At 43.7% G+C, this 144,179-nt stretch overlaps 2 protein-coding genes across 6 annotated transcripts; both read right to left on the bottom strand.

Moving 5' to 3' along the window:
• Positions 1-83: 83 nt before the first annotated feature.
• olfm1b (olfactomedin 1b) lies at positions 84-19,257 on the bottom strand. Of its 3 annotated transcripts, none has more exons than XM_070989650.1 (6): positions 18,420-18,978; positions 11,735-11,884; positions 10,805-10,960; positions 8,692-8,911; positions 4,292-4,398; positions 84-2,249 (listed from the first exon to the last, which is right to left on the bottom strand). In XM_070989650.1, exons 1-6 carry the CDS (start codon positions 18,483-18,485, stop codon positions 1,575-1,577), a joined length of 1,374 nt encoding a protein of 457 aa, XP_070845751.1. In that variant the 5' UTR covers positions 18,486-18,978; the 3' UTR covers positions 84-1,574. The 3 variants fall into 3 exon arrangements, with proteins under 3 accessions (XP_070845751.1, XP_070845749.1, XP_070845752.1); XM_070989648.1 differs by lacking the exon at positions 18,420-18,978 and adding an exon at positions 13,301-16,092; XM_070989651.1 differs by lacking the exons at positions 84-2,249; positions 4,292-4,398; positions 8,692-8,911 and adding an exon at positions 9,238-9,692 and having other exon boundaries at positions 18,420-19,257.
• A 38,061-nt stretch (positions 19,258-57,318) lies between these two features.
• Positions 57,319-131,384, bottom strand: col5a1 (procollagen, type V, alpha 1). Of its 3 annotated transcripts, none has more exons than XM_070989223.1 (67): positions 131,057-131,384; positions 114,994-115,161; positions 108,972-109,185; positions 108,312-108,474; positions 96,620-96,751; positions 95,742-95,849; positions 95,234-95,641; positions 94,613-94,763; positions 94,137-94,513; positions 93,974-94,030; positions 91,885-91,926; positions 91,236-91,298; positions 91,052-91,126; positions 89,122-89,214; positions 88,584-88,640; positions 88,372-88,425; positions 88,062-88,115; positions 87,903-87,956; positions 87,745-87,798; positions 87,608-87,661; positions 87,081-87,125; positions 86,319-86,372; positions 85,733-85,777; positions 84,840-84,893; positions 84,709-84,753; positions 83,650-83,703; positions 82,656-82,700; positions 82,374-82,427; positions 81,446-81,490; positions 81,050-81,103; positions 79,169-79,276; positions 77,873-77,926; positions 77,329-77,382; positions 76,487-76,531; positions 76,241-76,294; positions 76,115-76,159; positions 75,952-76,005; positions 75,796-75,849; positions 75,653-75,706; positions 74,472-74,579; positions 74,188-74,277; positions 73,593-73,646; positions 73,173-73,280; positions 72,955-73,062; positions 71,761-71,814; positions 71,548-71,601; positions 71,331-71,438; positions 71,192-71,245; positions 70,951-71,058; positions 67,996-68,049; positions 67,673-67,780; positions 67,445-67,498; positions 67,285-67,338; positions 67,124-67,177; positions 66,940-66,993; positions 66,717-66,824; positions 66,478-66,531; positions 66,316-66,369; positions 65,994-66,101; positions 65,680-65,733; positions 65,539-65,574; positions 64,890-64,943; positions 64,481-64,748; positions 63,552-63,664; positions 61,869-61,937; positions 58,956-59,189; positions 57,319-58,741 (listed from the first exon to the last, which is right to left on the bottom strand). In XM_070989223.1, exons 1-67 carry the CDS (start codon positions 131,154-131,156, stop codon positions 58,595-58,597), a joined length of 6,018 nt encoding a protein of 2,005 aa, XP_070845324.1. In that variant the 5' UTR covers positions 131,157-131,384; the 3' UTR covers positions 57,319-58,594. The 3 variants fall into 3 exon arrangements, with proteins under 3 accessions (XP_070845324.1, XP_070845325.1, XP_070845323.1); XM_070989224.1 differs by lacking the exon at positions 61,869-61,937 and adding an exon at positions 61,742-61,810; XM_070989222.1 differs by having other exon boundaries at positions 94,137-94,763.
• Between the last annotated feature and the right edge of the window lie 12,795 nt (positions 131,385-144,179).

Here is a 144,179-nt window from a genome sequence, read left to right as displayed (position 1 = left end):
AAACCCTGGCAAGGAGAGCACTAGCTCCGCCTCCATGCCTGTGCGCCGTCACATGGCAGCTTTTTAAGGCAACAATCCGAGCATCAGATTTCTCTGTTTTATTGACACGAATCATTAACTATCTCATCTCAGATACAACACATGTCCAGCAAAGCGCAAAAAGAGTGAAAAGCTTTTGTCCTCGGCAAGGGTATACATTTAAACAGCATTATCCTTCACTAGCAGTGGGGGGACACATGACATGAGACAGGATTATCCTCTAAAAGAAAACTCTCCCTACTACAGGCGCATGATGTGATATGAGGACCAGGTTCCCAGGATACAATACTTGATACATTCTGTTTTTTTTTTTTCTTCAAAGAGATGTGAGCTAGATAGATTTCTTCCCACACAGTCCAAATAAACAAATACAGAGAGGCAAAACCGGTGCCAACAGTTACAGTGATACAAGAACATCTGAAAAATAAAATGATCGCTAAGAAGTAGAAATAAACAAAACAAGAACTAAATACAAAGAAGCAGGGGAAATAAAAGTAAATATCTTTGCAAATCCTCAAATCCCGACGGTATTCTCCCTTGTTCCCCTTCCCTCCCTCCCTTTTTTTTATAGTATCATACAGCAAAAGACATTCAGAAGAGCAGACCGGAGTGATAGAAAACACTCATGCAAAGAAAGCCTTTTTCACACATAGTCACTAACACAGGAAAATCATCTCAAACAACAGCGCTGTCAACAGTCAGTGCCTTCAGGTCTTTTAGTGGGTGTTGTTATTGTTTGCTGTTTCTCTACAGACTTTTGATTTGCTACTGTACTTGATAAAAACGATATGACAGAGTGCACCCATTAGGCTATCAAGTCTTCTGACTGGACTGACCTCCCACCTTTCTCTCTGTCCATGGAAACCTGGGGATCCAACAGTTTATTACCAACAGTCTTCGCTTCAGGACCCCCATTGACCAAAAGAAAAGTTCAGCTGGGAGGATTTCAGCAGAAGAACCCGAGCCACAGGAATGAGCTTAGGTCGATATCCCGTTATATAAAAAAAAAAGGCGTGATGTTTCTTTTTTTTTTGGCATCTTTTCTTATTCTTTTAAATCTTATATATTAGTCTACTTTTACAATCATTTTCTATGCGGCAAACAATTAAAGAGTTCCATTCCAAAATAAAAACACCTCTAACAAAAAAATGGCAGCTATCAAAATAAAGTCTACTATGGGTAACTACTAAAGTCAGAAGTCATATTAAGACCTTTATTTACAAAACAGCTGTTTTCCGAACACTCGTCTGTGTTTTTGTGATATTAACTGATAAAGCATTTTTCTTCTATAACAAATATATCACATTTTGGAATGAAACCCTTCAATTCTATATTTTTTTCAGTCTCATATATATGCACATTCAATCCACTTTGCATTCACTGTTGATGCAGTCTCTCGGTAAAAGTTATCTGATAATATAAATAGAATGGTCTTGCCATAGAGTCTTTTTCTTTCGCAGATATATTTTTGTATATAGGGAGATCTCTACACAGACAATACGTATTCGTACATGTATGTAATCCTTTTTCTGTGGTTACAGTTCTTCTGAGCGGATGACGTGGAACAGCGTGACGTTGTAGAGGACCTGGTGGCCATTGTTCCAGGCATAGAGGGCGCGGTCACGCGGGTTGTAGTCCAGCATGGAGATATGTGAGTACTTATTCTGGAAGGCGATGTCAATGTACTCGTAAGTAGAGGAGTTGGTGGAGTAGGCGTAGTAGACCTTGGTGCCTCCTGAGTAGCCGTTGGTGACGTAGAGCGTGCCGCAGATCATAAAAGACTCGCCGGCACTCCTTTTGGGGTGGTTGGTGGTCCAGCTCTTGATGATCTGCAGCGTGTTGGGGTTCAGCTTGCTGATGACAATATTGCCAGCATTCTGGTTGGTGGCGTAGACAGCCCACAGGCCTCCCTCGTCCACCATCAGGTCAATGTCGGAATGGCCGCCCCAGGCATAGTGATACGCGTTATTGAATCCGGCGTAGTCGAGCTGCCGGGACTTGCTGATCGCCGAGGTGCGGAAGTCGAACTTGATGATGACGTGGCTCTGGAATTTGTTGAAGTAGATGGAGCCGTTGTAGACCACCTGACCTGTTCCTGACCACGGGTGGGGCAGCCGATGGGACGTGAAGTTGTCCGACGTCATAAAGTCCTGCATCGACCTGTACTCCCGCACGAACCGGTTGTTATGGTAGCCATCCATGTACCAGACCTAAACACCATTGTGACAAGAAGGAGAAAGATGAGTTAGGATCAAACACGGCAGTGCGTCAGAGCTAGAAGCCCTCATCACCATCACCATTCGTCAGCGTGCCTCCGGTACGCAGATCACACACACGTCAGATCACACCGTCACCAAGCATCCCAATTAAGTGAGCTCTGAGACTTCCACCAGGAGCAGACGAAGCCGAGATCCAGCAGCCTCTGTATACAAACAGTCAGAATGACAGCCGCAGGGTGGCATGAGCTGGGCCCCGCAGGGACGATGCCCATCATTCCAGATAAAAGGCCTGTCTCAGCTGCCTAACCCCGGCTTCCTGCTGGCCCCTGCGGTGGTGGGCAGAGAGCTCCTATTCCGGAGCTGCTAGAGGCTCAAACGCTTCCTTAGTCTCAGTGGGACCGAGACACCTGAAGCCCTTCCCCTACCTGCTTCCATGTGCTGCTGTGATTGACTTAAAAAATGATTCATATCGAGGAAGCAGGTCTCCGTGGGCCCGCCAAAAAAAAAAACAACGTAAGGAAACCAAGAGATAAAAAGAACTGGAGCAGACCTGTCTGCTCCCGTCAATTACACTCATTCTTCTTCTGCCCTTTGATAATGCAGTGCATCTTTCATGTGTTCTGCTCAAAATGTGTTAGTTTCTACAAAAAAGTAGCCTTTACAGTATGCTAAATATAGTCTTAGTCAGCAGTCGGCTTCACTCGTGCTGCTGAGAATCTTCTAAAGTATACACATTATACAACCTCTCTCGTCATGACAGTTAGCCTTCAAACTGCAAGTTTACAGTGCCGCTGTACTTCATGCTGCTGGTTCCTCTCAAGTCCTTATCCCTCCTTCCTTCCATGTGACATTGAGAATTCTGTCTCATATTAATGTGTCTCGTAAAGTCGGTGCACAAAGAGCATGCTCATGCTTAGCCGACAAATAAACTTTCTTTATTTCCAGCTCCCTCCCTCGCTTCCCTTTACAGATTTATCCCTGGCATTTCATTTTAATGCGTTTTAGTAATGAAAGCAGACCCATTTATTGAGCCAACAGACAGGCAAAGGGAAATCGGATGCAATCGGCTGATAAAAGGAGAGTGACCAATTAACAGACTGTTATCGACCTTCACCTGCAGTCAAGGACAAGTCTTTACTGACGCCGAGAAACTATTTGTGTTGCAGATCTTCAGGTACTTGAACAAAGACACGAGGGGGGAAAGGGTGCGTCAGCATCAAAAGTTTACAGCCAGCGTGATCGTATTAATTTGCTCCCCCAGTGTGTGCACGTCAAACATCTTGGGGCTGCAACTAACAAGTATTTCCAATACGGATTAATCTGCCAATTATCATCATTTCCCAAGTGCACATATTCATATTGCTCGTGTTGTTTGACTAACAGTTTAAAACCCAATCACATTCTGTTTGTCGTCATACTTTGGAAGAGGAAGGAATCTGAATCTGAATATTTACAATGAAAGGGCTGTAAAAGAGAGAGACACACACACACACACACACACACACACACACACACACACACACACACACACACACACACACACATCATCATCATCATTGGACAACAATACAGCAGATTCTGTTGCTGTCTGCTGATACTTTGGATTTGAAAGTCTGAATAAAGCTTTGTGAAAACACTTAAAATGTACAATATAATTTAAAATATCAACTGCCTGTTCTTTGCACTCTGCTGGCTGGTGCAGGGTGGGTGGTGTAAAAAACAAAACAATGTCAATCCACTGCTGATATGAAAACATTGATTATAGCAGCTTTATGAGTAGGACCAGGTATCGTTTGACATTTTGCAAAACTATTTTTTTCAATACCTTACTTGAATAAAATGAACAGATTTTCCTATATAACCTTTTGCAACAATACAAAAAATACTCAAATTGTTACAATTATGATCTAAATCTGTCAAAAAATTGTGTTTTAGTTTGTGCTAAATGGACGCATTTTGGTTCAATGCCCAGCCGTTCGTTTAATATCATACTGGTAGATGATTCCCATCGTGCTGTGTGACTGTGAACGTACCCGCGTGTCTCCTTCAGGTGCCAGAGGGTCAGTCATCCAGGAGCCGAACCTGGACCCAGACGTCTTTATGGTGATGGGGTCGCTGATGCCCGTCAGTTTGCCACATGCTGCAAGGACAGAAACGAGAAGATCTAGCGCAACACCCATTTGGGTACCAATTCAAAATCTATCACAGGGGGTTCACTTTCATTTACTCAAATCTGGATGAGTTTGCCTGAAGGATGGGGGACTGGATGTCCAGCTCGCTGCTGTCTTTCTCTGTGCAAGTGGTGCTTATTATTCAGTTCACGCATGCTAACGCCTGTTTTACTCTCTGTGCGGATGTGTGAGAAAGCCAGAGGAAGAGGGAATAGAAAAGGAGAGCGCCTGTGTATTCTGCTCCCGTGTGCTGCTCGTAAGCTGCTGTACTGTTAATTAGTGTTGATTGAGGTGTTAATGTGAATCTGACAAAAGCATGGCTGGGCTCTGTGGCCCTCGTGACTGAGAGCTGGTCAGACTAATGTATCCTTTCTAATGAGCGCAGAGAGAAACGAGCGACACCCTTCTACCCAATAACAACGCCACCCAGCATCCATTCATGCAGACACGGGCCCGTCTGAGGCGACGTTTCGGCTGGACAAAGGTTAATCAGATGATTTTGATGAGTTAAAGATATCTCATGAATGTGATGAGCCGTTCTGAAATACTCATCTAAAGAACGGGACTGTGGCGGTGGCTCATTTTAAGTTTTCATCGGCCAAGTGATGCAGCCATTAACCCCCGCTACTTCTTCTTAACCCCCATCATCTCTCGTGCTCGTCATGTTTTGTGAAATGTCATTTTATTTTGCAGTCGTGGCGCTGCACCTTCACGTCTGGTCAAATTTTCTTCCGCTTGCATCGTGAAAATTGTGGGTTCGCTTTCGCGTTTCCATGAGCAGCATATGCCGTCCCCGTGAGTGTGTGTGGGCATCACACCTCGGCGACGGCTGAGAGGCAAACACGTGGTCACATGAGCCGCCTCTACTATTGCCAAAGGAGGCTGAGTCCCTTACGTAACCCACAGTGGGATTAGAGAGCGCAGTAATACACTGGCCATTGATTTATTTATTTATTTTCTCTAATCATGCCTGTCTCTTCAGATGACACCACTACTGCGGGCTGCTGGGGGGCCCACTGAGGGATCTGCATTCTGGAGATGCACACAGGGTCTAATCCCCTTTTGGCCTGAATTTGCTTGGGCCGAAGCACAGAGCAGAGCAAATGGAAAACCAAATGGGAACTGGAGCTGATATAACAGAAACGCCATCGGCCTTTACCCCAAAATGTGAGGATTTAGGCAGCGAACGAGCACTCAGTTCCTGAAAAGGAGGAATTTTTTAAAGGATGATTTCAACATGGGGCTTATTTTGGCAATATTTTTTATTGGTCATGATGGAAACGTACTCATCAAAGTAATCGGTGAGATCTGGGAGCTCTGAAATAATCTTAAATCCGACAAGGCAAGAAACACGAGTGGTCAGACAGCCTGTAACTCTCATTGTCTCAAACACTTCATTCACAGGTAAAACTGAGCACACCTGGAGTATCGATAGCAGGGCTGCAGTAACTTTTTTTTTTTCATTTTCAATTCGATTTTTCAATTATTTCAATGATTTTTTTGAATGATAGATTCAGTCTTTTGTTATAAAAATGATTGAAATCCAGTTTGGACTTCTCCCAGTCCAAGGTGATGTCTTCAAATGGCTCATTGTTTCCAAAAAGAAAGCATTAAAAACTTCCCTGTGCCCAACAGCGTGGCTGCTTATCAAAGAAATATCTATCAGAGCTGAAACAAATCCATCTGCACACCCAGCAGCTCCGGTTAGAAGGATTTTAATGGTGCGTATTGTATCGAGCACAAGGCTCCTGATTTTGTCCAAAACCCAAATATATGAAGTTCACTCCAGAGAGTTCAGTTTTCACTCTGCTGGTGTGATGAAGAAAAGCGTGCAGGCCTCACCGCCGAGACGCAGGTGAAATGTTTTCATGTCATTTTTTGCTTTTTTCTCAGCACAGATGCCAATTTATTTCCTGACGATGGCCTGAGGCAGGAAGCCGACCTGTTTACCGTGATGGACGCTTAGAACTGCCAGTTTGTGTAGGAAATAACAATTAACCTGCAGTTTTGTTTAAAGGCCCCGAAAACTTCAGCTTCTTACTGTGAGCTTTGTCATCTCACATGAGAGACGTCTCTGCTTCTCTGTGCTCGTCTCACTGGTTTGAAGCTGATGTCAGCTTTTCCACCAATCAGCTTTTTTTGATTTCAGCTTATTATTATCTTATTTATGCATTAATATTTAATGTTATAGAGGAATATCAAACAATTTGAAAGTTTTTGGGGCTTTTATCATCTTACTGTCGGACTTCTTGGGTGCTTTCTTTCTTTCTTGACGTCTCCAAGTTCCCAGATGTCAGCAATTAATTAAAAGAAAGCTATTAAACCAATTACTCTTTATAAAGGTGAGGAGGAACTAAAACAAAGAGATATCTTGAGGCTGTTTGGAAAGAGAGAAATATTGATTCTGTGGCATGTGAACCTCACTGTAACATTAAACCTTGTAATTGTGTTCTCTACAGCGGCGCTGCAAGGTGAGGGCAATGGCTGCAGAGCCGGCAGCAGAGGGCTGATGTGCTGGTATGACTTTCCTGCTCCATTCATCAGTATTTGGTCACGAAGGGGGCTGGATTTGCCTGAAGCTCCTTGCGCCTCCACATTGCTGGGCCACGACACGGGGTGATTTATTTATTTGATTATTGCCCAGCAAGCTGGCATGTCCCCATGATCGATGGCCATTGTGTCCCAGCAGCCGCTGAGCTGTTAGTCTCCTCGGCACAAAACAGCTTGAAGGACAGCTCTGCGGGGACCCTAGTTACTCTCTTTCACTTTTCCTGCTCGCCTTCGCTTTATCACTCCCTCCTTCCCCCACCACCTTCTATCAATTTCTCCCGTCGCTCTATCTATTACCCAATACTCCAATTTCTCCCGCCCTCTCTATTTTTCTCCCCTATTTTTTTTAGCCCCTGTTGTTGATCTGTTCATGCAAATTTTGGCAAGTGACCTTCACAAATATAATCTCAATAACGGGGAGTGCATTTGTGTGCACTCTGCGCGAGTGCCTCTGCAGCCCTGTGAAGATGAAAGAAGTCGCCACCCTCTGTTCTGCCTGAGCCGGTCCCTCGCCGGGCGACCTCTCCTGTGTCTCATCTCATCTGGCGCCCGCTCTGGAGTAACTCCCGCAGTTTCCAGCTCTCCTCGGTCCGACCACAGCTGCGAGGAGCTTCATTGTGCACTGAACTGAGAGCGCAACATGCTCCCGCTCCAGGTATGAAAAAATAACCGCATGTGCACAGATAAAGGGAAATAACAACAGGAGGATTCACTGGGGGGCTGAGATTAGGTGCTGCTCCTCACATTCGATTTAAATTCCAATCACTGCGTCTCCACTGGCTTTCCAAAAAGAACAGTAACGGAAAGCTTTTCTTTGTCAACTTGCGCTGTGAATAATTTGAAACAGGGACACAATATACCCGTGATGTGCAGCCTGTAAGTGTCCCTGCTCTTGTAATGTATCTTAGTCACTGTAGTGTGGGTGTGCATCTATTAGCACTGTGGGCTGTGACAGAGGTGTGAAGAGACTGAGGCAGGAGCTAAAAGCAAAGATGAGGCTGTGACAGGAAGTTGCAATCTTAGGATGCTGTCAGCAGCTCTCTTTCTCTGTATGTGTGTTTGAACCACGTGAAGCACTTAATCATGCATTAAACATTGTGTTGTATGTGTGCCTGTAGGACCGCCAGTTATTATTATTTGCATTATTTATTCATCTTTCAATAGTTTTTCTCATTCTATGAAGCTCTGAATAGTGAAAAAGATGTTCAAATTGTGTATTTTGTGTCCAGCACCCCAAAATGTTCAATTCACGATGATGTGAAACAGAAAAATAGCACATCCTCAAATTTGAGGGGCTTGAACGCAAGAAAATTTGGCTTTTTGATGATAAATGAATCGTTTATATAATCGATTTTCTTCTTTGCAGGAAAAACACGTAAGATATGGAAGTTACCAGGATTTAACTCTATGTGTAGCCCTCTTATGGACTTCATTATCAGTTCATCTTATCAATGTAAGAATATACCAATATTCATAGTCCACACATAAGAAACAGAACCATGGCGTGTAAATGTGAGTGTGTTATAGGACTTGTGTAATGTGCATCTGACTGAGCGTCGCAGCCACACATGATGTTCCTGTGATGTTCTGAATCATGTGAATGTGCCTGAGCGTCTCTCTCTGGTCAGTCACATCATACTGTACGTCAGTGGGAGTGTGTGTGCGTGCACGTGTTTGAAGCAAAGTGTGTGCCAACAACTTTCTGTGCCTACCTAATTTTTGCATGCATGCTCGGAGTCTCTCCTCAAGATTTGACACTCTGTTGTGGAGCTCCTCGTAGTCATAGGCCCCCATCTCCTCCTGAAGTTCGCTTAGAACTGACGTCAGATTCTGGACCTCCTCCTTAAACTGCAATACCAATTTGGCATCGGCCTTGTACTCCTCCAACACTGGTATCAACGGTCTAAGCTCCTCCATTTTCGCTTTTATGGCCTGAAAGGATTAGAATAAGCTCGGTTGAGTGTCATGCGCGACAAAAGGAGACTGTCCATAAAAGAAAAAGGGGAAAAATAAAAAAAAACACCTGTCTGAACCTGACTACTCTGACTCTACCCTGCCTCTCCACTGACATGAAGACCCCCTGTTTGTGTCCATGTTCAGTGTTTGTGTGTGAACAGCTGTGTTTTGTCCGTGCAGGTGTGTGTCTGAGCAAACAAACCCGGAGCAATATTCTCCACCCGCTGGACGAGCAGAGCAGGTGGCTCCGTCCCCCCCGGCAGTGACCAGCCGTTAAAAAGCAAGCCCTCGGTACACCGACAACAATTGGGAAAGCTCTTTATTGGTCATCATCGTTTAAAATGCAACATCGTATTAAGGGTTACATGCTTTTACATGTCACACACAACAAAGTGTCTCGAATTTTTACGTCTATAGTTGAACGTATAGATTTGTTGAGTAACCAAATATGCATAGACAAAAGCCAAAGGAAAATAAAATGAATAACAGCAATTAATAATAAGAATAATAATAATAAATGTATTTACGTTTGAAAAAAGCTTTTAGATGGAAAACTTTGACAGCAGTAACATGCAGGAAGAGATCAGTGGTGGGTTGGTTTGGGAGAGAGGTGGGGTTTCTTAGTCTTAATGGTGCTAAAGGTTAATTAACTGTTTGACGCCCAAATGCTCTCAGTACTGTGGCCCAGTTCAGGGGAATCTGGAATTGACCTGCCTCTTCTTCCCTGTGGCTCTCTTTACATGTCTTAAAGTTAGCCCTGCAAGCAAGAAAATGACAAACTGTTGACAGGGGCTGGAGCTTGCTAACCTATCTAACAGACACACAAACAAACGCACACACACTTAGTATAAATGCACAGGAGACACGTTACAGAACACTGCAGCATGCACTGAACGTGGCGTGGGATGCATGGGGTTTGACTAGCATGCACAGGTGACAGGATGTGTTGCCGCAGGTGAGATGGTGCGACGGGTCGACTGGAGTGATGCGTTCATGTGAGTGGCTGCAAACAGGGCTGGGTATCGAACCTCAACACTTGTTTGGTAGCATTTGAACAAAAACCTAAAGGAAAGTTCTCATATGGCTGCTTGTGTTCAGACACGTAGCATTTGAGACCTTCTGTTGAACAGGAACTGAAACGAGTCGATTAATCAATCAACCGTCAGATATTTAGCTTATTGGTTAATTGAAGTCATTTTTCAAGCAGAAATTCCAGCTTCTTACGTGTGAGGATTTGCTGCTCGTCTTGTTGGATAAAGCAGGTAATATGATGGTATCACCACAGGCTTTACAAACTAAGATTCTTCTCTATCTTCTGACAATTAATCAATGAACTGAGACAATAATCTGCATTTTAAAGACAATGTTAATATCTCTAATGTGCAGCAATTGTTAATTCATTTTTATTTGTTAAATTCTACCCTACTGCAGGACTCAACGTGCCTTTATTTTATTCTGACTGGACAGTAAGCCCTTTAAGAAAAAAGGGTTTAGTGTCAACTCTTTACTCAGATTAAGGATCTACATCCCACATGCAGATCTTTGAGTTCACTGTAGAGGTGCATTGTGATAAATAAAAGGTTTAATCAAAACCTCTTCGTTTCCAAACTTACTGACGTTTCCATCACACGGTTTCATAAAGTGAGTTGGTGTAAAAAAAAGATGTGAAGTCTTGCAGTTTATGGATTTGATTAATTAACCTGTCTGACTCCTCATGCAGTATGGATTTCTGGGTATGAGGTTTTGTGGTTTAGGCAACACATCTCCACAGTGGGAAAACACAGAATGGGTTAGGTTGGGTGTAATGGGCTACAGAGCAGCTCGGACAGAATGGCGGTTGGGTCAATGGCTGGAGATTTGGCTCCGTACCTTGTATTGCTTGGCGATGTTCTGCTTGTGGTTCTCCTCCACCTGCCTGAACTTGGTCTCCAGGCCACGGAGCTGGACCTCCATCTTCTCCACGTACTGCAGGTCCCTCTGGGTTCGCTGGTCCAGCACCTGGATGGACTGGGTCATGTTCTGGACCTGAGGTGGCACACGTACGGACACGTTGGACAAGCGATGAAACACGTCTCTATTTCGAACGGCCTAATGAGAGCGATGAGCGCGAGAACACGCAACAGACTTTCAATATGTTGTTTTGGCTTGGCTTTCTTCTTGCAGTGATTCACAAACTCTGACACCGGGCCAACTAGTCAGGGGCCTCAGACACATGGTGGAAGTGTAGAATACATACTGTTAAGACATTTGGTTTCTCAAAACTGTTGTGCTCCAGAAACTCCATAAACCTGGCACATCCTCTATTTATTCATTAGAGATCTGTTGATGTGTATATTTCCTGCCAGTTCATGTGAATCATTAACTCTACATTATTCAGCGATGATCTCCATCTTTGGATAACAAGTATTTTGCCCTAAACGTGCTTAAATGTTCCTTCTGTGTCCAGTCTTGGGGTATTGAGCCGGGTTGCATCATTAGATGTGTTGCCCTGGATGTGTGCAGTACAATAAAAACAGAGCATATAGCTGCCTCCCATGACGCCTGCTGTGTTTCCAGGGAGCTCATTAGAGCATGATTCCTATTCTTGTCCAACGGGCAGAGAGGTGATTGGACGACCACGAAAATGGGTAAGCCTATATGTGTGTGTGTGTGTGTGTGTGTGTGTGTGTGTGTGTGTGTGTGTGTGTGCATTTGACTTTATGTGTGAAGTACTTGCAGGTAAAAAAGAGTAAAGCTAACCACTGTGGGCATTGCACGACAGTGAGTGTTGTGCTGCTCTGGAGTTAAGCAGGTGATTACCTTCTCTAACAGCTGCCTCAGTTGTTTGGTGCGGGCATCCCGTGAACACATGGACTGCTGGGGCGCCACCACAGTGCAGACACACCTTCCCTCACTATCCTGGGCTGAACTGTACACCTGCCACGACTCCTCTGGGTTTGCTGGCAACACCTGAGGACAGAGTGGATAAAAAGGGGCAGTTGAAGTGCAGCGCTGAAGGAGAGCGGAGCAGAGAAAGACAGAGAAAAACAACCAACATGGGACCCCCAAAACGCATCCTCGTGTTTGTCTGATTATAGAGGACCCACTTCTGCTATTTGCTCATGAAGTGTATTCTGCAGCTGTATTTATCTCCATCTGGGTACCACACACCGGCACGCTCCACCCATTTTGCACCTCGTACAGTATATATTTCACAGCCAGACAAAGGGAAGATGCAGCCAGTCGTCACAGCTGAAGCTACTCCCATCATTCAGTGGGTTGGGTGTGCGAAAGCTCCGGGTGTAAAGCGTGATGTGTATGACGTCAGAAAGAGGTCTCTTTTTTTCCCCCAGAGAGAGAGAAAACTCCAGTTACTGACATGCTGATCAGAAAAAAACTGAGTGACTTTGATTGAGAACAGATATTCAGCGATTAAAAAAAAAAAAAAAAGAAAGAAAATCACTGCTGAGTTATTCAATTAGCGAGAAGAAGTGACTTCACAAAACCCCAAAAGAAGCAATCGCAGCGGCTGTCAGTCAGCCGCTTTCTGCCAAAGGATGTGCTGACAGGACAAAGAAAAATCACTATCGAGCAGCTGCCTCGATCCCTCACTGTTCCTCCCTACTACTCAGTCAGTACTTTAACAGACCGCTGACAGAAATGATCAAATAAAACCTCACAAGTCAAGCAAAAAGGCTTCAGTCTCCTCTAAAACCTCAACTCACCACAGCACGTTCAGGTACGAGAGTCCACATCAGCCTCTGCTTTTACTTTTCATTTATTTATTCCCCTTCAGCATCCATTGTTCTGAATTTCAGTGCAAGCATCCACTTGACAGAGTGCTCACAATGTTATCCTGGCACAGAAACAATCCGAATGTGCCAGCAGCCTGACAGAGAAACAAAGAAACGCTTCATCTTGACTCTACAGCAGCATCTTGGCTTTGAGCGCCTCTCTCATTCACACAGACGGTGAAAGGAAGAATGAGGACTCCCGCTGTTTAGGAAGGGGGAAATAGGACTGCTTTGAAATCTGTCATGCCAAACGCCAAATTTCACATCATGGATCTCTTATTTCTATCCGTTTCAGACGAAAAGAAGCAACCGATAACTTTCCACTTCGTGCAGGCTACTCGTATCGACAGAGGCTGCAGCCCTGAGGCAGCTGGAGCAACATCAAACGCAGGGGGAAGATTTCTATGATGCCTCTCCAAGACTTTTTTACTTTTGCATGCGCCTAGCAAGCGCGTCACAGAAAATCTTAATTATGAACCGCTTCAAAGCGCGCATATGCTGCCTATCTCTGGATTTAGTTGCAGCGGTGGATTCATTCAGGAAATAAAACAGCCAAGCAGCCGCAGGAAATATGCGAAACTTGCGCACTTACTCCGGTACTCCGGTCTGGGTACCCTCCCTGCGCCGCCGTGAGCTTGGTCGTATTGAGCCCCACCAGAGAGGGGAGGGTCTGCGACATCCAGTTGGTGATCATCGCCATGGTGCTGAGCACGACGCCGATCTTCAGCAAAGGCACCGACATCTTTGCGCTTCACTTTGGACTTTATTCAAGCCGTCTTCATTCTACTGACTCCGGTGAGAAACAAGGGAGGCGAGTCATGTTGCCCAGAGCATCTTGCTTCTTCACCCGGGACTCCGGCTCGGCTGGTCTTTTTTTGGACATCTCCAAAACGAAGCACTGGCGGCGAACGAGTCGGACGCGAGAGGGTCGACCGAAAGCGGGACGGAGGCAAAACTGCAACACCTGATCCAGTGGAAGAGAAACAACCGAGAGCGGCTTCCGCAAGTGTCCTCTGGATAGCTCCTCTTCCTGCGTTGTCCCGCACACTGCTGCCTCTCCGGTCCACCGTTACTATTTCGTTCACGCCCGACGGTCCGCCTCCTGCCTTGGTGCGCTCTGTGATTAAGTGCCACTGACTACACACACAGGCTGCTCCAAATGGATGAGAGGAGGAAGGAGGAGGTACTACGGATCTATCTATATCGCCAGACGCAATGATGTCAGCCAGGTTGGGGTCCGTTCACGGTGATATCTGGGATTGCGCCTGATTCGCCCATAGCTGCCCGACACAGGCTGTCCCCGGTGGGAATGACAGAGAGCAGTGCGGCTCAGGTCGGCCGACACTGATGCTGAGGGATTATTTATAACGAAGAGTGACACTTCTTTCTCTGCTGCCCCAAAAGGACAGGGAGCTCTGTCACTGAGGATCACGCATGGTAAAGCTGGTCTTTCATTTAAACTATAAGAACCGCTGTAACGTCCGAGCGCACAGCGGCACACATGGCACAGTGAGCACACTTCTGCAGAATGTCGCATTTCAGCGCGAGCGGGGCGTTGGATGTGTTTTATGGAGAGGCTGCTGGATGCCTCGCGCTCAAACTGAGGATGAGCTTTTGATTCGTGTGACTCTGGCGCCATCGTGTAGCTGATTTTGGCGTTGCTGGAATCAAAATGGAAGGGCTTTAAAATGCAAGGAAGTAGCACAAAATAACCAATATATATATTATTTTTTAAATCTAAAAAAATCCAGGATTTAATAAGACCACACGTCGGTTTGCATGATTAAATGTCATGTTTATGCATTGAATGTGCAGTTATTAGACTAAAAACACTGCAGGTGCATGAGCAAGGGCAGTTAAATGGTGCATTTTTTTGTTCTGAATGATATCTCTCAGGCTCCAGACAAATGAATTATTTGTCATTTTTAATTCATCGACAGGCTTGTGGGCTAATGCTGCAGCCTATGGGCTAAACTGCAGCACTGCATGATACATGAGTCCCCGGAATAGTAAGAGGGGCTCTGTCTCCGCAGCTATTTCTGCCAGCTCTATAATGCATTTTTCTGGTAAACTGAAAGATGGATGTGAGCGAAGTCTGCACTCTACTAACCTCCATATTCCTCCCTCCCTCTCCCTTGTGCCTCGTATCTCTCCTTCTTCTTTATGACCTTTGAGGTGAGAGCTCACAGGAGTGATGGCTCCACAGATTAGAGCAAATAGCATCGGCAGGGGTCACCTCACCGCTGTGCACTGTATCCAGAGTCCAGTCTACAGTCTGGTGTAATACGGTGCAGCACAGGGCCCTTTAATGTTATCACTTTCTAATGGATACATACACAAGCTTCACAGGTGGAATCTAATGCAATTCATTGTCAATAGAAGTGAAACCAAAGATCAAAAGTTAGCTTAATATAAAGTCCTCAGTAGCATCAGTAGGAACTCCACAGGTGCACTGATAAAAGATGACTCAGTGAAAAAAGAAATCAATCAAGGAAGCAGTCGTTATCAAGAGTGATTTATAGAACCACAATCTTTCATTAGATCCGCACCACACATTTATTGCTGATTTACAATTCTGCATACAAGATCTCAAATGTGCAAACATAATAAAAAACACTTGCACAATGATCAGTTATGCAGTCTGATTTAATAACCCTGCATAAATAAGACCGTGTAAGAGAGCTTTTGATGAAATTATGCTTTGTTCTGTTTTTTCAGAAATGACGCCTGTGGTGTTATAAGTGTGCTTTCAAAGTTATTATAGGACACAAATTATGATTCAGAGTCGGTGAAAGGTGTTAATGTGCCTGGGGGGACAAACAAGCCGGCACATCTTACAAAATAACGCAATACGATCAGAATAATAGAAAACACAACAAACAGCAGCCTCAGAAATGACCAATAAACATAATAAAATGGAACATTAAAGCTTCATAAAGGTTGCATTTCTGACCGGGCTATTGTACTCTACTGCATTACCGCGAACAGGTGTCAAGCTTGTACGAGAACCACATTGACACACTCAATATCCAATGTAGTAAATGCTCATAAAGTAGCGAAAAATCCCATTTCCAGCCTACAAGTGAACTACAAAATGCACCGTATCTCCACCTACTCCTCTTCTGCTCGCTTTCTCTCTCCCTCCCTTCTTGCTCCAACCAACCATACTGAATAATAAATAGCTTCAACCCCCAGCTGCCAATCACACCACGCATATTGCAATTCAGCTCAACTCTGTCTTCAGTTTCTCACATAAAACCGGATTGATTTTTGTTTTGGGTTTTCACACATTAAAAGCCCCTAACTGTTCCAAAACGTCCCTCTGCTGGAGCCCCCGTAGACATGTTGGCAAAGTAAATTAAGTTGATTCATGTTAATTAGATGACTTTTAAAAAAAAAGAAAAAAAGTAAAAATGTCTGCATAAATTGAAAATAAAACATTATCAAACTGTGCGTGCAGATGGATCTAAAACCTGAACATGTGCAGGTGCTCTACAGCATTTCTTTGCATGACGGTCGTTATAGGATGAGCTATGGTATGTAGGCTGACTGGTGTCAAAGGGGCGGCTATAGCGGTGCCATCTGTTTTGTCAGGTGTCTGTGGGATGCTTGAGGATGTGGGCCCGAAGTCATGGGGGAGCTGCTAGGTGAAGAACAGATGCCGCTCTGGCTGCTTACTATTCTTCTCCGTGTGAACGCCAGGCAGTAGCCAAATCCTCCAGCGGAGGAGAAGGAGGTGAATAAATGCGGCCAGAATCGAAGAAGAGAGCGTGCCACTAATCAGGCGTCTCCCTGCCCCCTCGGCCAGATGTTAAGAAAAGCTGCCCCCCCCGCTGTGGGAAAGTGTGTGAGACTTTTAAGGTGGTTAACGCAGTCATTAAGAGAGCCTCATTTGTTCGGCACCAAAGGTCGAGGCCATGCTGCCTGCGTGGCTTTCTTTTTCCCTCTCTCTCATGAGTAATCTGGCAACAAAACGCGTCTCTTGATACACCTCTCACTTTTTATATCTGTCTTCAAACAGGGACGAGATGTGGAGAGGCCTCAGCTTCCCACAGAGCAATGCACTGTAGGTTTCTATAGCAGGGCCAGTATAAATAGCCTGTCAGTGTATCTTGTGTTTCTGTTCTCCAGGAAGCGAGCAGACAGACAAGGCTGTGGACTAATATCGACTTACCTTCAAACAGATGACACACACACACACACACACACACACACACACACACACACGCTCTGGCCATCAGAGAAAAAAGGCTGTCGCTGTAACGCTGGGCCCTGACCTGCACCGTGCACGGCCCGATCCGACTGTCATGAAACCCAAAGTGAAACACGCTCCCTTCCCCTCCCTCCTCCGACCGATGGCTTCCATCAATCAGTGCAAACAGCCCCACCGTTCGATAGTGTCAGCATTTTTTTGTGCACCCTGCTGCTGCACAGTGTGTCCGGTTCTGATCGCATCTGATGCCTCATCGTAGGGAGATAAAAACTATAAATAAAATAAGCGCGTGTAAGGTTACAGCTTTGATCAAATCACAAATCAAATTCCACGTGAATGTCAAAGCCAAGCTGTTGCTCCATGAAGGAAAAGCCTTCCACTCACAGCACACTGACATTCCTCACAAATCAATTGCTGGCATATTTCTGCCAAAACCATCTTACACCAATATTGTTCTAACACATTGGTTATCAGGGCCAGCAGGGTTTGCAGCAATCTACTTCCAACACGTTTTATTGAGTTTGTCACTCGGAGTAGAGTATACTGCACACACACTGGGAACAGAGATTAATTTATTGATAGTACCTCAGTGGCACATTTGATTTTTTAGTCTCCAATTACCAATTCACACAACACAAAGCCCATGAAATATGACCCTCTGTTCAAGCAAGGGCAATTAAATCATCACGTTCTTCAATCCAGTGGTGGCCGGGCCTGGGAATAAATAAATTATCTCCCTCACTTCCCCCTCCCCAACAGTGGGAATGTGGGAATTTATAATGGCAACAGTTTAATGCAACAGTAACTATTATATGTATTGGTGCAAATGGCCTTCAGAGAGCAGGAAGTAATTAATAGTTCCAGTAAAGAATCACAGAGATGCATTTTATTGACCAGTGATTTTGTTTACTACTCCTGAGCCGGGTGGCTTTGCACTGCCGGACTAAATGTTCTTTTCCCCCTTCACACAGGCAACAGTAAGTCACACAGTGGTCATTGAGCATGCTCAAAACACCTTCTTTGAGACACTGCATTTGATTGTGGAGCCATGATTTAAGAGCACAATTCAACAATGGCCTTTTTTTTTCTTTTCTTTTCTTTTTTTTTTGAGAGCAAACTGCGGACACTGCATCAGAGCAGCCGTGCGGTTGATTAATCTGACCAATTTGCTAATGAGGAAATTGACAGATCATGCAATGCATCCCCTTGTATCTGGCCCGTTTGTCAGCGCTGGGAGACGCTGAATAGGGCTCTCTGCTGGAGCTATCCGCGCCCGTCAAGCACAATGTATTCACATCATGTAATCCCACCCGTTAATCTGTTTAAGCGGGGTAGAGGGCTAATTCAGCGGGGCTCTTTTGTGCGAGGTAACCGGGTAATCTCTCACCGGATCTGGAGCCAATTAACCGCGGATCCATCTTTTTTTTAATGCACTAACATGGCTTCAATAATAATAATAATAATAATAATAATAATAATAATAATAATAAACACCTACTTGGGTGAGTTCTGTGCCCATGAAGATGAGGAGAATCAGAGTCAGGAGCTTGCTCGCAGGCTGCATCTCTTGCCTCCGGTGTGTGTGGACCAGCGGTCTCACATGCAGATCGAGTCCCTTTGCGTCCCCCCGCGCAGCAGTCCTTTCCTCCCGGCTCTCTTTTGCGTCGCAACTCGCTTGTTTTTTATCTTTCTTTTTTCTGGTAAATGATGCTGATTATTATTTGATCCCTCAGCAACCCAGTGGCAGAAAGCTCTGTTTCACGGAATCGTCTCTGTGCATATTCAGTTCATATCGGGAGCCTATCTTTCGGCGCCTCTCCCCTCCGCTCTTCGTGGCCGCACTTATTTATGGCTGCGACGGGCTGTGCTGAACATTGGGCTAAAGACGCGCAAACACTGTCGGATACACAGCTATAAACCTTCACTCTGATATTGCCAAAAGTTTACCTCCCCGCCTCAAGCTGCCGTATAAGCTCTCGATGAAAAAATGAGAGTGACGGCGCTGTACATGATGCTGAGAGCGGAAGTTGCATCGCCGAGAGAGGGAGATTTAAATTGGCGAGCATACAGGAGGGGAAAAGCTTTCCAGCATGATCCATGAAAACTGTTACCTAATCAACATTTCATTTTTGCTTTGCGATTTGAAAGAGCTCATCCAACAAAATATTTCCATGATAAAAATTAGGCTTGTTTGCAATCTTGGCTGCATGAACAGGTGCAGGAATGGATAATAAGGTGTCACTGAGAGTTCAATGCACAAAATATGTGCAAATAAACAAAACAGAAGCACATTGAGAAAACAGCTTCACCATTTTGACAACACAGGAGGAACATATGACAATAAATAAATAAAAAAAATGCTGCCAAATGCAGGCTGCAAGTCAACAATGGGGACAATATAAAGGGACAAATTAAAGAGTACTCACCTCCAAAGTGATCAAATCTGAGTCTGAATAAAGAATGAAAATAAAAAAAAAACATACATTAAAAAAAAAATGCTACAAACCCTGCAAACGACATGTTCAGGGTCCAGTGTTTTTGGGGCTAAGTCCATTTACTCAGCAACTGTACTTATGTAAAATAGAAGCACCTCATATTTGTACTCAAGTATTCATATTTTATGCTCCGCTTCTACATTTCAGGGGAAAATGATGCTAATACTTTTTTAATCCCTTCATTTAATGTAAAGCTTCAGTTACTTCGCAGAAAAGCCTCTGCACACCAGCACAGGTGTTTTAAATTAGCCTTCTGGTTAGGCGTTAGCTGGGCGGAGAAATGCCGGGTGTCACCAAATTCTGTGTGCAAATGAGAATTATAGCAAGCACGGCACTAATTAGGCAACATCTCAATCAGCTACGATGTCTTTAAGCACATTTTTGTGGTAATACAAGCACTGTTGACTGTAACTGCTGTTACTGTTGAGTAAATTTTCAGTGCAGTTTAATTAAATGTGTTGCTTTCCACCTGTGAGAACCAGGCATTTGAATTAGTCCCAGGGTGTCCAGTTATTAGATGGTGGTTTTGAGGACTTTGCCTGATGGTCATGTGCAGCAGAGTTTGATTGACACCCCTGACCCTCCTGTAAGCTTTGTTGCACCTGCGAGGGCGGGACAAATGACATCTTTATCCTCCTTACCGAGGACTCTGGTGACTTCTTGACTCAGCTTCCACAACTTCAACAAAGTGTCATCAGCCAGAAGAAGCCTGTTGGGCTGAGCAGGGCCTTTTATTTCAAGTTTTTGGGCTTCAGGGAAAAAAAAAGTGAATATCAATACTTGGTGCCCTCATATAGAGCTATGCAGAATACTACTTTGGCACTCTGCTTCTGTGTGGGCAGTACAGTGCTTATGCCATTGTGAATATCAACAATAGGCTCTTAATTGGGTGGTCATGTGCTTCTGAAGCTGTCCTGCTTCTGCCTGCCTGTGACTGTCTGAACCACATTATACACTAATAGCTCAGCAGCCTGCAGATAGACCCTCAGCTGAAATAAATTCTCTTTCGGTGGCACTGAGATACATAAATCACCTTGGTAATGGCATCAGGGTGAGTTCATATCTGTATCCCCTAATGTGGACTCTCATTTGTCTGTTAGCAGATTTTGGCTGCTCTGTGCACCTGAATGGAGCAGCACAAGGTCAGACCGAGAGGAGCTTTAAGTTCTAAAAGAAGGATAATGATTTTCAGGACGGCGAGTTGAAGTGCGCAACCCCTGCTTCCTGTGCCTCTGATTGAATTTGCAGCTTTCAGGTTTGTAAGTTGAGCGTGTGCAGGCTGCAGACGGTGCTGGCCAGGCACGTGCATGCGCGTGCTACTAGCAGTGCTACTAACTGAGTTTCAGCTCACTCAACGAGGATTTGATTATGGGGCAGGGGAATGAGATCGGTGAGTAATGAAAGTGGAACGCTGCAGACAGAAAGAGGAACATTTGTTTGGCGGCAGGAGCCCTCCCCTACGTGGTGGTGGTACACAGCCCACACACCGGACAGCAGGGGACACATCTCACCGGCCAATATTGAAGTTTATCTGGGAAGCGTGAAGCCACAGTGGATGCCGTCAAGCGTAGAAGATCCATTAATCATGCCTGATGAAATGTTCTGTTATTAAGAGTTGCAAAGGAGAACAGTAAAGGCACTGTGCACGTGTGTGTCTGGATGTTTACTGTAGGTTTCATGTGTGGGAAAAGACACCCAGCCTCCCTTAGATTAATTAATACACAGCGGTTTCCGGCATATTTTTACCTTGCAGATTTTGCAGTGATAACAATCCAATTATGGTGACAGGTTTGATTATTCTGTGCACGCTCGTTAGTGTGACGTGACGACAAGATAATGTGTCTCCTCACTTCCTGGTCTGCTGGCGCCGGTTAAAAGAGCATTGTGACGAGGAGCTGTAGTGAACAAGTGATGAATGGAAAAATAATCAAGGACTCTGAATGTCATCACACACAGGAAATAGAGATGATGGAGAACAAGTGTGATTTGAGAGAAATCGAGGAAAAGGCTGTTCAAACAGAGCAAAGCTTAACGGGCATGTTGATTTAATGTGGCTGCTCGTATGGATATTCCTCCTCAAGATTTATTTCCTGCCCATTGAGCTCAAAATGCAAATAGCTGGATTGTCTTGTTTGCATGCAGATGTATGTAAAATGTCCTCGTTGCAGGTGCATTGGAGGGGACGTCACTCTGAGGAAAATGCATGTGCTGCCTTAAGAGACACATACACACACACACACACACACACACACACACACACACACACACACACACACACACACACACACACACACACACACACTGTTTCTCTCCTTACGTCTTTTTGTTAAAAGATGACATTTGGCATCCGAGTTTCACATAAAAAATTATTAACCTTTCGAAACGTGTCCTCATTAGAGAGAGGCCCAGTTCTTTCACCAGTGGAGTTCTTCTCCTCTTCCCAGTTAGATTTTGCAAGTAGAGGGTGTGAAAGCGAGTGAGAGCGAGAGACAAAGTGAGTAAAAGAGTTTAAATTTAGGTCCTAATAGAATTTGTGTCTTTCCTCTCAGGCACGCTGCCATTACTTCCCCCTTTCATCACTTTCTCTCCCTATGCTCTCTGCAGGGTGGATGCTACAGATAGCTATTAAAGCTATGTTTCATGCATCTGCAGGGTAGTGCTCCATTTAGTGTGCTGCAGACCTGTTCTCTGTGGGTCCAGGACCAGTTCTGTGCTTACAGGGAGAGGTCCACACAAGTCTGATTCACCAGCCTCCTGTGAGTCGATTTTAAGTAAGTATTCATGCATTTGATAACCATTCTGTCGGCATTCGGCCTTCAGACCTTGGGAGGATAAAGGAGACAGTGCTGTACAGAGAATGAGAAAGAAAAGAGGAGTGGAGGAGGGAGGTAAAGAGGAAAAGAGAATTGACGTAAGGGGAATGGAGATGAAAACATTCATCTGTTTATCTATCAGAACAAATGAGAAGCAGCAGTTTCTCACAATTATCACTGTGGATTATCCAACACCTCTGTGAAACAGCACTTTGAGTTTCACGAAGCCGCCTCTTATGGCGCGGCTGCCTTTCAACACGGCTGCCTTTCAGACGTTGGAGACATCGAAGGACATTGGACAAAGATAAATATTCTGGCATAAATTCTGGATTCCTGCATGTGAAGAAGTGTGGTCTGATGAATCACTTTGCACTCATTTATCTGCATCCGGACAGATTTGTGTGAAATCCAAAATAATTAAATAAAAGGCCATTGACGCTCACTATCAGATGCCAGATGTTAAACACAGTTTTAGGTCTGGAGTGATACCGACAGCCATCTACTGCAAAACATTACATCCAATGATTGCTCGACATGATTGTATACCAGCTGAGGGATATTAGACTGTGTTTACAGCATCAGGTGCACACAGTGAGGCTAATACCTTTCCTTCATGGTGTCCCTGCACTGCAGGATGGTAATGTCACCAGAAACACTGCCACAGCAATTTAAGAGTGATTTCATCGATGTCAGGATGAAGCCAAATACATAACACGTCCTCTCCAATCACCACATCCAAAAATCATTAATGTTTTATGGGGAGTTCAGAATCACAGGGATGAATTAGATCATTAAGATCTAACCTCGATGACCGTCGTTCATCAAAGAATTGAGACTTTCCTACATTAGGGGTTGGCTAACATCTCACTAAATACAGCTGAGGACTTTGACAGAACAATGAGATATTTCTGCAATCGACAACTTACCAAACCCCTCCCCCGAACAGCTATTGTCCAATCGTATCTCAGCAACTGAGTGCTACAAGAGCAACACTCATCATTCAAAGATGAAGAGGATGAAGAGTGTTAGGAATTGATTAAACAGTCAGTTTGTCTGCTCTAATGTAAGCTGCAAACATTAGCACGCTAGCGAGCTTACTGCCTAATTCCCCCTTCAGGACTGGGATGAGCTATGGGACAAATTGGCAAACTGGATGCTATTACTATATATGTATCACTGCAGCAATCCCAGCTCAGTCATCCAGTCATTAGCCAAGATAGCACTACATTAATAAAGTGGTTAGTCCTCATCCTCAGAGCATCTTTGGTAACACTAGGGCTAACTAGCTCTACAAAAACAAGCAGCGCCTTTATTTCCACATGGACCATCAGCTGACAAGGATGCTAACTTTTTGCCTGGGGCCTAAAGGTTTAGCATAATATCATGCATGTGGCCGTCAAGGTCATGATGAATCATATAGGATTCTCATTTCAAAACAAGCTAACCGAACACAAAGCTTTCATCAAGGTCATGATAATTAGCTGCAGTATCTTGCTAGCTTTGTTAAATCATGCTGTCTTTTCAGCTAGCAAAACTGGCGGCTGCAGACGAGAGGTGAAAAGCCTTGTTTTGTCTACCTCTGTGTGAAATCAAGGATCCATTGTTTAAGAAGTTGCTGAGAATTTCAAACTCAGAAGGCCTGACTCTGGATAACCGAAGGGGGGCATTTATCCGAGCTGATTGTTCTGGAGGTGGTGAAGGCTGTTGCGAGTGTTGCTGAACCCACACAATTTGCTACGGTAAACACGGGCAACTCTAAGCCCTGGGGTGGAGAAGCCTACAGGCCAGCCCTCAGGCCCTGCCTTTGATTCACTGACTAAGCACTGTGATTTGACTAATGCAGACATTCACAGCAAGAGCACAAAATCCAAAATTGACAAATATTATGCATCCCACGCGTACGCCTTCACCCATCAACGCACCCATCCCAAAAAGATCCAGACACATTCACTGTGCGATGCGCTTACTGTAGATGCTCTTTTATTTAGCGCTTTGAGTCTGATACACTGATGCTATGAGCTGCTCACAACCGCTCTGTCAGACACCTTTACAGCTGAGTGACTGTATGGGTTTAGAAGATTTCAGTGTGCCTGCTCTACAGTGTTTCCATTCACTTAGCCGCATCCACCCTAAATTAACACTAAAATTTGTGTATTTCTCCCTTCATCTCTTAATTATCTGTTCCATTTATTTCTTTATTCGCCTCATCCAGCGCCTGTGCAGAGATGTCATCATCCCCACTCAGACTGTGCATGCTTCCATGTTTCTCTGCCCCTGAATAGGCTGCAGTGCCGTTGGAGTGTATTGTTGCCGGGGGGCTTATGTCAGCGAACGACTGCCACGGCTCTGATTTATGCTCGTGTGTGTGAGTGTGTGTGTGCGTGTGTTTGAGTGACGTGGCGCTGCTCACAGACCCCAGAGGGACCTCTCCGGCACAGAGAGCCATGCATCATAGGGCATCAGCTATATACAAAATTGATGACCAGAGGTTATGTAGGTCAGGCCAGAATGATGCAGCAGACATGCACAGAGGAACACAGACTGACAATGGGAGACAGGGAGAGGCTGCGCAGACTGGAGGCCATCACGAATAAACAGATAACAAGAACAATAACAGTCAGTAGAAAAGCAGCAGGGACTGGTGGACGAGCAAAAACCAGACGGTGGAGAGAATAGAGTAGAGGAGAAGGATGGAGGGAGCTCTTGATGTTAGTATTTCTGTCATAAGGTACCATCCTTTGTTTGCTCATCACACGCAGCATGTCTGTGTGGTTCTTGTATTCATGTCAGAGCTAATTACAGGACGAGGCCGCCAGTTGCCAGATCAGTCGTTAGAGGATGGAGCTGCATCTCAGCAATGTGCTTTCCACCCTACTGGGTTGCCAGATTTGTGAATGTCTTAATTATGCCGTATAAGCTCGCAGCAATGCCTCACCTTCTGCATGTCCTCAAATAATAGCATCGCTAGGCTCCGGATTTCTTCGCTGTGTTTGCCTTGAAGGTCAGCGCAGTGTGTTTTAGCATTCATTTAGATGCTTGTGACTGTAGTTGTGCAGAATACAGCTTTTAAAAAAGACACTGTTTTCTGTGGCTGGTTTTTGTTTGTACTTTGCCATTGCTCTAAATGTCATTACGAGTTATGTAGCGTTTACACCTTCTGATTCAATATTGGGAGACTAACAACGGATCAAAAAGTGTCGCTTGTAGTGACAAACGCATCAACACCAACCCAGCAACTCTTGACAGACAAAGCGCCACACTCAAACTACACAATATTACCCTGATAACAGCCACCCAACAGATGTAGGAGCAACAACTGATCGTTATATTTCGTGACACATATCATAATGGATGACAAGCAACGCCACATCCGAGACCCCTCATGACGTCCCGACAGAAAGACTAGCATGCTCCAAACGCTGACCAATAGGAGCACAGAACGCTCTTTCGTGCACAGCTGTAATCATTATGAAGCAAAACAGAAATGATGCTGTTGGCGCTGCGAGGAGGACGCACAGGAAAGGCCACAGCCAGTATCATTCGCCGTTGTTTGTTTATGCTCTTGCTCTTGGAGTTTGTCATGTCTCTCGGTCAAGGCAAGGCAAAAATTTCTGACTCGAATCGCCTGACACAGTGAGCATCTTATCAGACAAACCCATCACATAATCTGAATCAATTAAAGAGTAGCTGGTGAAGTGGAGCATTTAGCTAATAGAAGGAGAGTGAATATTGAACTTTTATCAGATGACCAGAAGCCAAAGTCAATGTGTTCTATATGTATGGGTGTCTAATTAAATAACTGATCTCTTACAACGTAAAAGATGGTAATGTGTCATTTCCACTGTGTTTCCAATTTGCCAACAAATCAGAATTCATTCATGGCAGTTGCTGCAAAATTCCCGCAACAGCCTGGGATGTATGAGGCGGGTGTCTCTTTGTTTGAACCTCAGTCAGTACACAAGATTTGGTTGATTTCTTTCAGTAAATTATATCTCACTAGTTATTATTGTCTGCAAATTGGATTTGCAAGTCTGACACTGTGCAACTGTTTCATACATAAATTGTTCAATTATACATCACGAGTGAAACTGGTCGAACAGCACACAAGGAAATGAACGTCGAGATGAGTAGACAAGAAAAGCGACTTAGTATTCAAAGATGGTCCACAGAAACTTTACCAAGCTGCTCGCGGTGATTTATGAGGGTGAATATGTGTGATTTGTTCTTGAGAGCAAAAACTGCCCTCTCAGTTTAATAGTGATGTGAATGCGGCTCAGGATTCTTATGTGAACGTTATACACCAGCACTGTGGAGCTGAGTTAAACACTATTTCAAAGCCCATCAAAGGGAGCATTCGGATTATAGTGATGTATTTGCTACTCTGGGACATCACAGTGTGAGCGTTACAACTTCAAAGTGACGACTGCAAGTTCCATTGGCTCGAACACTGGGGTGCCATAGAAACCAGAAGAAAAAAAAAATCCCTCTGTGTTGAAATAAAGACAACCCATAAATCAGACAGAGTTGAACATCCTCAGTGTGTTGTATGAGGATGATCTTTCGAACATCCAGAAGAGGTCTGCCTTTTATCTGCATACTCTTTCCCATTCACAGCCTGTTCTTGACAGTTGTACCTGCAGGGGGAGGTTATAATCCCACCAACACCTGTACAACCAAAATGTGGGTCTGTGAAGCCTATAATGTGCTGCTTTTGTGGAGAGACAGTGTCAGGGAGATGTTGACGCGACTATTGTAATTTGTGAGGCTGTTTGTGGGTTTTATAATCGATTGCAGTGTGTTATAAACTGCAGCTAATATTTCCTGACAGTGCATCTTTAATCAAGTTCAGACCCTGTGCACAAACCCTGGAATCTTCCCTCTCTTTCTCTCTTTATATCTACGTCCCCCCCCCCCCCCCCCCCGTCTGTGTGACATAGTTTTCATCTTTTTGTGTTGTATCTGGAGGGTGCCCAGGCAGGAGAATTCATCATCCTAATACGCCGTGTATAAGCACTTGTTAAAAACCCCACACTGCATTTTTTCGATATTCATCATGGTTGTAATATTTCTGCTTTTGGTGCCTGAGGCAACTTCTGCAGCCGGTCAAAGAGCATCACTGAAAAGAGTAAAATCAAGTAGTATCTGGTGGAACTCCCAGATATGAAAGAGATGGCTATTCAGGAATACTGTTGTGGCTGGAGGAGAAGTCCAACACACACGCAGCATCCCTAACAGTCGGGAACTACTACTGCTGCTACTACTACGACTACTGCGTGAAGATGGTGATTGTTTTACCATTTTGCAACCATATAAAACATTAATGCATTCATATTACAACAAAAAAAAGCTACCATGAGCAGAATGCATACAAATAGTGTTTGCACAAGCATGCATGTCCATGTATCTACAGTCAGAAAACACACAATCTCACTGTAAACAACTCATCTCTTCAAGGCACCGTATCTTGTGCTTCACGCACATGCAACAAAAATTGCATTCATTTTGTAATACGCCACATACTGTAGATGTTCATCACAAAGCACATTATACACGCAAGAGGAGAGTCGCATACAGTAGAAAGCCAGCAGCTCGCAGGTCTATCTGTTATTGACTTGTTTATCGCTTTTGTGCCACCTACGAGCAGAGACACACCTATATACATTAAAAATGAAATGAGTTTGCCTGCCAGTACGGGTGATAATGTTACTGTTTAACTGTTTGCTTTGCCGATGCCCCCCCAGGCACTGCAGTCCTCTGGGTGTTGTGTGAATGCCATTAAGCCAAGTAAATGTCATCTAGGGGACAAATCAGCCTCAGTTCCAAATAGATGCCTGGCTGAGGATTTTTCTTTTGTAAATGCATTTAGAAATATAATCATGAAACAGAAGTCTGTGACCTTATTTTCCTCTTTGTCTGTACTTTGCATTATTATGCAGCAACATTAGATAACATACGGACAGTATGCTATATATTACTGCAGTTATGCATATGAATAGTTTAGTTTGATAGCAGTTAATCAGTCATTACACTGAATAATATGTGACAGAGAAACAGTATTTTCTGGACAGGAGTGGAGTATGAAAATGACGTTGTTCTCAAGCAATGCTTTGCTGAGTGCCTTCTGCTTAACCACCATGATTTTGAACGTGAGATGGTATAAGGGTCACAGCGCAATCAAATGACGGAAAGTGACATTTTGAATTTGTGGCACTGTCGTTCTGACATTAATGGAAAAAAAAATGTGGCTTTGCAGTTCTCAAAATTAGTCCTGATAAAGGCCGTCTTCCTGTAGACCACCCCCAGAGAAATGCTCAATTCAGCCTAGTTCAAGACCAAAATTGCATTTCTTGAGTAAATGATCTCAGGCCGTGTTTTGTCCCATTTTCTCTCAGTCTTTGTGAGGCATTGTCAACATGACACGTCAATATGTTGCTCCATTAATCAAGCGAAATGTCAACATACATTTTCATCGATTTCATGCGGCGCAGCTTAACTGCAGATCTGAACATCTCGTTTTGGATTTGGCTGAGCCCTGCTTAGCCAGTGCACCATGCAGCACCACAGATTACTGTTGATCACGTGCGTCCAAATACTCATGATCAGTTTGAGGGGAAAATCAATAAGAACTGAGTCTCCCAGCACCCCCTACTTAAACATTGGGCTCCGCGGGGGGGACGAGATCAATGACCACACCGGAGGCAGGTGCATGATCCAATTACACCTGTGTAGTAGCAAGCATCCATCTTGCTAGTTGGCATGCACACAGGGGCATTAACCCCCTCATAAAATCTCACACTAACACTGTGATGAAGGGAGAGGGAGAGACCCACTGCTCCAGTACAGCTGAGACACAATCAGTCTTTCCACCCCTCCCCCATCCCGCAGACGGACGGCCGTCCTATGCAGACTTACAAAGATGCTGGCTGGCACACGAGCGGCTGCTGTGCAACACGTTAAATCGAGGCCACAGTGCAACAATCTTTTTATTTACACTAAATACAAGCCAGAACAGGTATTCCTGTTAGTTTGCCTGTAAATAATTTATTTTTCATCAAGCCACTGATGCCATTTCTGCATTGTGCAGTGCAATTTTCAGTTATGGATGTAATAATACCGCCACTGGAAATACAGTCATCAAAGGAGCAATGGAGATTTTACAGCAGCAGTTTTTCATATGAAGAAAAATTGCTTTTTTTGTTGCAAAGAATAGATATTTGTTGAGTGTTGACTGATTTGTTAGCGCATTGTTCTGCTTTCTGTGCAGCTCCTACGCACAATTATATACCAGGCACTGTGTGGTTAACTGAATCAACTGATTGCCCAATGTGTTGTCAGTAAGCCATCCTTAGATTAGTCTGGGTTATTAAAACCTTTGTAAACAAAGCTAACAAAAAAACAAGGATCTTATTCGGCTTAATACAGCATGCCAGCAGATATTCATCTCGCTTGAGGCGTCAAACTGTTGCGATTACTCTATAAAGCCACTGCTTCTCTATTATTTCAGGAGGCTGCACAGTGAACAGAGTAAATCAACATAACCCTGCAGAGCAGCCTTTTGACAAGACTTTTTTTCCTCCCCATTTTACAGGAGGAAGTTGTGGGTCTCTTACTGACATCTTCATATATCAGTGCTGTCTGTGAACAGAGTGCCTGCCTGAGTCAGATTTGTGTTGACAGATCCAAATCATGTAAGAAAGTGCTGATGTGCAGCTGGCACAGAACAGATAGATGTTTTTTAATATCTACTGCACCAACTGGACACTGAGTAAATGAACCCTGCGTTATCTTGCCAAAAACATCTCACTATTCTCTTTTGTGTGCAATTGTTTATTTGATGTTTATGAGAACAAGGCTGTGCAGAATTGATTTTGATAGCACAGTTCTGATGTGAGTACAAGCCCAACTCTGACTTGCTGCCCAAAGCATGTAATATTAAACCGCACCAACACTTCTATGAATGGATCTGACACCATACGTCGAGCTGCTTCATCTCCTTCAAAAAGGCAGGGGAGGTAAATTGTCAGCGCGCTGATGGCTGTAGACCGCTCGTTTTGAAATAGAATTTCTAATGCAATTCGAACAAGCATCTGCAGGCTTCGACGGGATTCCTTTCTGTTTGATTTAGTTGCAATTGTATAAAAAATGATATTGTGTTTGCAAATGAATTTGAGCCCTAATGCAGAACAGAGATTCCATCCAAACATCATTAGGTCTGAGTTTTCCCCCATCTATTCTAGGCGAAGCCAGGCAGCAGCTATGAATGAGTAATTTGCATCACATTGGGCATCATTAGCAGGCTTTACGAATCTTTAGACAGTGAGAGTGTTGCTCCTTTTTTTGATGAGACAGAAAGTGTCTTTCCCCTCAAACTCTGCAGCCAGATGAAGATGCAGCAACTTCTATGACAACCAAGATGGCCTTTCTTCTAAGATCTCATGTGATTCTGTGAATAATTCATCATAGTAAATACAGCAAATAGCCTCCTAATGCTAAAGTGCATGTAACTTTAGCTACTGATGCTCCTGCGTCTATGCAGTTTATGTTGGCAGATTTCGAAATTCATTGTGAAGCAGTGAAACAGTGGCACAAATAGGAAAAAACTCTGGTGCTAGCAAGCTAGTGGTTGAGAACTCCAGCTGAAATCCTATAAAAGGGTCTGAAATATGCCCTTGATTGCTACATATGCAACTTAAGGTACAGACACACCAGAATTTAAAGCTCCGGCTGCAGGATGACGTAGTGCGAGTTTGGCGGTGCTTAAGTTTTGGCTTGTCCGTTTTCCAACATGGCGACCGGGTCAGATATTGCAGCCAAACTCTCTGCCAAAGTTCAGGTTAGAAAAAGGCAATGCAGTAACAGAATCTGGATTTATATTTTATCAAGCCTGGTGCTTCGTGCTGGATGGAGTGCTTTGCATAAAGTTGAGGACGAGTTTTGATTATGCAAATTCAGATACAGCGACAGATCCGTCAACTCACTGTGCCGTATCCGTCATCACCGCATGGCTGGATCTCAAGCTCTCCATCCAAAATGAAAAGGATCTGTCGACTTGACACCTATCAACGGATCCCGTGTGTCTGTACCTTAACACAGGCTAAAGCTACATTTCCCAGCCAAAAAGTCAGCATGCTAGCAAACTACATAGAAGACATGGGAATGTATGACAGGGTGGCAGTTAGCGCTGGTATTATTAAGGGAAAATGTAAAACTGTCAAACTGTATTTTCTAACTCTGGATGCTTATAGAAAACTTTGACAAGCAACACAAGAGGTTAAGTTCAAACTTCACTGCTGCAATTTCCTACAACATATTAGCAAAATGAGTTCAGCTAATGTAAAGTAACGTCCGCTAATAAGTTTAACTGGAGCATCACTTCCCAATAATACTACGCTGTGGATATGACAGTCCTGAACAAGGCTTGTTCTAACGCAACTTGTAACCATAAAATTAGTTTATTAGCCACTGTATTTTACTAGTATGTTGCTTACTTACAGGTTTTTGTTGATCTTGGTTATATTATTTTTAACTATTTCTTTATTTTAATATTTTCTGAAGTTCGTGCTTATAAAAACCTGATGTTACCAGGTGCATATACGCTGATACTGATTTTACATATGAGCAAAACAAAAATAGCCCTCTGTATCCCATCCCTGTGTATTTCCTGAAGCTTGTTACCACAAAACTGGCTGCAGGAGACCTAATATTATTCTGCTGCTACCAGAATAAGCACCGGGTCGGAGCCAAAAATGCCGGTTTGTGCCGCATTCATCTCCCAGTGCAAGAGAAACAACTGCTCCATAAATACACCAGTTCCACACCCAATCCTTCATTACAATTGTATTCTTATGTTTTTGGCTGTGGAAAAGCTAAAAAAAAAAAATCTGTCCAGTCTCTTTAGATGCTGAGTATGCAGAGAAATGTTTCCTCCATTAAAATGCATCTTAAAAACACCCAGAAATACCAGGACTCGCTCGACTTGCTTCCAATTCTCCCCCCTAGTTTACAACACTTTTACCACCAGACATGCAAAAAGGCACACTGACAGAAAGAAATGTACAAAGACGTCAACATTTTTCTTTAGCTCGACAATAGGGCGTGTGATGAGGGGCAGAGAGGAGATGAGGATTTATCTGAAGTGAGAGTGGACAGGCTCCTCTCAGCCGCCGGGTAACTTGAGATTTCCCTCTGCTGCAGAAGGGAAGCTATGTTTTCCCAAAGGAGGCCGCTCTGCCTTCATTAAGCCATAATGTCTCCTAATGCTGCTCTCTAATACAGGCCCGTCACTTTACGCTGGCAAAGAGTTCACAAAGAGTTTTGCCTGGCAGAGATATAACATGGGATGTAGATGATGCTCTGCATATAAACACGGAGGTGCCCTCTTTTCCATCCAAGGGGTGTATGTTATTGAACAGCTCTACAGTACCTGCATTTGGTACAGTTGTAGTGCGGAGTATGAGTAGAGGATGATAGGTCTGACATCACCACCCTCTGGGCCTGTCTGCCTTCCTCCATCAACAGCAAAAAATATCAACAAATGGTGAGTTGACTCAGTCTTGGGGTTGACTGGGCTGACAGTCGGGATATGGGAAGACATAAACAGTGATGGCACAAAAACACCAATTTTGGTTTATTGGATGCAGCCTTGAGAGCACCTCCACGCCCGCCATACTTTTACCCTTTTTGACATCTCTGATCTGCGTCTGCTATTACCGTCCAAAGGTTCTAAAAGTCACTGGGAGTGCTTTTACTGCAAAGCACGCTGAGCCAATTAGAGATCAGTCTTTTCATAGCTCTCTAAAACTTTTATAAGTCCTGACACTGGGCGTCAGCCAGGGTTTGAGAGGGATTTGTCGAAGTAAATTTGCTTCAATTTGTCCCTTAGAGAGAGAGGACACGCTCAGAGAGAGATGCTAAAGTAACACCTTAAAAAAAAGCTTCACCAGGCCATCAAGCATCCCCTGTCTATTCTCCGGGCTCAGCAGACCACCCTCACAGCATCAGCAGCTCACGCGAGTTAACTTCTGAAACTTCTCTCTCAAATGTCGCTGCTGTGCTTTTCCAGGTCACGAAAATGTAAGAACTGCTTCGCCATTTATTTAAAATATTTGTCCACCGTGTTCATGAGGCATTTTGCATCCTAATTAGCTAGAAATCTCAAATGTTCAGAAAAATACCTCTTTGCCTTTTATTTCTTTTACTCTAACCTTGAGCTTTTTAGAGCATCATAAACATCTTGGCCCCCAGAGACATAAAACAAACCCCACCTCAGCCGGCTCGCCTGCATAAATGGAGAAGAAAGGATAACAGTGTCGTCCAACCACACACAGAGGAAAGATGAGAAGCAGCAGACAATCACAGTGAGCGATGGAATATAAAAGAGGGCCGAGAGAAAATTGGTGGTTGGTGTTAAAAAAAAAGCTATGGATAGGGAAAGTAAACAAAGAGTCGGAGGGAAGTGAAGAATATGCAGTGTGTAAGGAGGGGGGGAGTTTGAATTCAGCAGAGCAATAAATGTTCAGTGAAAGACAAAGAGCCAGAGAGGGCGAAGGAGGAGGGAGTGTCTGCAAAGATAATGGGGAGGAGAGGTGAGTGACAGGAGAAGATGGTGTCACTGGGTGCATCTTTCTACCTTTCCCTCCTCTTTGTCAAAAAGTGACAGATATGCACACACACACACACACACACACACACACACACACACACACACACACACACACACACACACACACACACACTCGCAGAGGATGCTAGCTTCATGCCAAAGTCGATACAAAGACAGATGAAATCAAGAGGGAAATGGTGAAAGGGTAAAAGCAAAAACAGCCTTCTCCTCATCACCGCGCTGATAAAATAATGATAAAGGTGACAGGTAGATTCTTTATGTCTCATCAACTTTCTTCGATTTCATTTTTTATTTTCTATCACTTTCTATGGCTCGGACCATACCCGCAGCACATTGATTACAGTCCAAGCTATGTTTTCTCTTTAATACACTCACGCAATAATCCTTTCTAAAGCTCTTTACTGATGATGTGTGCTGTTGAAGGAGGGTCAGAAAGTCAGAGTTTTAAATTCAGGCACTATACTGTCAAATATTCCAGCTGCCAGACAAGAAGTCAATATGATGTGATTCTGAAAGCTTCAGCCTTTTGCCACGTGTGCGTATATTAACCATGGCTGCAGTTAATGAAAGCTTAAACGTTAATCACAGTGTTTGTCAGGAGGCAGACATCGGCGCATGTTTCGTCCTTGATAGCTGCATTAATTGATTCTTTGAAAAATGAATGAGCAGTGGAATAAGATGAAAACACAATATTTGACGTATCATCATAAAGGCTAAAGATCTTAGTGGTGAGGGGCAGTTGCTGTGTTCACGTGTTGTGTGTTCTGAGCTGCCTTGCTAATGTTAGCCATTGCTAATGCTACAGTTTTTTGAAACGAGGTTGTTGAGAGCGGCGCTGGAAAACCAAAACACTGACTTAAAAGAGGCTAAAAGGCTCCGTAGAGCTGCAGAGTTGGGTGATTATTCTCTGGAGGTTTGCCTTTAAGCAAATAAAAGAATATATGTGCAGATTTATAATTTAGCTGTTTGGGAGCCTTGGATGTCAGTGTTCAATGCTCCAACAAGGCTTTTCAAAGTAGTTACAATGCTAACATACAGTTCCTCTTAACCCAAAAAAGAAATTAAAATCGAAGTTCACCGTGATGGATTACCTATTATAAGCCATGTTTAATTTTCTTTGTAAGTTAATGAAGTTTAATGAAGTACTGAAATGAAACCAATAGCTGGAAACAAATGGCTGCCTGGAAGGAATAAAATCAATCTAAAAACTTCTGCTGTGCTTTGAGAAAATGGTCCACAGTGATGTTTGGCTTGTGACGTGTGTTTAGTGGTCTTAAATGTACAAAGCCGCCAGTACGGTCCTTTAATTGACTAGCTCATACAATAAAAAAACCAAGTGGATGTCTGGCAATGTCTGCGCATTTTTCCATGCTTTGTTGTTTTTTCTTGATCTAAATCAGCATCTCTAATTAGAGGAGGGATTAGATGCTGAGGATAATGTGTTATCACCAGCTTCTGTCTGCCCATGCTTTTATTAGCTCTGCTCATCATATTGGATCGTGGAAGAGTAGGGAAACAGATCTAAGTATTGATGGATTAACATTGCCCTGAGAAACTAGGGAGCTTAAGCCGGGTACGGTTAATACCGGTGCACGAATTGAGGTGTGATGTGAAAGCCATTATGGTCCTCAAACTACAGTAACCAGGTCTGGGATGTGAGCTGCGTGGACGCCATCAGCACAGGAAGTCCAACAACTCATAGGTCTCTGACATTTGGGTGGAGGAGGATTTGGAACATGGTGGGCTAAGCGTGGTGGTCGCTGAATTGAAAATCTCTTTCACATCGTCATATCATGACAGGATGAGCGGCCTGTGGACAGGAACTGTGACTCACTGCCGGCGCTGTGACTAGCCCCCAACAGCTGTTTTGGCAGCGTCTCAAGATCCAATGTCTCATGATCAGTCACAGGTTTCATACAGAGACTTTAATCCTTATGAAACATTGAGTTTGTTGGCCACACGCCTAGGGGAACACTGAGACACGGCTGTGTGTGTGTGTGTAGGTGTGTGTGTGTGTGTGTGTGTGTGTGTGTGTGTGTGTGTGTGTGTGTGTGTGTGTGGTGTTCTGCCTCTCCCTCTTCCTCTCTGTCTTCGTGCATGTTTGTGCCATAGTGCTGCAATTTCGCCATCTGTCCTAGCTGAGAATCAGGTGCCGAATGCTTTGTGACTTGGCTTCCAGCTAATTCCGTGTTCCCCAGCCTCGCTCTCTCTCTCTCCGAGGCCAGTTTATGCCTAAATGAGCCCAATTGAAATTACAAGGCTACTGGCACTGAGCTGTACAGGTCCAATTTGCATCCCGGTACTAAGGAGTGTGTCAGAATGATAATACAGCAAACTTCTACTGTCACTACTGAACCAAAACTGCAATCTCTTGCACTCTATTTGCCCCCATTTTCCTTCACAAGATGCATTTTCTTTCCTCCAGGAATGAGAAAACAAATCGAAGCACAAGAAATGAATGCAAGGTGGTGCTCAGTGGGGGGCTGAAACAGCTGGTCAGAAATAATTAACACAGTAATATCAGTATTCAGCCATGATCATAAAGCCTGGTTGCCTGAGCATCTTGCTGCCATACAGTATTTTCCTTTTTGTGTCCCAGCCCATCCTGTACTGGACACTTGCAGTGTTATCGCAGCACAACATCATTAATAATGCATTGACTGAGAGAGCCATGTGGGCCACAGTACCAAAGCTATTTTTGTGTCAAAGCAAATACACTGATTTGTCTTTTATTTAAAGCAAAAACAGAGACCACGCAGCTATCATCATCATCAGCTTTCCACACCTGGTTTACCTACTGCTGCTGCTCTCACAGGGATGCATGAGATTATAACCGAAACTATGAAAGTCCACACACAAATGCAGAAATAATACAGATACTGACAGCAATATGAAGAGCATCTCTATAAGCTTATTTTCATTTCAGATTCATAGCTCTGGCAGCGAATCACGCCCACACAGTACGCTGCTCACTTAGTTATACTGCCACCTACATATAAGACCCTGTTGGAAGTTTTATGGCTCCTGCTGCCAGTTGTCATGTTGCACAGCAGCTCAGCTGTATTCATTGCTCCCTGTAATGAGTGATGCCCCACCTCTCTCCACCAATGTATTGTAATATATGACATCACACGAGCTACTCTCATTCCCTCTAGATCCAATTTCCTTCCCATGTAGCCCCGGGGTATCTGACTGCCGTGCAACTAACAGTCCGCAGTCCTGTGCAAATCATTTCACCCCCTTCGTCTTCGCATTGACTTTGGCTTTAATGAGTGGATGCAAGCACATTGCGTCAGGGGCTGTGGATGTCATCAAGGAGAAACGGTGAATTAGAGAAAGAGGACGAAAGACAGAAATGGGTGAATAGGGAGACATGAAATGACTCAACAAAGACAGATGGCTGAAAGACATGCTTATTTCCAGGGTCATGCATATACTGCAGAACAGACTTGTTCTGCCACTATTTTTTCTGTGTACTCTAAGTGCAGTAGTGAATGAATCACCTATGACCCTCCCCCTTTTTTTCTACATTTGTTTACTGAGTGAGACAGATTGTGCACAAGCTATTTAACCTACAGGCGTGCAGACGCACACATGCAGGTTTTAATACTTTCATGTCCACTTCCAACAAATTAAAACCAAGATGTGGTCATCAATCAGGCATGATATTTTGTGGGCCATGTAAAACTCACCAAGGGCACAAGAAGAAGCACTTTCTTGACTGTATACCGTTCACACACATTGATTTTTTTTCTGCATTTGTAAGGACATTGTTTTAAAGCATCAGTTCAACATTTTGAAAAATGTGCTTATGGCTTTCTTGCCAAGAGTGCATTGAGAAGATCGATACCGCTCCTCTGTCTGTCCACTTAAAATAACACTACAGCCAGGCGATGGTTATCTGAGCTTAAAGATTCGAAGTTGAGGGGGGATGAATGCCACCATGTCCAAAGGATAAAAGAGTCTATCTACCAGCACCACTACAGGTTTGTAATTAACATTATTTATCTTGTTTAATCCATTTACAAATCGAAGTGTAAAAATTGAAAGATGTGGTTTTACAGAAGGATTATGTACTGGATGTCTGCCAGGCAACCAGCAGACACTCTAAACATGTAATAAATTCAACAACTTACACTTAGGGAAAAATGTCTTTCTAACCAGAAATGTCCTCACAAGACAGTTTTTTATACTAGTCCTCACAAGACCTCTAAACCTGCCTACACACACAGAAAAAGGCAATACATATTCTCAATTATTGAGCACATTTTTATGCTGCGTGTTCTGCAATTCCTCCACCATTCTTGCAACTCTCATACTCCTTTGATAGTTGATGCTATGCAGGACGCTTGGCTGAGGACGGACCTCATGATGGACCGCTGTGATGTCTGCGAAGCCGCCGTGAAAATTTCTCATGGTCACGGCCTTCACTCTCAGAGCTCAAACTGGGTTTAATTCCATCCTGTCAGCAGTTGCACCACAGCGAGGGCTGTAGCTACCAGCTACTGCGGGAGACGTGGCTTCCATAATGATCCCCTCGACTGCTGCAGGGTTTTGCTCTCATCAAAGGTAATACAGAATCCCCCCACTGAAGGCGGACGCAGAGTGCAGAGGAGGCCTGACAGCTGTGAACAAGCATGGTGCCAAGCTACGTATCCAGACTATTTGTGAGCCCCAAACAGCAACTCTCAGACAGGTGGAATCCTGCAAATTGGTACTGGGTGCTGGTGTAGTGAAGAGGAGCATTGTCATTCTTTTTCAGGCATCTGGGTGTAGGTTAACATTTTGTCCCCAAGTTTTCCTCCAAACTGGGCCACAGTGTAATTACTATTCACAGCAGAGAATCTGCTTTGTTTTTTTTGCTCCTCAGAGGCCATGAGTCACATTTCACTTGTTCCAAATTCACACTGTATCCTCAGTAACATTACCTGCTCCTTTGTAGCTCACATAATGGCTCTACATGCGTTCTGCACTGCTATTAAAATTTGTGTTTTGAAGTGGTTAGCAAGATTTAAGTTTCTTGCTGTCAGAGTTGTGTGAGCACACCTGTGCAGGCGTTCAGTTGCATATACATGTCAGACAGGCATGGCTGCACTCTTTTCTGAGAAGCATCTGAGTTGAAGACTTAGTGACAACAACAAATGGTAATGAGGAGTGGAGAGACGTGGAGACGCGTCTGGGTTTTGGTGACAATCTGCCACCTTATGACAAATGAGTGGCCGGCTGGATTCCTAATTTAATGTTGAGCACTTTAATTAGTTAAGGAAAAGCATATGCTCGTGAGACTCATCCGGTTTGTTTCAGAATGACATTACACTCTGAAAAGTTGTGGAAGTGAGTATGTGTGCGCGTGTGTGTGTGTTTTCAAAAGAGCAAAAAAGGAAAGGAACGGGGAGAAATCTATCTTCTTGATTCATCATTTATGGAATAAATGTACTCACGAAGACTGTGGATGCGTGTGTGTGTGTGTGTGTGTGTGTGTGTGGGCAAGAGTTAGAGAGAGGAACAGAAACAGAGAAAGACATTTATTTGTGAAAGAGACGCACCATAATGAATAACGCAGGATTAAGAAGGTGGTATATTCAGGTGGATTTACTGTCTGAGTGGGAGACTGAACTGCAGGAGGAATGAAAATGAACCAAATCAATTTAGGACAAAGAAGTGCATTAAAGATTCTGAATCTATCTTGAGGAGCTTTTATCTTATTTCTGCCTAAAATCAGTAGATTGAAATCCATATTATCTGGCATCTTTCCCTAAATTACCTCAAAGTTTGTCACAGGCGTATTTTCTTATCACTGCTGATAACTGCAAAAATTCCAAAGCCTTGATTTATTCACCATTAATGAAAGACACTGTTGCAGGTGTTCTTCACCTGCTGGAGGTCATAGGCTCACATTGTTTTCAAAAATACATTAAACAGCTTGTCACAACATACTGTTGCCTTGATGAATCTAATAAATCATCTTAAACAGCATGTGTGCCTCTGCTGTCGCCATATTGTCCAGCTGTTGAATGCATGCCTCTTGCAGATATGGACCCATGTTGCTGTTTGACGCAAGATTTGTCTTATTCCCAGTGAGTGCTGAGTGGATGTACACAACATGACAGCACATCATGGCACTTTGTGAGCGACATTACTGCTCTGCTAGAGAACCTGGGGTAAAAATGAGATGCTGGTGGGCCCCGTTCCATCTCATTTCTGTGCGGTGTGTACATGCTGGAATGCTACCTGGCCCCAGATCTGATGGGTGGTAACATGAACTGAAATGATGAAGGCCTTAAAACTAGATTTAGACATGGGGGCAGCAAGTGTTTGTATCAAGCATCTTGTCAGCAGGTGTTGGGCTCCTCTAGGATTCTGCCTTTTCACATGTTCTGTTCAATCAATAAGAAGAAGAAGAAGAAGAAGAAGAAGAAGAAGCAGGAAATACACTATTCCTTCATGCACAGGAGCCACAGAAGACCAGAATACACTAGGTACCCATGCAAGACAGTTCATTTTCGATAAAGGGCATTAAAGCAATGATAGACAAGCAAAAATGTGCATGAAATGATTGGTGAGCTTGCTATATTTATCTGCTCTTATTCCCACCTTTGAATCAAAGCTTCATGTTCTCAGAGCCTTTCAGGGGAGCAGGAAATCACAAACTGAAATAGAAATCTTAGTTGGTGGAGGTAAAGTGGGTGCACCATCGAGGCAAACACTCATCACAGGAATGTCACAGATTGATGATAACTTACAGTGTAAGAATACCTGAGGGTGGATTATTCCTTAAAAAGTTAATGCTTCCTGATGCCTGCCTAGGCGCCATTAAAGATGTATCACCCAAGTTTATTTGATCCAGCTGGGTTTTGATGATGAAACATCTTTGTTGTACTTCTATCGGCATGTGCTTGGCATTTCCTAATCCAGCTGTCATTTCGGGTAACGGTTAATGGCACCTCGCACAGACAAAAGCAATGTGAAGTCGGCCCTTAAACAGAATCAGTTTGACTGAATGGAGGGTGATAAGAGCTGCTGAAGCACAACAGGCGGAGATGTTTTTCAGGCTCCAACGTGAGATAGGTGGATACTGAAGGTCAGGAGAACATGAGTGCGAGGGAGAGGGAAACCAGTTGGGAGATGTAGGATCGCTGAGGGGGAGAAGTGAGAGAATACATGCATCCTCATTTGCGTGGATGTTGAAGCATACGTCTGACTGTTTGTGTAAACACGGGGAGAGCCAGCAGTCTGCTGGTACCAGGGGAGACGAGTGATGACAGCGCTGAGCAGTGTCAACTTAATACCATTAGATGAATTATTCTCCCCATCAGTCAGTCTGGCTCTGGACAGCACAAGCTTGACAAGCCGTAGTCCAGCCGGCCCACTCTCACCGATCCTCTCACTGATATCATTCCAGTACACGAGCGCTGTTTCTCATTTTTCAGTCAGCTAAAGGCTTTTTCAACAGAGGACATTTTGATACGTTGCACATTAGTATGAGATGCACAGACTCATGACTTTAACGTTTTATTCCTTAAGTGTCCCACTAATGGCCTGACACATTCCTGATGGATTCCCACTGTTGACCAATAGCAGTCCAAAACGGAGGAAGCGATCGTATCTGTTGTTGCACCATCTACTTATATTTAACCTTACTGCTCAACCAAAGACTGTGACAGTTATGAGACAGGAAACAACGGTACAAATACGCCTTTGGATAAATTATGTATACATATTGCTCCTTTAGCAACCAAGCTAACAAGGTGTCTAAGCTCTGTAGCTCAGACAGCTTTTTTTTTTCTCACTAAAATAACTCTTCAATGAAATGATGTAGAGTCCTGAGAAGACAAATACCAGCAGCGGGTATTGCTAGCTGCTCTTCCCAGCAATACATGCAGCAAAAACATACTGTGTGCAGATTGTTGGCAAAAAGTATATTGAGTGTTAAGTTATTGTCACACTGCGGTGAGGTCGTCCTGTCTTGGGTTATTGTCTTGTCATTTCCTGTTTTATTTTGAAAGTCTAACTCTCCTCTCGTTTCAGATCACTTGCCCTTCCTCTTGTGTCACCTGTTCGTCATCCCTGATTCCTGATTGTGTCCACCTGTTCCCCATTACCCTCATGTGTTTAAATAGTCTGCGTCTCCCTTTGTCCTGTGCCGAAGTGTTTCGTCTTATGTCCGATCACCAAAGCCTGCATCATAGCTCACAGCCACAGTCTGCATTTGTAAGTCTTGTTTCCTCGTCAGAGTGATTTTTTGTTGTAACTTCTGTAGTTTAGTTTAGCATTTATAGTCTTTTGAGTAATTTGCTTTCTTGGTCTGCCTCCCTTTGGAGTGATTTTCAGTTCATATAGTTCATAGTTGTAGTGAGTCTAGCCTCCATCTTTTAGGAGAGTTTTTTGTTTCTGTCCTGTTCTTTCTGTTTCTTTGTTAGCTCTTTCTCCATTCGGAGAGACTTTAGTTTAAAGTTTTGTAGCCTTTTGATTTTCCTCTCTGTGAGTGATTTTGATTTTGATAATTTTTTATAGATCCGTGATTGAGATATTTTCCTCCTTTGGAGTGTTTTTTGTTTTCTCTAGAGTAGTTGAGTATTTTCATAGATCAGGTTTCATAGCCCCTTTGTTTGCTCTGCATTGAGGTTGTCTTGACTCAATAAAAGTCTGCTCACTGTCATTCTCTGCTCCTGAGTCCTGTTTTGAGTTCGGGCCTGACAGTACACTTCGGCCAGTATGGACTCAGCAGAGGCTGGCCGGTGGGCGGCCACGTTACAGGCTCAGGAAGCCCGCATCTCTCGTCAGGAGGAGTTCCAGACGGCGATGGTGGGCCAGCTTGGCCAGCTTTCGGCCCAGGTGAGGGAGCTGACGGACCACCTGCGGCAGACAGCCCCACCATCAGCGGCGCCGGAACCCCCAGCTCCTGCTGCGGCCGCGTCCCAGGGCGTGGCCGGGATGGGAATCAAGTTGGCTTCCCCGGAGCGATACTCGGGGGAACCAGGACAATGCAGGGCTTTCCTTATTGATTGTTCTATACATTTTGAACAGCTCCCGCACGCATTCATCACAGACAAGTCTAAAATTGCATTCATGATTTCCTACCTGACAGGGAGAGCCAAAACTTGGGCCGCCGCTGAGTGGGCTCGAGACTCTCCGCTTTGCTCCTCTTTTACAGACTTCAAAACTGCTCTCATGATGACTTTCGATCCTGTGTCGACTGACAGGGAAAAGGCCAGGGAGTTGAGCAGAGTGACACAGGGCCGGGACTCGGTGTGCGACTATGCTATTCGCTTTCGCACCCTGGCGGCGGAGAGTGGGTGGAATAACACCGCCCTGTACGATGTCTTCCTGAAGGGGCTGGCGACTCATATCCAGGAGCTGCTGTTGCCCCTGGATTTGCCTGCGGACCTGGATTCACTCATCTCGCTTGCCATCCGGACTGACAACCGGGTTCGTGAGCTCCGGCAACCGCGGAGCAGTGGTTCGAGGTCGGGGAGGGCTCCGTGTTTTCCTGCCCCGGGGGGGCAAGTTCTCCGTGATTCACCGCCTGAGCACCGTTTTCCCTCCTTCCCCACCAGGGAAGAGGAGCCCATGCAGCTTGGCAGGACACGGCTGACACCGGAGGAGCGACGACGACGCCAGCAGGAAGGCAGCTGCTTTTACTGCGGCAAATCTAATCACCTCGTCGCTACCTGTCCGGCCAAAAAGATCCAGGAGGTGAGTCAACCCCCAGCCACGGACCGTGCTCCGCGCAGCCTGACGCCTGTTAAGGTAACGCACCATGCCATCACTATGGACATTGAGGCACTCATAGACTCTGGGGCCGATGAGAGCTTAATTGACTGGGGGCTGGCGGAGACATTGGGGTTAAAATCAAACCCCCTGGCCAGCCCCATCAAAGCCAGGGCTCTCAACGGAAAAAAACTGTTTTTGATCACTCACGCCACGGAACCACTGGATCTGCAGATCCAGGGGCATTGGGAACTCCTGACCTTTTACTTGGTTACTTCACCCTCTCAGTCTCTGGTTTTAGGCTACCCTTGGTTATGTCAACACAACCCCCACGTGAACTGGATAACAGGGGCTATTATGGGATGGGGGGAGGATTGTGTGGACCACCGCAAACCGGTTCCGGTCCAGGGGAATAACATGACTGCTATTAATCACTTCTCTGTCACCTCTGCCACAGACTCTGAAACCTCCGACCTGAGCTCCGTGCCTTCCTGCTACCACCACCTCCGAGAGGTTTTTAACAAAAGCAAGGCCTTGTCACTTCCCCCACACCGGCCCTACGACTGCGCCATAGACTTGATTCCTGGCTCCCCCATACCCAAGGGCCGGTTGTACTCCATCTCCGGGCCAGAGAAAGCAGCCATGAAAGATTACATAGAGTCATCATTGAGGGCGGGGCTTATTCGTCCTTCCTCGTCAGCAGCTGGGGCCGGATTCTTTTTTGTGGGGAAAAAGGACGGATCTCTCAGGCCCTGCATCGACTACAGCCCCCTAAACGCCATCACCGTCAAAAATCGCTATCCCCTGCCCCTGATGACGTCTGTTTTCGACCAGCTGCAGCAGGCTAAGGTATTTACCAAGCTAGATTTACGCAATGCCTATCATTTAATCAGGATCAGAGAGGGGGATGAATGGAAAACAGGATTTAATACTCCTAGCGGCCACTACGAGTACTTAGTCATGCCTTTCGGTCTCACTAATGCCCCAGCTGTATTCCAGACTATGATAAATGAGGTGCTCCGGGATTTTTTAGACCGGTTTGTGTATGTGTATTTGGATGACATTCTCATTTACTCACCAGATCTAGAATCTCACAGAAACCATGTATCCCAGGTCCTCCAACGGTTGTTGGAGAATAAGCTCTATGTGAAAGCAGAAAAAAGTGAGTTTCATGCCGACACCGTCTCCTTCCTGGGCTTCATTGTAGCCCCTGGAAGGGTGCAGATGGATCCGGCTAAAGTGAGCGCTGTGGCCAAGTGGCCCACGCCTGATAGCCGCAAAAAAGTCCAGCAGTTCCTCGGCTTTGCTAACTTTTACAGGCGGTTTATCAGACACTTCAGTGCTATAGCGGCTCCGCTCCATGCACTCACCTCCACGAAGCAGCCATTCCTCTGGACTCCGGAGGCAGAGGCAGCCTTTCAGCACCTCAAGACCCGCTTCACCACGGCTCCCATTCTCACGATGCCTGATCCTCTGCGGCAGTTTGTGGTCGAGGTGGACGCCTCCAATGAAGGGGTTGGGGCAGTCCTGTCCCAGCGGTCGGAACAGGACGGGAAGGTGCATCCCTGCGCCTTCTTTTCGCGGCGCCTGTCCAGGGCGGAGCGGAACTATGACGTCGGCGACCGGGAGCTGCTGGCGGTCAAGCTGGCCTTGGAAGAGTGGAGACACTGGCTTGAGGGGGCGGAACATCCGTTTATTGTCTGGACCGACCATAAGAACTTGGAATACATACGTAAAGCCAAGAGACTGAATTCTCGCCAGGCCAGGTGGGGACTCTTTTTTAACCGCTTCTCCTTCTCTCTTTCTTACAGGCCGGGGTCCCAGAATGTCAAGCCCGATGCCCTGTCACGAATCTACGACCCCGAGCCTGTTGCCAAAGAACCAGAGCCAATCCTTCCACGGACCTGTGTGGTTGGAGCGGTGACTTGGCAGATAGAAAATGAGGTTAAGCATGCAAACGGTGAGAGCCTGCCACCTAGTGGGTGTCCCGAGAATCGATTGTTTGTCCCGGCTGAGCTGCGCCCACAGGTGATCCACTGGGCTCACACCTCGCTGCTTTCCTGTCATCCGGGGGTACGGCGCACCATGTATGCCATCTCCCGGAGGTTCTGGTGGTCATCCATGGAACGGGAGGTCCGGGAGTACGTCGAGGCTTGTTCGGTCTGTGCCAGGAATAAGACGTCCTCCAGGCCACGTATGGGACTTCTTCAGCCGCTGCCCATCCCCTCCAGACCATGGGCCGAAATCTCCATGGACTTCGTCACGGGGCTCCCGGTCTCCCAAGGTAACACCACGGTTCTTACGGTGGTAGACAGATTTTCCAAAATGACTAGATTCATAGCCTTGCCCAAATTGCCCACAGCCAAAGAAACGGCTGAGATTATGATTAACCATGTCTTCAGAGTCCACGGATTTCCTAGGGACATTGTTTCTGACCGGGGGCCCCAGTTTGTGTCACGTTTCTGGAAGGAGTTTTGTCGTCTCATTGGGGCCACGGCTAGTCTCACCTCAGGCTATCACCCGGAGGCCAACGGCCAGACCGAACGCATCAACCAGCAGTTGGAAACCGGCCTCCGATGTTTGGTGTCCCAGAACCCCTCAACATGGAGCAAACACCTGGTCTGGGTCGAGTATGCCCACAACTCCCTGCCCACCTCAGCCACAGGTTTTTCACCCTTCAAATGTGCGTATGGTTACGAGCCTCCTGTCTTCGCGGACCAGGAACCTGAAGTGTCGGTGCCCTCCGCCCATGCCATGATCCGCCGTTGCCGACGAATCTGGGCGGCCGCCCGGCAGCTCCTTATCCGCCAGGGAGACCGGGTCAAAAAGGCCGCGGACCGGAGAAGACGGCCCGCTCCTGCATACCAGCCAGGCCAGAGAGTGTGGCTCTCAACCAAGAACCTTCACCTCCGAACCACCTCGAGGAAATTGGCACCACGCTTCGTGGGGCCATTCCCCATCGCTAAGGTTATTGGTCCTGCAGCAGTTCGCCTGCGTCTGCCCCGGTCTCTCCGTGTCCACCCCACGTTCCACGTAAGCCAGGTCAAACCAGTCAAGGACAGTTCCATGGTCCCGGCCCCCCCGCCCCCTCCTCCTCCGGAAGTTATAGACGGGGGTCCTGTCTACAAGGTCAAGAGGTTGCTGGCAGTGCGCACCCGGGGTCGGGGCAAGCAGTACCTGGTTGACTGGGAGGGTTATGGCCCAGAGGAGCGTCAGTGGGTCCCGTCCCGCTTCATACTGGACCGGTCCCTCATAGACGACTTTGTCAGGGACCATCCTGAACTTCCTGGGCCGTCAGGAGTCGGCCCTTAGGGGGGGGGTACTGTCACACTGCGGTGAGGTCGTCCTGTCTTGGGTTATTGTCTTGTCATTTCCTGTTTTATTTTGAAAGTCTAACTCTCCTCTCGTTTCAGATCACTTGCCCTTCCTCTTGTGTCACCTGTTCGTCATCCCTGATTCCTGATTGTGTCCACCTGTTCCCCATTACCCTCATGTGTTTAAATAGTCTGCGTCTCCCTTTGTCCTGTGCCGAAGTGTTTCGTCTTATGTCCGATCACCAAAGCCTGCATCATAGCTCACAGCCACAGTCTGCATTTGTAAGTCTTGTTTCCTCGTCAGAGTGATTTTTTGTTGTAACTTCTGTAGTTTAGTTTAGCATTTATAGTCTTTTGAGTAATTTGCTTTCTTGGTCTGCCTCCCTTTGGAGTGATTTTCAGTTCATATAGTTCATAGTTGTAGTGAGTCTAGCCTCCATCTTTTAGGAGAGTTTTTTGTTTCTGTCCTGTTCTTTCTGTTTCTTTGTTAGCTCTTTCTCCATTCGGAGAGACTTTAGTTTAAAGTTTTGTAGCCTTTTGATTTTCCTCTCTGTGAGTGATTTTGATTTTGATAATTTTTTATAGATCCGTGATTGAGATATTTTCCTCCTTTGGAGTGTTTTTTGTTTTCTCTAGAGTAGTTGAGTATTTTCATAGATCAGGTTTCATAGCCCCTTTGTTTGCTCTGCATTGAGGTTGTCTTGACTCAATAAAAGTCTGCTCACTGTCATTCTCTGCTCCTGAGTCCTGTTTTGAGTTCGGGCCTGACAGTTATTGTCTGTCAGACTCAGTGAAGATAATGAAACGTGCCTTTCTCGAGCTGTCAGAGGAACATGATCTGAGCTAATCTTTTTCTTATCATTATTATTATTGTTATTATCCAGACTGTGTAACTAAATACATGGACGCTGACAGCAAATGGGTTTTGTGAGGACTGATAATGCTGAAAATTGACTTAAATCTTATTAATTTACTGTGCTTAAAATTAGAATTTTGTAATATTATACTCCGAACTCAAATTGGATGTTTTGGGAGTAGGCATGTAATTGGGGTTGACACGTAATAATCTAATGCAATCCAATATAAAAAGCCCTGGCTGCAGTCAGCATTAGATTTGCAAAGCGTAACGATCAAACATGGTTGAGATACAGCAGAGATGCTCATTTAATCAGCTTGTTTTAGCCGGAGTTTGTGGCATTTTTGCTTTGGACTGTGCATATTATAAGATTACAATTTCCAACAGGTTAAAAAACATTCACAAAGTTGCAGTCTTCTATTTTTGGAGCAAACAAAGCACTCAGAAAAATGATGTTAACCTGCCGTGAGCGATATAACCTCGTTATAATTAATTGTTCCTCATAGGACTGGTTGGAGATCTGTCTTGCTTAGCAGACTGCAAAGAGTCTCCTGCAGGCCAAAGATGCTTCACTGGTTTGATTCTCCTTGGCATCACTGTCTCCACTTGATGTTTAATCAGAGGAAGCTTTTTTGACCTGCTGGAAAGGTGTTGATGTTGAAATGACAGTGATGAATTACTTCCATGTGCTGTGACCTCAGGTGGTACATTCGCACTTTCATAATTTGATCTTCCCTTTTTTCAACTTGTATCTTTTTGGCAGGATGCGGTGGAGGCGGATGATTCCAGGTGACTCTAATCAATATAAAATCAAGTTTGGGCGGGTTGGTTCCCTGGTCTTTTTCAAAATGTAAACACCCAAAAAAAGGGGGAAATGTCGCACTTAGTTTTCAGGAACTAAGTGCAGAAATTAGAGCGAAAATAACACCTTCAGGTGACTCCGAACACAGAACGAGTCAGACTTCGGCTGCACATGCACACATGGATGCAAAGACAAACTCTGTACTGTAGAAACCGGGTTACAAATCACTTAGATGGCCATTTGTATGACATAGACTGAAGTATCACAGGTACTGAATGTGGTCAAGGCGAGTCCAAGGAGCCAACCAGTTGCTATTTTAGTGGCTATTAGGGTCAGTGCCTCAATCTGCACAGAGCTACAGAGAAGGGCCTTGGTCTTCTGTTTGTGCTTTGATATATGGAACACATCACACAAGATATGGCTTTGTGATATACAGTTTAAAGCCAGTATTTGTCGTCAGTGTACACACACAGGGGCATGCTAATTCATGCATATGTTTTAGCGGCTGCATTTGCATCCACAAACGACCGAGCCTGGACTCTATCTCGCCATTTCGCAACTGATTTAATAGCAAATAAAAGCGCGGGAGAGGAATGTGAGATTTCGCTGTCGGCAGCTTTTGCCAGCATCATTTAATAGACAGTTGAGTGCCCTGAAATTCTTTTATCACCTGATTCATTTGAATGTGTCAGACATATGCAGATGCAGAGCTGAGAGATGTGGTCTCCCACCTGAGAAAATAGGGAGGAACTGATGAATGAATCAACCTGATGTATTCCTAATAATATCTTCCCTCACATTCTTAAAAATGGCTAATAAATGGTAGGCGGTTGGTGCTATTTTGACATCTATTTATGCACAGCATACGTTTGGGTAAACTGAGTGACAAAAACGCATGACTATATAATTGTACCTTATATTTATAATTTCTCAACATGATATAGAATTCATACTAAATCCAGATCTAAAATATAGCACATGGCACATCATTCTGTATAATTCGAAGTTCCATTACAAGTTTGTGCAATTTTCAAGTTGTATATTTTTTCTCAGCTCTGCAATAACTCGTGAAAGTCAATGACCCCTCTGTGCAACAGCATTTTCTCAAGTGCAGTACAACACATGACAGTGGGCGTTTTCTCATAAGAACAGGGGCGGGGCTTGAGGACAGGCCACTAGGGGGCCCCAGCCACTTATTTACCACAATGATTATTGATAGGCCTGGGCTTTCAGGGACCTCTGTTGGTCCCTGGACCTCACTTTGAGCACCACTTTTTCCAGTATTCACCTGAAATGTCCCGGAAATTGTGCATTTATGTGTGCAAAAAAACAAATTTTTTTAATCTCATCTTATCCCATCTATAAAATAACAAATAACTCCAAAACTTTCATACCATGTTTATAATTTGTCTGAGTCCTTGAGCTGCTAATGCAACCACACTTACATGCTGAACAACTGCAACACCGTCCAGGTCTGCTTTTCACCTCTCGTGAATCCATTAACAGCTCCCCATTTCTTTCCCACCTGTGCTTAACCGACATATGCGCCAGCAAAGATGGACACCATCTGTGCGGGCAGGAGAGGAAGAACACAACTATTATGAGAAATTGTTTGTTGACAGCTAACAGAGCCACATAAAAAAAAAATCTCCCAATTGAATCCGAGAGCAAACAATATTGGTTTCTGTGTTCATCGACCTGGTAAGCCCTCTTCAGTATATGAAGGAGTTTTTTGCCTCCAAATGTCAAGCCATAAAAGACCTCCATCTCCTCCTGCCACTCCACTTCCAACCCTTTCCTCCGCACACTGGAGAGTGTATCTCAGAAAAGAATAACATGATACATCTGCCATAAATACATAATCATTTCCGCTGGAGTAATATCAGCAGGCATGTATTGTCTCTGCTTCCCCCTCAGATAAATAAATATCTGCTGGTGTAAGAGGTTAAGTGAATTCCATATTTTGCCTGGTGGCTAATAAGTGGTTAGTTTATTGAACAGAGGCAACTTAAAAACCCTGAAAACCAATTTTCTCAAACATCTTATGAAGAGCAATGGGTTATTTTACACGAGAGATTTTTGTTATTGTGGTGTTGCTCTTCTATTTCTTGCTGGTTTTGCAGGATTCAGCTGGAAGAAGGTGATGTGACACATGGCCAATCAAGTTTTGGCTGTTAAAATCATACTAAATGAATGTTTTCCCCGAACTTGAATAAATGCAGAAGATTTGAAACTTTTCAGGGGATTTAAATTCAAGCATCAGCCTGCTGAGGGATGATGGCACGAGTCGTGTTCTTTCCCCTGCAGTCAGAAGGCAGAGTTTTAGTATTTGGGTACAATTTTAAACTCAAATAAAAGGATAATAAAAATAAAAGAAATACAGCACATGGCTCACACAAATGGGAAAAGCAGTTTTGGTGCCGAAGCACAAAAGGCTGCAAAAATATTTAAAGACATAATGTATAATAGACCAACAGCAGAGCTGGCAGGCGAGTCCTTAAAGCCAATAATTTACCCCGTCCTTGATTGTCTGTCTTGAATGACATCAAGGGGAAAACGCTGCACTCACACTGTGTCGAGGAGAAGTAATTAATGCCGTTAATTCAGGCCCGTCCTTGGCTGCTGTTTGGGTCCTGTTCCACACAGGTCTCTTTGACCCTGTCGCTCTACAGGGGAGCACCAAAGTGTGGAGGAGAGGCCCGCAGCTTCAAAGCTGATACTCTGGGATCCTGAAAATAGAACAGAGCTACTGTATGTGAGTGAAGGGGGAGAAAAAAGTGCAGGACCATATGCTCTTCCTTCTGGCCGTGAAACAAGATGATCTAATTAAATCAAGTGCTAAGTTTTACATGAGTGGGACAAAGCTTCTCCTGCTGAGAGAAGGTTCAAAGTCAGATTGTTTAGCTCTTTCTGTTTGGCTCCGAATTCATCACATCAGTTCCTAATTATTCCTCAAAGCAGTCTCGTGTTTTAAGTTTTCGTCTCTCCAGCCTGACAAACTGTACATAAAATGTGCTGTTTATGTTGACGTGGTAAACTTTAATCTCTTTAATTTTTTAGTTTAATCATCCTTTTTTTCTGGGGAAATCTGAGCTTTTTCACCCACGAGGATCGCACGCATTTCACCGCATCCGAGATGTTCATTATCCCTCGTGACAATAGCTGAGAGGAACAAAGAAGATGCACAAGACTACACTCATTCATTCCCTGCATGCTAATGATATCTGCTGACACTTATTTGAATATTATTCTAAATATGAACCAAACTCATGTGTTATTTACCTGCATTTCTGCTGGGAAAACATCACCGGCTGTGTGTGGTGTATTTACACATCAAACATCTCCCTGGCTTTCCTTTTTTTTTTCTTTTTTTTTGTCTTCCACTTCTCCTCCAATCCTCTCTCGCCTGCTCTTATCTCTGGTTGCACCTCCTCTCAAAGGGCAGTCTCATCTTGTGTTCATTACTAATCTTAAAATCAGACCATGGTGTAATTCATTGCACTTGGCATGCGTGCTTCACGGCTTAAAACTGAATAAATGCGAGGTTTAGGAATTACAGAGGAGTCGTCACAGCCTCGACAGACAGAGCTGCAGTTAATGCATTTAATAAAGTTTGAAGCTTGCATGCTTTAGGTGAGCTAATGAGCAGGCATTTACAAAAATAAATAAAATCTTGAGGAGCATGGAAGCTGATTTTAAGGCTGCGCACACCCACACAGGTGTTGTCGCTTAGCTGATTAGACCTCTCAGCGCTGTGTGGGCGTGTGCAGACTGTGCTTGATTGACATCTGCCCAACTCTCCGGCACTTTTGTTGCACCTTTGAGATCCTTCTTTTTTAATAACTGTGAAAAGTGTTTGTTTTTAAGTGCTTGCAGGTTTGTGTCCTCAGCAAACATCCAGCATGTCTTCACACAGTGTCAACCTGAAAAGGAGTCCAATCAGCTGGACTAACTGAAACACTTGCATGGGTGCAGGGACGCATTTGAAGACATGTCCATACTAATCAAGTCTTACCCCTAATCCACCGGCTATACACTACAACTTCTGACTCATTCATTGTCTAGCACCACCAGTAGGTCAGATTGTTAAGCTGTCCAGGAGGCTGGACTGGTTTTGACTAATAAACTAATGACATTCCCATCAGCCTCAGCTGTGCTTTGTGCTTACTGCTAATTAGGAAATGTTGGCTAACAAACTAAAACGGTGAACATGGGAGACATTACGTCTGCTAGCGTCAGCATGTTGATGTTAGCGTTTAGCTTACAGAGCCGCTAGCATGGCTGCAGACTTGTATAGCCTGGATATTTATTCAAATTTGACCAGTTTAACACCAGAATTTAGTAGAAGGCTTTGAAACAACATTCAAGCCTACATGTTGGGAAGTCAAATTTACAAGCAATAAAACGATGAAAGTCAACGGTAACATGAATAAATAAAATTTTAAATATAATAAACAAGACTTTATTTTGGGCGGCTTTTTGAGATGCAGCGGGGTGCTTGTAATTTGCTTTGCTTCACTGGATGAACTGTAGAGCAAACTGTCTCATGTTTTACGTGATAAATTCGCTGTTTGTGATGACCTCGCGGAGGATTTTCACTGATCTTTCTGCCTTTTCTTTCCTCCAGTTGGATCAGCTAATGACTGAGGGCCTGCAGCTGTGAGTTGGTGGGTGGAGTCTGTCATAAGAATCCAGACTACCAACACATCAGAGCACGCTGTAGATGGCTTGAGGCTGAATTGTTTTTGTTGTTTTTACTCTGTCGTCACTCTTAAAAAAAGTATCATAAGAAAATGAACACCAGTTTTATGAGCACACTCTAAAAGCATCTGACCTACTATTGCTGAGCTCCTCACATCCATCGTGTGTGTTAAATTGCAGTTTTGCAAGGTGCAGCCAGGGATGAAAGCTGCTGACCATCAAATGCCATTTTTTGTTTGGGTCAAGGAACGGAGTGCAGACGATGATGATGATAAAGAGGCTCAAACTAAGCGTAGTACGGCTGAATATTGGAGAGATGCGGCCATGTGTAATGCTTGGGTGGCCAGCCCTAATCACATTAGAAAACCAACATCTTGAACTACAGCCACTCCTCAATCTGAAAGTCTATTAGAGCGGAAAAGCCTGTTATTAATATCCCAATATGACGGTCCCTGTGCTGTAACACTATCTCTCTCTCTCTCTGCTATCTGATTCATATGTAAGTAGGTCAGTGGTGCCGGGGCCTGGCTATGAATGGGCTCTGTTAGCCGAAGATCCACAGGCTCAAAGCAATTACACATGAACACGGGGCTCCGTCCCAAATTTCCCTTTTAACATCTGCCGTTTGACCCGTTAGCTCTTCCCTAACAGCCACACATTCACAGCACCCTCTCACATGTAATGATTTGACTTCCGTGCACTGTACGAACAGTGTGCATGGATGTCTAGCAATCAGAGAGGAGAGGAAGCAGGAGGAGCTGTCAAATAACTAAACGTAGGAGCAGCTGGGAACAGTTTGCTGCCACATCAGTGACATCCAGACAACACATTTATGGTGTGTTTGGAGCTTTGTCCGATTCTTCTTTCATCCAAGCCCGCTTGATCGCTCCTTTAAAGAGTCACAATCCTCGACAAGCCTCCCGCTGACTGACTACACAGCCTCTGAGTGCTTAAAATCTAAAAATTTGCTGCTCAGGCTGTGTTTTCTAATCGTTAGTCTCTCACATGTGTCTAAAAGTAAATCCTCACAAAGCTGCTGTTCTTTGTGAGAGACAAAAGTGCAGCAAACTGATACAGCCACCTTTCTTCAGGCCTACAGGTGCTTTTTAATTCTAACTTCAAACCGAATTGTTCAGCCAGTCAGAATTTGACTTGCATATCTAGATAACATTTTCTAGCACTTATAAGGCAGTGATGGAAAGTACATTTATTGAAGTCCTGTGAGATTCAATCAGCATTATTTCAGAGGCAAACATACTTTTGACTCCCCTCCATGTATCTGACAGCTACAGCCATTAGTTACTCAAAAATATAATGAATTGTTAAAGATGCATAAAGCAGCGCTTTGCAAAGTTTTGATGTTTTAGCAGTTCCACCAAAGAGCGCTCTGCCCCTCTAAGCCTCTCAGATCATTTAATGAACTATTTGAAGCCCAAATAGGCTTTAAAAAAAAGCAAAGATTTAGGTCCAAATGTGGATTCATGCTGTGTTTGTGCAGCACAACTTTGCCATTTTTCTGCAGAACCAGTACTTTTACTTTTGATGCTTTAACATACTTTGCTGACAATACTTGTGTGCTTTCACTTAAGCAGGATTTTGAATGCAGGTGATGAAGTATCCTATTCAAGCTACTACTGCGAGGGAGAAGATCTGAGTACTTCTTAGTCTATCCTTGAGCTCTCAGACGAGAGGCTTACCTGGCGCACTTCAGTGTTTGGTGATACATGTGCTGCACTATAAATTTCCTCGAGCGCTGCTTTGCTTGGAGCACATTAGCATGTCCCAGGGTGACCTCCGCCTCACACCTCCCACCCTGAATCCGCTCCTCTAAAATGTTTCACAAGCTTCTCACACATGGGTGCTGTTGTAGTCTCCTGACACATCACCTGTTGGCCCCCTCCCATCCTCAACCCACTTTGATGCCCCACTTTTCACCCCTGCATCGGAGGCAGAATTCACATTTCCGCTTGGTTTTCTGATTTGCTCACCCAGGATGCTGCTTCAGTAGAATCTGTGCATTCTGATCGTCCTAAATCCATCCTGTAAACACCGCATTAAATATTGATCACGGTCTCATGCACAACTTTTTATTTATTTTTTTATTTGTTTTGCTGTGCTAGGCTTAATGCCGTGCAACGTTTTCTGCTAATGAGACACTTGAAGTGCTGCGAGTCATCACCACCACCACCCATCTGATCAAAGCTTGAAGATTACAGATTATTGAAATTAGTGGTGCATGGGAGGGTTAAAAAGACGAGTTTCATTTTAATGATCATCCAAGGAGGGTTTGCATGAGATGCGTACAGTGGAGGAGTCATCATACTCATAATAACATACAGTTTCTGGGTTAGCATAGCATCGAGAAATGACTTTAAGTGGTAGAAGTACATACATTAGCTGTCCAAAAATGCCTAGCCAGGAGGATTCTTTAAGCAGTCTTTGTTGGAGGCATCAGCGGGGATCAGTGGATGACCGAGTGTCCGATCACAAGAACTGAAGGATCTGTGGAGCAAGAATTGGTTGACACCATTAAAACATACATGAGAGTGCAGTTAATAACAGCCTTACCTGTCCTGCAGCTTAAAAAACAGCATCCAGTCATTCATTTAGCATTTAAATAGCCTGAATTTGACTTTCAACACACATCTCTCTCTCTCTCTCTCACACACACACACACACACACAAACACACACACACACACACACACACACACACACACACACACACACACACACACACACACACACACACACACACACACACACACACACACAGCCCAGAGGTTGAAGACAGGACGCTCTATTTAAATTTCTGAAAGGCTCCGTTAAAAAGGAGTCATTTCCATGTAAAGTAGCATGTGGTAAATTAATAACCTTTTGACTTCTCCTGTGTGCATGTAAAGAGGGGGCCTCTTACACTTACACTATGGTATCATTTAACATTTATTTTTTTATTTTAAATAATACAATAAATATACTACAAACGAACATTGGCTTTGGTAGAGTTACAAGTTCATCATTTTCTCTCCACTTCACAATTGTGGACATGACCATTGGAAAAACTGATGGATCCTGCTGAATAAAACTGCGACTGGAGATCATGTCACTCTACAAAATTATAACAACAAGAGAAAAAACTTTACAATTTCATGCATACAGATAGGTTTTAATGCTTCAAAAGACATACAAGAGTGGATGGCCACAGTAAACTTGAATTTATTGACATAAAAACCAATATAACTTCTATCCTCTTATCCTTACACAGGTTTGACAAGACTGTGAAAACAAACAAACAGACAGACAAATGGAAATCTACAAAATAAAACAAAAACGAAACAAAAACAATGGCAGCATCACTGCTGGTTCTGGAAATTTACAAAAATTTGTTTGTCCTTTTTATTGAGAGCAAAAAGTGTTAAAATTTGGGCGTACTGCATCACAATGAAAAATAAAGCTGAAGATCTACAAGCGTATTGAGTTATCTTAACAGAAATGGTTCAAGTCACATATTTGAAGATTTAAAAAAAAAAAAAAGGAAATAAAACAAACCTATGTTTGAAGGGCAGTAAAGATTCTGTGGTAGATACTAGTGGTCATAAGCATAGAGAGTGCATAGTTTGAACAAAGAGCATAATTACACCGAGGGCAAAAAATAGCACTTTTGACGCTGCTCTTCATCTGGCCAATCTGGTGACCTGCTTCTACTGTCGCTTAATCCAGAAGAAATACTTTTCAAGTTGTTTCCCACAAAAAAAAGTTAAAAAAAAAAAAAAAAGATTTCAAGCCACTATGGCTCTTAAAGCTAAATATATACGTGAAAACCTTTGGTGGAAGGGTTTCATACGCCTCACGCAACTTTGGACCGCATCCCTCTGGACGCTTTGGCCCAATCACAACATGTCCACGTCTCCACCAGTCTGATGTGGCACAGATGATCCAACGGCAAGAGCCATAACGCAGCGTCTTAAGAGCAATGATATGCAAAGCAAACAGCACCGTCTTAGCTTCCTCTCCTCATTCCAACATTTGGTACAAGTTTCTGATCTGCGCAGTCCGCTGAAGCAGGGTAACATACGCCGGCATGCAAACACCACCGCTGGACATAAAAAAAACCCAAAATAACAAAATGGATTCAGCAAAGATCCACCCGCGTCAGACACGGCGGTTCAGAGAGTCAAGGGGCTGCTGGTGATGGAATATTCTCACCACAAATTTCCTTTCATTCAAACAACAAAAACTAGAAAAATACATAGCACCACAGAAGAGAGAAAATAGCACCTAGGTTTTGATTTCTTTGTGTTTTCATTGAAATGTGACATCATCTCCCGTTGCATAGTCAGATAGATGAGTATTTGAGGAAAAAAAAACAAAAAAACAGAAGCTGTTTATTAAGTTAATGAAACTGCCGCCGAGGCCGGCGTTCTGTTCAGAGGGCGCAGACGGAGGAATGTCTTATTTTTTCTTCGTTATGCAAATCAAACTGTCACATAGTATCACAGAGCTTGTTTTCGTCTTTTATTTCCATTCTGTTCTTAAATTACAACAAGGTGTGCTCCACAACTGCAGCAAGACAGGACTTCCCAATTTCTTCTTTTTCGTTTTTTTCCGTTTTTCAATTTACAAGTCAAATTTCCGCACTTTTCGATATATTTCTACAATTTAGATGTTATCCCCGTATCCATGGTCTCCTACCTCATAATTAATAAAGTCACATGCATGTTTTGAAGCCAGAAGCAATAAACATTACCAGGAAAAATATACAGAATGTACTTACAAACATAAAAATTATTTATATATATTTATATATATAAGATCCATTCCAAGAGAATGGGGAGACAATTATGCACAAACAAAGCTCCCGTAGTGAATGAGCAAACAAACCAACAAAAGACAAGCGGAAAAAGCCAGGGAGATGAGGGAAAACATGAAAACTACAGAAAAGAGCCAAATCAGATGGAGTCCATGGCAAATGCTGCGAGCGTCTGGATTGGCTGCAGCTCTCAGGGTCGCCTTCGATGTTTGGGTCGAAAAAAAAAAAAAGGCTAAATGGAGTGTGATGGCACGGGGCTGTGTGCGTGCGAGTGTCGTGTCGAGGCGGGATCTGACATCCAGTTTCAAAACTTGCATGTGATGGAGAAGGCGCACTGAGGTTTCAAGGTTATTTCGTTTTCCTCTATTCCTATAGAATTTCACCGTATTCTCAACTTGATTTCTTTTTACTCGTACTTGTTGCTTTATGGAAAAAAAAGTTACTTTTTTACAAATAGAATTGTCCTATTCTTTTTCAATTGTTTTTTTTTTCTGAGAAAACAAATATATGCTTTTTTTTTTTTTTTCTCCATTTGCTCAGTAAACAGTCTTAGCCGATGAAACAGACGGGGCCCACTTCGAATCCGAACTTCTGCGTGGAGCCGCCAAAGTCGTTGAACATGATGTCCACAAATGGCACCTGCTCCACCTTTGGCGTGTTGATCTCAAGTACTGTCTTTTCATAGCCCTTTTTCAGCTGTCGGAGAGAAGAGACGCAGCGGGGGGGAGAGTTAGCGTGTGGGAAAACAGTCTTCAGAAATAAAAACATCACAAGCGTTTGGAAGGTTCTTGCTGACTGAGACACTACAAAGACGACACGAACATCGTTTTCCGGCAGCGTTCATCAAAGGAACCCCGTCAGCTGCCTCCACACACACACACACACACACACACACACGTCTTTGTCTTACCGCACAGCCGTCGACCAGGGCGCGGATGTAGGGGTTGTTATCGTAAGACATCTCCTCATCGTTGGAGCCCAGGAAGCGGATGGCCTTGTCGTAGTTGTCCTGGTCCTGGTCGTGCCAGGCCACCGACTGGTAACAGTTGTACGTCATGTTCTGTCTGGCCGCCGCGCTCAGCAACCGCAAGAAAGTCATCTGGACCACGCCGATGGGGTTTCCCTCCACATCCACGTAGGAGAGCTGCGGAGAGGAGCACAGTCGGAGCTGAGCATCAGAGCCGGAACACCGGGAGAAGGGACCGGTGTGAGGGATGGATGGACTGAGGGCAAGAATATCCTAAAAAGATTTACCGTCAGGTCTGTTTTTGCCTCTTGGGAGTCATTTTAATTTAATTTACTACTAGTATTTTCTTTTATTTAGATTTCTAGAGCGAGGTGTCATCCAAGGACACAGAGTTAATACACTTCTGCTCTGTGAGAGCGTGGCTCAAACTAACACGGCTTCATGTTTCAAATGAATCCTGCAAAAAGACCAAAACCAACAACGTGTGAGTCTGTATCTAAATACTTTAGGACTTACCTGCCCTTTGTGGCACTGAGCCCATTCACTCCTGCTCAACAAGTTTATCTTCAAAAGAGGCCACAAATATAATGTTATTATTAAAAAAACACAGAGTAATTTCCTGAAACAGCTGGACACTGCCGGTTTCTAGCAAATGTTACCGAAGCAGGAGGAAAAAGTGCATTTTTCTGGGACTATTTTCACCTGTGGATCAATACGCCTTTATTGTACTACTGAGTGTTTTCAGAAAGGCGTGTGTGGGATTGACTCAGAATAAACTACAGCGCCATGTTCATCGTAATGAAGGAACATTTCAGCCAGAGAAACTGTGTGACTCACTGATGTGTTGTTTTTTTTTTATAGTTTTTGGACAACAAAGGAGCTTTCTATCAGGCTTTGGATACACAGACAACACTGGATCATCATTGTTGGTTTTGGTTTCATGGGGATTCACTGACAATAAAAAACACTGACTATTACCCACCGTATAGAGTCCACATTTCTTAAACGAAAAAAAAAGTGATGATACAACATAAACGAGGAGGAAGCCTGCACAATATCTCCAAGGTCTAATGGCTGGAAGCCGTATTGATGTGTGAGGCTAATTGTGGACAAATCTGCCTTCAAAGTACAAAAAATAAGCGTAACTAAACACCCAATTTAAAATCTTGATTATGTAATTATGTTAAATATATATCCAATATGAACAAATTTTGGTAATTACATGAAAATCTAATTATCTTAATAGGAAATATGTTGCAGTAATGATATGTTAATTGCCTGCTAATTAGCCTATAATTAACCTAGAATTTAGTTTTTGAGCTTATGTTGCAGAAACACATATCCCATTAAGCTGATTGTAACGCTTTGTAATCTTGACTGATAAGATAGCGGTTTGGAAGCAGTCACGGTTCAGTTTAGTGTCCGCAAGTGACTGTCTGCATACCAACCATCAGGAATCCATTAGATCCACATGGTCGCTTCGTCTTTCAGACAAACAGGACTTACTGAGAGTAGAGCGCATGCAGCATCCGTGCCATGCAGCCAGAGCGGCAAACCGTCTGTGAGTCTGGATGTGTTCTTTCTCGACTTTCCTTCTTGCACATAAGCGACTGCTTGCCCACACACACACACACACACGCGCGCGCACAGACACACACACCTCAGCGCACATGCACGTGACCCCAGAGTGCCGACACTCGAGCCTGACACGGGCAGAGAGAGCTGATCGCCTTCTCTGTCTGTTTGTGCAGCAGCGATTGGTTTAATTAGCTAATTGACATCACAGGATATGAAGGGCCGAGGCTTCGTTCTGCACTGTGTCTGTGAGTGTCGGCACCGTGGCTCAAAGTGAAAGCCGTTCTGACGTTTTCACCTCAGAGTGGCTGGATAGTCCCATGCTTTTCTCATTTGTCCTGCCACTCTTCACCCCCCTCCTCCCCCTGCCCCGCTCAGCGTGTGGATCCAGCCCAACATCGCCAGAGAAACATTACCTCTTCATCATCACAGCCGCAAGTCAACAGTGACTGAGTACCCAGAAGGCCCTGGGTGGTGACTGAGTGTCTGACCTGTCTGACTCAGAGCTACTCCGCCGGATCTAAGTAGTGTTTAAGGGAGACACTGGGAATGTGAGTGCAGCTGAATGGCTGCAGCAGAGAGGAAATGACACTTATTTCCCCCCCTTGTGAAGGATGGATGACCTGCTGAGGCAGGAAATTGTTGAGATCTACAACTAAACTAAAAAAAAAAAACAGTGTATGGAGGAAAAGTGTAAAGTGATGTCTTCGCTCTCAGGTGTTTTCGCCCACACGATTCAATCAGCTATGTATGGGTACGCTATCGCTTCTTGAGTCATTGCAGTGTCAAGGCACACAGCCACTCCTAGGAGATGCTCTCTTAATGCAGCAGAGATGTGGCAGAGAGGAAGTATAGTCAAGAATTTAAACTGCAGCATGTTGTTTTCTATTTGTTGAACTCCATTAGATGCCAAATTACATTACAAAGCTTGCCACACACCTCTCCTCCATTTCCGTATAAGAGCATCACCTGTGTTGCTGGACTGAAGGTGAGCAGCTTGTGCTGAATCATGCACCACGATAACGTAACAACCGACGAGGAAAGTGCCAGTGCACATACATACTCTGTAGGGCAGAACCAGAACCATGCAGAGCCTCAGATACACAGAGTCCAGGCTCAGCCGGGACTCTGGGACCGCAGGCCGGGCCACTTACCAGGGAACCTCTCTTGTAGTGACTATACCATGTGCCTGGCGAGTCTTTGGGCCATTTTGCCATTTTGCTCTGTAAAATATAAGAGGCATTCAGGGAAGGGAAAAGGAAAGTCGGGAGTCTGGCTTACCAGTTTACCACGTTTGAATTCACTGAACCAGGAGCCGGGATTCTCCTTTACCCAGGATGTGAGCCTAGCCTGGGGGCATGGATTGACAGAGAGGAAGAGGAGGAGGAAAAAACAGCAGTGTTAAAGAAAGGAAACAGATCTGACAGAAACACATCCCCTCTCTGCTTTTTTGTCTCCCTTCTTTCTCCTTCTGTTTGTCTTCTGAGGAGTCTTCCAGACCTGAAACAGCATTCAGTGAGATCAACCAGACCGACCAGGTCCGGGGCAGAAGATTTTAGCAAGCCATTATGCCATTTGTACAGTACAAACTGTAGCTGGCAGCTAATTGCTGCTGAAAAATTCATGAGTACACAGTGATTAATTAAGAAATGATCGCCTGCAAGGAGCTCTTATACCGCGGCCTCTATCCCTGCTGTTCAGCGTTAGTGCTGTGCAGCCATGGTGCACTGACTTTGTTATGCTATTAAAAGCTGTGAATTGGCCAACAGGGCACAGCTCTAATGGTCTAAGCTATGACAATGATGAATTTCTCCATAATTAGATAGCGGGGTTTGATATGGAACTGTCATCAATAGCTTAACGCCTTAATGAATGATGAGCCGGAGATTGCTTATCGCTGGGAGATGGCATACATTAGACCCACGCTGCCTTGAAGGTGACCTTCACTTGTTTTCATTGGAGTGGACTGAGCAGAGGAGGAAATGCACATCCTCGCTGTGACTTTCTCTTTTTTCTGGCTTTGTGACTGTGATTCAGCACGGCACGTGGACGGCGCTCCTGTAATAACTGTGCCAATCTCGACGCATGTGGGAGTGTTTGCAGTCTCCATGCAAAGACTGACAGCGCAGGCTTTTCTTTTCACCCCCCCGACACAAATGAGAGCAGCCCATCACCGGCACGCTATAAAAAGTCTGCTTCATTATTCTAAGCTTAAGCAAACTCCTGCTCCTCTGAGGCTTGGTGAGTGGGATCATTAAAACAACTGTAGCACTGTGCTATTACACAACCCCCGACATGCCAGAGACAGTGTTCCCAGTGTTTCGCCACTCTGCTGCTCTCCTCTCCTCTACACACTCATGCATAACGAACCAAAAATCTTCTCAGCGTGCCTGTCACCTGCCAAAGGTTTTACAGGTGATAAACTCCTTAATGGCACTCCACCTAAAAACGGCACTGAAACAATATGGATGAGTTAGAGCAAATGCGTGTGTCATCTCCCTGCAGTTACCTACCGAGAGAGCCAAACTGAGACTTAGCATGTATGTTAAATAACTTTAGCCCTCATGGGAAGCGCAGGCCTGTTGAGTCATCCCCCACATCATCTTCATAACAACACACCAGGTAATCTCATGGAGGCTAATTATATGGGCACATGTGTAAGTACAACAGAGCTACTGTTGCAGCCAGTGCTGTCTTGAGATGTGCGGGTTATTTATACAGAACGCGCTGCTGTTCGCCCCAGACGTGAGGAAAAAAAAGATTCATTCATCAGGAGTATTCATCTTATTTTACTGTCAATCACATCACAAAGCAGAGGCTGAAAATAATTCCTTTTCTCGTTTTCATAGCACATCACGAACCTTTCTGCTTCCTGTATCCTCAGTCTGACTATCCATTGTGTGTGCATGCGTGCGTGTGTGTGTGTGTGTGTGTGTGTGTGTGTGTGGACGCAGCCAGGCTTACCCCTTCAGACTTCTTATCTGGGAAGATGCAGCTCTCTCCACCCGCTGTGAAGTTGCAGTAAACCTTGAAGGAGTCCCGAGAGCAGCCCTGGTTTGGATCAATCCAGTACTCACCTGGAGAGATGTAGAGAGTAGGAAAACAGAGATGGAGAGAGAGAAATCATAGAGCAGCGTGTGATTTAAAGCTTATGCCTGACTCCTCGGGTCAAGGCGTTGTCTGACATTATATGGCCTGTGTCAAAGGTCTCTCAAGTGTCTCTGTCTACTCTGTGAGCTGCTGTGCAGAGAAAAAGTCACCAAATTTTGTGATATTGCCTTACTTAGTTAAACATTACAGACGCCGGTGTGGTATGTGTTCTTTAGTGAATTCAGCATTCAAAGTAACACAGGCAGTTTATTATATTATGATTCATGCTGTTTGTTGGAACATGAAAAAAAATCGAAGCACTAGTTCATAGGTGAACCACTGCAAATGCCATGCAGCTATGACAGATGAGCAGCTGAAATATCCAAAACGCAGCGAATTGTGATGATGGATGGTTGATTCTCGGGCTGCAACAGATGATTTTTTTCATTATAGATGAATCAGATTAGCATTTTCTCAATTAATGATCAATTGTTTGGTCTGTAAAATGCAAAGGAAAGATTATCTAAAGCCCAAAAGGATGTCATCAAATTACTTGTTTTGTCCTGTCAAGCCATTAAAATCCAAAAGATTATTCAATTTACTCGAGAAAGAAACACAGCACAAGCTCGCAAACAATAAGCTGGGAGGGGGGAAAGTTTGCCATTTTGCTTGAAAATGGCTAGCAGCTCAAATTTACAGGGCCCATTAAAAACATGAATGCAGCATCCAGTATTTCAAACTGCAGAGAGGCCGGATTAGACAGCAGACCTCATGCCACATTTCAGATGAAGTGTAATACAAACCATCTGGGAAATCAGGGTGGCAGAGCTGCAGGTCCTTGCAGGTACGAGCGGGGTTGCCCTGTGTGCCCAGCGGGTGCTTCATCTGCTCGATCTCCAGCTTAAGAGAGTTGAGCGAGCCGAAGATTTCCTCCATGCCGTCGTCGTAGTCTTTGTAGTTGGCGTCGGCGGCTGCGTCGTCCACCATCTGGCTGGCATCAATGTTCCTACGAGCTCGGCCCTTAATGGGAGCCTGGATGGGGAGTGGGTGGATAACATCACCAGGAGGTCCCTATTATGGAGAGATGAAAGGAGGAGAGACAAATGCCAGTCAGAGATAAGGATGGAGATTATGTAAATGTGCATAAAACTAAGGAGATAATGACTCATGGTCAGGATAAGTACAATTCAAACTGATGGTGTGTTCACTTACAGGAGGGCCAGGAGGTCCAGGTGTACCAGTCTCTCCCTTTGGTCCAGTTTGACCCTGAGCAAGACAAACGAAAGCAGCGCTTGACTTCAACCCATTCATGACTAACGACTACATTTACTATGTTAAGGAAAAGGCGCACAGAAATTTGCTGTGGAAACCAAAGTTTTGATATATTCATCAAGTTTTAATTAGTAGAAAAAGTTGATTTTCTTCTGCAAAAATAAGCTTAACACTCATTTGACATGCTGAATATCTGATTTACTCTGGATCACAGACTTGAATCCAGTGGGACCCATTTGATAGAACTCCCTGTAGTTTTTGAGATACGGCCATTTCTGTATGACGCTATATTTAGTTGTTGGTCACCTGGAGTGACTCATTTTATCATTTCTCACAAACACACTGGTGGAAATACAGATTCCTATGATCCTTTGTGACTAACGACTGAAAAAAGGATGTTAATCGTTGTACTTCGATCAGAAACATTTCAGTGGATTTGTGCTTAGCTCAGGCACTACTTTAAGTGCTGTAAAGGAAATGATAAAGTTCCACTGTGGACATTAATGGGTATGACAAATACCTTTGTGAGTGTCACGATAAATGCTTGTTACTGCTTCTGATAGAACACAGCTTCCAGCAAAACACTTACCGATGACCCTTTAGCTCCTTTGGGACCAGGAGGACCCTGAAGACACAAGGATGATCAAGTAATCAATACTGGCTCAGCCATGACACTCTGCTCAGTTACACACATGCTGGAGTTCAATACACTTGATGAGTATAGTCTTACAGGTAATCCAGGGGGACCAATGGGACCAAGTGGACCTGAAGGACCAGCAATACCCTGAGGGGGGAAAAGGAGACAGTGTGAATCCTAACTGCTTATTCCTGATGCAACAGTATTGATTAGCATGACAGATATCAACACTGGTGACTGCATTTTCCCTGTGCTGATTTAAAAAAAAAGCAACAAAGATTATCAATAACTTTCAGTGCAGTGATTGTAGGCATTGTTCTTCGACAACAGTCACAGATTTTGGTGTAAAGACTTAAAATACAATGTGTGAGCATGTGCAGGCCTTTAAACACAACTTGTTTACTCACAGTGTCTCCTTTGGAACCGGCTGATCCTGCAGGACCAGGAAGACCTCTGTCACCTTTCTCTCCCTGTTCACCAGGGGGTCCGATAAGACCAATAAGACCTGGATGGCCCTGAGGGGCAGAGAACAGCACACATACTATCAATACAACAGTCAATAATACACCATCACAAGCATTAGCCATATAATCTGGCACACCCTCAAATCATTAATGATCTGATGGCTGGAGGCAATCGGCAGATCCAATCAATCTGTTAGTAAAGAGGTCCATTAGTCTTGTGCTCTACATCACAACATTTAGTTGGGGGGGGGCTGGAGCGGCTCACCTTTTCTCCTTTGACACCAGAGTCTCCTTTCAGACCGGGTAGACCAGGAGGACCCTGTGAGAGGGAGGACACGGTGGAGAGGAGATAACTGTTGAATGAGGATGCAGATCACACATTATGTGAGAAGCCTCAGCTCGAAGACCAGGAGTCAGTGCTACTCACCATAGGTCCGGGAGGTCCATCTGGGCCTGGAGCACCGGGTAGACCTTGTTCTCCCTGCACAGAAAAGCAAACACTTTTTTAGCCTTACACATTTCCACAAATGGCACAGTTCTTTTATGTGCAGCAGTTTATCGAAAACCATTTATGTCCTCCCTCTTTTTATGCTGTTTTATCAATACTGCACAACATCAAGATAAGATATAATGAAATGGTGTGAAGATAAGAAACACTCTACTTACAACTGGGCCAGGGATACCCCTGAGGCCTTCAGAACCGGGCTTGCCAGGTGATCCTTGAGGACCGACAGGACCTGTCTTTCCTTGGGGACCTTCCAAGCCAGACTCTCCCTTTTAAACAAAACAGGAAGCACACAAACCATTTGATTCTTGCTCCTTTTGCTGGTTACTTGACTTGGTTGGTGTACTACATGAACAGACAATCTGGATTTGTTGGATGCGTTACCTTGGCTCCCTTCTCTCCTTGTCTTCCCTCAGGTCCTGCAGCCCCAGGGGGTCCCTATTTAAATAAGAAGCGACAATAAGACAGAGATTAATATTGAGGAATACAAAGAAAGAACCGTTTTAGCATTTTGACATTGATAGCATTTTGCAGTGACGAGGACATGAGAGCACAAGCCCGTACTTACTCTCTTTCCTGGTGGTCCAGAGGGACCAGACTCTCCAGTGGGTCCAGGAGAACCCTAGTTTGAATTTCAATGACATGAGAATTATACAGTGTTCCATTTGTGATTTAAATGGAAATTTTCATTGTTGTGGTAAAGTAAAACAATTGTTACAGAACACTCACGGCCTGACCAGCCTCTCCATCGTCTCCCTTGTCACCAGGTGGACCGTCTAAGCCCTGCATGAGAATTGAACAGAGCCTCAGTCACGCTGCATTGCAACAAAACCAAAGTGAGTCTGCACAATTCATTCACAGCTTAGCTGCTGACTTATGCCATACGTACAGCTGGACCGGGCTCTCCAGGGGGACCAGGGTCACCGGGGAATCCACTTGGACCCTGAAAATCAATACAAGCTGCATTACTTTTTTTTAGCAGGAAAAGATATCTAGTTTAAGGTCACAGTGGTCATCCTTTGTGGGAGGTCAAATCAGAGGCAGCGGTACATTTATTTATATAACAAAACGTCTTTGCTGAAGAAGCCAAAGGTGGGAATAAAAAAAAAAAACTTACAGGGCTGCCTTTGGGACCATCATCTCCAGGGGGACCCTTAGGTCCTGGAGGTCCAGCTGCACCAGCCGGACCGGCCTCTCCCTTCTCTCCACGTTCTCCTCTTGGGCCCTGGAACAATATACCGTATGTTAGTAACTCCTTCAGAGATGCTGGTAGAAAACAAGCAGTCTCATTATACTTTATGGTCATTGTAGATAAACTCATTTGCAGTCTATTGACCAACATTGATTCTTTTCCTACGGTGGTGAAATTATTGTTGGCTCCTTGATTCTTTGTTGGTACTCACTCATGCAGAAATGGATAAAAAGAATGAGAAAACTCACTGGTGGGCCGACTTCTCCCTGAAGACCCGGCTCTCCTGATTCACCAGCGTCTCCCTGATAAGAGAGGGGGGGTGGGGGGTTATTAGAGGGTGAGAGAGACACAAATTATCAGAAAGCTGATTTGGTAATCCAACATGGTTCTCAAAGTCCCATTATTTACAGCAGCCCTCACTGTCCTGGTGCCCTTGTCAACCAAATGTGCAGAGAAAGAGATGACACAAGAGATTTCAATCCATCACGCACAGGCAGATTGGATGGCTGGAGCACAGGAGGGCGCTGACCCCACTGTTCTCCCCGGACCCTGCACATATATCTTGTCCTCATCCTCCTGTCTTATTGGATAGTTGCCCTGTTGATTCACCTTTACACCGGGCACTGTCGTTATTCACTGTCACATAAGTCTACTGTCCTCCCTGCTGGGATGTACTGCAGTCTGCCACACCTGTTTCAGAGAAATGCATTACCCCGTGTCATGTTTGGGAGACAGGGAGCCAATCGATAGCACAGCTCTGCAGAGCCAATAACAAGCTGTGAGGTGATGTGTTATGATAAGCAGATCCAGATTCTCTCTAGCATGAAGAAAAGCTCTGTATTGTGAATATCAACTCAAAATTAGTGCCTGGCTGTCTTCCACAACTGCTCCTGTTGATGTCAAGAAATCCACTCTAAGCAGTTGGTACACCTGTTTAAAAGCATGACTGATCCTCCCGTATTAGGAGCATACTACTGGGTCTTTATGCAAGATTGCATCTGAGAAGCCCTGCACAGCCATCGACTCCATCCTCATGACAACATGCTCGTTTTCACCACAGGGCTGATGCTTGGATTGTGGATGAGGGAAGTGAGCCGACCTGATGGCTGGGTTTGGACAAAAAAGCAGAAATGATGTTGGGGTGTGGTCATGACGGCTGGGCTGGCCTTTACTTTCGCTTTAGTGAATGTACTGGCAGGGAAAACATGCAATACATATGCATGACTGTATAAAACATGGACGTATTCTCCGTGAGCTCATTTGTAGGTTTCTGAAGAGCCACTGAGAAGCTCTGTGGCCCCAGCTATCTCCTTGGCAGCGCCTGACTCCACCGAACTCCCAGCTCATCCAAAAATGGGCAAAGAGGTGGAGCGTGGGTGTAGCTGAGGTGGGCTTGGATGCTGAAACTTAGCAGCTAGCTGTCACTCAAAGCAGCCATGCCCGTAATTATGTGTAACTTTAAGCCTTAATATTTTAAACAAGTGAGTTATATAAAAATGGGACATGACTCGCTTTTGGAACCAGCCTCAAGTGGCCATTTCAGCTCTGGAGGTTGCCGCTTGCCCGAGCTTCACTCTGCTGGTAAAAATCTGCTGAGCACGGGGAACCTGAGAGCATGAAAGACAGCTGCTCATCACAGATATATGAGGGATGTGTTTACAGAGAAAATCCTGAGCTCAGTTGCTTGCCAGCTCCCTGGGCTGGCTAATAAAATGCCAGATCAGCTAAAGAGCGATTAGGCCAAAAGAGCGCAGTGTTTGTTTGCACAGAAGAAGGACAGGCTATCCTCAGGGAGATTATAAAGGAGCAAAAGGTGATTCTATTGACTGAACCAGATAAAACAAATCGCACTATCACTACGGACAGAAAGTGATGAGACTTTGCAGTCAGGCCGCTGCAAAAGCTGCCAAAGCAGCATAATGAAACAGCAGCAACAAATAAGAGCAGGGGCTGATTTTATGCGAGCTGCCTTTAATAATGCATTTATCATCTTAGAATTGCAAGTACAGGGCCTTTGAGTATTTATTCATACTCTCTCCACCCAGCAACAGTACTGTTGGGGATGGCAGCCTGTCCGTTAGATTTGTGTGCATCTGTCACTCTGTGGCAGAAAAAGGCGATCATGTGCAATTTAAAAGGGTATCATATAAATAGGCATGGGAAATATTAATGGCTGCAAAAGCCTTGTAAAGGAGTATCAGTCAGAGGCTTTACCACAAAGCACTCAAACAAACTGCTAGCGCAATGCATATCTCTTCCACGGAGTTAGAAAAACCAGTCAACTGGATAAAAACTCACCTATCTATAGGGAGGTTATAATAAAACTGTGCGTGCAATCAGGTGCCAAAGTGGTCCAGGACATATAACATAAAGCCCACATGGGGAGCTTTGTTGTGGTGTCTACCTCTCTGGAACAACTGCATCATTTTTACGTTAAAAATTCACATCTTGAGAGACACTGCAATTTGTTGGAGCAGGGCCAGAGGGTGCCATCTGGAGCAAAAAGGCTGTAGGATGATGAATATATTGTAAACTGAAGGAATACATACACGAGGCCAATCACAACAGCTCCTCCCATGCACTTTAAAATGATTATACAGCAGTTCAAATGCAGTATTTACATGGGTGGCTGACTCCCTGAGTCCGGACCTTTGAATCTGCCCACTCCACTGAGTTGTGTAACGAGTTGATAATTCTTTCTAATATCAGCCAAAGTGGGTGATGCACCTTTTTTTAGTCGAAACAATGTTCCAAGAGACAATTAAATCATCATTTCTGGCTGTTATCATGTGCACAAAATTGTTTTGAAACACAATGTGGCTGAATTACAATAAAATATGTTTCAATGTCTGTTTTCATTTTTGTCTACTCGAGCACTGCATTTTCTTAATTGTCTGCAGGATGGATGTAATTAGTGTCAAATGAAAAGAGGCACAAAACAACTTAAGTGAAAGTGGTTCATGTGACTTTGGAGATGTCTGTGTTTGCACTTACACCAACTAGAGAAATGGCAGGTGCAATTTAAAAAGCGGGCGCAATTTCCTGCCATCCAGAAAAGCCATCAAAACGGCATTACGCTCCCTCCTGAAGTGCTTAAACACAACCTCGGCTGCACCACAACGCCCACGTCAGAGCGATGAAGTCGCAGAACTGGCACAAGCGCGGAGAGAGTGAGCGAAACCAGACATAGGAGAGAGGTTTACCTTTTCTCCAACAGCACCAGGGTTTCCAATACCACCAGGAGGTCCCTGAGGGCCATCGGCTCCTGGAGGTCCTGAGGGGCCTCTGGGACCAGGGGGACCAGGTGGACCCTACATGGAAAACAAGATTCAGTGCATTGAGGAAAAGATACTTCACCTGCAAACTGTTTAGAATGAGAAGTATTGACAAATAACACTTTCGCTTCTTTCGTGTATAAACCTGTATTCTCAGTCAGAAACTTACCATCTGACCGACGTCTCCAGTTTCACCTTTCTCACCAGGTGGACCAGGCAAGCCCTGCGGAGTGTGCAGAGGATTTAATCATACTGTCTCTGAATTATATCATTTAACCACAGTTTGTGTTTTTCAGGGCAGTCCGCACCTGCAGCCCAACTGGGCCTGGAGGTCCAGGGAAACCCCTTGATCCTTCATCTCCCTTCTGGCCAAACAGACCCTGCTGACCTCTGGGTCCAGGCTCACCATCTGCACCCTGAGGAGGTCAAGATCAGGAGATAAAAGGGTTAGTCTTACTGTGCCACACAGATACAGCAGATGAGGTGTTGAATGATCTGAACACCCAATGCAAACTAGACACTTACAGCAGGACCAGGTGCTCCAACAGGTCCTTGAGGGCCGGTAGGACCAGGTGGACCCTGCAGGGAAGAAGGAAAACATCAAAAGGATGAACAACAATCACATCCTTCACGACTGAAAACTGTTAAAACTGAAAATGGATTAGCCAACAATCTCAGGCGTTAAAATGAAAATAAATGTTGTCTTTGCATTAACGCTGTAAATGAACATCAACTTACATGTTCTCCTTTGTCACCCTTGCTTCCTTTCTGGCCCGGCTCTCCAATCTCTCCCTGTGGAACGGAAGGATCAGTGTGAAACAGAGACAGACGCAACTCCCGATTCAAAATAGTATATAAGTGAGCCGGAGATAAAATGTGACGATGAATAACGTTAAATTGTTATCAAACACTCCCCAGAACAGAAACTGACATATCAAAGCATGCTAACTCAACTAAATCCCACCTTTGAAAAGACATTTTTTAGAGATATTTCAATAACATCTCTCCTTCTCTTGTCAACGGTGACAAATATAGTTCACATCTGACGGGGGCTTATCACGATGAGTCACTGGTGCTACTATCAGCCAAAACAGAATAGATAATTAGTCCCATCTCAAACTGTTTGCACCAGCATTCCCAGAGTGAAGAGCCTTGCACCATTATTTCAAAGCCTCCACATGCTGTGGGTGTTTGGAGAAATAATGTTAATAACTGCCAAAGCCAAAGGCATTTACTTTTGGGCTTGAGTCAGACAATGCTCTTTGTGAGGCAGAATTACTCTCTTAAAATAAAGGCCCTGGAGTTGCTCGTTCCCTGTGGACAGGACTTATAATGAGAAAGTGTCTGAATGTGTGTAAACATTAGCTTGTGAGATCCTTTTTATCTGCATGGCAAATACCCTCCGTATTCTCCGTGTCCGTCTGCACCACAGGGACCATTGTAAGGCCAGTTAAGAACTGAGGCATTCTTCAAAGGATGAGAGATTATCCTTTGAGTATCTCCGTGGCTGATCTTCCTGCAAATGTTTTTAGAGGGGATGAGGAGTTGCTCTTGCTTCTGAATACTAAAGGGTCACTTTCACACATTCTGTCACTGCCACAAAACTCCTCCCTCTCCTCTGCCTGTCTGTACAGAAGGTGAAACAAAGCTGAAACAAGGCAGGTTCGCCTTTTAAAGATCTGTTAATCGATGCAAACTCTGTCAGACAAATTCCCCTCAGAGCATTTAAGGTCACAGGCAGACGAGACGAGAGGAGATCTGGTTTAGTCTCATCTGTAAAGTCTTTTTAAGGTGGTAAAGTGTACGTGTGCTGTATATTCATGTGTGTGTGTGTGTGTGTGTGTGCCTAAAAATGTAAAGCTTTGATGCAGCTTTACTGAATTTCATTATATTTCTCTTCACGTGAACAGGAAAACGTGAAAAGTAACTCACCTTGTCTCCATCCTCTCCAGGTGGTCCAGGAGGCCCTCCAGGTCCTGGCAGACCCACAGGTCCCTGAATACCATCTCTTCCAGCTGGGCCTTGAGGTCCTTTCTCTCCCTAAAATGTTTTTTTTCGTAGTACAACACCATGTTGTCAGCCAAGCTCAATCTGGGAAATTTGCAATTTTACTCTATGTTGCAGCTATGTCCATACTGTGACTTTCTTACCGGTCCGCCTTTCTCTCCAGCAGGGCCTGGAGGTCCCTGAGGGCCAGGACGTCCAGGGAGACCTGTAGGTCCAGCTGGGCCAGCAGGACCACGCTCGCCAGGAGAACCCTACAGCGCCACCGCAGAGTAATGTTAGCGATCAGAGTAACAGAGCGAAAATATGAAAGACATCAAAGTTATGATACTGAAACAAAATCATAATATCAGGCACATCTACCCAAGCAAATAGGTCAGACCTCCCTTATGTAAGTAACACACTATGCATATCATTATATTATGTAAGAGCCTGGAACAACTGAGGGTGGGAACTTTGCTATGAAGACAATTCCCAGCGATGGAGACAGAATATGGAAGGTTAAAGTGAGAAGGAGAGAATAACAGTGTCAAACTGAGGATGCGGATGCAGTAAACTGTACTCACAGCAGGGCCAGGTGGGCCATGAGGACCCTCATTCCCTTTCAGGCCGTGAGCCCCCTGCAGAACAGAGTAAAATGAAGGTTTCAGAAAACAAACACATCTCTTCGGGAAGCACACTTCCTGCCTTACACTGGACTCCCTATTTTCAAACAGACTCAGCGTGAGACGGAAAACCTCCTACAGTCCCCAAAGTGGAGGCCGGGAGCAGACGGGCAGGACAGTTATTTGCTCAAAGTTCTGCAAACATCCTTTAGATTACAAAGGAATGCGTGCATCGCTTCATTGCTGCAGCAGGTTCTGCCATTGACTTTTGTCTAACAAGTTTGCAGTAAGAAAAGAGTGTGAATTGCATAACTATAAGGACATAACTTTTGTCAAGCTAGAATAAAAAAAATAAGAAAGATTAAAAAAATAAACAGCCTAGAGCACACTGTTCCTCTTCTGAAGCCCACTCAGGGATCTGATATCATGTCTGATTCTTCAAGTTCACCACAGTCTTACAGCGATTTAATAGCCCAGAACTATTATGCAATAAGCAAGCTGTGAGAGATATTGAATTTGTGTGATGCTATTGTACTGAGCAGAAAGCCATACTAACCACAGGGCCAGGCAGACCTCTCTCTCCAGGGAAACCTCTTGGCCCAGGAGGGCCATCTTTACCTGCTGGGCCAGCAGGACCGGGGTCACCCTGTAGGTCAAAGGACAATGCTATTAATCCTGTAAATGCACTGTTATTGTATTGTGTGATATAATTAGCGTCCTTAAATCAGCCCATGAAACAAAAGCTCTAGATGGGAAACAAATAGCAGTCTTATTACAGGTGTGTATTATGCTGATCGGGTGCTAAAGAGATAAAATATTAAATAGAGCTTCAGGGTTCACCTTGGCTCCTTCTTTTCCAGCAGCTCCAGGTAGACCCTGCTCACCAGGTGGGCCTGGGGGTCCAGGGTGGCCTCGATCTCCCATTGGTCCAGTCTCACCCGTTGGTCCCTATAATTGCATAAAATAGAAATAAAATCATGAGTCCCATTCACACACGCGCTGCCACCCTGAACTTATCTCGACATCACCTGGAGGAGCTGTAAACAGACTTCACGCTTCCAGCTCCATAACACAAAGTCCATATAATGTCCGAATGTGTGAATAGAGCAGGTCTGTGTCCAGAGAATTCAGTGAGTGTGTTGATGACATTGACTGCGCTGCATGTGTACATGTGTGGCTGCTTCATACTATTTTCTGCTTGCCTGTATGTTGCTTTCCACTCTTCACTGATATTGCCAATGCATCCAAATGCATGTAAAATGGATATCAATGCAAAAATAGTCATCATTATGGCAGAGTCCTCCTCCTGCACACTCTACCCAGGCTCCACCCCTCGCCTAAACCAAGTTTTCCAGCAGGTGAGAATGCATCTGACAGATAATCTCCAGCTGTGTGCTACATGTGTGAAAGGGCGACTTTGGACAATGTCTGAACCTGGTTTTCCAAACACCACACGATAAAAACCAATCGTGGAGGAAGTGTTAAAAAGAAAAACTACATCAAGAGGGACACTGTGAGTAAAATCAGCAATTTAATACGCAAAAGATGTTACAATTTCTCCTTCTATTACAAAACGTGGCGAGGAGAAGCTGAGCATTTGCTGTGTGGGAGGCTTACAAGTCATTAAGGCCACATACAGCTCCGTTATCGTCAATGTTCTCAGCTGGCATTAGCAGAGCGGCTGGGAGGGAAAGTCTGTTAAACGTTTATGCATAATGGATGAAGAGCCCTTTGCTAATATGAAAGAGGATAAACAACACTTAAGTCATGGCTCGTGAGATATAGGTGGGTACGTGTTCTGGTAACTTTACTCGTGCAAATCTAAGAGTGTATTCTTTAAGATACTTTGAGATTAGTACAAATACATATGTGTTATTTTTCAGCACTTAAGGGAGGGGATTTTCATCTCTGCACAAAAGAACACAACCAGTGTGAGCAGTGCAACCAAAACAACAGTCAGTGAGTCGACTGATAAAACAACACTGACCAAAACAGCAAGATGCTCAGTGACTGTGACTCACCTGAGGTCCAACCACGCCTGGAGGACCAGGAGGGCCAGTCTTGCCTTGGAATCCCTGTGTGTTACAAAGGAACAAACAGAACTGTCATACGAGTGACTCTGAAATACAGATGAAGAGCTGAGCATTCACACTGGTTTACTCACAGTCTCTCCTCTCTGTCCAGGGTGTCCAGGCAGTCCGTCTTTCCCTGCAGGGCCCTGAGAAAAACAGAAGAGGAATGTAAGAACGCAGGAGGACAAAGGAAAAGGCGTGCTAGGTTTGTATACAGAGTCATGTGCGGTGTGTGAGTTTGCACTCACGGGTGGGCCCTTTGGTCCTGGGAAACCTGTTGGTCCCTGAGGGCCTGGCAGACCCTGAAACAAACAACAAAAGATTCCTGGTCAATAATCACTTGTCTGTTATGGAAACTGATACATATTGTGAGAATAAAATGACCCTTGATGACAGCGTGATGGTACGTACCCTCTCTCCGGGAGGTCCTGGTGGGCCATCATTTCCTGAGTTACCCTGAAGAGACAAAATAAGAAGTAAATGGTGAACTTGTACTACAATTTATGCAAGGAAGCGGTAGTGAAATATCTTACGCACCTTTGGTCCAGCTTTTCCTGTTGGTCCTCTTGGACCTCGCTCTCCTCGAGGGCCCTTGAGAAAAAGACAAAGTGATTAAAATCAAAGAAAGGGTCCTACGAGATATCTGTGACCGGAAAACGTGTTGCATCACGCTTGAGTCGGCGCGGTTTCCCCCTCAAGTATGCTCAGGTTGAATCTCCATTTTCACTCAGGTGCCAAGCTCGCCATCTGTATATAAGCAGGAGTCTGCTGAGTAAGACTAACCGTTGGTCCTCTCTGTCCGCGTGGGCCAGGCTTTCCTGCTGTTCCCTGTGGACACGAAGAACACACACCACGATCAAAGGAGAGGCACTTGCATCATTAAGAGGCTGCATCCTCGAGAAGAAGGGATCTAATGCCAGCAGACAGTAACATTTGCAAACACATTTCAGCAGAATTGGAGCATTTAGGAGCTTTGAGATGATCTTTTATCATTAATTAGAAATGACGTGTTTTGAAGGTACCATCAATATTTATCATCGCTTACATTAAATTCATTAGCACCTCAGAATAAGACATTTTAATCAACGCATAATGCATATTATAATGGTTGCAAAGCAACATTCTAATTACAGTGGCTGCATACAACTTTAATGAGAAAAACAATTATATCTTTGTGTGGCTTTTAACTTCCAAACAAATGCTGTTAAACTATGTTACTGGCGCTGCAATCGCTACTCGGTCTTGGCGCTTGGTCTCATAAACTTCTCAAATGTTTTGTGAAGATGAAAAGCTTTATGGGCCTTGCCCCACTTGTGGTGAAAAACCATTACTCTTTCAGGCAAGCTAATGGCCCATCCCTTAAACAAAGAAAATGAAAAATTGCTCAAGTACCACAGAGTGATAAACAATGCTTTTGGTGGTTCGAAATAAGTTGTGTAAGTGGTAATGAAGAAGGAATGCAATTGTCTCTCTGTCCTTAGTAAAAATCTTTATTTCAGAAGCATGCAACTTCCTCTAGGTTGATAAATCTGGAGCAGGGACAGGAGCCTGTCTCCAACACTACACCAGTATTGATCCAACCCTTGTAGGACTGAGAAGAATAATAAGAAGTCTATCTTACGCACCCGAGTTCCTTTCTCTCCATTGGCGCCAGGGAAACCTTGGAAACCCTGAGATCCCTGTGTGGGAGAAAGAAAGCAACTAATCATTTGAGGGACAAACCTTAAATATTACATCCCTTGTTTATTCCCAGAGATATCTATAGTGAATCAAATGCAACAGGAGATTAAGTGCAGCATGAATAAATGCAGTGTTTTATTGTTGCTGTATCGGGAGCCCAGGCCTGACACCAAAAGGCATATTCACGTCCCCGGCTCTTTGATCAGGGAGCTTCAAGCATGTCCGTTTGTCAGACTGTTGCTTTGGCTCAGAGAGGCTAAAGGATGAGCCATCAAAGGATCAGCGAGGCAGCCCTCACATGCACACGTATACATTTTTCATTCTCTTTCAAGTGCAATCACAAACACACGTGCGTGTAGTGACACTTTCGTGAGATAAACTGTGTCCCTGAACAATGGAGTTTTAAAATTACTCTGAAAGTAAAGTTACTCTTTGCTGGAATCAGTAAATTAATGAAAATATTCTTTAGCAATACATGCATGCAATTACCTTTGGTCCTTGTCTTCCTGGGTATCCTGGCAATCCGGGAACTCCAAGTTTACCCTGTAAATGAGAAGAGGCAAAATAGTTTTTAGAGTCACTTGAAGTCTATAACTGACTTTGTATTAAAAAACACAAACGGTTAAAGATTTATCAGAGGAGACAGAGATAATCCTGACTTTTAGTCTCTAGTATGTGCTGGATCCTACAATTCCCACAATTCAACTCAACAGCTCATCCTCCTAAACACCCCAATGACATCATCAGGGTTACTTCTGAGTAGCACTGTGTTCCAGATTATGTACTTCTATACTGCATGATACTTGTGATGCATAGATTAAATGTATGAGACACTTACTGTGACTTAGTGCATGAAATATTTAGTATTTTGTGGGTTTTATTAGTGATGCAAAAAGAGTAGAATTATGAGTAGAATTCCTGTACAATGATGAGTATCTTGTCAACCTATAAGACAAGCAGCCAGCCCACAGTATGCTACATTTGTACAGCTGTGAATGTAAATAAACACAAAAGCAGTCTTACTCTAGTCGTAAAACTATATTAACATATGAACAAGCACCTGCTAAACATGTCAGCATTTTGTCGAGCCAGCTCAGTGTTCGGACACAGAAATGTTGGCAGCTGTGAAGGCTCTAATTAAATATGAAAATGACTCAGCTGTTACTTCATGAGCGATCCACATACAGAGCGGTGACTGCATCTATAATGCAATGCTACCGCCATAATGCAAATATATGTACAGTTCAGACAGAGGAAGCACTCCACTGTAAGGAGAAAGCTTAAAGGATAATAAACAGGTTTACTGTGGAACATGAACACACTTTTCCCCCCAACCTTGGATGAGGCCTTGCCAAATCAGACTGTGCACGAGTTTGTCAGCAAAGTCTCAATGACGCTCAACATCTGTTCATGCCAATTTCTAAGCCTTTAGAGAAAGACCATTAAGACTGTATCCTGTACAAAAGACAAGTTATTCTACCACAAAAACAGCTGATTATGCAGTGCTCAATTTAACAATAAAGAACGTTAAGGACTGGATCCATCTTATGTTCCCAGCTGGTTCAAGAGCAGCAGCGATGAAAAATCGGTTGCTGTTCAGAACAGAACGATCGGAAGAACTATTTTCCTTGTTAAGCCCTGCTGAGCTATCATCCCAGATCAAACATGACTGATGGTCCAAAATAACTCTTTTTTTACTCTGTCTGCGTAAAATTTAGACAGAGGACACAGCATCTGTGGGATTTCAGTGTTTTTGGTTGTAGAAGCTGAGAAAAAGGAGCTTACCTTCTCGCCATTTGGCCCAAGAGGACCAGCATCTCCTGGGAGACCTGAGCGACCCTTTGGTCCCTCGGGACCATCTTCTCCTCTGGGTCCTGCTGGTCCAAGCTCTCCCTGGAAAGCACAGGAAGCAGAAAGCACAAATATCACACGTCTTATACATTAACATGATGCGCTAGATCCACTATCAACACACACTTGTATATTCTTTTAAATCATCCTCAGAGCTCCCACTCATCAAAACGTACTACATCCAAGAAACATGCTGAATGTATTTCCTTCATCATAAACCAGAACAAAAATAAAAATAAATTAGCAAAGCCAATTTCTTTGTACTGTATAATCTAATGCCTTAGGTGCTTAGATCATTGCATACATTAGCCAGCAGTTTCTTCTTTCAGTCCTGAATATTTAATGTTATAGAGACGTACTTAAAGGTACACTATGCAGGAATTGTTGGGTACTGTTTTCAGCGATGTATCCGCCATTTTTGTAGCTTCCCTTTTGGATGCTTATGGTCTGGTGCCTGGTCCCTGCTTCTGATAATCCTGTACATTATACCTTTAAGGTCTGAAACCACTTTTCAGGGGACAGCTGTACTATCATGTTCTTAGCAACATATTGACATATCAACATAAAATGATTAATACTGCATAATATCATTCTTTTCATATTCATATTCATATTCCTTCATATTCTTATACATTTTCATTTGTGTCACAAGTACAACTAAAGAAATCATTTTTCGTCTTGAGCAAACAAGCCCAGGTAATTGAGGTCACCTGTTGCGAGTGCAAAGTTGCTTAAAGAATCAAGTGAGGCTATTTTCCCTCCTTGCCTGCCCCTCAAAGGCGTTAGCGATCCTATTATTGCGTCTCTCTGTATGTGTGCTCCACTTCTAGGGAGACACATACTGAATGACAGAGTACAAACTCGCTCTGACAACCAGTCGCCGCTGTGGAGACCCAGTGGTGTGTGAAAGGTATCTAGTTAAAGGCTTGCGCAGAATTTCCCAAGCAAGCAAGTGCACGCACACACCCACACTCGAGCACACATAAAACGGCATCAAGCAAACTGTACTTGACTCACACTTGCAAGCTCATCAAAGAGAACGCTTTAAATTGAGCATTCACACTCACATACACACACACACGTTTCATAGGCATGCTTAAAAATGAGTCATTTAGATTCTGGTCCATGTGTGTCTCCTCCAGAGCAGAGGGCCTCCTCAAATCCTTGCTTTCATCTGGATCTGCTACATCTCCAGAGGAAAACAGGCTGGAGCCCCATGTCTCTCTCTCGAGCTTGATGGGGTTTAAAGTGCCATTGATTTCTCCTTCCTTTCTGTACTTTGCTATAGACAGGCTGGTCAGGGGCTGGGGGTTTTGATGTTTGAAGTACGGGCTAAGGCGAAGTATGTTTTTCACTGTAAAAGGCTGTTTTCCTGCTACTTGACATTGTAAGTCCCGAATGCAGTTTGGAGAAGGAAGCTGTTCCTGGGTTCCCCTGTCAAACTTCTACTTTCCTCCTCAAGTCGTTGACGTTCAGACTGACTGGAAAATGCCAGAGGGGGACAGAAAAGGAATTGGAAAACTGCTCACGTAAACACGTACCCACACACACTAACAGCTGGCAACAGGAGCAGCACCTTATGTTTGCTCATTACCCACAATTCCGCAGTCGTCACAGAGGCTTAGGCCGAGAGAGGCGAATGCCGGGAGAGGTTGGTACCTTCACTTAGTTCGGGTAAAGGTCACCATCAACAGAACTAAGCCCCCAAAGCAATTCTGAGTGCAGACGCCAGAGCTGTCTGATTAGTTTCATTAATCTGAATGACTTCCGGCACTCGACGTGTGATTGGATACAATATAAACAAAGAAGCCTCACCCTGTCGCCCTTGATGCCCATATCTCCCTTGAAGCCGGGGAAGCCGTCTTCTCCCTGGCAAGAGAATAAAGGAGACAGAGAGGTGAGGATGCAACGATGGAGAAAGAATGGGATAATGCAGATGTTGTAGCACACACACGCTCAAACACAAGCGCACGCACAGATGTGGGGTCTTGGCAAGATCCCCTGTTGCCATAGAAACTCTCGATCACATCTTTTTCTTCAGCAGCAGCAAAATTAAGTTCGGTTTTAGAGGATTTTGCTGAGATTATCATTAGACCACCACCCCTTTAATTTGCACAAATGCTGCAGTTTCTCTGAAGTTCAAAGTCTCTTCCTTTCACGCAGTCACTCTCTTTCTTTGACTTTCTTAGCTGTCAGTCTGAGCTCTCTTACCTTTTCACCCTTATTTCCTTTAAGACCGCGTACACCGTCGGCTCCCTGTGATGCAAGAGCAGACAGATGTTACACGCTGACACAGTGCGCGCTGGACAAACAGGAGAGGTTCACTTGTAGAGTGTTCAGTTCGAGCATTAGCCAGGGAGGATTTTCACCACAAGAGTGATGTTTTTCTACAGCTTTTTTTTTTTTTTTTTTTAAATTCTGGAAAGGCTGCAAAGTCAGAAAAGTCAATAACTGATGTAGGTGTGCTGTGCAGGATACGCCATATAATGGATGCATTTAGATGTGTTGTGACTGTAATTCAACCGCAGGAGCATTTGAAATTCTCTTAACTACATTCATGTGATCTTCCCTGAGAGACTTCAGCCATGACTGTTAGCCTGAAGTCAAGCTGCCGTTGTGAGGCTGTCTCTCAGTGGAAGCTTCAACAATTGGCTTGATCACACCCTCCTGCCAAGATTTTATTTGATGGGATTTCTTTTGTCTTGGTTTCATCAGCGACTGATGACAGCAAACAAGAACAGGGTTGTGCGCCTTGAGCCGTTATCAGCCCCTGTGACTAACCTCAGCGCCACCTCATGCGAGCAAATTGATGTGAGGTCTTAAAAGGTGACTTCCCCGTGTTAATCTCTGCTTTTATGCCACTGCGACAGAAGCAGAGGTCACTGAACCACTCCGTGTACTTCATCTTTCAAGGGAGGGTAATTTATCAGTAAACTAGATCTTTTAATTTATTAAACAATGACTTTTTATAACATCACAGTCGGTGGACAAACCTTGGAAATAATAACACAGCTCTTCATTCCAGATGCATTTTAAGTAGATAATGGGCAACTACTAGCCCGTAACGGTTGTTAATTGGAGGGTACCACTAGCTGATAATATCACAAATGAACGTATTAGTGCCTGATAATCATCTCACCTTCACGCCTCGGGGCCCAGGATAACCAATGGGTCCTTGAGGGCCAGCCGGGCCCTGGAGAGATAGATATTTGGTGAGAGCTTGTAGCACACACGCAGTTACAGTACACACATGAGCCCACAGCGCTACTGTTATCTACATTAATGCAAAATGTTTTATGCAAATGTGTCTGAACTAGGACAACGGGAGGGGAGAGAAACGTAGAGAAGCAGGAATAAATTCAAAGAAGAACAAACGCAAGCTCCAAAAGTAAGAGACGTGGGGAGACGAAATAAAACTTACCATGTGTCCTTTCTCTCCAGGAGGCCCCTCCTTTCCAGGGTGACCCTGTGAATTATTAAGAGAAATATTATTGCATCTCATTTCAGGATAATTACCACCATAAATACTACAACACCCCCTTTAACTGAGGGATTAAGTTGTAAAACTATGGGAGGACGTATCAAACTGGAAAATTGGAATAAGGGCTTTTGGAGTTCAATCTCATTTGGGATTTTGATCCTTAATGCACAGTATTATAGCAGCACTACAGGCAATTACTGTGCTCTAAAAGGCAAGACTGCCGTTTTGGGACTTCACAATACATTACACACATAGCATCCACGCATGTGCACGACACACAATGCAGAAGACACAAAAACATGCCTCTAATATAGATGGTAAAAGGGGATAATAAAGACTGAAAGGAAACTGATTGCATTCTCGTGGGACAAAGGAGCTCTGCAAAGCTCCTGATGGTCTTTTAGCGATGTGAGAGAGGATAGAGGGGAATAAATACTACAGAGGACAGAAATGAAGGGCAGACAGGGAGCACTGATACTGAAAGACAATATTACGGTTGATGGATAAATTAAAAAAAAAGAAAAAAGCTTAATGTGTAAATGGCGGAGAGTTATTTCCACTCCAAGGAGAGTCTGAAAGGCTTTAAAGGACCAGTGGACATCGTCGGGTGTCCGCTCTCCTCTGTCTCTCTTTCACCAAATCCCTCGTTCTTTTCAACACTTCTTTTTTCTTTCACTGCCGTCATTCATATTTCACAGCCTCTCTTGTCTCTGTATCTCTTAGCTGCCACCTGGTGCCTTCGAAAGCACATCTGCCATTAGCGCAGGTGTCTTCTGTGCAGAGACGGGAAAGAGCGTTTGCATGTGTGTGTCTGCGTTCAGTGGTCTCACAGTTACAATCAGTAAATTATAATTATTGAAGACAGAGAAGGGAGAAAGAGACGAGCTGTTTTCCTTGCGTAAGTATCTTTAGATGTGTGGTACTATGAACTTACCGGAGGACCATCAGCTCCTGGCATTCCTGGCAAACCGGGTTTTCCAGTAGGACCCTGGGTAGAGGACAAGATGTTAGGACAAATAAGACAACACAAAGTAAAGAAACACATAGTAATCAAATGATATAGGTGTCATAAAAGTCTGTAAAAACAAAATTCAGAGTCTACAGCCATGCTAGCACCTCTGTGAGGCTGAGGCATTCCACTTGTGTATTAAGGTAAATGCTAACACTAGCATGCTAACAATGACAGTGCTAATATGCTGACATTTAGCAGCTACAACGTTGCAATATTCCCCATTTTAGTTTAGCATCTTAGCACACTAACACCTGCTGATTAGTAATAATTAGCAACCCAAAAAATGGACAAATTCAACATTTGACCAGAGGGTGGCCCTAAACGAAGGTCAGGGGATCACGCTATTACACTTTATCCCGTGTACCATGTACCATTCAACTGAATCCTGAAGTCTTACAAGGCCCATTTCAATTATTAAATCATCCAGATCATCTAGTAAGTCTGTGTTTTCATGATTAATGATGCACTCGTGCTACTGTTCACTTCTTCTAACCAACATTTTCAAATAAATGGTCTTGTGTCAAGTCTTTATTCCATTCGCTTTTTCTTCAAAAGCCCACAGTCTTTTAGTCTTTTATTTATATCAGGTGAAATATAATACCTATATTATTCATTCTTAAATTCCAACTGTTCAATAATAAACTGAATACACTCCATACAAGATGGCAGATGTGATTTAGCTGAAATTGGATTAAAATGTATCAGGATTAAAATCTATCTGTACTGCCTACTAGGCACTATTTGGTCCTGCGGTGGGGATGGGGACACGTTTGCATAATAGTGTGATAAGCAATTGGAACTGAATAAGATAGCAACTCAGCGTTCAGTTCATGTAAATGAATGAGACAATTTTCCTGCAATTTTGTAGATTTGGGGTTTATTAACATTTTATCAAGCTGGCAGTTTTTCTTCCTGTGAAGATGCAGTGATGGCATGTTTCACAATATATTACAGTGATTCAGTGATCATGTGATATCGCACCTTCTCTCCGGGAGGTCCGATGGCTCCTTGGGGCCCTGGAAGTCCCTGCAGAGAGAAAACAAAATGCTCAGAACATTTTCATTGATGGATGAGAGAAAAATCGAATGTCAGACACCCTGTTCATCACTGACCTGGGCACCTGGGTTGCCTTGCTGTCCAGGAGGTCCTGGTTCTCCTTGAGGTCCCTGAAAAAAAAATTAAGCCAATTTTAAAAATCTCATTATAAACACAAAGATTGATTACTTTATTTACTTGAGTAAAACGTCCCATGTGAAGGTAAGAGTGATTTGTTGCTCCATATGGTCCATTAAAAGTGAAATGTGCTCTGAACAGACATAAATTAGAAGCTGTCCAACAGCACATCACTGCATTATTTCCTTCTTAGACCTAAACAGGCCATAACTCCTAGACAAATACTACAATATCTTGCTCCGGCTGAAGGCAGAAGACGCACACACACACACACACACACACACACACACACACACACACACACACGTACGACACACATTCTGACACCCACTTTCCTGATGAAAGAGACTGCAGAACCACAAAGACAAAACACCTTCCCTCTCAGATAACTAGCAATCAATTATGTTGCTCCGGTCCATGAGTGTGGGAAAGCTGTTGATCTTCCATCTCTGCCTACTTGGAACATTCCCAACAGAACAGACAAGCTGCTCCAGGCAGGTATTCTCTCATTACAGCCAGGCGCAAACAGAAATTGACCTGGAATGATACAACTGGCCATGGCGGTCCACTCAAATGGACCTAAACGCAGTCGGCCTATTCTTCATTATCTGCTAAGTATCCTCTGATTGTACTGGTATGCGAGTGTGTGTGTGTGAGTGTGAGAGAGAGAGTGGGCTCGCTAGGCAGTGTCTTGGATAAAATAAAGAGAGAGATGAAAATGGTGTATTTTTGGACTCCGCTACAGTTTTTTTGTTGTTGGTTTTTTTTTGTGTTATCTTGGAAATGGAGGATGCAGGATATTAGCGATTTAATCAGTTCCAGCTTCACTTACTATGTTTCCTTTGGGTCCAGGGTGGCCATCCATTCCAGTAACGCCCTACAGCAGATGAGATGAACACAACATTTAAGGAACAGACCAGCAAATCTGTGATACACACATAAAGTTAGTATTTTATAGGCGCTTGAAGCTGTTAAATCTCGCTCTTGGCTGAAGACAAAATGAAAAAGGTGTTTGTACACCACACCTTGGCTTTCGCATCCGCACCATATGAATCTGAATGTGTGATTTATTGAATTTGGGATCTCCACATCCTGCACAGGGATATCAGCTCAAAACACGCAGAGAGAGGTGATTGATGAGCACTGTCCATGTTAAATTAAATCTGTTGAAGGCATTAGGTTTAAGCTTTGCTCCGCTGTAGACATCTGTCTGAAATGCTGAAGTTAAACTCAATAACATATGCTAGTCTTTGTGTATGCTGTCTGAAATATATTGAGTTTTGTATTTCCCTGCGGGTGTTGTTTGCAGTGTCTTTTGTTCTTGTTGCCTGTGAGATGGCAAAAAATGAAATCTGCTCTGGAAAGAGCAAATCTATTGTAACAGCATGGATATGAAAAGGTGAGAAGAGGGGACTCACAGGGGGTCCAGGAGGTCCCTGAGGTCCTTTTGGTCCCAGCAAACCACGGGGCCCCTAGGAAACAAGATAGGAAATGCGATTGAGAATGATATCACACCTGTGAAACGACTGATGAATTATTAAACACGTTCAGCTAAATCAAGTTTTGAAATTATACTTGTGGAACAACCCGACTTCCCAAATGTCCTTGAGGATTTTCTACAGTGTCAGATTGTGAGAGGAAGCTGAAACTGCTTCTTTTTTTCTTTACTACACATTCCCCACAGCTATGCCTATCAAACAATGCTTTGAATTTCTGTGGTTCGCCTCACAGCTACAGTTACCCAACAAGACTTATCGTCCTGGCAGGATGAATTCAAACCAAAGGAGCACACCCTGGTGGACAAAATAAGTCATAACAGCAGATATCAAGCGTTCTCCTTCTCTGTCTTTCTCCCGCTCTGTGGGGAATATCCCGCTGGAGAGAGTGAGAGGCTATTATAACAAGCTGCCTGCAATTCTCACCTCCAAAGTCTCTCTTGTACAGATGAAGCACTAGCTGATACTAACGCCTGATCATGGCACACTTTCCAGCAGTATAATGCCAAATCTCCATTTATATGAACATGAACAGTGGCTGCAGTCTGCAGGTGATATATGATATCATCTGACCATATGATTGCTCGCTAACACAATGACATGCTGAGTGCGGACCCTGAGCTCGCAGCTCTATCCTACAACCTCTCAGTGTAAGGCTGAATGGTAATATATGTGATCACTCACTGGTTCACCAGGAAGTCCCCTGGGTCCGATCTCTCCATCATCTCCCTGGGAAAGAGAGAGAACAGGTCAGAATGTGGAACAGACAGTGAATGATAATGGAGGAGAAAGTGAGGCTGTGTGTATGTGTGTGTTACGAGGATTGAGAGATAATGGGAAGGCACAAAGAAAAAGCAGGGAAAGAGGGGATCAGGTTGCATCAGCTGTGGGTAATGAGGACGGTTGAGGGAGATTAGAAGCAGACAAAGGTGTGCAGTGAAAAAAATAAAGGAGAAAATTGAGTGAGAAAGGGGAAAGTGGGAGAGCGAGTGGAAAGTGAAAATTTAGGTGCTGACAAAAAGGTGAGTTTGGTAAGAGGTAGAAGTTGAACTCAGAGCAGTTTCTGTCTTTCTGCAGTGTAACAGTAACAGTTAAGGGATGAGATACATGAGAACAAGCTTTAGTTCTATCAGGTAACTGTTATGACAGAAAGACAAAGCAGAAAACAGAAAACAAAACATGAGGAGTGAAATTGTAATTTTTCAGGTTACCCTCTCTCCATCCTCTCCAGGACCACCGGGAGGTCCAGAGGGCCCAGGTTCACCCTGTAACAACAAACATTTAGCTTCAACAGTGGCACACATCAAAACAAATACACACCTTTCAGAGCGCCACAAAAACAACTCACTCTGTGTCCTTTTTCACCAGGAAGTCCAGCCAGGCCATCAAACCCTCTGTCTCCCTGAAGAGCAAAGAAAGAAAGTTGCGTATCTTTTGTACAGGCCTCAGAAACACATCTGGAACATGGTGCATTGGAGTGCATTATGAACGTGGAAGACTTGGTACCTTGGGTCCAGACTGTCCTGGCATGCCCCTGGCACCGTCAGATCCAGAACGACCCTGTAAAGACAACAGCAGTCACATGTCTGCTAACAGATCACCGCAAATCAAACTAGAACTACGCCTGACTTTTGCTGTTCTCAACTGGGGTTGTTTCGCGCTTACCCGTCTGCCAGGCTTTCCAGCAGGTCCTGGGGATCCCAAAGGACCACGCGGTCCCTGAAACAAAAACAAATATTAATCTCAAAGGCATTTCTTTATTTTCCTTCATATTTCCACTGTGGAAATATACTAAAACAAGAAAAGTGCACAGAAATAATTTGTTAGAATTAATGAAATACTAGAATGGTTTAACAAGAAATACATATATGAAGCTTAAGTTAACAAGTAATCAGATCAAGGATTTCTTGGATTTACTTGTTTCTTTTAAAAAAATGATTTTAAAAACTAAATTTGACATTTTTATATCTCGTACCTGAGGGCCTGCCTCTCCACTCTCTCCCTTCAGTCCTGGTACACCAGGGGGACCCTGAGAAGAAATAGAAAACGTGATCGACAAGTGTTCAGCTCAGCTACAAACTGTTTGTATATTCATTCTGGGTATGCGCACTGCAATAACTGCTGATCAAATTTTTGACATAACTCTTGTATTGATTTTGAGTCTGTGAGGTGATATGAAATACATACCAGAGGGCCGGGCCTGCCAGTCAAACCCATCGGACCTGTAGGGCCGCGCATAGCGAGCTGAAAACAGCAAAGAAAACATTAGCAATCCAGAAAAAAAAAGATCACAATAAAAACACACAAAGGATAAAAGACTGAAACTGAGACAATGCATGTTCAACTGTCGCGTGGATTTAGTTGTTTGCATGTATGTGAGTGCTGTAAGTGTATTTCTGTCTGTACATGATGTATGTATGTATGTTTGTGAGCAACTCGCAGGGGAAACAAATATACCAGTGAGATAAAAAAAATAACATGAAAACAGTAAAGAACCAATGATGTAAGGAATGTGTTGTAGATTCAAACATTAATGTAAAATACAACAAACATATTAGGATACAATATTTTAGCAAATATGACAAAAAAGGAATAAAACATCTCAACATTAATAAAACAATGACAGATTCAACAGAATAAGCAAGTTTGGAAAAAGAGGAAAACTAGTATAGTACAGTAGATTCCTGACGACTGCAGTGTGAGCTGCTTGTGTGTGAACTGTTACCCTGGCCTGCTGCATGATGGCTTGCATCTGGGCCTCCTGTGCTGATACAGCAGGTCCCTTCTGTCCAGAGTCACCTCCAGCGCTGAATCTGAACTGTGGAGGGAACAGCACACTGGTGAGACTTTGCCCCAGTCAAGATGATTGCGGCACACAGAAGGCGCTGGCAAAACATATAAATTATAGCTGAGGAAAATGTGGAATGACTAAAGTTGCAGCAAAATAAATATTTTAGTTGAAATACTGACTTGAATTCCCAACAATATCATTATTTCTTTAATACAGTGTCCTCATCTTGAAACTATGCAACAGATGCTGAACTACAGTAAGCTCAGCTACCAGCTGCCAAACCAGCACCATCAAAGGCAGCCTGCACAGCATGAGCTTCGAATTCTACTGGCATCTGGTGGTGATACGCCGGCATTGCATCATAGGTGAATATCCAGGCTTGTGGTGCAACGCAGGTTTGTTTGGGCCAGGCATGCTGGGCTGGGGTATGTAGCACAGTTCTCAGGAGGCTGACTGTCAGTCGATTTACAGATGCAGAGCAACACAACGGTGAAATACCGTGCAAGATTTCACCACCACAGAAACTCTGTCACCAAGAAGCAGAAAAGCGGTTGATTCAGAACACGAGGGCTGAGTCAGATCTACTGCCGCTCACCCACCATGAAGCAAACTTTTCACAGATATTGTGCAAATTCCACAGTTTCTTCTTCTGACTAGATTTCTGCTGAGTTTGATTAAATAACGGCCCTTCCCTTTCCTATCTCAGTCACAATCAAATACATGCAGCTATTTCTTTTTTCTGCCTGCCAGTCTGTGAGCCTCTCGGTCTGTCTTTGATTCCTTCTCTCTTCATCTCTGGTGCGCTTTTTGTCAGTCCTTCTCCAATATTCATTTCTTTACTGACATTCCTCTGCATCATCGAGCCCTGAACAAAATGTTCTGCTTCAGTAAATTGTTAACGAGCAAGGCCAGAGAGAGGGAAAAGAGCGCTGGGTATGATGGGAACTACTTTATTTTTTTCACTGCAGAGCAGACTGTCAACAGAAGGATGCATCACTGCAGGGTGACTGTAGGTGGGCCATTTAAAGCATGTGTTAGGATTTGCCATTCAACCCTGTCATAGTTTCAACACTGAACCAAAGAGTCCTCTGGTGAAAGAAGGGTGAAACAACAATGCATGTTTCTCATTAGGCTTGGAGCTCAAGGATCAGATTTCAAGACGTGCTTTCTGAGTTCCTGTCCAGACAAAGCTTGCCACATGGCTCACCCGGACAGCTCTGTGGACCCCCAAATCCACAAACTTCACATCTGTACAACTAATTAGGTCCAATGGCAGCATTTTCAGACATCTCCCAAGAAAAAGGAAAAGAAAGTAAGAAAGGTAGACAGTGTAGGAAGTTGTTAGCAACTGCTGCAGTCGAATCATTGGCTGGATCTGGAGCTACAGAGAGAACAGACATCATTGCTATGCTTCCTGTCTAAAACTAGACGACTTCCTGGACATAGGATAGCTTAAATTTTGACAAAGGAATGTTGAATATGCCACCTATGTAGGTGGAGAAAGTCCTATGAAATGTAGATTTGAGTTTATGCAGTGAAAGCAACCGGTAATGAGCACTGCAGGGAGGTGATTTCCCTTACTAAACACACCACAAGGGGTTGCTAAAGCACAGATTTACATTACAAAGTATTTGTAAGGGACTGTCCATTAAATGGTTTCAAAGGAAACCCCCTTCATTCCACGGCACAGTGTAAACCACATGTCAGAGTTATTGATGAAACGCAAAGATACATCATACTTGGCTTTAAACAAGACTAAACAAGGATAAAAACCCACGTAGAAAAAAGCACTTTTAAGTGGGGTAAACATGAAAACAGACAGCGTTTCCTATTTTGCTATTTTTAACAACTCTAATTTACTTACTGGCAGCATCAGGACAGTTCCAGGGGGTCCTGGCAGACCATCAGCACCGGGAAGACCAGCACGACCCGGAGGACCCTTAGACGGAAAATAACACACACATGAGTATGTGTACACTGACAGACAAGTGACCACTCGCTGTATTTTTGAGTTGAAAATGAGTGTGACATATACGACTTATACTCACCCTCTCTCCTGGATCTCCAGGGGTGCCTGGTGGGCCAGAAGAACCTGGGGGCCCGGGGAGACCCTATTTCAAGCAAAAGATCTCACTTTACACACATCATACATACATAATGCAACACAAAGAATTGGTCATATTTGCTTTCCGCTAAAGTTCTCGTCTTTATCTTGCAAAGTGGTCACACATGGGGGAAAGGAATGCATGAGGCAATATGGGACAGCTTGTTGAGCTGTAAATCCTTTGTGAGGCGCTCCTTATTTGTCTATAGCTCAACGCTTGAATGGCTGGACTCCGTGGGACTCCATCTGCAGGGTGTCAAGAGCAACTGTGTCTGAAAAATCTTCCTAGATAAATAATTTAGTCCTTCAACATCTGGGCAAGTCCATGTCTCTTCAGGGGAACTGTTTGGGCCACTCCCTTTGCATTAGGAATCAGGCAGCCAGGGATTTTCACAGCAGAGCACTAAAGCCTGCATTTTCCTATCCAGAGGACATAAACAGACTAGAAGAATGGGCCACATGAACCGTTATCAGGGTTTATTTATCAACAGAGATTACAAAGAATAATGCCAGGGATCAAGTGAGGACAAGACAAAAAAAGAAGTTAAAAGGGAGAGACTTGGTGTGACACAATTTGAGGGAGATTGACTTACTGTTGGCCCTTCAGGCCCAGGCGGACCCTCCACCAACATTCCCTGAAACACACAAGCACAGAAATCATCAGATACCACAGGAATCCTCACAACTATCTATCACATGGCTTCGTTCATAAGTACATGTCTGCAGCAAACAGCGCACAGACGCACTCACATGCACGTTCTGTGTCCACTAGTAGAACACAGTGCTTTGGTGAAAAAGGCGTTGAGTGTACATGCATACATGTCCCAACACACCTGCCTATCGACTTTCCATCTCAAAGTCTTCGCTAAATTAATGTACATTCCTGCCTGTCATTTCAGTTAGGCTTGCAATTAATCTATGGAGAACAGGAGGGCAAATGACTGTGGAGACACAGAGGAAAGGATGCCCTGGGGTGGTCTCCAGCCCGGAGAAGCTGAGGGAAGTGCTAATCAGACTGAGGTGAAAACTAATTTGTTCATACTCACAGACCAGATCTCTGATCATGCGTACATACAAGCAGTTAATGCATGTGTCTGTGCTTTAAAATATATTCAGTGATAGCATCTCCTGGAATTACACTTATCCAGGAGCATTTCTAACATTTACAGACCGGGCAAAGACAGCAAGCCATCTCAGTTCGGCGTGGACTCACAAGCATCTGACTTCGAGACGCAGAGTTCCAGCTCTGCGGCTACAAAGATATTGCTTTGTTTGTTTGCTTTTGCGGTAACATTTTGGCTTCCTGCTTTGTTATGGGGACAGACAGCCACACATTATCCAAGTCATTTGGAATATGTGATGCCAGCATTTCATTTTTACACCAACCCCTGAGCTGTACCCGCGGAGCATTTTCATCATTAAATTACCACGATTGATCTTTGACACTCCCCAGGTTATGCTTGTGTTTTGCCTGCAGTGTGTGTGATGGGAAAAGGGCTAGACCTTGGGAAAAAAAAGTGTGTATGTGTTCATGTTTGTGTGCAAACAAGACACACTGGGTGGTGACGTGTCGTCAAACACAGGTACACAGTAGTGTTGGGTAACTGAACGAATATATCCGCTATCAGCGATTGGCCTGAGTCATTTAATTTGGTGTTTTTTTCATTTTTCTAATTTAATGGTCTGGCAGTTAAGAACAACTGAGAGCTACTGCTCAGCAAGAGTCAGAGAGCTAACCTAACAGAGGCAGCGGGGAAAACAGTCTGAATGAAGTGCGTTTTATGATAAATTAACAAGGCGATTAAGGTCATCTTAGTTCACTGAAACAGAGAAAATTTAGAGGGTGTACGGTTACATTTTCCTGTTTAATAAGGAAAAAAGGTGTAAGAAAATGTCCATTCTTGACATTTTGTGAGTTTATTTTGTTAGTTTATTAGCACCACGCACACACCCACACATCAGCAATCGCCGGATATCAGGCGGACAGTTGGAAAATGTTAACATATTGCCCAACTCTAGTGCTCATACACAAACGGTCATCTAGGAAGTGGGCTCAGACCCACAATCATATAAACATGAAGACACTCAGTCACAGAGGCATGTATACTCAGTGGTGCTCAATGACATTTGTTTGAAGTGAAACAGCTGTAGCTGTGTCAGAGATTTAAATTCCTTCTGTGTCTGATGTACCTTTGCAAACATTCAAAAGGAGTCGTCCTCATTTTCACAATGTTACCTGTATATATGAGTGTCTAATTGAGTTGGATGTATTCCACCTGTTTGTAGGTTTTTGGCAGAGAGGCAGCAAAAGTCTGTCTAACTCCCTTTTGTTTCTCTTGTATTTCTTCCCACCCTCCATCTCCCACTGTGTTTACACGCTACCCACACTGTGTTTAGAGATTATTGACAATCCCTGCATGGACGTTCTCCAAATGTTTATGCTGCAGTCCTGATGACCAGCCAGGAGAGAGGACGAGGATGCTATGGGAGAGGTCTGCTAGGCCTTAATGAGTGTGTTTGGTCTTAGGATTGTCATTCAAAAGTGAGGGGTGGTTTGTGTTTAGATGTGGATCAGTCTTATGTATTCACGAATATAGGCGTCCACACATACACCCATGTGCACACAAGCACATGCAGCCTACATCTGTTGCTCAAGTGTGTTGTTTAAATAGTGGGACTCACAGGCTCAATAACAGCAGGCTCTCCCTTCTGTCCCTTCTCGCCACGAGCTCCGTCGACCTACACAACAAACACACAGAAACAAACATAATCAGGCTCCCGCCTCTTCATCACCCTCATCTTCAAGATCACGTCTTTGCCATTATGTGCTTCCATTATTTTTCACCTGTCCATAATACTCATCGGTCTCAGCGGGGAGCACTTTGTCTTTGTCGCCGTAATCCAGGTCTCCATAGGCGTCGTCATAGATGTCTAAATCGCCATAGTCAACGTGCTCCTCCTTGAACCCATCCAGATCCGTGTAGTCACCCTCGCCTTCCACGCCCAGGCCTGTTCCGGTGGCAATGGACCCACCTGCTCCGGTGCCGGCGCTGGCCGATCCACCTCCAGCGGTGGAAGATCCTCCAACAGAGACGGAACCACCCCCGACGGTGATGGTAGAACTGCTGCTGCTGCTGCCTCCTCCACCTCCAATGTGGACTGTACTGCTGCTGCTGCTGCCTCCTCCACCACTGACATGAACTGTGCTGCTGCTGCTGCCACCTCCACCACTGATGTGCATAGTGCTGCTGCCTCCTCCACCTCCAATGTGGACTGTACTGCTGCTGCTGCTGCTGCTGCTGCTGCTGCTGCTGCTGCCACCTCCACCACTGACATGAACTGTGCTGCTGCTGCTGCTGCCTCCACCACTGATGTGAACTGTACTGCTGCTGCCACCACCTCCACCAGTGGTGTAATGGCTGTCCACGCCATAATCATATCCATCACCATAGTCATCGTAGGAACTTCCCACCTATAAAAGCACAGATTGCTTGTTTCATTTAGAGGTAACTCACAATGAAGAGGTTACTTCCTGTGTAAGCAAATGACCTGTAAAAACTGTGCACTGTGGCAGCAAACACAGAATTATTTTCATTATAGAGAAATCTCTAAATGTGAGAACATACTGCAAAATGAAATCAGAAAACTTTTTAGAAGATGAAACTTGAAAAATGACTCCAAAATACAAAAGCATTTATTCCTTCACGGTGGCTTATAAATAGATCCACATTGGCTTTGCTTCCCCCATGTGGATTGGTGGATTATAACATGAGGAAGAATCCCCATCTTATGCACTGCACATATGCAGTGCTGGTAGGTCAAGCACAGAGTGCGTAATAGGATTTAAAATGTTTTTTAATAGTTCATCAATACATCTATTACACCTCAGGTCACACCAACAATAATTAAGTGCAGATGTCAGTATGATTATTGTCAACCTACTGATGTCTTATTGGTGGTGATGGTTATTGAACCTCCTCCTCCACTGGTGATGACCCTTCCTCCAGTGCCGTCCAAAGTAATCTTTCCCGCTGCTCCAAGATCCAGCTCACCCCCAGTGCCAATGCTGGTGCTGGTGATGGTGACACGCCGAGAGGTGTCCCCATCAGGTGACGCCGTGGACTCGTCGTAGTAGGTCTCGTAGTTACCATAGCCGTCGTAGCTGTCGTAAGGGCTGGTCTCCTCACCGTAGGCGTCTCCTCCACCAGTGGCAGTGCCTGAAGAGCTTGATGAAGAGTGGCTGGTTCCACCAGAGGACGAGCTAGTGGAGATGGAGGTCAACACTTTGCCAGCAGAACCGCCGCCCAAAATCTCCTCTACTTTGGTCACCACACTGTCTCCATCAGTCACCTGTGAGGCACAGAGGATATGGTTGATGGCTACTTTGGAGCATTTGAAAGAATATGATTGTACTGACATTGATATATGAAGTCCATCTGGGATAGCTTACCTTGACTTCTTTTGTGGTTGTCTCAGAATCAGTTGGCGACTGATAAGGCTTGCTATCCACATCCTCATAGTAAGGGTATTCATAATAGTAGCTGTCCTCCTCTGTGTTCTAAAGGACAGAAACATTACACTGACACTGAGAGAATGTGACTGAGGGAGAAAGAAAACTATCAATTATTAAAAACATGGTTTTTAAATGTGATCCACTGCTCTGTTGCTGCTAGGCCTGGCTGATATATGTGCGACAGACTGGCCATCGATCACAAGCACACAGGAATGCTTTCTACTCTCGGGAACCTCATGCTGTATCTCCCTGTCGCAACTTGTTACAACCGAATGACAAATTGTGTTTTCACAGCTTTCTTAATGAAATATTTTGAAAGAAACAGGTCAAGTTTAAGAGTGCCGACAGGCCCAAGGGTCAGGGAAAGGTCAAGAGGAAGAGCTTCCTGTCTGTCGCTTCAACATCATCACACTTCACTGACACGCCTTTATTTAGCATGCACACACTGCATTGGCATTTGGTGCGGAAAACGGCATGGTGCAGGGATGCAGGCTTAGGCAGGCTCCGCATCATTCCTGAATATTATTAACTAACTGCAAAGCCTGATAACCCTGTTCCTCCCAGTCAGCACTTTCCTCTGGCAGAGTGCGGTTCTCTTGCATAAGCCAAGAGGCTCTTTTCAGCACAGGATCCAACCGAGATCTGATTTGGGTATTAGGGACAATTATGGATTAAGAGAAATGAACTTCCTTGAGTAAGGTCAAGCCATGAGAACACTTGGTGGTTCTCTTGCCTCTAGTAATGGGCAATGTAAAGAGCACTTAGTGTACAAAGCTGCACTGTGAACATGGTGTAAGTAAGCTCTCATTACTCACATATTCATCAGTGTTGGGGTCCTGGTTCTGAGGCTGGTCGGGCACTGGCACTTCACAATCAGGGCTGTAGTGCTCACAGTAGTCATAGGCAGCACGATGGTCTGCTACAATCATTAGCTGCTGGATGTCTCCCTGGAAACGACAAAAAACAGGAAGTCATGAGACTCACAAGCCATGCATGTAAGTAAACAAACAAACATATGACAGTGACAGGGGTGCCGGTCTCACACTCTGTGACCTGTGGAGGAAAAATGAAAGAATATAAACAAATAAAGATGAGGGAGAACATCTGTGTGCAGCATTACCACATGTAGAACAGGCAGTTCTGAAACTAGGTCAAGCCAGGGGAATCTAAGGGTGACTAAATGATGAAGAACTTTGTCCCGGGTCCAAGAGTGTCGTTTCGCATCAGAGTTGAGCACTGGAGTGTGAGACAAAAAGCTTAGAGCAAACAGAGCGGAGCTACAAGAGAACATGGAACAACTGACTTCATGTAGCTGTGGACGATGACACAAACAAACACACGCAACCGCAGCCTCACACGCACACACGTGCACACACACACCACACACAAAGTGCGTTTTTAACAAGATGAATGCAACTGATCAGCATTCAAAAGCCCTGCCCCAGATCTGACTGGGACAAGAGTGAGTTTGCCTTTGAGCTGATTGTGTAAGATGAATGGATCAACTTAGCATGTGCAACATGTTGAGCATGAACAGACCTGCAGTTGCAGACCTGAGCCATTCGACTTAAAGGAGTGTGTGCATGTTGCAGAAGTGAGAGATTTATAGAAAGAGAAAACTCAAAAAAAGAGACAGAACAGAAGAGATTGATAGAAAAGGAGCAAGACGGAGCAAGAGGGAAAAAAAGACAAGGCTCAGAAGGATCCCCAGGCTACATAGGGAGCTGGGTGTGTGTGTTTGCCACATGTTTCTGAACAGAATGCATATGGCACCAAAAGGCTGTATTGTATCTCTCCAAACATGTCCTAATCACACTTCCAAACCCAGTGATGTCATGCCACATCGATCAAACACAATGTCAACTTAGCTGAAACAAATTTTTTTGGGGGGGGGGGGTGAGAATCACGAAGCGACGCAACTATGGGAACGAACCACCGCAGAGAATGAAGTGTTTTTAATTATGTCCAATTGCCAGAAATCTGAAATCCCTCAACATGTCTCTCCAGCTTAAATTCTCCATGGATGGCTCTCTTTTCTGACAAACATAAATGGATTGCATTTGTGGTCTAACCAGTGACAGTTCACTGAGGAGCGCTGCTACACTCGAACATACCACACAGAACTCCCTGTCTCGGGTCCTTTAACAACCCTTGCAAAACACCCCACAAGATGATGTTTCCTGCTCCGTCCTTGGCGTACATTATCAGTGGGGTTTATGGTGGATGCAGGAAAACAAATCCCAATACTTCCTCCAAGACAGAAAGACTGGAGTAGCCATTACACAGCTCTCCCAGCAGTGAACTCGGAGCTCCCAGGAAACTTTCAAATGGCTACCTCCGAGCCATTTGTCAAAAGCCGGGATCCGTACGGAGCCCGGACTTGCTATCAGGTTGACAGTCTGTCTCTCCCTCATCCTGGCAATACTGTGTGTCACAGCTGCGCTGAAAGGGGATGATGGGAATTCAGTGTTTGAAATGAGGTCACATTCAGTAAGGAATAAGCCCTCTGTATGACAAAACAGCCCTGCCGTCTGGAGTGCTGCAACTGCTTTCCTATTCACATGCCATTCTTCGGCTTTCCTTTTTCTTTTCCCTGACGCTCTTTCTCTCCATCACCAAGAGCGGCCAAAGGAATGTCAGGGTAGATCCTGACCACAAGTGGTGTAATTGTACCAAGATGAGATACTTAATCATACATCTAAGCATTAATGAGAACATCCCCGCAGCATGAGAGCACTGTGGCAGAATGTGTTTAATGATGTGTGACATGTACACACAGAAAGAAAGAGGCGTGTGCATGCCTAGCAAGAGAAGTGTCCTGTTAAAATGATCTTACTGAGGCTGGAAAAGCTGAGGGCGGCATTCGATTGTACTAACTACAGCCAAAGACAAGTGAGAGGGAACAAAGGATGGGAAGAAGCTGGACAGGGAATGCGGACCTGAGCTGAGTCGCGTTGGCCCATTCAGCATGAGCGGTGCCAGCCGTCTGAAGTTTTATTCTGTGTTAAAAGTTCTGGGCTATAAAAAAGGGAGCCAGACACCGAGAACTGCACTAAACCAAACGCAGATGGACAGGCAGGGAGATTTTAGAAACAAACATTTTTCACTGAGAGGGGCAGTCTGGCAACTTAAAACTCAGGTTAGGTCTTGCAAATGGTGAAAAAGAAAAGAACACTGACTGACTGAGATCCTCACCTCTAGTCTTTAGTATGGGCGCCAAAGAAACATCCTACAATTCCCATCAGGCAACTTCAGTGCATCTCTTAATTAGATCCTCCTTGCCTGGTAAATGTCTATCAACCTTCACACCAGTTAGTAACACAAACTCTCTGTTAGAAATGTGTTAATTCCACTCCGAAGGTAAACCTGACGACAACACTATGACATCATCAGGGGTTATTTTCTCCTCTACAGCTACAGAGGACGATATGCAAATCCACCTGTTTACCTGTGGAATGTTCCAAACAGGTGTTTCTGGAGCGTTCAACAACCTTCCCAGTCTTTTGATGCTCCTGTCCTGACTTGTTTGAAATGTGTTGCTGGGATCAAATTCAGAATAAGCAGATATTTGTGGCAAAACATTGAATATATTGACTCTGTGCTGTTTTCAATTGAGTGTGTCGAACACAGTGTCCCAACTTGTTTTTGAATAATAATAATACTTGTTCATATTTATTTCAGACGTAAACAATGATGGGAAGCAAAAAGGTCCGTATTTGAAAGGCTACATCACAAAAGGATGCTGGCTCACTTCCTTTTTATCCTCCATCTTTGCACATAAATTATTTCTTCCCTGATACAAAAGGCATGCGGTACATGCATTCCCATGAAAACTGTACACCTTCACAGTAAAACCATTGTCAAAGTCTTGATCCACCGTGACAACCACTAAAGCTGGTTCTTATTTCCTTTTCTTTGAGCCAAAGCTGCTCTTTTCACCACACGTCGCTCGACACATTCCGCTGCCAAATGTTATATAAGCTGCTGTTTTACAGATGTAGGGAAGCAGTAAATATTCCTATACTGTACTCCAGCTGTATGCTAATGCCAAAAATTCTCATTTAGTATTCTGGCGCTGAATGGTCAATTCAGTCCAGCAGCACGTTAAAGTGTGATAAGATATTTACTCCATTACTGCATATGGCGGCTACCTCTCCATATCTTGATGACAAGAAAGTGCACTGTAAGTGCTGCATGTGCAGAGTCAGGGATTCTGAATTCAATAAGGCTGACTGGTTAACCAAACACTTAAAAAAGACAGGAACAGGAAATTATAGCTTATTCCTCACACCTCAAAAGTCACATCAACAGAGGCTGATCCGAGACACGAAAGCAGACTGTAATAATATAATATGAAATGATTAACATACAGTAACACGTGCAAACGCAGACACGCAAGTACCACCAATCCCACACCCAGACAGAGCACACCAGAGGAGGAAAAAACCCTGAAATTATACAATCCCACCCAAACCCCTGGGGGAACCATAAAAGACATGCAATCATCTCTCCTATTTGAGAAGGGACGGTGACATTTTTCACCGTGGAGCATCATGTGGCACATCAGAGTGGTGCTTAAGGCAGAATTTTCAGACAATAACAGGGCTGCCGCTGTCAGCATCTCCCTAGACTCAGCTGAAATATGACTCTTCTCCTGGCCAATGCTCTCCGCATGTCGAGCTCCGGTGGAAAAGCCATCGCCTGTGGCTGTGAGCAATGGCCGTGCTGACTTCACATACTTCATGTTAAAGAAACTCCAGAAGACACTCGCACACACACACAAAACATGCACATGACTCCATGAGCAATTACAGGGCTACAGCTTACAGCTAGATTACAGAAAATGAACATATCCAGGCTGATCAATGACACTTAAAAACATTAAGATTAATCTATTCTTTCTGCTTTTTATTTGCTAAAAGCACATCAACTTTCTGGCTTTCATTCCGAACCTCACCCGGTTTGGGCCCCCACACATTCATCCCCATTGGATGTTCTGGCTGTGTCCAGGTGGGGGCAGGAGAGTGCTCTAATGAGCATGAAGCCAAACATTTGTCTCCATCTGAAGCTGACCCACAATCATGCAGGGTGGACCGAGTTCATTGTGTTCCCTCTCCTGCGCGGGATGGAAAGCAATATTGGTGTAGTTTCGGCATATCATTGCGGACAGCTAATGCATGGGGTAAACTGTTTACATGCAAGCAGCTAAAACGCAACACAATCATCTTTTCTTATACACACATACTTCAAACACGAGGTGAAGGCTTATTTTGATGAGAGTAAGGTCTTGAGGTGATGTCAGGCGACCCCCTGCTGATCAGTTTAAGGGGCCTGGGCTCCCATGAAATTTGCACTTATTCTTCAGTTAGAGTGGCATAGCATGAAATAAACAACACAAACCAATGCTCATTATTTCTTCCTATCCCCAGGGACACCTGATAATGACTCTGTTTAAGTTTATGCGCCTCACAAGTGAGCAGCTTAAAGAAGCAAAACCCAAGAGCAGTTTCTCATCACTTTACCAGTCATACGTTAGCAAAGGAAAATGGGTGGGAGGGCCCAACGGAACAGGATAAGACCCTGGGAGGTCCGCACTCTGGCCGCATTTTAAGGCGAGCTCCTTTCACAAAGTATTTACACAGTCACCCCTGAGGTCTGAGCCAGGCCTTGGGTCCCACTGCCAGCCCACACCAGCACACTGACAGTCCCAGCGCCTGGGCATACTCCAACCTGACCACAAAAACCAAACAACACATTGCAGAGGTCAGCTCGCCACACACAGGCCATAAATCAATGTGGACGCACACACAAAAGTCCTCACAAACAAACTAGATAGACATTGTCTACACAGCATATACAGGCATACATAAATTTCACTGCAACAAATTTGCAGATGAAAAACTTCACCAGACATCAAGCACATTTTCACCCACATACACTTTCCCCTCCAGACTGTAGCTCAATCCCAACACTCAGAGCAGCTGCCAAGAGCAACAGGCCCGTCTGCCACCCCACTTATCCACTACACAGCACCTTAACCATGCCCTCACCTCTTTACCGTTGTCCTGTTTCTGGATCCCACCTAAGCCTCTCCATCACTTCACTCCTCAGCGTCCCAGCCCCCATCACACTCCCTTCTGTATAAGATTTTAATTCCACGTCTCTAAGGACTTTGGGCAGCCATATTCCCATTTCCCGTTCATTCGGGGTAGTGGAAACCAGAGCGGCTCACCTCACCTAGCAGACGTAGATTCTGAGTGTTTGACTTGGCCATTTGCTGAAACCTACATAAAAAAAGTGCTGAGGGCACACTTCAGTGCTTGCTGACACAGTAAAGGAATAACAGAGGGAATAAGGGGGCGAAAGACAAACATCTGACATGAGTTAGGGAAATTCTCTTAATTATCCATGCTGGAAACTTCATCTTCCCTGGAGTTACTGAAGTCTACATCCCATTCCTCAGCCTGAACTGTGTAGAAGGAGTGTGCTCTGATAATGGTGGAGGACATATACCTCGGACACGATAAGGCAGACAAACCAGACTACAGCAGTTTTATTAGTCTTTTGTTGGCCAGGTGAATGTTAGGATTTAATACACCTTAAGGTTTATCCTTCTCAACAACAGCACACCACAATATACCATTATGGTTCCATTATTACACAGTGAAATACACAGAGGTACGATCTCTACTTGAATCTGTAATTATCCATAATGAGTGATGACTAAGGCTTCAAAAGCTTGAAACTTGATCTTTTTGAAGGCTGCAGTTTGTGGTGTCGTTGAATTGTATTGATTACGCTGTACTGACAGGTGTCGGTATTGTTTTGTCTGCCCCATTTAAATCAATGAGAATAAGTTAAACATCTCAAATAGACCTAAACACAAAATAAACTGTATCAGATGGCTGAGGTAGATTTAGTGATCTATCCTCAACGCATCCTGAACAATGTGTAACTTCATTTAGAAGACCACTTACACAGCTTTTCAGAGCTGTCCACTTCAGAGATCAGTTCTACTGTACCAAGATACATTTTAGTGCCTTGTGGAAAAAGTATCAAAGTACCCCTTCATATTTGTGTACCATGAAGACCCAAGCAGGGCATCAAATGTCCAAGTCTCTTCTAATGGGGCTCCATGAGAGAAGCCATTAGCCATCCATTTATCACCCAAGGTAGACCTGTAACTGTTGTTTGACACCTAGAAAGATTTTTACAACAGAAATCAAAGAGTCCTGGTACATTTGTGAAAACCGTTGAACTGTGGAGCCACTGATTCAAAAGCTTTACAAGAGCTCCTGAGAGTAGCTAATAACAAAGAACAAAACAGAAGCCTGGTCGAAGCCTGGCAGCATCCGCGAAACTAATTTTACTACTACTCCAGATACCGGGCCAAAATGGGCTTAAATCAGATTCTGAATGTGGAAAATCTACTGCAGATATGGAAAGTGGTATAAACTTGCACCCTCTGTCATAAATCAGGAGTACCTCTACAGGTGAATACACCTTTAACTTAAATGACTGAAACATGAGGACTGTAAAGAAGGGGTGCTGAACAACCAGAGAAAGGTCCTGAGGTAAGGATGAGGAAACAGGATGTGTAAAACTCATCATGCCCTCACAATATTAAAGCTCTTAACGAGCATCAAGCTCATGCGTTGCACTATTTACTACTTTTTCCTGGCTCTCATTGCACCATGGGAGCCCCACATCTCACTTTATCCCAGCCCTATTAAAGGCCTCCTACCCCTCCACTGCTCCTCTTCCTCTTATCACATTGCCTTTCACTCATTCCACCTCTAATCCTCTATTTCAGTATATCTTAACCTCAGTCCTCTTGTTCTGAAGCCCATCATGCTTTCTTACCTATCCTCTCCAACTTATCACAGCCCACCCACACGCATTCAGACCAGCTCAGGACAGCCTATCAGCAGATACCAAGGAAACCTCTGGATGATGTCATGTGGTATGGCTGCTGTTCCAAGACTGACATCAGCGGGGAGAGAGCTCCTCATTCTTTCCAGAGTATGACCCAAAAATTTTGGCTCGACTGGCTGAACCTACTGCTCCAGCCTCCCCGTTCCTCCACACGCTCTCAGTCCTGAACATCATGTTTTCTTGACACTAAAGCCTCCTTCTGATCTACTCAGCTCCAACTCTCTAATACGCCAAAGTCTTTCCGTAACAAAAACGACATTATATGATCACGCACATCCATACTGCATGAGGATGCCTTCAGTCCGCCTTGGCAGGCAACAGTGGAGGCCAGACATGAACTGCTGCTCCAAATCGGCTACTTCGAGTCACTCAAAGCCCCCTCCTGCTGATTACCTCTGAGTGAGGCCAAGCGGTCTGTCTGTCCACTTTGTGATCCCTCAAACCAACTGCAGCCATTTATTTCAATGAAAGCTACTTGAGCCAAGGGATGGGCTTAAATCATCTCTGGATTTTCTTGGCACACTCACTGGGAAACAACAGTGAACATGGACATCAGGGGAGACTCTCTGCAGATGGACTCTGTCATGCGAGCCCTACTTTCTGAACAACAAAAATTAAAATACACACATGCTCTTAACATGCATAGCCTTACAGTCATGAAGACAAACACAGATGAAAGTCGGATTTGCTAAAGATAAGGTCTTAATGACTGATTTCAGCATGTACATTACAGTCATTATGAGTGACTGATGACTATTTCATTTGCAATAGACAAGGATTGAATACCAGGTGAAATACCTGTCTTCTTACGTAATCATCACCTTAATCACCTTCAGAGTCTTCACTGGCACACGCTACAGTCCTCTTACACAAGCTACAAAAAAAAACATTATGGTACTTATAGAGGGTAGACGCTCTCTCTGTGACCACAATGGCCATGTCAGAAACCAAACCACAAACCACCTCAGCATACAGTAAGTACTACTTGCCTCCTGAATGCTGTATGTAAAGAAAGGGCTTAAGCTCCTCTAAAGAACTCTACAGGCAAAAGACACACACCATAAACTGTAATTCAAAGGGGTGTGATGAGCCTGATTATCTGTCCCTCCTCGTTGCTGTATTTGAGTTTGTGTTTGATTTTTTCAACCTTCTCAACGGTTTTTATTTTTACAGGAAACTCTGTCTTAGCGGTCTTCCTCACGATGCAGTCTAAATGCAAACTTCATTTCAATCATGCTGGTGCTGTCTAAAACAGCTCTCGCAGACTGACAGTTCAAAAGTGCTGCTGCTCTTTCGTGTTATTTCCCCTTTTACACGCTGTTTTTCTAAAGAGACTGACTGGAAATTGCAGCCTCTTGAGTCAACTGAATTAATTGGACTGCCCGTGAAATCAAATACGTTTTCTTGTGTTTTCGTGCTCAACACCTCTTGGTGGTAACTGATTCTGGCAAAAGTCAACACGGGATCAGGCTGAACTACAGAGGGGAGAAGGGAGTAAGAGGAGGAAAGGAGCGCGGCCTGAGCATAATTTGGAAACTATGTGGCATATTTTCCATTTTCTGCACGCACTGGAGCCTGTCCTGTCTCCCAACTGGCAGACTCACAGCAGGAGGGCTTTTAACATCTCTCACAAAATATCTGTCTGTTCCCACGGTAACCAGTGGACTGTTACCGCCGTTGTGATAGGCGGGTAAGACTTCAGACCTGTATCGCCTCAATCTTTATGATGAGCACGCCACAGGCGATAATAAAATCACAACAGAATTGCAAATGTAGCATATGAATGCAGTCATCTTATTGGCAACTGGAGGAATTTACTAGTGGCCATTAGGGGAAATCAGAGCTAGAACACACATACACGAACACACACCAAAAACATCTGCATTTATGCCTCATTAAATAGCTCAAGTCAACAACTTCATTTGAAACTAGAAAGAACGTAATCTATGTAATAGAAAACAGCGGCGTACTCCCCTGTTTCACCACATCTAACACTCTTATGGGAACAAAATGTACACGTGCACAGTACAGTTCATACTTTATGTATTTTCTTGAAATACAGAACTCTGGCTTTGGTTTGCGAGGCTATGATTAACGGTTTTGACTGTTTCAGCTTCAGCTTTATGTCCCATCATATTTCTGTCCCCCCTATGGTTTCACAGACCAACTTGGGGGGGCAGTGATGTCATATTTCATTCTTTTTGTCTGTTCTCGCTGAGCAGCAGTGAGGTTAAAGTTCAGCTGGCTCAGCATCAGTCACATCAGTCAGCCTCTGTTACTAATTATTATTGAGGGCCTCAGCCTCACAGACTAATCCCCCTTTAAACAAGCACAACTCTGACGGGACAAAGACAACACTATTCCTTGTGCCTCTGTGTGTGTGTGTGTGTGTGTGTGTGTGTGTGTGTGTGTGTGTGTGTGTGTGTGTGTGTGTGTCTCACAGGGGTCATGTTTAACAGCCACAAATATCCACACAAAAGCCTGTTTTAGGCACCATCTGACTAAAATGGAAGGAGTCTGTATGTATATGTCTGTCCTTCGATTTTCTCGACAACCGGTCGTCCGATCACCTTCACAGTTGGCGGGTGTATTGCTGAGGACCCAAAGCAGTGTAGTGCCCAGTGCGAGCTCTTGAGATCTATGGGACAAATTCATCAGTAGTGGGTTACTACTGCCAGAAGTACATACTGTGTAGTGTATTGAGAGGGGACTCCTATTAACTGTTACACTGTTGATCAGTATGATGGGTACGGCTCGTTGTCCTTTGCTCACTACTGTACATTCAAGAAGAGATGAACAAAGAGAGACTGGAGAAGCTACAGTGCAGCAAAGTCTTAGAAATTTTTCACTGTTACGCTCAAACTCAGAACTCATTGGCTATCATCTGACAATGATTTAGCAGTTGGGGTAACAGCGAATGTTTCGGGTTTCCAGCGTTCCCCGCAGATATCTGGATAACGAATATTCAGGTTTCCTCTTTCCTATGGCAGTCATGGTTTATAGTCCGATTAGCAACTTGAGACATTTCAGCTAAAAAAAGCTAATAAAAATGTAACTTGTTATCTAAATGTCCTCCCACATTGCATTGCAGCTAAGGTGTTCCACCTCTTTGGCTCTCCACACTGTTTACATGCATGCAACGAAAGCCTGCTCAAACGTGATTGGTCATTACTACTCGAAATACAAACGACTACAAATGGAAACCGGAACGCTTCTGATACCAAAATCTTGTGCCTTTCATAAAGATTCTATGTTCATCTGCAGATCTACTGATCTAGATTATGTTTCATGTGTAAACTCAAACATTTAGAGCAGCAGTGACGTGTCTTCAGGACTGAACACTTTAGCTCCCAGAAATAGCCCGGTCCCAAATACCTGTTGATTATCTCATATTTGCTAAGTTGAACGCGATTTTTGCTTGAAATGCCCAGCCCTAATCGTGTCCTGGACATCACTATTCAATTCACAATTTGATGGAGTTGTGAACGTGCTGGAGTGTCGACTGTGTCATGGCAGGTGCGTTGCTCAGGACCCAAAGAAGCATTGTACCAAATGTGAGTTCTTTGGATGAGTGGTTCTCAAGAAAGGTGCAAAAAAAGAGGCAAAGCAATCTCGGTTCTTTCTGAACAGGCACGTTTTGGACAGGCACTGCACTCATCCAAATGAATTCTTTACACTAGCTGAAAGCAAGTATTTTGTGAATGTGGTGATGCACATCAGGTATCTGGGTATTATAAAGCCCAAAAGGTTTCCTGTCAGTTGTCAGATTAACATTAATCTTTCATCTCCAGCCACAAAGAGTGTACAGACAAAAAGGGGAGGAAGGAAGTAGTAAAGCCCTTGTTCTAATAATGAAAACCTGTCACCGCTTGGTAAAAACCTCTGTAAACAAAACTGCTGCAGCCCATTGAGAATACAGACATGAAACCACAAACAGAAATATAGCTTTTTGACTTAAAGCTTCTTACTGCTTAGTAGCCACAATGAGGCAAAACTTCAAAATAGCAACAACAGATGCAGCACAGTTGGACACAGAACAGAATTCGGGACATTATGTTTTCGTGTGGAAGATGTGGAATATATGACACCTTAAATTAAATTTGATTTGCAATGGTGTGCGTGCGTATGGGTGGGTGGCAGAGGTTGGAGGATCACATGTCAGGGGCTCAACATGCTGAATGTGCACATCTATAAAGGATGTGGCCGCCACCACAGTCCCCATCCCGTGCACCATGACCCGCAGAATGGGGACTGGGCATGATCATCATTCGCACCACAGCCACATGTGCCTGTGCTGTAGTTAGAATGAAGAATCACATTTGCTTTTATCTCATTTGCTTGAGGACTTTAAATCAAAGCGTAGCTGGCGTGGTGACTGGTGGTGTGCAGACATGTTTAGCACGGCTTTGAAAATAGAACGTAATGGGAGATGCAAGATTTCATCAGATGTCAAACCCATAAATCAGCGCATCTGGTACGAATGACACTGAGAAAACTGCCATAAGTGGTGCCATAATTCTAGACATAATACCATTAAAACATTTAGATTAGGAGTCAGAGTACAGTGCCTACCTCAAAGACTTCTTCATCAAGTATTCTAGTTCCAAACACTACAATTCCCTTGGTATCGATGATGGGGTGGGGGCTTCGGAGCAGCTTCTGGGTGGTCTTCTTTTTACAGTCCAGAATGAGGGTGATGGTCTGCTTGTGCACACTGATGGCCACTCGATGCCACCTGAAAGGGGAGGTGAAGTTAATTCACACACTTACTGGATTACACGCTGCCCACTTTCACACTAATAACGCACTGCTGAGAGCCCCTTTTGTGTTCGGCCCCTCGTTCAAATTCAAATATATCCCGCTCTGTTTTCTGGAGTGAAACAGAATCCCACTTTACTGATTTTTCTTAAATCCTTATTTGGGGGGTTATACTGTGCTTGGAAGCAGAAGATCCACTTTTGAGGACACTGGAATCCACATTAAGTGTGAAGGATTAAACACAGACGATCCTCAATGAACACTGGGAAATGTTACTAACAAATCCACTGCAAAAGGAACACCTGGGCCAGGTGCTGCTTAACAAACTAAACCGCCATCAAAGCCTACATTCACCTGGACTTAAATTAGAGGGGAAGATGCATAAATAAAAAGCAGATACAGGTTTTTATAAGCGTACTGTGCAATTGTGGCGAGAGATTGATGGATGTTCATGGAGTAAACGAGTGCACCTACTTTCCGTCAGCTAGGTTGACCCCTCTGAACAGGGGGTAGTCCTCCGGGCTGGGTTTGCCTGTGTGGTCCTCGTACAGGAACACGGGAGAGCGGCCCACTTCCAGTCCGAGCTGCTGGATGCCTTGTTCATTGTACACAGACAACAGGAAGGACTGGCTGCCCTTCTTAGGCTTCACTGTAGCCAAGATGGAAAAGTCCTCCGGGAATGCATCACCTGGCAGGACGGATGGTGGGTTGGACAGACAGAGAACAGTTTTGGAGAGTTTTAAGTAGCAGCAACCATTCATCATCATCAGATGAATGAAATACTATGTTTGAGTTCAGAATGTTGTAATCTCATTATTATTTTAGGAGACTGTGCTCTTCGTGTCAAGAGGGAGTATAAAAGTTATTGCTGCTACTTCTAATGGAAAGAAACGTTACAAAAACAGACAAAGAGAGTTTCAATTGGAAGAATCGGGAAGACAGGCTGAAAGGAAACATCATCGATTTGTGGAGTGCCCAAAATGTAACAGGATAGGATTCATCTGAAAGGGATGGCTGGCAGACTAGAGGCCGGTCGGAGGAAAAAACGAAAGCGAGAAGCAGAAGCGCAAAGTGGAGCATTTCCAGCGCAGCACAGGAGGAGAAGCTTAATGACAAAAGCATGTGATCCTGGGAGACTTTGTCAAACTGTCCTTCAAACCCCTCCTTTCCACTTCTCTCGTCTCCCACAGCTGATCGATCTAACAGGCACTGGGACGCTCTGGGTTGGAAATGAGGAAATGGGAGCAAGAAATATTTCATAGGAGAAAGAGTTAAAGGCGCTTAAATGTGGAAATGGAAATACCGATCATAATTTGGTATTTAAACACAGAAAAGGTGCAGAAACAGACATAAAAAAGAGGTGTTTGCCTCCTTCTGCGTGGTTCCACTGGTGCAGCCTCAACTATTTCCTCCATTTTGCTGAAGTGTGAGGCACATCTGCCAGACACATTCCCTTAGTGGGGTGTTCTCAGGACCCCAGAAAGGGGGCGGCCTTTCCAGCCATCTGAGGAGACAGTTGCTCGCAAACGTAGAGGTCAGACTCCACTTGAGGCAAGGAGAGATTTTTGATCTTTAAGTGTGGAAAAAAAAAAACGGAGGGAATCTGACTATATTGAAACCACTGCTGTTATGCGAAACCAGCTATCTGGATTATGTTTAAACATAAGCAAAAAACCACTTGGACTCAAGTAGCAGATCCTTGCTGTTCAGTTTGTGCAGAGCGCAGATTTCCAGACGACCGGAAAAGAGAGGCAGGGTCTGTGGCTGCAGCGGTTTTGTAGCACCTCGTGCAACCATCCAACCCCCTCACTCTGCCACCATTTTCAGAATAATAGCAGACAGGCTGGAAAATGCTAAATTGGAGTGACTACGGTTTGAATGGCCAATCAGAAGCCGTGGAGAGAAAGACGCCTCAGAGGGAATGCGGTGTGGAAACCTGAGGTTAGAGAGAGATGGCGAAAAAGGAGAGAAGAAAAAAGTAGATAAGCCTCAGAAACAAATCTACCATCAACATCCAGTCATTGTATTCTTTATATTCTTATATTATCTTTCACCTACGTTGTCAGCATATGGTTGTCTGTTTGCCGTCTTGTCTTCCTGCCTTTTTCTATGATTCCTTCATTAATGCCAGGCATCTAATCACATCATGCGGAGAGCACATGTCTTGGCAGTGTGCTCCCTCAGGAATTCAGCTTGGCATCATATGAGAAACACTGCTTTAATTGACAGATGCTTCGACAAGATGGTGTAAGGCAGTCAGCAGGAGAGAGAGAACATAAGAAAGGAGAAGAGACAGACAACCCTTCAAAAACCTCAGATGGAGGAGTTTGGTGACAGTTGCATTAAGACTTTAGAGGACAAAATAGGATGAAATGAAAGTGTTACGATGCAAAAAAGGAAGGTTGGAAATATCAAAGACAAGAAACCAGATGAGAGTCTGTCACCACATCCTGTTGCATGAGCAACGTCTGCTCACAGAGACAATGACTCAGCGCTGGCTCAGGACAGCCTGTTTGTGTGGAGGTCAAGGGTCAGCCAAGGGGTGAAAGGGACACCAGCAGAAGAGGTGGGGTGTGGGCGAGGAAAGAAATGAAAATGACTAATTTGACCATTCAATGTATTATTTTTGGAGGGCAGAATTAAACCCGTCCCTGAATAGAACTGAAGTAGCATTTGCACAGCGAGATTTCTCATTTGCGGGTTCGTGTTTATGCAGCGTGTTCTGTCCTTCCTGCCATCACTGCAAGGACTGGGACAGCCTGAGGGAACCTCCCTCATAACGCTTGGAAGAGGCGGGTGAAAGAAGGTTAGCCCAAAAAAAGAGGAAAAAGGTTAAATGATCACTCTCTCCTCAGGACCTCACGGCAAAGTGGGGGGCGTTCAGAAAAGCTCGAGTTTCTCTGGAATGTGTCTTTCAAACCACTACTTCAGGCCACCAGATGAGAGATACCTCATTCCTCATTTAGTCTGTGCGTGTGTGGTGTGTGTGTGTGTGTGTGTGTGTGTGTGTGTGTGTGTGTGTGTGTGTGTGTGTGTGTGTGTGTGTGTGTGTGTGTGTGTGTGTGTGTGTGTGTGTGTGGACATGGTGGGAATGGAAAGGCTGTGGTGCCAGCAGAAGTCCTGGGAGTTTACACTGGCAGCACCACCATCAGTGTCTGACTGAAAAAGTCTGGGAGACTCAAAGACAACCCCAGACATCTCAACCAGCCAATCAGGCACAACCCAACAATTTCCTCCAGATTAAATAACCAATTAAAGCTGCCTTTTATTTTGACGGTGGGTGAACTACAGCATTTGAGTTGGAGGGAGGTCTTGCTTACAAGTTACAGGAGACGGAGAGAGCGGTTTGCCAACCTGTCTCCAGTGTCACCCTGGTGGCATTTGACATCTACACCCCAATTATTCGCCTTCATTTACCAAATTTACAGAATCTCTAAGAATGCCTCAAAAGTCAGGGAGGGGCAGGAGTTCTGCCAGCACTTTGACTGATTCTCTCAACCATCTGTCAGGGTGCATACAAGCAGGTAAATGGGGTAGAAAGTCTTGTGTCCTGTAATTGGTCATTCAGTCATCACCGTGTCCAAATCCCTTCTCCTGTATGAGACAAGCAGCATTCCAGTGGGACTGTGCATTGCTGCAGAGACAACAAGTGTACCTGTCTGCCTGTGCGCAAAAAAAAGGGAGAATCGTGGACAAAGACAGTAAAAAGGAGGAGGATGAATGTGTGTGACCCTGAATGTAAGTAGCTCTAATGGAAAGGTGGGAAAAGATACAAGTGCATGAGGTTCAAGGCCCAAGGAACACCATGTGACTAAAGCTGTGGAGTTTAAAGGAGCTATATGTAAGAACTGAGGATAAAAATGATCAGATATGTGCTTTTTGGTCTATGCAATCTTAAATGACTCTTAAAATAAGCCACAAATAAAAGTGTTTCTACTTAAATCAAAAAACACTTAAGGTAATGAACAGGCAAAGTGCCACGCTGTGTGTACAGTCAATCTTGCCTCAGGCTTTCTGAAGTTAATAATATATGCCATTCACCAATATCACTTTTACAGCGTGTGATCTCAGCTTAGCCATTTGAATCTCACTGCCACAGTGGGCCTTCACTGAATGGCCAGCGCCATCGAGCCACAGAAGGCCAGACCACAAGTATGACAGCTTACCCCCATTCAGACACAATGTAAGAGCCATTGCATCATCCTTATTGCTGCGTTAATGCTGAGTGTTGTCCATGATGGCAAACATACAGACATGGGGTGATTTGAATTTGTTCGTATGCACTCAAAGATGCTATTTTATAAAAAGTTACTGGATGAGGTCAGACTGTCGAGGGAAGGGAAGTGTTGGGTATAAAAGTTAAGTAGGGCAGACGGCTTCATTGCCTGTTTCTTCACTTCTCATTCACATAATAAAGGTAAGAAAGGCCGCTTCTGTTTTCAGTGCCTCGGTAGTTTCAAATGAATCATCCCTTCCACATGTTTGCCTAATGATTGCATGTCTGCACTCGCTCTTTTCCAACACATCATCACAGACTGTCTGTGGTTATGGGGTCGCAGGCCAGTGTGTTCCCAATCAGAGCTACTGTGGTTTTCATTGCCAACATTACAGTCATAACAAAACAAGCGTGTTTGCATGCTTTTCTTTTCTATACGTGGCATTTTTCACCTTTAGGAGGCAGGATGCTGGGTTGATAATTCAGGAAAATTGTACCTCCAGGCTTCAGGCCAAAGTCATAACTCAGTAGCAAACTTAGTTAAAGGGAAAAACGAGGTGGATAGAATGATCTCACAAGTTTAGCTGCCTTCTGGAATATATTAGCTGTACATCCTCTTAATGGCAAAGCGACTAGATTTTAAGTCCTTTGAGCCACAGACAGCTAGTTATTCTGTTTGCACCTTAAGACTGTGTGGTGCCTGTTATGAACTCCTCCAAGCGGGTTTGTTTTATGTGGACTGTTATTTTGGATGATCCAGAGTAGCATGTGTATAATTACAGCATGTGTATCTAAACAGAGACTCATATGGGCTCTGCTGTCATAGAGCTTCAAAGTGAACAGTATTTGTTTGATTGGAGAGCATGATAGGGCATGTGGGCCATAGGATCCCTGTGGCTCTGCTTTAAGCCCCAAAGAAGAGCCATGACATGGATCAAAGGTCCACTGAGGCCAATGCAATGTCTCAGAGGACCATGAATGGGGCTGTCATCCAATCTAAGCTTTGTGGGAGCTTTGCTCACAGGAAGGGTTATTATTTCTCCCTCTTTTCTGCATCTAAACCACATCACTGCTCTTTTTTTTGGCTTTTTATATCTCTAAGCTGAAATTGAATTTCAGAAACTGGTCGTCTCGGTCACAGAATTATGGTTTTGAATTTCGGTACAGTAAAAAGAAAAAAAAAAGTACACAGAAAAGGGAGCTTAGCATGTCTCACCAGACAGAGTTTAGATGAAATACAAAGGGACAAAAAAACACTGCAAGGCAGCAGCAGTCTAGGAGAAATGATAGAGGGAAAAATTATGGCGCTTGAGGGAAAATAAAGAGAGAGAAGGAGGGAGGAAAGTGAGGAAAGATTGTCGGAGCGGGAGGAGAGAGAGGAAAGTACTACTGCAGCGCACCATAGAGCAGTAACCCAAAGCCACGTCAGCACAATAGAACAAGGCTAAAGTGGAACCCCAGACTTCCCTCCCCTCTACCACCCCTATTTTCACTGCTTTTCCATCGTCCGGCTCCTCCTACAAAATCAAATATTACAGGGCTGGTTTTCTCATGCATCTGGTGTGTGTTTTCAAGGGGGGGGGGGGTGAATTAGCATGCATTATCTTTATTTATCCCAAGATTTCACTCAACATTTCACGTGTGTGACTCAGCAACAGGACTAACCCAGTTACCAGAAGTGTCCAGATGTGCTAGTCAGCTCTCGTTTCTTTACAAGTACAGCGCTTACAGTAAAAGCTGTAGATATGCAGTGTATGTTTTATGAAGGAGTAAACAACTTTACAGGGAGTGCAAGAAGAAACAGCAGGCATAAAATCTCATAAACCAAATATAGAGCTGACATAAATAATGAAGTTACAGGAGCCAAAAGACTACTGCTACCATGAGGGGAGTGAAAGGAACAGGAGGTGGGAGCAAATACAAAGTGCTTTCCATCTACGTTTAAATGTTATAATCCCAGTTTACTATGATGTGGGGTGAAAGGTCATAGAGCTGAGCAGATGGTAAGACTGTGGAGCAGAGACACCTTGATGAATTCAAGATCTTGGAGAAGCTAAAACATCTGTAGTGTAGTGTGGAAAATGAGCTGGTTTGTTTGATGTCTGGACAGAAAAACTGAAAAAATAAAAAGAGAGGTAGAGAAACGCTCTGTGTGTGTGTGTGTGTGTGTGTGTGTGTGTGTGTGTGTGTGTGTGTGTGTGTGTGTGTGCGTGTGTGTGTGTGTGTGTGTGTGTGTGTGCGTGTGTGTGTGTGTGTGTGTGTGTTGAGTCAGATACTCACCTGGATACAGCTGTTTGGTGGGGGCGCTGAGCTGGGCATCTTTGGATACTCTGTAAGCCACATCGGGTCCTTGTGTTGACCGCCTATGTGAGCAGAAACCCGTTGTTTTTGTAACACCCTCAGGTAAATTGTGAAAATCTAAAATCTTCAAGAGGTCTGCTGGTTCCGCTACAGAGAGGAAAGAGAGACACACACCAAAGAAGGATGTTAGATATTTTTAAAAATGGGTTGAAATAGCACTTAAATTGCCTCAACATTTGCCCAAACTCCAGAGTACACGTTGCTAAATTTACAGCCCGTATATCATATTGTTTATACAAAGCATATATAGATACAACATTTTAAAAATCCCAGAATTTCTGCATATCAAATAAGCCTTAATTATGGCCAATCTTTTGACCATTCTCTCTATTTTTTGTCTTTTGCTGACTCAGAAGCTCTAGTTACTCTGCAGGAGATTTCACTGTTGTGGTTCGGAGAAGATTTCTGTTATCCATTTAGGCGCTAAACAGAGATATGCCCATTTATAGATCACCATGATCACGGGTTAGAGCAGCAAAACCCATCCTTCCATCTATTTCCCTGCGAAGCTAAATCTACCGCTGCCTCCCTTTGGCCACAACCATGCAATTAGCACACTTTCAGGCCAGTCGTCCCGGCAGTAACCAGGCCACCACAGAAGTACACTGGGTCAGAACAATGTGACATGGGGTTTGACCCTGGACCGCATCCACGCATGCCAAAACCACCCAGGACAAACAGCTGTTCCTGCAGCCAGATGTACACACAACAAGCTGCGCAATGACACCCATTAGCATGCAGCCAAATCCCAGCAAAGATGTGGACATAAAAAGGACACTGGGTCATGTCTATAGGGACCTTATACTTGCATAAAGACAAGGGCTGTCAGAGCGGTTTAGAGGAGGGCAAACACTAAAGTGAGGAAGCAAACCAAACAGAGGACAACAGACGGATTTTATGGCACAGGAGTTCAAGAAATAAAACAAAGACAGGTTGTTGTTATGTGAGTGTGGAGAGTCAAAGGCAACCCACACACACACACACACACACACACACAGGTACAGCAGTCCTAGTGTCAGGCTACAAAGACCACACACACCGTTCAGAAAAAAAGGCCTTTCAATAGCCCCATCCATCTGAGAGTGAAAGGGATGCTGGGAAAGGTGGAAAGGGGAATGGGCAGAGTGAGAGTGTTTGTCCGGTCTGCGTTACCCTGCAACAACCTCCAGCTGGATGTCATTACACATGGCTCACGTGCAGCGCAGATCAATTAAAAAAAACAACTCAACATTCTTAAACAGAGATCTCCATTTAAGCTTTGGCTGCACGTGTTCGTGCACAGCTGTGCAGTGATGATGGAAAAAAAAAAAAAAAACTTCCTCCTCATCAGCTGGAGTCTTCATGCGTGCTGCCCACGTTATCTTATTATCAACAAGACAAAGACCCAACTAAAGAAAGCAGGCTGAGGCTACTCAAGATCAAAATTTGGTCTAAAGGTCTTTGATTTACATAGCATGTGCCAAACAAACACAGAGCACAGTCTCACACACATCAGCTTGCAGCATAGACATCAGTCATGGAGCTGAACTTGTTTCCATTACTCAGCAAATGAAGTAACCCAAACACACTTTACAACAGTTTATACCTGTTTAAACACTCAATAATACACGCAGCAGTCTGGAACAAGTCCATGCAGACAGTTTTGAGGACAAAATATGAGTCAGATACATTTGGTGTGTGGCGACTTCCTAATCAGGATGTTCTCATCTCATCTCACCCTTTATATCTCTGTCTAAGCCAGCCCACTCTTCCTGTCTTGGAGGAAGACTATTATCCAGTCCCCAGGTCTGTAATTGTGTTTTTACACATTGTGAATGTGGAACCCTGCAGAAGGTGACTATGACTTGGGGGACATATTAGGTGGATGTGTAATAGCAGCTTATCCGAGAGGAATATATAAATCCAAGCACCACACCCATCTGGTTCAAAACCCAGCAAAGCCAGCATTTACGCATGTCAAAAAGATAACTACATACACTCATATTCCTGAAGTGCATACCGCGAAAGACAGAGCCTCTAAGTAGCTGAAGGGCCTAAACAAAAAGACAGCTTTGTCTGTCATCAACTCATAATGAAGAGACAGACAGAAACTCAGCCACCGGCCAGAAGATGTCTATCATTCACCATGATGACAGAGGTTCACTTAATGAGCTCGTCTCTCAGAGCTCTTCCACAGTCTAATAATATGTCAGAATGTCAAAGTGATGGGAAGTGTAGCTCTGTCATTAATCAAAAGCTGTGTTCTACATCGGCGTCTCTTACTGGCCTACAGGTGGGAAAGGTGAGAGCTGATCATACGATGTGTGATGCACATGATGTAAATCCCTACTTTAAATGTCTGAAAAGTTGAATAAATGTCAGCATGGTCAGAGGATACAGCATGGAAGCAAAGAGACTCTGATTCAAGGGGACAGACAGGGTCAAATTATTATGAAATGAAGGGTGCAGGGGTGTAGAACTAACAAGCACCCAGGACAGCATGATGACGTCATATCTGCTTAATTACAGCATTTACATTTTAGCACTGACGCTGTTTAATGCATTCGTTAACCATGGCGACAACACAAACTTCTTGTAAAAACTGTCAACATAAACATATCGAATAATAAACATGCAAACCTTTATGAGACTTTGTTAAATTTATATTGCAGACAATTGCTAAAATTTTATAACTCTGTTTTTTTTTGGGGGGGGGGGCAAACTGTTTATAACTTGGTCTAGCTGGCTGAGGCCTGGCTGAGAGATGCGGTGCAATTATTAGAAAACAATCCCTACATGTTTTACAATGGTATACTCAGCATTTTTCAGAAAAAATAAACTGCTAAATCTTTTCTTGTCACTACATTCTTGCAGTGTACAACTTGCATAAATTTACCATCCATCAGACAAACTTCATACAGGATTTTAACCACCTGAAAATCCTGCGAGGGCTTCCTTAAATCCAAAGTCAGCTTCAGTGAGACAGACACAGGGAGCTATTGTTTCTCAGCCACTAATATGAGAGAAGTAAGTGACACATAAACTGGCATATAAAGCATTTTCATTTAATACCGTTTTTAACGAGGACCATGGTAGACCAAAGGCAAAGCTCACAGTTTTCGCACATTTCTCAGACAGCCACAAATGTTCCCTGTAAAAGCCGCAACAGTCTGCCTCAACGCTACAGCAATTCCCTCTAACCTGCCAACGTTCAACAGCACATTGTCCCTTGGGAAATAAATCAATCGATCACTGTCAGCTGTACAGAAGGAGCCCATACAAGGCATGGAAATAACCTGTCTGTCCTCCGGTTACACACAGCGACCACTGTCTGAACGACGGAGCTCACATGTCAGATTAAACTAAGTTGATCATGTTCTTGTGGGGGTTTCTCTGTGATTCTCAGACTGTTACAACCAACCAGCCATGGCCTCCCTTTTCCATCTCCTCTTCATTCATGTTCATGTAGCCTCGTCCTACCACGCACAAGTCTCCCTGCTTCCTTATATGGACTTAACCTTGGACATGCCCTGCTGTTGCAGACGCTGATGGTGACAGATACAAACACTCACTCCACATCTTACCTCATATAATGAATGAATGAATAAACTTACTTCCCTCCCTGTGTTAGAGTACTCAAAATGTCAATAAATTAGCTCTTATTTCACATCACTTTGTGCTCAAGATGCTTTTTTTTGCTTTTAGCACGAACACATAAACTCCACCAGTTTGGCTGATGCCAAACTTGCCTTTAAATTTGCAGGATCGCTAATTTTTTATTATTTTTCATAAGCTGAAAACAGCAGGTCCAATGACACTTTGCACAGGAAGTCAGTCAATTAAGGGAATTTGGGATCCTAGTACCATTCTGCATCTTAACAATACAATAGGTGTTTGCTTTTGGCCTGTGGCCCACCAAGAGGTTTCAGTTTTAGGCACTCCAAGGGAAAAGTTTGGACACCCCTGGTTTAGAAAACAACACACAAACTGTGATAAATGATTCAAAGTAGTTCCTTGAGGCAGAAGCAGCGTAGGCTCACAGTGCATCATAACAATATGGCTGTCACAATAACAATAACAACATCATAATAACAGCCAGCTCAGCACCGCAGGGAAAGAAGAAAAAAAAAGGGGGGGAGTCCGTGAGGAGCATCCAGTCGATGCTAACTGTGTCACGACCCCTGCTGCTGCTTTTCCTAATCCACACTGACACAAAGTAATCCCGTGAAGATCAGCCGCTTTTTGGGAAGGAAACAACTGTCATCAGGATGCCGCCCTCATTCCATACCTGTTAACCTCTCTTTCCTTCCATCAATCAGCTTCCTATGTCATCAAACTGTTCCACTCTCTCATTTCTATTTTCCAATTTCCTTTTTCCTAATGCGGCATCTGCTGTATTAGTTTGTTCATCCAAGGTTTTAGATCCCCTGATGGATCTAAATGCAACCACAGGGCCTCTGCCGGGTCACCTGGAGGTGAGCCAGGTGGAGAGGGCCAATTAGCAGCTTAGAGGAAGAGAGGACGGGGGAAGGATAGCAGAATTTATCTCTATCCAAACACCAGCTAAAACACAACAGAGCTATTGTAAAATCTGAGAAACATTAAATGTCTTTTGCAAAAAAGCAATTCACCTGATGCAAAAAGCCGAAAAAGTCTGTGAGAAAAGGCAGTCAGACAAGCAACTCAGCTCTGTTTCCCTCTCTGTTTGACGCACTCTCACACACCTTCATTCATGGATTTCTGTCACCGGCACTCGACCTTCCAGCGGAAGCTGTCCTGACCACATCCTAAGCCGCAGGTAAGGGTCTCAGTCCCACCTTGTTAAGCTGAGATGTTTACCCACTTAGCATGGCAGATCCCTCGGGGGACCAACACCTCTGGCACTGGATGCTAAAAATAAGTTTCCCTCTGACCACAGGTCCTCACATCCAAGAGCCAGGTCCTCCACACACACACACAAACTGTTTATGTGACACGGTCGTGTGTACATTCGCTCTTTGCTGGTCTGCTGTCCCTCTTCGGCTGCTTTCATGGATGAAACATGACACAGAGAGGTAATACTGTAAATACAGTGTATCCTTTAAGCTTTAGCTCTTTGGAAGCTTTTTTCATCTGTAAATAAAAACAGCTTCTATCCATTGCTTCTCGTGTTGAGCACACTTTGCTTCCATCAACAAAGTGGGGCACTATTCCAGATGTCAGTAAGGCTCAAACATCTCTGCTATCCACAGGTATGCATTTACAACATAACGACAAAAGAAAGGACATAACAAGCTAAAGGGGATTGAAAATAGGCTGAGCTCGGCTGTTCCTAAAGAGGTGATATGGTTCACGACTTAAAAGATTCACACAGGATTAATTTGTCTTGACTTGGTTTATGAAAACTGCAAAGCCCAACTTGTCTTCCTCAAGCTCTACACGAGTGTGTCTTGCTATGAAACCCTCCTGTTTAATGTTTTAAAACTTGTTTTTCCTGAAAGGTAAACTCTTAGATAGATGCGGTATGAAGAATCCACTTCTACTCCCACAGTTAGCTCTTCCCAAGCCATGTGCCCGGTACAAACTTGTAAGTGTAATGTAGAAATTAGCAAGCAAAGTGCTGCATCTTTGATGTGATGTGCTAAAAGTGGAGCGGTTAACTTTGTTTTCAGCCTTTTATGGGTTTGTTTGTCAGACATGGGCTGGATGAGGCTGCAGCGAAGTAAAGGATAATGAATTCATAAAAGTACATGGTTCAAGTGTGAATTATTTTTAAATGTGTGGTTAAACTTACTACATTACAACTGACTGTTACAGAGAAAAGTGGGTATGATGTGGTTTTGCAAATACATTCCCCTCCCTAACTCGCTACACTTTCTTTCTACCTTTTTTCTCTCTTTCTCTGAACAGTAGCTTGAGTGCCGCATTCATAATCCTGCTCTCGGCTCAGTGCCAAGACTGTGGTGGATCCCATTCCCCTAACCTATCCATCTATCCTCCTTTTCCACAAATGCGCACGCGCGCGCACACACACACATACACACACACTCTGTAACAACACTTAGTGACTCCAGACGGCACCATTTCATTTGACAGGAGGAGGGGTGCCGGACCAGTGAATTAGGACTTTTTCATGGGGGGGGGATTAACATTCTTCTCTCTTTCCCTGCCCCCTATCCTCCTCCTGCAGCCCTTCCTGAAGTGAGGCCTGACTCTCCTGGCACATGCTTGACCTGGCGCTGAGGACAAGGAGTAATTAGCAGCCATAAAGAGGACCCTGCCTCTCCTGGAAACCAGCACAGCTGAAAACAAGAATGCCCAATGAGAGACTTCCCCCTCCTAGAGCGCATCACAGACAGACAGGGTGTAAGAGGTTTTTTTTTTTTTATTTCACCTGATTCTGTTATAAAACCTAAACTGAAGCCAACTGTTGTGGAGATGGAGCCTCACTGTGTGTACAGCAGGTTACAATTAAACCCTGACTTTAATTACTTAAAGCAAGACTGTGTAACTTAAAAGAAGAAGTAAGACATCCTTCCTCTGACTGAAGTGGAATTCATAAGCAATAAAACATGCCCTTGCTCAATTCAATACATTCAAGGCATTTACAGCTACAGCCTAATTTGGTTAAGTATAACCACCACCTCATGCTAGCTAATTTAGCTAGACATTACTATGTAACTGACCCTACTGTTACACATTTAAGCTGTTTATCATTATACCATATTTGCCATCTGTGGCTGCTGCTGAGCACAGGTTGCAAGGGCTCGCTTCAGTTTAGCTGAGATGCTAAGATGCCTGGATGCGAACACAAGGCCTGATCAGTCCTAACAGGATCACATGTATGCCATTTGCAGTGTGAAATAGTGCCTCTGATCTTTCCCCTTGAGTTCATGTTTTCCTGCAAAATACGAAATCACCAATGTATCAGGTCCAAGAATCTGACGACAAAAAAAACCTTGAGACACACTTCTGTCAACACTGACCTTAAGTTGTTGCTTCTGGGTTTCATGTGACCAGACCTGGGAATCATACTGCAGGCATTACGCTTGCTAGATTGAACACATTATATACACTGCATGGACATCCTGTGAGGGAACTTACACTACTGCAGACATGCAACGCACAAGTGAACTAATGTCAGCAAAAACCTGAATGGGATGTCGGTCAGCAAGATGGCAAGCAATCACACACACACTCCTGCACCTTATCTTAATTAAACCTACCAAATCACTGGCGGAGAGACCTCTTGGCAATCACTGCTCCTCTACGTGTAAGCTTTGCAGTTCAAATTAAGGTTTGATTTACACCAATGTACAATATATTATACTCACATGTGCAGTGATAAAGACAAGATAAACTGACAGTAAAATGACCATAGTAGGTGCAGTTCAGATAAGGTATTAGCATCAGCAATAGCAAGCATCATTCTTTCTGCTGCTTTATTTTGAACAAAGAGAAAGTATGAATGGCAGCCAGGTGAAAGTAGGTGGCTGCAACAGGGTGGTTTTTTTAAGTCTCAAAGGCTGCTGAAGACAGTGCCAGAAGACACCGACATCTGTAAAAGTCTGCAAATGTCTGACCTCACATGCCAGTATCAGTTAAGTTTCATTTTATCAGCCGGCTTTAATCCAGACTTTTCGGGACGCTGACCCAGTGACCCGAGCTGAGAGCTGCACGTGAAAGCAGCAGCGGGGAGGAAGAGGCAGAGGAGGAAATGAGAAGAGTGAGATCTTTTTGTTTATACACCTCACGCCTTCATGATCAACTCATTCTGACGTTCGACATGAGATATTCAAAGATTAACCGCAGCCTCTAACCACTAAATGACAGGAAATACCAGGCAAGAAGAATTTGGAACACAAGAAATGACAAGCAGGTCTGACAGAAGCACATGCATTAAGAGACTCAGAAACATCCACCTAAAATCAGCCGTACCCCTCCACCTGCAGACGTACTGTCACACAAAAACACAAGCACACAGACCTGAAAGATGATCCAGAGCACAGAGCCGTTTTCTGACCAGAGCTTCTCTTGTGTACTCTGAGGCTCGGTGCTTTAGTCGGACTCTTATTGCTTTAACAGGGGGAATACCAGATGGTTTACTTCACTGTCTCCATACTGCAGCTCACAGCAGTGAAGATAAATCACTGTCTGCCGTCCACCACAGACTAAGATGGAAAAACTGAGTCAAGACTCCACAGTGCACCTCTGAATGCTCATTTACAGCAAGAAACTACAGGAATGGTACTTTTAAAGCTCATGTGTGATGTCTTCTCCTAATTCCATCCTCTGTAGTTTTGCCTCCTCTTCCACCAGTTTCATTCAGTTTTATTTTCCAACCTCCATGAGCGACGTTGTTTCCCTTTGCCTGTTTTATCTTTCACTGAGTTGTGGCCTTTTCCTCATTCTGTCTCTCCCCAGCAGATCTGGTTTTGAAGGCAGACTGCTGAGAAACTCATGATAAAAGCAGGCCCTGTAGCACTGACATTACAGAACCATTTCCTCTCACCCAGATTCTGAGACGACCATTATTCCAGCACCAACACACTGACACAAAACAATGAAACTGAATCTAACAAACACAAATCCTGCACAATAGTGAAACTTTTCCCTTTGTTAAGGACAATCCGGCACCGACACACACAAGTAAGCGAACTGCACATTTTCCAACACTTCACTGAGGGGCTGCGTGTCTTCGCTAATGATAGGAGTCAATCGAAATATGCAGTGTTTTCTCACATGGGAGTTTCATCATCATCAGTGAACTCAATGACCCATAAACATTTGCAGAGAAACCCAGTACGCAGTCCACATAATCAATATATGGACACCAAGGTGCAATGACAAGAGTGGATGAAATCATTAGAAATGATGTACGAGGATAGTTTATGTGCAACTGAAAGCATCGAAATTCACTATCATCTCTGCTAATGCTTCTCGACTGATGCAGGACATCATTGAATTCTGACAAAACAGAAGTAAACAACATATCAACAGCAGCAAATTCACAATTACAAGGCGATCGTGTCAACAATGTCTGAAGGGGGAGGAACTCACAGAGAGGATGGATAGAGAGAGAAAGCACTGGCTCCAGTGAGGTGTGGAAAGAGTGACGAAACAGGATAATCAAAAGGAACATTCAGGCTATCAATCATTGTTCTAGCGATAGTGATAACACACACTGTAACTGCAGCCTGAGGAAAGGAAAACTTGCCATCTGTAGTGTCAAATAACCTGCCGGCGTCGCACTGACAGCCAAATCAACCATCAATTAATCTCCTACTGACACTTTAACCAGTGTAGCATTAAGCAACAACAACCATGCGGGTTGTCCCACAAGTTACGGTGGGAGAGCAAAGTGTCTGACTGAAAGTCAGCTGCTTACATCAAAACCAACTTCTGACTTCATGTCCCAGGTTAAATGAGATGTTTTTGTAAAATGTCAAAAACAAAACACCGGAGAAGATGGAGAGTTGACAAACCAACACTGCCTCCTAGAAATTACTACTAACTTACCGTAATTACTGTAGTTACTACTAACTATATACTGCTAACTTTGCTTGGCCAGTTATGTTTCATGAAGAATCGTAATTATTGCCTGGATTATGTTCCCTTGCAACATCTTTTGGCTTTTTTTGTGCATACAAACTAAGTGCAGGACGGTGACGCCGGAGAGCCGTGTGTGGTTGGGTCTGAGCAACAGAAGCATCTTGGCTAAGGTAAGGAAAAGATTGCGGTTTTTGGTTACATGTTAATACGGTAAACATGTTGCCTCCTGTGCTTCAAGTCATTGGCTTTTTCAATATGTAACCAAGACCACAGTCTTTCCCTGCACTTAACCAAGCAGCATCAATGCGTAAACGTAACCATGGTTAGGTTTTATCATGCTTTCTATAACCAAACACGTTGTCAGGGAACATTTGACTGGTACTGCGACTTGGCACATACATTAACAATGTTTCCTCATTACACTGGGAGAATATGCAACCCAGAGACAGCATTAGAATTGTTGACTAAATGAATGTACTGATGCAAATTAGTGTACAATGTAAACATCATTTCTAGAAGACAGTGTTGCTCAAACTCTTGTGTCGGCTGGTATTGAGTGTTTTTTCATTTGTCACACATCTCCTTCAGCTTGCTTCACCACATACTAGTGTTTGCGGTCAAACTCAAGCTTGGTCCCATATTGCAACAAAACTGAATTAATTAAACCCAGGGTTTAATGACAAAAGACTGCTGAGTGAGCAGTTTAATGCTGCCTTTCCATTCCAACTCTTACTAATGTCATCACCTAATAAAGTAAAAATAGAATACATCTGACGACAGTGAAGCTTCTGGAGTGACCAGAAACCTTTGTATTTCCCCTAGTAGGAAAAGAAATGCTTACACTCAGTATTTCTACTGCCCAGGCTGTGGCTAAGCTTGGGCCAGGGAAGGGGGAATGGGGTTGGAAAGGATGAGTCATACATTGCTTTCCATGCTCAATGATTATAATACCCTATTACAGAGAAAAGCACTGTTTCCCAGCTGAAGTGAATACTGGGCTTGTGAGCCTGGACCAGACTTAACTTTTCACTCCACCATGCACTCCACGCTGCAACAAAGCATACTGTTAAAAATCAAACACAGGAGTGGGCGTTGCATCATGAGGTAGCACATCCACTTTTACATCACTGATGAGTTCATGTTGACATTTCAGACACCACTGCCTCCATTTTGTTCCAGTTTGTCTGTCAGGGAGTGGAGAACATGTTGTCCCTTTCAGTTGTAATTTGAACTGAAGAGATCCATCTTTGTCAGTGTGTTTTTAGCAGAAACTATCTGGTCACAACACCTTCAGAGAAAACCATCTGCGTCTGGCTTCAAATCAAGCATGCTGTGTCATTAGCACAGAGCACCACTGAGCAGCAATAATTATTTGCCTCTTGATAAGTCTAGAAAGGAATAGGCAGTATACTGTCCAGACTATGGCGAATAATGCACTATTTGTGCTGCACAAAGGATCTCCTAAACTCTGACACGGGGTCAAAGACTTGTCCTGCATATTTTGTTTTATCTCCCATGTTGTTATCAGGCATTAGAGCTGATTTACAGAGTTCTTTCCACAAAGCCTGCATTTACAGGCTGAAGTGGCACATGCAATTGCAGGGTCACTGCTTCTCTCCACAGTCCAACTAACTCAGATTCCTTCCCCTGCGCCATGGCGATAGGCACACACAAGCAGTCATTTTTCAACGCCACTTATCTGATTGAGTTGGACATGACCTCAGGATTGCCACTTTTTTAAGGTAAGTCTGAAACGAGCAACGGAAAAAGAGCAGTTACATGTCTAACTGAAAGATGGCTGCTAGTGTGAGTGAGTGACGTCAGTGTCTTTGGACTCTAAAAGCCCCTTGGCTGCTATGTAGCTTGGTATCTGCCTCTCACTTTGAACAAGCTGCGTTAGATTTGGACAGATCTCAGCAAAACTAACTGTTCTAAATGGAAAATAAGCGTACAAATGTATCTATGTCTCTTTGATCAGTCATATAAATATATTGCACCCTTCAGCGCAACCAGCTATTAGCATCCTGTAAAAGATACAAATAAAGCACACCGGAAGTTACACAATTTACTCAGTTCTGCATGGATTCAATCACTTCTATGGGCTTTTTTAATTGGCCTCATGAAGAACTTTATACACAGGGAATAACAGACGAAATGGACTTATCCATATAAATTCCTTTCGAAGAGGAGTTGTCCAGGTATAAAGAGACTGTAAATGAAAAACAGCTGCGGGCCAGCTGTATTCAACCTTTAACCCTGTCATAAAGTTGGCTGGCTTAAACAAAAAGAACCTTTTAATGACCCAGGATGTGTATGTGCAAAGCTGGCCGCAGCGTAAGGCACACTGCTATTATTTTTACAAACTCAGCTCTAAGACTGCAGATGTTATTCGATTAGGAATTTTCTCTAAAACCAGGACAGAATGGTGTATTTTCTTTTGAAAAATGCAACAGTACTTTTTTTTTTTTTTCATGGTCCCCTGTTCCACCACGAATGGGAAGAAAACATCTGGAAGACATTTTTTCTGGCTTTTTGGAGGGCTTAGCAGACAGCACAATGGAACTTATCGATTCCAGATGTGAAGGCGCTCAGTGAAACAGCGAGGCCTTCTTCTGTTTATCCCTTTCCAATGTACGTAAGGATAAAACAAATATCTGCGCCTAATATATAGCATAATTCTTGAATCACGGTCATATTTCCTGTTTCCTTTGCATATGCGGTGGTCCCTTCAATACTCTTACATTACTCTATTACTACCAGCGGTGGCTTTGGCCAAAATCCATCCTTGTTTTCATTTGCACAAGGTATTCAAAGAATGTTATTTCAGTATTTTTGATGACTGAAGTACTTTGCACAAGAAGGTTCTGGTCCTGTGTGAGTGTTTGTTACCTGCATAGACCATCCGAAAAAACTTCTGGTTAATTAATGATAACAAACCGCGGTGGAAAGAGTCTAAACAGATTTTCGAAGACGTGTGAAAAGAATCTATTGACTGAGGAAACTGAGTAGAAAAAGCAACTCAGGAGAAACACAAAGGAAACCATTTGGAGAAGAAGAAGAAGCAAGATTTGGTCTGATCATAAACCTACAAAACAACTGAGGTCTCACGCTAGGAAGCCGTGGCATTCGATTACATCTGAATGGATGTGATTCAGTCAGACATCTGAAAATTTAGAAGCACAATTGGTGCAGAGATTATATTCCTAAAAAGCATTAAATGCTGACCTAAAATATTTTTCCACACACTCTTTTCTCACTGACTTCCAAGAGTTAGAGGAAAGTTTACAGAAACAAGGAGCAGTGGAGCTTCAAGAGCAAGAATTCCTTCCTTCAAGCAGTGAAACTGTAAACCCGGCAGCAGTGGCAATCTGAAAGTCCTGACCTTCACCCTTGAACTCTGACCCCTCCTCTCATTCTTAACCTCTATGTCTTATGGGCCTTCTGTTAGTACCACTTTTCACGTGGGTTTAAAGCAAAGTTTCCTCATTAATGCCAAGGCAAGATGACCTCCCTTAAGAACTGTGGACTATGACTTCACTCACTCTCTCTAATAAAGCTTGACTTACATTCAGTGCCTTGATCCTCTATGACCTCTGATTGCAACTGGCTTCAAACTATTTGGTAGTGTGTGAAAAAAAAAAAATCAATTCATACACTGAACCCAAGAAGCATTTTCTGTCTTCACTGCTGGGTTTGTCAGTAGCTAAAATGCTATTTCATGATATAAAAAATCCTATTCCATGATAGCATTTTAGGCTAACAGGTGTGACAGGCTAACAAGCTAAGCTACTTTTGACTGCAGGTTTGTCTTTCTTTCTAATTAACTCTTTTTTTTTTATTCTAACTAGGATGATGGGTAATGTGAAAGGGGTGTCTCGTGCGACAAACCCACAGAAAATTATCACCATATTCTGCAGTTAACCTCAGCTCTTGGGAGCACTTAGCATCTTCTGCTAACTGTTGTTAGTGAAGACTAAAACTGAGCTAAAGGCAAAGTGAAGATTAAACATATCCACCAGGTGGACAAAAACACAACTCCAAATGAATGCTAACACTGCTGTGTGTCTGTGATATGTAAAAAAAAAAAAAAAAGCTAACATTTAGCTAACATATTTGCCACAAGCACTTCATGAAGTGATGTCAGTGCTGTGTTTTTAGCTTGTTCTGCTGCCTCCAGGTGGTGAAAAACATTAATGCAGCTTTGCTCTTTTACAGTTGAATATCTAAAGGCAATCAGCTAAATGACTACCTTGATTTATATTAAAAATTTATATAAATAATATAAATTATTTCATTTAAAAGATGTGTTGACCCTGAGATGAGCAGATCTGTGGATTTGGAAATAAGTCCATTCAATCCATGAAAGTATCATTAAGTGCTTTATGATGATTTATTAGTTGTCAGACATTAAAATAATGCCAGATGTAACATCAGCTCTGTAAAGCGTGTTCACAGACAGTGGTGTCTCATTACAGTTGCACAATCACTTGTTTTCATTTCAGTGGAATGTAAAAATCACATAATTCAAGGAAATTAAGCTTCTAATTTTGAGTTTACAGTTTTAGGCATATAAATATTTGCTATACCTGTGTTTTTATGCAAGCATACTGTGTTTAGAGTTGACAAGTCTCAGATTTCCAGTGGTGGTGTGTCTGGACAGGCCAAGCTTTCAGATGAGTGTACATCCAGGTCCCCCTTGAGGCTAAGAGGTCACCTGGCTTGGGTCAAGATGGATTTTTACTGCTGACAACCCAGCTAATTGTCAGTAATTACTGTTTGTCTATGATGATGGGGAGGATACACGCAAAAATGCAGTGTTTGACAATGATCCCACATTAGTGTGAATATCAAAAATTTCACTTAATGCAATACTTAATGCTTCGCTGAAATTCTGTAACAAGATGAAGAAAAGTCATTATCTTCAGCCTGAAGAACAAAATAATTAGTTTTCATAAAACTTGCATGTGGCTGGCATGTTGCTAGCACTCAGTCTTTCTCATCGGCATGTGTCAAGTGTCACGTTTCAGGAATTATACCAGCGCCCTTGAGGATAACTTACAAGACTCTGGTTGCTCCCCGCCAGTATTAAGAGCTGATTAAATCCAGCTTGCAGCATCAAAATGGATTCAGCTCCATGCTCTCTGACAACCCAGCAAAACTCAGGTCCAACTCCTCCTCTGTGATTAAAACTGACCCAGATCTGTATCCAGACTTTATACAGTGACCTAACTTGTGTTCAGCTAAGAAACAGTGTTTATAAGCGACATGAAAATACCCAGGCTGCACTCATTCTTTTATATGTTCAACAGTAGGCTATAGCACATATGAGCTTCACTTCAATGGCATCTGTTTTTTCTTAGAAGAACTTCTACAATGGCCTGAAATTGAGCATCCGGCCCAGTCAGGCACTTCACATTCATACCATCAGCACAATCTTTTGAACACTTTAACTGTCCATACGGAAGAAGCCACCTGTTCACCTCAAAGTCCTGTGTCAGAGCCTCACAGCAGACAGCAGACCACCAACCATGCCAGGCAGCCTTAAGGTGCTAATAATACATGCAGGCCAGACCCCAGCCCCACTGCCACAGCACTGCATGACCTCTGAACACCCATGGGACACAACAGTGCCACAGACGAGTGTCTAACGATGAGAAAAAAAAATCACTTCTTCCTTCAAGCCATAAGGCCTGGGTTTCACTGATATTTAAGTGACATACCAATCTTTTACATTAATATTGTCAGACCCAGAGTTATATAACTCTTACTGACCAGCATGAGGAGAATTTGCAGAATGCAATTAGTGGATATGTGGGGTTTTGAGCCTTAGCAAAGGGCCCTGTGCTTTAGAAGCTGTGCGTCCTGGTGTCGGAGTCCTTAAGGCGGCTCCACCCTATCACTTCAGAAGAACTACGGCCCCTCCTCTCATGAAAATTATGCTCATCCCTCTCATCAGTAAAAAAAAGAGAGAAAAGCTCCAAAAAAAAGACTCTTTAAACTTGAATTGCATGACAGCAAAGTTACAATTACAAAGCAGCCAGACTGCAAAATGCAAAACAGAATTGGCCACCTGGAAAAGATTTTATTTGGATTTCAGGGACATCATGTACAGTATATCGTTTTACTTTATGCACACACTCAACAAGACACTGACATTATATATTCAGGCCTACATCTACATCTATAAGCTATTGGAGGTTTTTGCAGAGCAGCTCCTCACAGACAGAATGAGTGGCCAGTTCCACATCAACTCTCTGAACAGAAAACTTTCTCTCAAACGTGCAGCCTTCTGATACTTTGACAAGTCCCATAGTTTCGGCCAGACCGTGCTGAATACATTAAGGCACCAATAAAAGGCACAAAGATGAGTTTAGGAGGAGGGGCGGACCTCACAGTGATCCACTATAACCAAAGAAAAACTTTTTCAGTGCAGCTCCGTGCTGGAGCCACAAATCTCACCGCTGCATCTTACCTGAACTTGCTTGCGATGTGACAAAAAGCAGAATCACCGCTAAAGTGATTTGGGCGTCCCTTATCCTCCGTTTAACTTTCCATCTTATATGGGTATCCATGACCGCCAGAGACGTCCACGGCAAGTGGATTCACTTTTCAACCTGAAGCAACTAATTAGACTTGCAACAACTTCTGGTCAGGACAGTACTAAAAGCCAAAAGTCCCAGAGAAAGAGAAAAAAAGGGGGAGGGGGGGTGTATCGTTATTTCTCAAGCAGCCATAGGGGTTTGTTAGTGTGCGTTCCTCCAGCTAGTTGACGGATGGACACCCGTCTCTCCCGCACAGCTCCTCTCCTCTCTGCTCCTCTGAACTGTCCTGCACCGCTGCGCCTCCGTTCAGAAGTGTTGCCCCCTCTTTCAGTCGTCACGTACAGCCCCCTTCAAGTCCAACGGGGCAACGCACACAAAAAGTCTCTCCCCCCGGGCTGTCAGTCACTCCGCGGACAGCGCACTCGAGCAAATCAGAGGAGGCCGTGCACCAGAGCCAGCCCCGTTATTGGCCGTGGGTGGGAGGAAAAGTTGAGGGAAAGTTTCACGCCTCCGATTCTTGCGCTCGGAATTCTTCTACATGGAGTCCGCTGTTTGCAGAGCGGAGCGGGAAAAGCAAACTGCGGCACACAAACCGTGCACAAAGCATTTTATATGCGCCACTTTGACGTGAATAAGAGAGATTAAATCATGGCGAAGCTGTGGTGAATCAACAGGTGGGAGCCAGCATCCCACTGAACACTCCTGTGAGGAGCTACACTGAAAAGTTGTTTCTTAGATATTTAGGAACCACACGTGACCAGGCCAGGTTGATATTTCACTATTTCACTATTCCACACAGGGCTGCATTACCAACTTGTTTCACGCGTTAAATGACTATTTTTAACTTTACTATTTATGGTCATATATTTTAAAAATCCCAAAGTTGGTAACTGCTGGATGCACAGAAAGTTACACTGCATGTCAAGTTTTGTATTTGTAAGTAATGTCACAATACCAGAATTAAACATGGATACAATACAGGTATAAAAAAAAACTATGCTACAACTCTTTTGATATCAGGGCAAATTGTCTAAAAAGTCCAAAGCATGCACAAGAAAGGATTATTACTGTTTTCAAATGTTTTTCCCATCTTGTAAATATACACATTCTCTATGATGTTATTAATAAATTGATACATTTGGATGCACTGGTATCAAAAAAAGTATCTAAGTATCAACACTTCTGACAGCCTTATTTGACAGTGGTGGAATGTAACTAAGTACATTTACTCAAATATTGTACATATTTTCCTTGAGTCCTTGTTTTTCATGTTACTTTCAGCTTCTGCTCCATTGCATTTATCTGACAGCTTTAGTTACAAGCTACAACAATCAGAGTGCAGTCCTGTGCAAAGTGGTTCAAAATGAGCTCCACCAAAACAAACAACAGAAAAATCCTTTTTATATCTATCAAAGGATCACAATTCTTTGTCCTCACTGGTATTTGACTAATTGGAAATTTGTTTTTAGGATGTGCAGTCGTGTACAATATCAAAGGAGGCATGTCTTGTATAATATCTAACCGTGTGGCCCCGTGTCAAAAAACCTTTGTTAAATGAGCTGATATTGTGCTCACATGGTTGTATTTAATCAAATGAAGGTCTACAGATAGAGGGCGTTGAATGCTGTACAGACTGTAAAGCCCTTTCAGGCAAACTTGTGATTCATGATTTTAGGCTAATAAGATTGACATGACTGAATTTACAAATTCTTGTTCTGGGGCCTCCAAACAAGTCAATGGTTGATTGATGACTCCACATGAGCAGACTGATGATGAAAATAATTAAAAAAGGAAAAAACAAACAAACAAACAAACAAACAAACATTTTATTGTTTCATGCTTCTTAATTTTACCATTAAGATGAAATACTGTCACAGAATTCATTATTTACACTATTACCTGACCTTTGTCCACCTCTTATAAAGGGTTATAATCTGATGTAAGACCTTAATTATCTCAATCTATATTCTGCTCAATATAGAAGCATGGTGCATATTCCGAAATCAATTTGTGTTCAAGCAAATTACCACAAATCAGTCGACACAGAAAACTCTGGGTCATGTTGTATTCTGTAACTCTAGCAGAGGACTGTATTTTCTGGATGTCTGAACAAAATGTAATAAAGCAGAGCGTCAATGTACTTTTTGGCTTAAAAAAAAAATAGTGGCCTTGAGGTTAAGATTTGTGCTCAAACATGCAGTGAAAAGTCAGAGAACCTGGAGGTGACAGGATACCTGCCCAATGCCCAGGGGGCAGGAGGTGGAGGAGTCAACAGGAGTCCAACAGCAAGTTTTTGCTAACACCTTAATTTGGTAGAAGTAGATATGCTTAGGTGCCATGAAAACTGACTCCATATAATGAAGTGGCACTAAAATGCTAGAAAAAAAGGTTAAAATGTTGCTGTTTTTACTTTGTCAGGTACATAATAGGCTGGAGGATGAGTAACCTTGACTCCCAGTGGACAACTGGAGGGTACCAACAACTACAGGGTCACAAGTGATGATCACCCTGTGGCAAAATGGTCCAGTGTAACAATGTGTAAAACACAAACATATATTTCTTGTAAAGTCTGTCTATCTGTCTCCCAAGGACTTGGCATACTGTGAAATGCTCCCATCAAAATGTATGCTTTATTACATTAAAGAAAGAAGAATGTTTCCAGCCCAAAATCTGCATGAGTGAGATTCAAGCACACACTCTTGCTGCCGTTGTCTCAAGAATGGCAAAAAATGGCAGCTGTCTTTTATAAGCTGTCATGATTGCTGTAGTGGGGGGGTAGACTTCCTATAACTGGCCAGTAAAAGTTGGTTTTAAGCACAATGAACAGCACAGCGGCTGTAGCCACGTCTGACACTGTCACACTGTGAGGTATGTGAACGGTGAGTTTGAATGTGGATGCACAGCGGTCACCAGAAACTAATGCAAATGACCTCTTATGTTACCCTCTGCAACATAAACTAACATTAGCATCAACATTATTGTGAAGAGGAGCAGCTTTAAAAACCTGCAAATCATCAAAAAGCTTTAGTATATATAAAGTGAAAGCAGATCAGCTGCAGACCAGCTGCAGACCATCTGAAAAATGACTAATCTATGATCACATTCATATTTCAAAAGTCCCTTATGTAACACTCAAACATACACTGACAGACAGCGGCGCTTAGCAAGAACACACCTGGAATTTCCCTTGAGACGCCATCAATGTACAGACTGCAACTATTTGCGCTGTATAACTATGTCTAAGCACATCAACCTTCTTTCCTCAGTCTTCGCAGCAGTTTTGCCTCAGGTAACCCCTCGTACCATATGTTCTTACTCGGAGGATATTTACATCAAGAGTACAGTGGCCTTCTTACACTGACCACTTAGCCATATAAAGGTTACGTGGTCAGATATATGGTTTAAATTATGGCCTAAACCCTGTATTTAGGGTGGCTTTACACCTACACCACACTAATTTCAAAGCTCTCAAACTACTCCTGTACAAGGCCTACACTTGCTCCCGTAAACTGTCTGCTAACCAAAAACATGGTGATTTATCTGAAGCTGGACCATTGGCAGCTGTGCTTCATTTGAGGTCTCTCACACAGAATAATTCTTCACAAAATAAGTCCAGTGAGACAAAACATAGGCTATACAGTCTGAAATAGAGAAGTAAATTGTGATTGAGTGCTTGAGTTTCTCTGTCCAGAGCCATTTCTCCAGTCCCCTTTTTCGTTGTCCTATTTTCCACATTCATCGAGTGTCAAGCTTGATATGAAAGCCAGAGAGAGCCTAATTCAATCCATCTTTTTTTTATTGTCCTCCACTGCTAAAACAACATCCACACATGATAAGACTCTTACATAGGCCAGCTGAGAAATTCCAAACTAGTGCTAGACAGTTTTACACATTGGGAGCAGGTTGCACCAGCTGTTTGCAAGTACAAACTTAGCCTAGCTAACTATAACGTACGTGTTTACTGAGTGGAAATTTACAAACTGCTACATGAAAACTATTTGCACCAAAAAAACTAGTTCTTATGGGGAGATTTGTTTGTTTGTTTGTTTGTTTGTTTGTTTGTTTGTTTGTTCGTTGATACACATTTTCATCCAGCAACTATCAAGTGACACTGTTAGCTAACTGATCCAACTGACAAAGCTAACGTTAGCTCGCTAATACACGACCTATTCAGGGTTAAATATAAAAGAAGTAAAGGGATATGGTTGACAGTTTCATTTCACTAAAAATCTGTTAAATAATTATGCAAAGTGAGAAATTATTAAACTGAAATAGTCAGTTAATTATTGTATCACCAGCAATGGCAACACCAGCCGTTACTGTGGCAGTTCATGGAATTAAGGTAACGTTAGCTAGCTACTTAAAAACCTTTACTCCGCCATTACCGGAAATTGCCTCACAATTTGTAGTCTTTTTCAGATTCATAACTGAATCAAACTTTAACACACATACATGATACACACATTTTAGAGTTTTTGTAATTAACTCTCCGAAGATATCATAAGTCCACAGTACATAAACGTCCATTAATCCACTTAGAAATAATTGAAAACACTCACCTTAAAGCTCCAGAACTTGCCTGAGAATCATCACGTTTTTAAGATTTCTTCACTGTCAAAGTAATACAGTGACAGCTATCTGAACACCCGTGGATAAATTGCAAGCAGGAACTGTTACTAATTAATTCGGCATACTTTCAATGGTGCCATTTTATCAAAATCTAAACAAATATCGGCTAAATATACCGGTCTGAAATTGTAGGCCACAGCTAGCTAACGAACTGACTCCATGGCAACATTTTACTTCCTGTTTACATCACACAAAACACCCAATTAAGGGAGTTGTAGTTCCAACACGTAGGTCAAGTTTATCCCCAAAATATGAGTCAGACAAAAGATAATAATATCCACTGATATGAATTTTTTATGCTGCCTATGAATATATTTTTTGACATTAAAGCTCAGAGTGTCCCATAAACATGTTTCAGATACAGATATTTGCGTAGAAAATTTGTGTTTAGAAACAGTGGGTGAGATTGAGTGGGTCCCTTGCAGTCAACCTAGTCTTTACTGGCTAAGGCATTCCTGACGTTTTAGTGGCGTAGCCTGATTTAGTAGCCTAAATCAATAGGTTGAAAACCAGCTAGTAGTTACTGAAACCTAAAGGCAGAATTTACTCACAAATTGGTGAAAAAGCTGGGATCATCCACCACAGAGGTCAGACACAATCACACACGACACTTTCTTGGAATGCTTTAAACTGGGCTGTCATAAATATTTTCTGTTTAATGTGTTTAAAGTTGAAATAAAAACTTGATTTTAAAATGCTGCCATGGTTTGAATGGATTTTTGTGTGTTTTTACAAATACATAAAGTTGTAATTTGACAGGAGCATCTTGAAATACATGCAGGATTTTAGAGGGACATCTTTATGGGAGACTGCAAAGGAGCTTGCATCTGCATATCCCCCTCCTCCCCAGGTTCCCTGTAAACCAAAGCATTTCATTTGTCAGGGTCTCGTAAACTTTGTACAAGTTGAATTACACACATTTAAACCTGACTTTTAGATCCTTTCAATCATTTCTCAGACACCCAATAATTTTTCACAGACTTTACATCAAAACATCACTCTCCCTTTTTGTGATGGAGATGAATTACAGAATGGAGATGATTCTGTGGTTTCACTTTAATGACAGATTCTTAAGAAGCCAGAAGCAGGAAACTCAAATACAGCACACCAAAAGACTAGATAAATTGTGGATCCTGGCACTGAGCAGCTCCTGGCAGCTCCAAACACAGATTAGATTTTTACGTAATGTTGGATGTTGCACTGCAGATCAAGAGCCTGGAAGTGACAAAAGGAGTATGTATTTGAAATTCAGCTTCACAGTGTGAGCGTTGCATGTTGCATGTTTTCTGTTTTGTGTGCTTCCTGGCACAGAAACAAATCGTGGATACACAGGAGGCAAGTGCACTATCAAAGAAGGGGAAACCCAGGAGCCGACTCTCTCTTTAAGAAAGAAAAGAAAAACAGTGTGAGTCAGCAGCCGGTTATATTTTTTCCAGATTGCAATCAAAGGATAATTAATTTAGACAGCCATCTGAAACACAAATGTGCAATATGTTCAGGTTGACTATTTCTTTTCAAATCGTGGTGTTGCATTCTTTATTCGATTATGTAGACTTGGCAACACAAGCCGTCACAAAAATATTAAAAGAACCGTTGAAGGAAGGCTTACGATCTTGAAGAAGGCAGCATTAAGCCTCGTCTGTCAGATGCGTACTGATGTTATACATTGTTAAAGCCTGTCTGGCATGATGCACAATGGCAGGACACCATATTTTCCATTCCACAATGTGTGACGCCTCCCCGTGCCAGATTTCATCATGGCAAACCTCCCTAAACACACTGTAGGGAAATTGTGGAGCATGAACAGACTTCACTTAAAAATCTTAAGAGTTTTTATACACTTGGGATGATGAAAAAAAAAAAAAAGTCCATCATCAAATAAAAAAGCACCCTGGTGTTCAATGAGTCAGTCTCACCTGTCTGCTCATGCTCCCACTTGCAGCTCATCGCTTTTGGAAAAGATTTGCGAGTGCAGATTTTATCTTGAACAAAGGCCAAAAATAGAGATGCCAGGCATGAATCAATCAATGTAAGTCTTAAGTACACCATAAGTCAGCTGTGCATGTATGGCCTTGTACTGTATGTTTTGCATAAATAGTGTGAAGCAGGAATAGAATCAGAGAGCGATATGATCTGCTCTGATAGTGAACTGTTGCTCTGATCCTCCAAAGGTTCAAGCCTACAACAAGATTTTGTTAGAGAGGAGCAGAGAGTTAAGTTTATATTGCATGTCGCGAACTGTTGTGTTCTCCATGATTCCTGTTTAAACAACACTAAGCTTGATCCAATTTCTGCTATTCAAGAAATGCAGAACATCTGCTTAACACTCTTAGAAAGTGTTTGCTTCTGAGAACTCACTGATGTTATCTTCAGACATGGTGTTTCTCTTTGTCCAGGTAGTTTCCATTACATGTTTTATTGTTCTAACATTGTGGCTCATTTTAATGTTTCATAATATCTTTTCCACATTGATGTTCTTAGTAAAGAACGGTGCTGTAATTTTAGTTCTGAAACCACACTGTGTTGTTAGATTCAACACACATACTCATGCAGCGTTCTTTTATCTCCACAGGATGCAGAAAATCCCATAGACAGCCATCTTTTTCCATCCATGAGGAATGTTAGCTACTGTCTAATCTATTAGAGGCTGCTTTTGAGGAACAGGCACAGTCACAGTGGAGTGGAGCACACTTTGCATGTCTTTTTATTTAGCCTTTCTTGATATACTGTAGATATACAAGTGGTAAATTCAACTTGCAAATCCAAAAAGCTCCAAATCAAATGTTTTGCCAACATAATTTTCCATATTTCCCAAGAATTATGTCAATAATATAAAATGTCAGGTGGCTTCCTGCTTTGTTGGGCGCCACCAGGTTTTGATGAATGTTTATTTAGCAGTAAAAGTAAACCTCTGGTTAACTGCATGGATAAAGCCTTGATCGCTGCCACATGGAGTCCATGAAGGATGAGCAAGAGAAGTAACAGTGTTGCCAAAACACTCAGAAGATGATGAGAAAAAAGATCAAGCCTCCACATGCTTTCTTCTGAAGGGTTAGGGGAACACTCTAACAAATTACACTTTGAGTCATTACACTCGCTTTGATGTAGATGTTAATTAGTTTAGAGCCGTCTAGCATTATGAATGTACCGCGATGAAGTCCGTTATTTCTTGGCTGACTAAATTATACTTGTTAGATCTCACGTGTAATTGTAAAGGTATATAAACCGCCAGTATAAACTATCCACTGTATTCCATTTAAACTACTGTATCACATATTGTCTGTTCAGATTTGGTTCTCCTCTTCAGTGAAGAGACCCACCACTCCCTTAAATTAAATCTGTCGACCGAAGCAGCAAGAATAAAAGTGCCAAAGTTGTCGCCTGTTGTCTCAGGAATTAACTAACCATGTCTCCTTCCCCACCCCTGCGAGCCCAGCTCCGCCCTGTCGGCTGTTTGTAGTGGTGACTGTAATTATGGCAGGCAGTTCGTACCCATGTGTTTTAACAAGACTCATTCGTTATGTTCTTCTCTCACTACTGAAGGCGGCTTGTCACATAATTGCCATGGTCTGAGGAGCGACACTGCGCAAACAAGCTGTTCTGTCTATGTCCACTGAGGTTTGGTCTGAAGTTCACTTCATTACAGGTGCAGTAGTACGGTATTGATGTAAAAACAAAGTGAAAATATATATGACACTTTCATGAAAGTAGAACAGTGATTGCTGATTTAAGAATGAATCTTTTTGGAGGTTGTTTTCTTCTTTTTAAAGCTCATGAAAAACAATGAAAAAGCACATTTACCTGGAAGAATATGGTATCGTTCAATCAACTCCAGCCAGACTCTGTGCTGTTAATGAAACTGAAATCTTGAAGCTATATTTTAAAAGTGGAAAAAAACAGATTTCTGTTAAAGCAGGCCCAAGTCAGCCATGGAGAATCTGAAAAATGTCCTTAGACCTTTGTTCATTCTATCCCACTCAAAAAAGGTTAAAGCTTTGCAGTACACCTAAAATCTTCTGACTGTCCTCCTGTAATCTTGCAAAAGAGCTCAGAACTGCACCGAAAACCTCAAATCACAGTCACAACTGACTGAGAGCTCTATCAGACCTCATTATCTTCATGTAGGTCCACTTAGGTTTCCCTCAGATATGTTCTTTCCTTGATATTATCCATCATGGACCTCGGGATGTCGGTCAGTCAGTCCATCATTTTGGACCTAAAATATCTCAACAACGTTCAGATTGATTGCCATGAAATTACGTACACACATGTACTCTCCAGAGGGTGAAGCCTAACTATTTTCAGGATAATCTGACTTTTCCTCCAGCACCACCATGCGGTTGTAAGCGTATTAGAAAATGACCCTACTTCTCGCTTGATTTGTTATTTCGCTAATGAGTTTATGGTCGCAGCAGCATGATGTTAATTTTGAAAATTAGTCTCATTTAAGTAAAATATGACGAAGACGAAGGGCATGCTTTAGGGCGTGGCTACCTTATGACTGACCAGTCGTTACCACAGCATGTCCCCAGGTTCTTAGTCAGATCAAATCAGAACAGAAGCGTAGCAACGCTAACCTTCCCCTGCTCCACCCACATGTCCAAATATGGTCAGTTCTGGCTTTAAAAAACCAAATTAGCCAAACAACAGATGAAGTCAGAGTGTGTTTACACTTGTCTTTAACTATGCTAATATGTCCATAACACAGAGCTTCCCAAACAAAACCATTTAGAATTCAAGTAATTGATAACATGAACTGTCTCTCTACACATTAATGCAAATAAACTGAAAATATTCATCAAGACCCAAAGCTGAACAGGATGAAGTCACATTTCCTTTTAATATATTTACACATCTCTGGTTGAAGGAGTGCTAATTTGAAGAAAAAGAAAAACAAACAGCATATAAGCTCAGCAGGGGCCTCTCTCCAGTGGCTCCCTATAAACCAGTGTGTTGATTACAAAGTACGGCTTGCAACTTGTGAGGCATTACATAACGTAGCATCCCAATGTATCATTAGTTCACAAGCCCTCCACATTCTCTGCTTGCAGGATGCAGATATTGTTCCTGCATTCAAAAGCAACAGCTTAGGGTCAGGGTCATCTTTTATGGGGCCTGCTGCCTCGAACAAGCCACCAGCCATTGTGCGGCAACACACACACACGCAGTTTCAGGATCTCCGCTGTGTGGAAGTACAATTCCACAGTGATTTGAGCTTTTTATTAAATAAAATGGACAACTTGGCCACGGCAGCTGACTTAATGAATAAAACATATCCAAGTTTTTTGCTTAGATCATAGATTTTCGACCTTTTAAAACTTCGAAATGGGGCCAGTGTTCACCCCAATCATCACGTCATGCTTGAATCTACATGGCCATGTAGACTCAACCACGATGCAGGCAGAGCTGGAGATTTGAATGCTCTTTCTAGGAAGCCACACAGAAATGAACAGAAACATTTGTGCTACAATAAAACATGAAGAAAGCTTCAATTGTTCACAATATTATACACGCATGTATTTATTGTGTACTTCCTTCTTTCCAGTCGTTTGGACCTGCTTTGTTTGTGAATGAAGGCAAACCAATGACAGTCCAGTGGGTCCATTAACACATTACAACAACACAAGTGAGACAAGTGTGTGTGTGTGATGTCCCTGCTTTCTGCTTTGTCTCCAAAATAGCATTTCCAAACAATCACTGTGTTGTGTGTGGTTATGTTAGCACCCGCCTCCTGTCAGTCAACACACAAACCACACCTAGATGCTTTTGTCAGCCATAGTCTGTAAAATTAAATGGGAAAAAAAGCACAATTTCACACATTATTGTCTTAACCGAAAGCTTCTTTATGCTACTGTATAATTAGACTGTATTTCCAAATATTTACTTTGTAATCAAATAAAGGGAAGGAATAGGAATTAAGCAAACAGTAGTTTGGTTTTTTTTTCTTTTTCCATACATACAGACAGTTTTGACGGCTGCTTATCCCTTGTAGGCGTAAAAAAGCAGACAAAATAAACTCACACAGAACAGCCCCTTCTTCTGGTGTTTGTTTTGATGATGATGATGATGTGAGTTCTTAGAACACAGAGAGTTTCCATTGGCTTTCAGTTGGAACTGAGCTCATATAAATATTATCATGAGCGCATAAAACCTGTGCACATGTGAAAGTCTTCAGCAGCTGCTCGCAGGAGAGTAATACATCAGATTAGGCCATAAAAGCGTGGATACGCGAAACGCACACACTCTCACACATGCTAATGAACACACACACACAACTCCACTCCACACATACACACTACACACTTGACACGTTGTCATGAACTCACCAGCTGCCAGTTATCAAGTAAGTGCAAATCCCCCATTGGCAGGGGTCCCCCGGCCTGGATGTTTGTGCTCTGGAGGAATAACTCTCCCTTGAGTCAGGAGTGAAATCCCTGTGGAGAACATTTTCAGCACATTAAACTTATTATGAACTTTTACAGAGCAACGTCTTACCTCATCCCTAAATTCTTCATTCTACCGTATACAACATGCTAGATGCACACACTGGCTTTAAAATCATGAAGGTCTGTATCACTGCACAGGCTGTTCTGCATGTTTTTACTACATTTTACATCGTTTTCTATCTATTGCACTCAATGGTCCATTATCATTTTTTGTGGAACAGTCGTTGCAAGCTCGGACCAAAGCAGCCTCTTCATACCTAAACGACTGAATAGGTTAATTGCCGATGACTCCCCAAACTATATGAACATTGGAGGAGTAAAAACCGTCTCTTGAAGTGCATTCAGCGGCAACAGTGGATGTCCAAATGAGTTCTTTTTGCACAAATAGTTTGCTGTCTGGCAGCCAACTCTAAAATCATGCACACACTGACTAAAAGCAGTCCCTGCAAATTGCTCTGTGATTCTTCACTTATCTCAAACAAGTTTTATGTCTCTGCAGCTCCGCTTAAAGGTTTACTGTGCAGCATTTTCCTATGCAAAAATAATCCCTCTCAATCATCACTTTAGAAGTGTGTGCTGGTGCGTTTATCTGCAGTAGCCCTGCTCTCTCGCTGTGCTTTCTTATTTTGCTGTGTTCAGGACATTCTGAGCTGCAGTCTATGGGCAGTGGGTGTGTAGCCCCCAGCCAAAAACAGCATGCAGGTGAGGTGGGGACAACCAGGTCCCAGAACAATAAGCAGCACCTTTAGTTGGCTTTCACCTGCAGGCGAGTACTGGAGGAGAGGATGGGGATGAAGAGTGCTGCAGGGCTGGCCTGCTTTTCTGTTGGGTGCTGTAGGCGCTAGCAGTTAGCTTGCTAAAATATCAGCGTTCCCTGACAACAAATGCAATGTTCCTAGCTTGCAGTGTATGTACAAGCAGGGCGCCTCTGGTGGCATTGAGCTGAGGACGAGGCTCCAAGTTTGAATGTTGTGTTTGCACACTGTAACCCACAATCCCTGCATAGTAAACCTTCAAGGCTCGTCATTTCATGTTTCAGAGTTTTATGTTTATGTTAAGGATTTTGTGTTTGTTTGTTTGGAAACTTGATTCCAAATTACTTTTACACAGACTTTATGCGTCTGCCTATCCATAAAATGTTGTTTCTTGCTGCAGAAAGATACTGTACACTGTTTACAGAGCACAGTTTACAGTGAGTGAAAGCCTCTTGTGAAAATGTTTTCAGCTGAAAGGAGAAAAATGGGAGAAAAAACAAATTAACTACTGGTTTTGTGAATAAGTTTAACTGACCCCTGTAGAAGGTTTGCTCTGTTTAACTTTTTAATTTGATTTTTATCCATTGTATTGCAATAATAATCCATCCATTATCTATACCGCCTATCCCTTTCGGGGTTGCGGGGGGCTGGAGCCTATCCCAGCTACAATGGGCGAGAGGCGGGGTACACCCTGAACCGGTCGCCAGCCGATTGCAGGGCCACATGCAAAGACAGACAAACATTCACACTCACACTCACACCTACGGACAATTTAGAGTCATCAATTAACCTAATGAGCATGTTTTTGGTCTGTGGGAGGAAGCCGGAGTACCCGGAGAGAACCCACGCATACACGGGAAGAACATGCAAACTTCACACAGAAAGGTCCCGCCTGACCCGGGGATCGAACCGGCAACCTTCTTGCTGTGAGGCACCCGCACTACCTGCTGTGCCACCGTGCAGCTGCAATAATAATATTACTTTGAAATAAAATAAACCCTTAAAATAATGAGTATAAGTTATTAGATCAATAAACAATTTCTATGAGGAGCCACTTCATTAGGAAAAGGCCGTTCTTCATGTTCTGCTCTTTTATGGCGATGAAAGGATTCGCCCTTAGGAATTCACTTTTCACTGAGATGTCCTTCATATCTGCTGCCAGGGAGAGAACACTACAGGCCTTGGGTGCACTGTAATGTTTTATGGAAGAAGCTATGTTCCAG

This window comes from Chaetodon trifascialis, chromosome 20 (assembly GCF_039877785.1).
Source record: "Chaetodon trifascialis isolate fChaTrf1 chromosome 20, fChaTrf1.hap1, whole genome shotgun sequence".
Taxonomy (NCBI): domain Eukaryota; kingdom Metazoa; phylum Chordata; class Actinopteri; order Chaetodontiformes; family Chaetodontidae; genus Chaetodon; species Chaetodon trifascialis.
Note: the sequence above shows the minus strand (reverse complement) of the source record. Positions and strands in the feature narration are given on the sequence as shown.

Coding starts and splice junctions, on each gene's coding strand:
- olfm1b (XM_070989648.1), bottom strand. CDS start 13,450: ATGTCGGTGCCTTTGCTGAAGATCGGCGTCGTGCTCAGCACCATGGCG. Junction 10,961..11,734: donor TGAGGCAGCTGTTAGAGAAG/GTAATCACCTGC, acceptor GTGCCACCTCAG/GTCCAGAACATGACCCAGTC. Junction 2,250..4,291: donor CACCTGAAGGAGACACGCGG/GTACGTTCACAG, acceptor AATGGTGTTTAG/GTCTGGTACATGGATGGCTA.
- col5a1 (XM_070989222.1), bottom strand. CDS start 131,156: ATGGATACCCATATAAGATGGAAAGTTAAACGGAGGATAAGGGACGCC. Junction 79,277..81,049: donor TGGGCATCAAGGGCGACAGG/GTGAGGCTTCTT, acceptor TGTGCTTTCCAG/GGAGAGCTTGGACCAGCAGG. Junction 76,532..77,328: donor ATGGAGAGAAAGGAACTCGG/GTGCGTAAGATA, acceptor TCGTGTCCACAG/GGAACAGCAGGAAAGCCTGG.